Source organism: Erythrolamprus reginae, chromosome 3 (assembly GCF_031021105.1).
Source record: "Erythrolamprus reginae isolate rEryReg1 chromosome 3, rEryReg1.hap1, whole genome shotgun sequence".
In the NCBI taxonomy this organism is placed as follows: Eukaryota; Metazoa; Chordata; class Lepidosauria; order Squamata; family Dipsadidae; genus Erythrolamprus; species Erythrolamprus reginae.
This window is the reverse complement of record NC_091952.1, coordinates 131,438,019-131,582,197: the sequence shown is the minus strand read 5'-3', so window position 1 is coordinate 131,582,197 and position 144,179 is coordinate 131,438,019. Positions and strand designations below refer to the sequence as shown.

General features: G+C 39.9%; 1 protein-coding gene across 2 annotated transcripts; it reads right to left on the bottom strand.

Moving 5' to 3' along the window:
- Positions 1-37,411: 37,411 nt before the first annotated feature.
- SEC16B (SEC16 homolog B, endoplasmic reticulum export factor) lies at positions 37,412-120,911 on the bottom strand. 2 transcript variants are annotated; one of them, XM_070746678.1, is made up of 26 exons: positions 120,824-120,911; positions 118,213-118,563; positions 116,537-116,622; positions 110,525-110,645; positions 102,903-103,053; positions 102,584-102,731; positions 98,514-98,671; positions 95,677-95,738; positions 93,579-93,714; positions 92,640-92,870; positions 91,634-91,731; positions 91,454-91,535; positions 88,463-88,580; positions 87,978-88,089; positions 83,222-83,327; positions 81,402-81,542; positions 70,263-70,376; positions 64,707-64,776; positions 63,587-63,856; positions 56,005-56,060; positions 54,545-54,691; positions 44,426-44,536; positions 39,967-40,084; positions 39,293-39,357; positions 38,864-38,950; positions 37,412-38,266 (listed from the first exon to the last, which is right to left on the bottom strand). In XM_070746678.1, the coding sequence occupies exons 2-26, from the start codon at positions 118,491-118,493 to the stop codon at positions 38,183-38,185; spliced, it is 3,153 nt and encodes a 1,050-aa protein (XP_070602779.1). In that variant the 5' UTR covers positions 118,494-118,563; positions 120,824-120,911; the 3' UTR covers positions 37,412-38,182. The 2 variants fall into 2 exon arrangements, with proteins under 2 accessions (XP_070602779.1, XP_070602778.1); XM_070746677.1 differs by lacking the exon at positions 120,824-120,911 and adding an exon at positions 119,691-119,784.
- Between the last annotated feature and the right edge of the window lie 23,268 nt (positions 120,912-144,179).

Here is a 144,179-nt window from a genome sequence, read left to right as displayed (position 1 = left end):
CTCTTCTGTATTGAAAATATCAAAAAGGTTCGGCCATAACTCTCTTGTGTTTTTGGCTTACCATCAAAAATCTTGGGGAACTTCCGTTCCATGGAGCTTTGCCTAAGAACCGTCCTCCCATCCCATTACCAGTTCTCAGGCATAGGGTCTACCAGCTGTAGAAAGAATACATATATTTAACTGGAAATATTTGTCACTTACTCCTTGTAGGTGGCAGTGATATTTATCTTGTATATTTCATTTTATTCCATAGGCAGCATTTTATTTATTGAAAACTGCTTAGAGATTTTTGCAACATGGTGGCATCTAAATAAGATAAAATGAACAACATTTCATAAATGTCAAGAAAATTAGCTGAAACTGCTTCCAGTAGGACAGATGTCCTGGAGATACAAGCTGATCAGTTGTACTTTCCCTGTACTCCCTGTACAACTTCCAAGAGAGGCATAACTTGACTTATGCCTTACCTCCTACAATAAGTCAAGGATTGGATTACTATAAGACACTGTATGTAGGGCTATCATTAGGAATGGTCCATAGACAGGAACTAATGCATAATGCTACTAATAATTCTTTACTAAGCATATATAAGATTAATGCTAAAGTTGTTTTTGTTAGTCTATAAACTTTATGGATCTTGCAAAGAGATGAAATTTCTTACTTCTAGGAACAACAACTTGGCTTTATTGTAAGAGAAGGATGCCTTCTTAGTCTGAATTCAGAATGGGGATAAGTCATTCTCTATATTGGCATCCAGCTAGTGAAATAAGCTTCCAGAATGGCTTAAGCAAGTTGCCACAGTGGAGCACATTCATCAGGCCTTCTTTTAATTTTAGCAAATTTCACGAGAAGAGTCTTCTGCTCATAACAGAATACCTTATGCCACCAGACTTGACTTCGGTTTGACTAAACGTAGTACATAAAATTACCTACTATTGTGTCCTACCTGTCAATGACTACTTCAGCTTCAACCACAACACACAAGCACAAAATAGATACAAATTTAAGGTAAACTGCACCAAACTCAATTCCAGGAAATATGACTTCAGCAACAGAGGGGTCAATGCCTGGAACACACTACCTGACTCTGTGGCTTCTTCCCCAAACCCCAAAAATGTTAACCTTAGATTGTCTATTGTTAGAAACATAGAAACATAGAAGTCTGATGGCAGAAAAAGACCTTCTGGTCCATCTAGTCTGCCCTTATACTATTTCCTGTATTTTATCTTAGGATGGATATGTGTTTATCCCAGGCATGTTTAAATTCAGTTACTGTGGATTTATGTACCACGTCTGCTGGAAGTTTGTTCCAAGGATCTACTACTCTTTCAGTAAAATAATATTTTCTCATGTTGCTTTTGCTCTTTCCCCCAACTAACTTCAGATTGTGTCCCCTTGTTCTTGTGTTCACTTTTCTATTAAAAACACTTCCCTCCTGGACCTTATTTAACCCTTTAATATATTTAAATGTTTTGATCATGTCCCCCCTTTTCCTTCTGTCCTCCAGACTATACAGATTGAGTTCATGAAGTCTTTCCTGATACGTTTTATGCTTAAGACCTTCCACCATTCTTGTAGCCCGTCTTTGGACCCGTTCAATTTTGTCAATATCTTTTTGTAGGTGAGGTCTCCAGAACCGAACACAGTATTCCAAATGTGGTCTCACCAGCATTCTATATAGCGGGATCATAATCTCCCTCTTCCTGCTTGTTATACCTCTAGCTATGCAGCCAAGCATCCTACTTGCTTTCCCTACCGCCTGACTGCACTGTTCACCCATTTTGAGACTGTCAGAAATCACTACCCCTAAATCCTTTTCTTTTGAAGTATTTGCTAACACAGAACTGCCGATACAATACTCAGATTGAGGATTCCTTTTCCCCAAGTGCATTATTTTACATTTGGAAACATTAAACTGCAGTTTCCATTGCTTTGACCATTTATCTAGTAAAGCTAAATCATTTACCATATTACAGACGCCTCCAGGAATATCAACCCTATTGCACACTTTAGAGTCATCGGCAAATAGGCAAACCTTCCCTACCAAACCTTCCCCTATGTCACTCACAAACATATTAAAAAGAATAGGACCCAGAACAGACCCTTGTGGCACACCGCTTGTAACCTGACTCTGCTCAGAATACTCGCCGTTAACAATAACTCTCTGATGTCTACACTTCAGCCAGCTGCAAATCCATTGAACTATCCAGGGATTAAGTCCAATCTTCACTAATTTATCTATCAGCTCTTTATGTGGAACCGTATCAAATGCTTTGCTGAAGTCCAGGTAGGCAATATCCACGGCACCACCTTCATCCAACACCTTTGTGACATAGTCAAAGAAATCAATGAGATTAGTCTGACATGATTTGCCTTCAGTAAAGCCATGCTGATTTGGGTCCAATAAGTTATTGTTTTTAGGTGCTGATTTATCCTCTTTTTGAGTAGAGTCTCCATCATTTTAACTACCACTGATGTCAAGCTAACTGGCCTGTAGTTACCAGCTTCTTCTCTACTGCCCTTCTTGTGGATAGGCACAACACTGGCCATTCTCCAATCCTCAGGAACTTCTCCTGTTAACAAGGATTGGTTAAACAAATCAGTCAGGGGGGTAGCAATGACAGATCTGAGTTCTTTAAGAACTCTGGGGTGGATGCCATCTGGACCCATTGCCTTATTTATCTTTAATCGTTCAAGTTCTTCTAAGACATCGGCTTCTAAGATCACTGGAGCTGAATCCGTACAGCTGGAAGCAATGCTATATCCCTCTATAGCATTATTTTGTAAGGTGTCTTTTGAGAAAACTGAACAAAAGTAGCTATTTAAATGGTTAGCGATCTCCTTATTCCCATTAATGCATGTATTATTCCCAGTACTAAGCTTCGTGATGCCGCAGTTTTTCTTCTTCTTATCACTAATATATCTGAAGAAGGTTTTATCCCCCTTCTTTACAGATTTGGCAATTTCTTCCTCTTTTGAGGCTTTAGCAGCATATATTATCTGTTTTGCCTCCTTCTGTCTCATTTTATACACCTCCCTATCAGCTATACTTCCAGACTCTTTATACCTCCGATAGGCAGCCTTTTTTTCATTGACTATAGCCCTTATATCATTGCTAAACCATAGCGGTTTCTTCTTCCTTTTACCTTTAGTTATTTGTCTTACATACAGTCCAGTGGATTTTAAGATGGCCTTTTTTAATACAGTCCACTGGGTTCTCGCTCCTGCCATTTTATCCCTCCCCTTTAATTCATTATCTAAATATTCCCCCATTGCATTAAAATTTGTTTTTCTGAAATCCAATACTTTGGTTGCATTATAGGATTGCTCACAATGAGTTTTTACATCAAACCACAAACATAGATGGTCACTGCAACCTAAATTTTCTCCCACCTTGACCTCTGAAACCCAATTCCCATTCGTAAAAACTAAATCTAGAATATTCTCCCCTCTAGTTGGTGTCTTAACCAGCTGTGCCAGAGCTCCTCCTGTAAAGGCCTCCACTATATTCTTACTTTTGCATGTAAGGGCACTGGGGATATTCCAGTCAACATCAGGCATGTTGAAATCACCCATAACCACAATATCTCCCTTTAGTGCCATTTGGGTAATTTCATCCACTATCTTGTTGTCATATTCCTCAGATTGCCCTGGAGGCCTATAGATCACCCCAATTCTAATGACATAACCTTCTTTATTTTGCATGCAAATCCAGAGAGTCTTCAGATCTTGACATGTTGACCTCATCCCATTCATAAGAGGTCTGTAAGGGTATGCATAAGCGCACCAACATGCCTACCGTCTCTGTCCTTATGTTCCATTTTATTTGTATCCATTTCATGTATTAATAACCATGTTTATACCTATAATCTAATACATGTTTGACAAAATAAATTAAATTAGATTAAATTAAAAAATGCTTTAATTATTGCACTTTTGCTAATTTTAATGAATGGCTTCATTAATGTGCACTGTTTCTACTGGTTGATTATGTTTCTCATTCTGTTTATTATAATTTTGTCAATGGATAGGGAGTGAGGGAGTGAAGGAAGGAGGGAAGGAAGGAGGGAAGGAAGGAAGGAGGGTGGGAGGGAGGGAAGGAAGGAAGGAAGGAAGAAAGGAAGGAAGGAAGGAAGGCCTTGTTTTGAAATATGCATTCATAGTCTTCTCTATGGTCTCCTGAAAATTTCCGTAATTTACTTTCAGGTTTTTAAAGTTAACATTAGGAACTTCATGCTCACATTGAAATTAAGTCTAAACCTTCACTTTATTTTATGAATTGAACTGAAAGTCTAAATTGAATTTGTAATGGGATGACCAGATAAAAAAGAAGACATAACACACTTGGTCTAGTGGTTAATGCAATAGGCTAAAAGCAAGAGACGATGATTTCAAGTCCTGCCATAGCAATGAAAGCCAGTTGGATAACCTTGGGCCAATCACTTTGTCTCAGCCAACCCACCTCACAGGGTTGTTGTTGTGGAGAACACAAGAGGATGAAAGAATGTGATATGTGAGCCATCTTGAGTTATTTGTAAAAATAATAAAGATGGTAAATAAATATTTAAATAAACTTCAAGTGAAGTATGACAACTTTTCTCTTCTATGTGGATGTTAAATATGAAGGAGCAATCTGTCATCTTTTGCATTTAACCAGACTGAGCTTGAACTGAAGGTGACCCTTATTTCTCTGTTTATAAGATGACTTTCCCACTGGCTAGTTCTGATCTGAACCTCTTTCAGGATTGAATTGCAATTGGCCATTTGCCCCATTTCAAAATTGAGTTTTGCCTACAGAATACCTTATAGAATTCAACTCCTGAACTGTAAACTTAATTCTCTGGTCCTCTGAACTCTTTTCTTCAGTGTTTTGTCACAGGGACCGAGTCTGTCACAGCTGTCTTCTGGTCAGAGAGAAATGTTGTCAGAGAGCATTTCAAGATTTAGAGATACCTGGCAGAAAAAAAGAACATGAGGGGCATACATAATTTGTCATGAGATAGCCTTCCAGGAAAAAAAACCACATCTTTTCTATGTTAGATAACAATGCTACCTTCTTGGTAGATAAGATTCAGAACAAATTTTCTTGGCACTTGTTAGAGTTTCCTGACTCCTTAATTTTACATATTGTTTAATGTGTAAATAACTTTTCTTAATGAATGTGCCATATTGGCTGAGTTTCCATAACATGATAAGCTATAAATAGTATTTATTAGCTACAGAGGTTTGTTTGTTTATTGATTTGATTTGATTTGATTTGATTTGATTTGATTTGATTTGATTTGATTTGATTTGATTTGATTTGATTTGATTTGATTTGATTTGATTTGATTTGATTTGATTTGATTTGATTTGATTTGATTTGATTTGATTTGATTTGATTTGATTTGATTTGATTTGATTTGATTTGATTTGATTTGATTTGATTTGATTTGATTTGATTCGATTTGAATGCCGCCCCTCTCCGTAGACTCGGGGCGGCTCACAACACAATAAAACAGTTCATGACAAATCTAATAATTTACAATTTAAATATTTAAAAAACCCCATTTTTAAGCAGACATACATACAAACATACCATACATAAATTATATAGGCCCGGGGGAGATATCTCAGTTCACCCATGCCTGACGACAAAGGTGGGTTTTGAGGAGTTTACGAAAGGCAAGGAGAGTAGGGGCAGTTCTAATCTCTGGGAGGAGCTGGTTCCAGAGAGTCGGGGCTGCCACAGAGAAGGCTCTTCCCCTGGGGCCCGCCAACCAACATTGTTTACTTGACGGGACCCGGAGAAGGCCCACTCTGTGGGACCTAATCGGTCGCTGGGATTCGTGCAGCAGAAGGCAGTCTCGGAGATATTCTGGTCCAATGCCATGAAGGGCTTTATAGGTCATAACCAACACTTTGAATTGTGACCGGAAACTGATCGGCAACCAATGCAGACTGCAGAGTGTTGGTGTAACATGGGCATACCTGGGGAAGCCCATGACTGGTTTACATCACATCAGATCTGTGCGGTTCTTAGAACAGGTTTCCTACTCCAGCGATTCCATTGAACTGCCCCTCCGAAGCATACAATAAAGTGAATGGGTGGCCTGTATCCAGAAACAGCATTAGTGTGCGTGAAAGCATAGGAGCCGTTGTTAAAGAGTGGGCTTCCCTACTTCAATATTTCATTGGGACAGAGCAATGCCCCTCCACAATGTTAGTAATAATCTGGAAGTCATCAGAAGTAAGGAACAATGACTAGGTTTTGATCTTGCAGTAGGGCCTAAAATACACCCACAAGTGTCATCGACCTACTTTGATGGGCATCACACTTTGGGTCTTTTATTATTATTATTATTATTATTATTATTATTATTATTATTATTATTAATTTAGTTGCTTTTAATTATTAAGTCAGATTTCAAAATGTCAAGTGGGAAGAAAGTATGCTGCAAAGTATCAGCCTCAAGCATACTTCCAAAAATGTCTCAGAGACTTGCATATAGGCCAGAAATATTTGCTTTGCAATAAGACATCTCACAACTCTCTCAAATTCAATAGGCACTCAATTGCCCCGAAAGGTTAGAGATCCCACAGTAGGAACTATAGGTGCTGAACCTATCCGTTGGTAAAAAAAAACAAAAAACATGAGAAACTATCTTTCATTCAACTTAAAATTGGGCTTAAAAAATGAAAGCATTATATACTAAATTTAGAAGTAAGGGGTAGCAGCAGAGGTGGGGTTCAGCCAGTTTGCACCAGTTCAGACAAATCAGTTGTTAACTTTTTGCCCAGTTCGGAGAACCAGCTAATCCCACCTCTGGCTGGCCCCACCCTCTCATGAGTCCTCCCCTCCCCCAGGCCCCAATTTAGCTTCCAGGTTGATACACTTTCAAATTCACTTTCAAATAAACACAGTCTTGTTTAATAAAACATATTCCTCTTCCTTAAAATCTTTTAAATACAGTCTATCTATAATGGCAACAGATCTAAAATTAATTTCTGAATCCATTGTTCATAAATATCCCCCAATATTAAAGTATTTTATTCCATTCTGTATTAGTAAGCCAGATTTAAATGTTCTTCTTTTTTAATGGTAATATTAAATGGGTGAACAGTGCAGTCAGGAGGTAGGGAAAGCAAGTAGAATGCTTGGCTGCATAGCTAACAAGCAGGAAGAGGGAGACAGTGATCCCGCTGTATAGAGCGCTGGTGAGACCACATTTGGAATACAGTACTGTGTTCAGTTCTGGAGACCTCACCTACAAAAAGATATTGATAAAATTGAACAGGTCAAAAGATGGGCTACAAAATGGTGGAAGGTCTTAATCATAAAACCTATCAGGAAAGACTTAATGAACTCAATCTGTATAGTCTGGAGGACCAAAGGGAACGGGGGGACATGAGCGAAACATTTAAATATGTTAAAGGGTTAGATAAGGTTCAGGAGGGAAGTGTTTTCAATAGGAAAGTGAACACAAGAACAAGGGGGCACAATCTGAGGTTAGTTGGGGGAAAGATTAGAAGTAATGTGAGAAAATATTATTTTACTGAAAGAGTAGTAGATGCTTGGAACAAACTTCCAGCAGATGTGGTCAGTAAATCCACAGTAACTGAATTTAAACATGCCTGGGATAAACATATATCCATCCTAAGATAAAATACAAGAAATAGTATAAGGGCAGACTAGATGGACCGTGAGGTCTTTTTTTGCCGTCAGTCTTCTATGTTTCTATGTTTCTATATTCAGTTCCTTCCAGTTTCCTGTAGTATCAAAAGTGTCATCCTATCATATTTTGTTTTTAAACAATTCAAAACAACATTTTCCCATGGGAATAATTCTTATAATTAATTTCAAAATCTTATTTCAAATCCATAGTACCCTTAGTCAAATTCTAATTTTCCAAAAACCAACATTCTAATTATCCTTTTGCTTTTTATTCCAAAAAGATTTATGAATTTTTGTGTCATTAAACTTGTATTTAAAGTTTATTTCATTAAATACTGAAGGAAATTTATCCAGTGTTATCCAGTGTTGTAAAAGAAAATTGTCATTCTGAAGATCCAAATACAGTGATGGTGAACCTTTTTTCCTTCAGGTGCCAAAAGCATGTGCTTGTGCTATTGTGCACTCATGAGTGCCTACACCCATAATTCAATGCCCCATACACCCTGCACGTGCAAAACCCCCCTCACTGTCCCACCCCCTGCACATACTGGATAACACCCCCACTCCCGTTTCCTGACTTCCTGTGGGCCTAGTAGGCCCATTTGTTTGCCCTCCCCAGGCTCCAGAGGCTTTTTTAGAGCCTGGGAAGGGTAAAAATGCCTCCCCTGCCCTCCCTTTCAATGAGCCCATTAGGTTGTATATACTCCTGGTCAGTTGGAGGATGGTGAAGAGTTAGATGACTCTGATACAGATAGTGTTTATGAATTAGTGCCAGGCCCTGGGTTACAGGTATCAGAACAGGTAGGAGGCCAGCCACAGGATGTTGCTATGAGTCCAGACTCCAGTGAGAAAGAGACAGACAATCGCTGGTTAAACCCTCACTTCAGAAGAGTTCAAAAATGCAAAGAGCAAGTGTTAGGGAAAAAATATTAAGGGGAGGAATGGGTTAATTACTGGAGTGATGTATTCATCACGTCAGGGTGCCAGCGGGGAAGAAGGGCGGAGTTTTTCAATGTTGTAAATCCATCATGGAAATGTGTCATTTTGGCTCCGGAGTGAGTTAGCTTATTCTTTGTTATTTCACAGCTATTCCTGGTGCTTTTGAACTACGCTGTATAGAGATAAATCTTAAGATAAGGGAGGAGGCATGGAGGAATGTTTGTGTGCTCTAATTGCTAAAGATAAAAGAGAGAGGAATGTGACTGTCTGTAATGCATTTTGAATACGGAGGAGAGGAGAATAAAGATGGAGTTTTTGTTTATGAAATCCTGCATTCATTAAGCATTATTCCCAATGTAACTGAAGTTCTACCAGAATCCAGAATACATTAGGCCCATTTTTCTCCTTCCCCAAGCTCCAGAGCCTGGAGTCTGGAGCCTGGGAAGGGCAAAAATGGCCTCCACTCCCCAATATACCCTTTGGAGGCCAAAAATGCCCTTCCAGAGCTTCCACATGAACCAAAAATCAGCTGGTTGGTGCATACATGCACACTAGAGCTGAGCTAGATAGCTCGCATGCCAGCAAGTTTGGCTCCATGTGCCAACTGTGGCACATGTGCCATAGATTCACTATCATTGTTCTAATATCTGAAAAGTGATTAACGATCAATTTTGGAAATGTATTAGAAAGAAAGTAATATGAATCCAATGTCCTGTTGAAAGGTAGTGACTAGACAGTGTTCCCTCATCTCTCAGAACTCTATATCCCTCAAAAAAGCACTGTTTTACCATCTCTTTGTGAAGAGTGTGCTGTCTGGATTACTTCTGGCTGATCTCAAGTCCTCTCCTTGTCTGGAGAGGAATTTAGAAGAACAAGTCTTCTCTCAAGTTCTTCATTCAACCATGATCACAGGCCTTGCTTTTAGTAAATCTGTATTCAACTTTGCCATTTCTTCCCAGAAATTCCCAAGGGCTTCCAGATGATGCCATTGTCACTTTCTCAACCTGAAAGTACCATCTTGGAATCAGGTAGCATCTTTGGAAACTCAGTAGGAAATAGATTATGCATCTGGAAAGCAAAATGAAGGAATAAAGCATCAAAAATCCTCATTCCCACCAAGTTATCTAATTTGATTCAGGGAATCTCTAGAGGTTTGAGGTCCTAAATATAGTTTTCCCATCTCAACTATATTTTTCTAATAAATGGTTCACAAATTAATGGGGGAATAATGCAGTTAGTGGTAGTACTAGTACTGTCAACATGAAACTCTATGTTCAGAAGCAGTGTACATTTTTGGGCAACAAAAAGCCAATCTGAACACATCCTCAGGCTGCAACTTTCTATCTTCAGGTTTATCTTCTTGAGGGAACTTGAAAAGAAAGAGAGCGAAGATACAACTTTGGTCTACTCTGCCCCTGGCAAGAGATCTTAAGGAAGGTATAGGTGGGCTGACTTCCCCAATGTTTCACCCTTTGCTGCTCCATTGGGGAGTGTCTTGCCTGCCAAGCATCAGGGCTCCTAAGAACCCTCCAAGCTAGGGTGATGAATAGCACTGGGAAAGAGAGAGACTGATGAATATTTATGGCCCATACATGTTTCAGTGAGACACAGAAGTTTGAAGTTGTTTCCTGCAATGGATCATTAAGTGAATAAGATGAATGGCCATTGAGGATTCAGATCACATAGGTGGATGCATAGGGAACAAAAGAGAGAGTGCTCTAGCCGTAGGGTTTTTCCACCTCATCGAAACAATAATTTCAGTTTGCATTGCCATCTCTTTGCCTTATGGAACATTTAAAAAGAACCATCAAAATCTAATACATCAAGCACAAGTTAAGTGTCACAAAGTCTGATTTAAAGATTCTGCCTGGAAGAGAAGAGGCTGTAGAAGAGGCAGTTGAGTGAATAATGAAGATCCAAAGTCCATAGCTGCTGGCACATCTTGGGGCTATACGGGAAACAGCTTCACAGCATCCAAGAATCCTGAAGGTTTTTGATCTGTTTATGTGATCTGTAAGAAATCTTTGCTATACTAATTAGGGAATCTTGGAGGACCTGAAATTAAATTACATATGGGGAGGGATGTACTTCCTACCAACATTTTCTTTTTAATATGAAAAGAGGCGGAGGTCCTTCAATTTTCCTTCTGCCCCTTTATCCCATTTATGTGTAAAGGGTCAAGGGCCAGGGGAGCTCTTTCGGTGATAGTAGAAACTGAGTGTCTACAGCAGAGGTTCAAACTTATGGCCCACTGGCTATATCCGCCACAAGCTGGCCACCCCCACCCCGTTTTAGCAAAGGGGGGAAGTCATGATACATCATGTGATGACAATGTGACAATGCAACTTTCACACCCATGGTCTACAGCCTTATCACAGATATACAGTGTATGCAAGCCAAAGAGACAGATGAAATGGAGTAGAAGCCAACTGTTCTTCAATGCCTGCCTTCCAACAGTGGATGAGAAGAGCCACATGGTTGCATTTTTAATGCATTTAATTTTTATGAGGAGTAATATAATATCGTGTTGGAGGGGGGAATAGCTGTTCTTTAGGCACTGCTAGAGGGCACTGGAGTGATATTGCTCTACCCAGACAGTTAGCAAGTGCAAAGGGAGAGAGACCACATTTTTGTCCTGTGAAACTCTGCTATTTGATAGCCCTCCACTAGAGGTAGTTCCTCTCGGTTTGCACCGGTTCTATAGAACCTGTAGTAAATCTCTGCTGATGTCATGGAGCCAGTTTGTCAATTCAAGTCAATGAACGCTGCCTCTTTTGGGTGGGGTTGGATCTTCTTTTGCTAGCTTTTGCTTCTGCACATGTGCAGAAGCTGAGTTTTTGGCACTGTGCATATGTGCGCAGCCACATGGTGGGGAAGGAAGTGACCCGACAGTGAGAGTAAGTTAAAAGCCACCCCTGCCCTCAACCCAAATGAACATGAAAAGCAACCTTATTAATATACCCTTGAAAACTGAATGGATGTCATGGTCTAAACTGGAGGGGTGTGCAAATAGATTCCAAGCATGCAAACTCAGAAACCCCCAAATCATAATGTTGACATTTGATGGCAAACTGTTGCATACGAACACGACAAAGATATATTACATTCAGAAATTCTACTGAAAGTTATTCAGAAAAGTGCAGGCCCAACTGCAAAACAAGTTGCCAACCCATGAAACTAAGCCAGTCTTTCTCAACTTTGGCACCTTGAGGATGTGTGGATTTGAACTCCCAGAATTCCTCAGAGAACATGCTGGCTGGGGAATTCTGGGGACAAGGTGACCTAACCAATGTAGTGGATGAAACAAATAGGAATGAACATTCCCAATTCATCTAATTATGTATTTCATCTTCTAGTGTATTTCTAGTAAATAACAGTTTCAAACATGACTCCAAATCATCCTATTGTTTCACCAAAATTCTTTTTGGCCTCTACAGATTGTAAAACAGTAGGCAATTCAACCTGCTTAGATTAACTAAATCTCAGAATCTCATTTGTCATTTCAAAACGTTTGCCTCAGAATCAGAAGGAATTGATGATAAGCTTTTAATACTAGCACCATTCTCATTATCACCAATATTTAGCTATTAACCATTTGACTTACAATATCATTCGCACTAGGATCAATTTATTGACCTGCCATATTCCAATAGCTCGATTCTTCCTTAACAACTGCCGGTATTTCCCCTTACTGATAATCTTCTTAGGCGTCTTCTCATTCTCCACTAGTACAGTTGGCTTACAACAGTTCATTTAGTGACCATTCAAAGTTTATAATAGCACTGAAAAAAGAGATTTATGACCATTGCACCATCCCCATGATCATGTAATCAAAATTCAGCTGCTTGGCAACTGACTCATATTTACAACAGTTGCAGTGTCCCAGGCTCATGTGAACCTTCTGACAAGTAAAATCAATGGGGAAGCCAGATTCACTTAACAACCATGTTCCTTACTTAACATCTACAGTGATTCACTTAACAACTGTGGCAAGAAAAGTCATAAAGTGGGGCAAAACTCACTTAACAAATGTCCCATTTAGCAACAGAAATTCTGAAGTCAATTGTGTGTCAATGTTGCCTAGGTGATGAGAAATCCATCACTTGTTTGGTTGGTTGACCTGTGATACAAAGAGGGTGGCCAGTATCTATTCTTTAATTATACAAAAAAAGTGGGAATTATTCAGTGTTGGTTTTACATTTCACCATGCCAATGGTGAAATATGTACCCAATAAACAGGATTTTTGAGGAAGCCAGGGCCTCAGAGCCTTGAATTGGTTGGAAGCATTACTCAGAACCATGACATTGTGGTAGTAAGTCCAGGACTATTTGTGTATCATATCCATCCCAGGCTATGAGATTCTGGAAATATACAAATCTAGATCCAAAGTCAGTTTAAGGTAGAGCTGTCAAACTCCCAGCCCATATACCAGATGTGTTACATGCTGGCCACGGCCATGGCTGGTTTAGTAAGGGGAGGGGGCGAGTCCTGATGACAACATGAGCTTGACATCCCCAGCTTAAGATATGTCTATTCAGTTCAAATCCTCTTTGTTCTATTGAGCTTGGACTAAAAGATGGAACTGATATCATTACTTTGTTGGATAATAAATTATTTGTAAAGTCCTGGAGAATGTGAACACCAAATCAATGCAGCATCCAAATTAATGCACAAAAATTTACATCTCACTATCCAGATAGGACAAGATGTGAAAAGCACAGGGGGGGAAAATAGCCATCGGTTCAACCAAACTACTGTGGCTACAAATTTCACGTAATCACCCAACCCAACTAAAAGAGATTATATCTGTTTAACAATATAAATACCTGGCGTTTAGATTTTCTTCTTACTGTAAATGACAGCAGTAACACCAAAGGTGAGAAGTGTTCCTGTTCTTTTTGAATGTGGCTCACAGGATTTAAAAAGAAGCTTCACAAATAAGCTCTGCAGCCGATTTTTTTTCCCTCAGCCATGAAAAAGAAATGCTAATATTGTTTCTTTTTCAGCTGATGTGCAGCCAGCACAGTTCTTTCACCTGCCTGAGTGAATCGACTGATGAAATAGGCTCTGCAGGAAGATTAAAACCGGCCTTCCAAGCTGAGTTTTGTGGAAGCTCTGGTTGCTCACTCTCAGTGGGGGTGAGCCAGATGTGGATCTACAAAAAGAAGTGCAGGGTCTGATCAAAGTTTCGTCTGATCCTTGCTATTTAAAATTTAAAGCAATAGTCCAGCAAGTGCTTGCTCAGAAGCCAAGTGCTGTCAACCTATTAAGAAGGTAAAAAGTATTCTTCCACATTCTTTTTGCTTTGGCACCTTTTATATAGAAATTTGAAGGAATGTGATTGTTGCTTGCTAACATCTACATCAGGTGTTGTAACTTAGAAGGGGAAAATGCTCTAGAGCAGGGTTGTCAAACTCACAGCATCACATTATCATCATGTGACATATCATGACTTTCTTCCCCTTTGCTAAACTAGGGGTGGGCATGGCCAGCATGTGACACATCCAGCCTGTGGGCTATGAGTTTGACGTCCCTGTTCTAAAGCTGTACAGAATCAGTCATAAGCTGGAAAATGTGGACAGACTAATCCCCCCCACATTCACATTGTTAGAGATGTTAAATACTGAAACTAATGTGGGAAAATTGAAGACTAGTTAACAAATAGTATTTCTTTACACAATGTTTGGTTTGAAATATGAAATTTGCTGCTATTACCTATAGGTCAGTGTTTCTCAACCTTGGCAGTTTGAAGATGTGTGGACTTCAATTCCCAGAATTCCCCAGCCAGCGTTGCTGACTGGGGAATTCTGGGCGTTGAAGTCCACACATCTTCAAACTGCCAAGGTTGAGAAATACTGACCTATAGTGAGGGTCATAAGTTCTAATAGCTTGAAAGTGGATTACTCAAATTAATTAATCGCCAATCTTTCTCATGGCTGTAGATGCCTTTCAGAAACAAAAGACATGGGGTGGAATTGATTACTGGCTTTTTGTCAATTTTTATGAATGTTAGGAAGATTGACTACTACTTGCATGATACAGAAAACTCTATTAGATGATTCTTTGGCCTACTTCAACAGAATTTTTATTACATTCTTACATGTGCTGGTAAAAAAAATTAAAAACAGTAAAATTACTATTTCTTTGGTAGATTTACAGTATATGCCATCATTCATCCAATAATTCAAAATAGTATTCATAGCACTTGCTTCCCCCTCTCCCATAAGAACCATGTTGGAGATAAGTTGATTATGCAAATTATTCAGTGAATGTCCAGGATTGGGAACCAACTTTAATGTGGGAGTCAACTTGAATTTGGATTTACTAAACCCTGGTCCAACATTTTAACCACTACACCACATGACATAGATCTAATTAGAACAAACTGCTTAAATGAACGTATTCTGACTGTAATAGTGATTCATATGATCCTCATTTTAACCATTGTCTATGCACTGCAGGATGACACTTCCTCATGTTTCCAACCAGCACAATATTGAACTTCCCTTTGCCAATTCGGCCTGCAATACTTGCTAATGTCATCACTCCATGATGTTTAAGATTTTTTTTTGTAGATGCTTTTTATCAAGTGGGATCCATTTTATGACTGCCTTAGTCCACCTACCATCAGTTCTTGCTATGTGACCAGCTCATTTCCATTTCAATTCTTTTAGTCTTTTGATAGCATCATTTTTTTTCTCAAATCCATGTGCAGGTCTTTCTATCTTGCCTTGTGATGCCAAGCATATATGTTTCCATTGCTCTTTGTGCCACTCATAACTTTGTATTGATTGTGAGGCTAGTTGTTTTGCTGGCATACAAAAGAGATTGGAATACCATGTTTTGCTGGCATATAAAAGAGATTATAATAGCATAACTCCCCACTACCTAGGGCTACTTATTCTTTATCATATGGCTAGGAATATAAATAATCCTAAAAACATACACTCCAGGGTTGGGTTCCACTTTTTGTCGCTGCCAGTTCACTGAAGGCATGCTTTGCTGTGTGCTATGTTGCATGCATGTACATGTGCAGTTCTGAGGGAATAGAACTTCCGCATTGCATACTAGGCAAACAGAATGGAAAACAGCTTTGGAGTGGCAATTCAATCCACTGCCGCTGATCAGATGGGCTTCAGAAGCAGAGATAAAGGTCCGTATAACATAGGGGCAGGTGGGTGGGCCCACTTTCAAGGACACAGAGAACCGGTTCTATATTGAGTGGAGCCATCACTACCAGTTCTGAAGAGCTGGTCTGAACCAGCAGCAATCCACCACTGATACACTCATGTTCTGAATGATGTATAATCTGCGCTGCTTCTGAATTGATAAAGCATTCCAGCTCTCAACATCCAAATGCATTATATCATAGCAGAAAGTATGAAGGGTGGCCTTGACAAACAGAGGGGAGATCCATTACCAAAGTAAACAATAAGACAAAAAAAAAGGGTTTACAAAACACCTCCCTCAATTCATATGAAGATGAAAGAAAGCAGATTCACAATAAGATTATGTTATTATAGCTGTTCTAATAAAAGTAGCTTTAGGTCTATGCAGTGTCTGTTTCTTAATCTGAGTACCTTACATGGCTGATGGTCACTATACCATTCTGTCATACTAATGTCATGTATCTTGCAACCAGTGATTTGATTTCACAGATTCCTCTTATATAAGCATCGGTACACATGTAAGCTTCTTTTCAGTTAGATCCATCCAGTCAATCATTAAGAGTGATTTACCCACACATTTCTCCAGCTACAACAAAAAGATGCCATGCTACACATTTTTAAAAGGCATGTCTCCGTGATGTATTTATCTTAACTCTAACTTACTGCTATTTGCATAATTTTATTATACAGCTGATGTTTTCCCTCTTTTCCTATTATAGTTTTGGCTGTTGATATGATCTACGATGTTTTGTGAATAATTCAATAAATGGATAGATAATATAATCAGGGGTTGAGGTCTATCCAACTGTGCACTATTTTCTAGGTCTCTTCTGATTTTGGCAGCAGGACATGGAGGGTTGGCAAGTACTGGAAAGACATGACTCATTACTTACCTGATCGTCACATAGATCAGTTCTGGTTATCCCATTTCTCTTGTAACTCTTTTCAGTTCTAGGACCTTCAGGATCAGCTTATATAAGCTCTCAGCTGCCAAATCAGCTGCTTCCAAACCAAGTTTTGAGATAGAGCTAATCTCATAGGTATAACTCTGTAAAAATTTGTTCCATACTACGTCTTACATTAAACAGAAATGTGGGATAAGACTGTCATATTTTGATGGTAGGACAAATCTCTATCATCTTCCTTAAGTTGATATGCACTAAATGTGTAAGAACAGCTCCACTCTCTGGCCTTGTTTGCGAGAAAATGTAGGGCCTCACAATAAGAACTATGCACATAAACTGTGCACATATTTTTTTCAAAGGAAATTACTTAGCCATAGGGAAGAATCTAATGAGGTAACCAGATAAAAATATCTTAAACCTCAAAAATTATATCAAACAGTTTATCATTTGTAAATGATTTTGTGTATTCCTCATTAGTAGGTATAAAGAAGTAGTACCACCTGGAATTGAGTCAGTTTTTATCCTGTGCATTTATACCCAATATTTTGTTTACTTATTGCCATTCTGGAGACGCAGCTGTGTTGCCTTCTAAAGTAAAGAGAGACACCTTGTGTTGGATGAAAAAATGGCCAGGATCTGATGGCAACTGTTTTTTGAAAGACACTACTAGGTTTTCTTTATCCAGCAAATCCAAGCATTTTTTTAAAGCTTCCAGATGATTGATAAGAAACTGTCCTAACTGGCTTTAGCAACTTATACATTAGAATAAAAGCTGCAATTAGCTATTCATTGGGGTCTGAGTAAGACTTAGTGTGTTTCTGAATAAATATGTAAATATGTCTAGCTGGTATAGTTTTCCATTTTTACTCTTCCATCGGTTAATCTGAAGGTATAAATAAATAATATTAGCCCCAAAAATGTAAATTCTGTGGTGTGAATGGATTTATAAGAAATTGTCTATTAACAAGGGGATTCTTTTTCCATTTCTTGTTGTACTTAGAATAAAATATTCACCAGTCAGAAAGCAGAGTCAGGTGCAAAAACTCAAATGAGCTCAGGGATTTACTTTAGCACTAGAACTGAGTAATATCTACACACACACACACACACACACACACACATACACACCAAGATTGTATCACAAGTTTTCTTCATATCTGGTGCAGTTAGGGCTACCGGGAGTTCCTTGCTAGCAATGGTAAACAATCTCCTTGCTAAACAATCACAAATGAGAAATCCATCTTTCTCAATTGTAAAGCATCTCCAAATCTCCCAGCAGATCTTAACTATATCTTCTACCAAACTTGCCAATAGGTTTTGATCAGACTCGTTCAGTCTGATGCTGTTCAGATACCCTACACAACTCTGGCATTGCTAGTGATGGGAGTCACCATCCAACAATTTTGAAGAATGAAATGTAAGAAAATGATGCCTTATAGATCTTCCTTTTCTGCTTTCTGTTTTGCTTTTAATTATATAAGGAACTTGGGATTTCCAGCACAGAAATTTTGCATGATGCATGAATTTTCTTTTTATCTTGGAATAAAAAGAAAACCATAAAAAGATATCTTCATCTCCTTCTTTCTCTTCTCTTCTCTTCTCGTCTCTTCTCTCCTCTCCTCTTCTCTCCCCTCTCTCTCTTTTCCCTTGCTTTTGTTTTGTGTAAAACAGATTAAGCCTTACTTAAATTCATTCTTCTCTATATTCCATTTTCTACTGAAAATGGTAATTGGCTTACATTTTAACACAACAATAATGCAGTATTTACCAGCAAGAACCATGGTATTTTTTATAGCTAGGGGAAGTGGCTTTGTCTGAAACTTCCTGTACTTAAAACAAAAATTATGAGGTAAGGAAAAACAGTTCAGTTTAGCACAGTTCCTAAGTAGCAGCAATAGTTATTAAACGCCCTCACCAGATGATTTTAAATCAGTTTCTCAATGAAATTCTAATGCTGTTTGGACTATACTGTTTCAAATTCTTACTGTACATGACAAAAGGCTCTTTAGGACATTAAAAAAGTTACTTCACCAAGCAGATGTTACATACTGCCGTGCGTAGTAAATTTGCATAGCTGCCGCTGATTGGCCAACATAGTGGCGGCAGATTTGAACCCCTGTCACGAGTCGGTCATGTTGCAGGGAAGAGGTTTCCCTGCCACTTGCCACCAGTTCTGTGTCCTTGAGTTTACTAGCCACAATAAAGGTGCTGAACTGTTCTACCTCTCGGCTCTGATTCCCATGCTAATCTAACAGAAGACTAATAAAATAGAAAAATTACTAACTACAAATCTTTCAGACATCTTATTGTCTATAAAGTAGCTTTGTGTAGATGTGCATGTTTATATGAGTGTTCTCAACCTGATGAGTAAAGTTGTATGCTGAAAATTTTTATTGTTGGTTAATTATTGTGAATTTACTTACTGACTTACTTATATCCTGCCTTTATTATTTTTGCAAATAACTCAAGATGGCGAACAAATCCAATGACAGCACCTTTCTTCACGTATAGTCCTCAAAACAACAACCCAGTGAGGTGAGTTGTGTTATACAGTATATCCAGAGATATAGCCATAGTAGTTCTGAAATGAATGAGCCAAGTACACAGATTTGTCACTTTGGTCATGATCTTTGACTGAGATCTCTTGAGATGCATTTACAAATTTTTAACCAGATAGAGAGGACAGATTCCTACTCTGCTACTTGACATTTGCAGGAAAGCTGGAATTCAATCTGATTTTAGAATTCCTGCTGATGTCTGCACTGTGTGATTTGGAACTGACATAAGGACAACAGAACAAATGTGGGGGAGGAATACAGATCAGATGGGAGTCTTTGTTCCTGGTTGGCTTAGAGTCTTTGAATTCACAATGTAGTGCTTTCATTATGTTTATCTACTCCTAAAAAATCAGGAGGTATTGCCTAAATTATGGGAACAACATGATCCAGTGATAATGTGTCATGTCTAGAAGACAGATTGGGTTTATTCCAGCATACTTCACCTCCAACCTGCCCTTCTGCCATTTAATGCTAGTGCCCTTCATAGCTAGGCTGTGCTGGATGATAGCAGTATACAGCTGTTCTCTATAATCTATGAGCACAGAAACCTGGAAAGTATCACACATGAAAAGGTCATGATGCCTGTGCAATTGGAACACACTTTTCACTGGAGCAACAGAAAAGCGGTATTGTGTAGCTGTCTACCTCCTATTGTACAGACCAAAGCATTCCCAGGAACAGCAAGGGAGGAAAAAAGCAGGAAGCTCGGGGTCCCAGCACTGGATCCCTCTTCAGATTGTTAAAGAAAAATGGGGCAGTTATTCAGCCATATAATAAAAACCTGCTGTTAGAGTGAACGATTGAGGCAGACATTCAGTTCACTGACAACCACAGCTCTTTATTAAGGCAGTTATGTACAATCCAGCAACTCTCTTTTTGACAGCTAGCCCTTTTATAGGGAGCTGTCAGACTGCTCAACCAATCAGCTTTAAGTATTTTCCTGCCGGAATGGTGGACCTGACTGATGCTTACATGCTCTAGTCTCAGTATGTTACATCCCTCCCCACTTAGTTGGGCAAATCCAACCTGTGATGTAATAAAATAAATAGGCAGGGCATTTAGTGATTCTTTCAGACCTGCGCAGCTCAGTTGAAGCTGGGTTAGTGGTCAAGCCAGTTGAGTCTTTGTGTCTCCTGTCTTTGACCAATAGAAGTGTCTGGAAACCTCCCCAGGTTGTGACCAATGTTCCCTCTAATTTGTTTTCGGTGTGGGTGGAAAAGTATAATGTCTGAGCGGCACATTTTCATGCCTGGGCATGGATCGGTTAGAAACAAAAGGGGGTCACGTGACACACAGCAACAGTCATAAATATGAATCGGTAGCAAAGTTTTGATCCTGCATTCATCGGGCTTCTGTGAAGGTCCTAAGTGATAAAATAGAATAGATAAAATGAGTTTTTGATACCTTTTCTATCATCTGCAGATGTTCCAAGGGTTTTGTGTTCGGTTTGTGTTTTGGGATATTTTGAGTCAGAGTTGCCTCATGGTGGCTGCCTGGACAAGACCCTGCAGTTTTGTTTGTTTGTTTCAGAAGTGATTTGCCTGTTTCCTAGAGCTGAGAAGGGTGACTGGCCCAAGGTCAACCAGCTGGGTTTGTGCTTAAGGCAAGGCTAGAACTCACAATCTTCTGATTTCTAAGCTGATGCCTTAACCACTACATCAAACTGGCTCTCATTTTGTATCAGCAGTCCTATTAAATTGTCATTTTGATAGGGAATAATGATGCTACATATGCTATATATTTGCAGAGGGACTTAATTTTCAGGTACGGGTGCATTATAACTATACTGCTCAAAAAAATAAAGGGAACACTCAAATAACACATCCTACATCTGAATGAATATTGTATTCTCGTTGAATACTTTGTTCTGTACAAAGTTGAATGTGCACAACAGCATGTGAAATTGATTGTCAATCAGTGTTGCTTCCTAAGTGGACAGTTTGATTTCACAGAAGTTTGATTTACTTGGAGTTATATTGTGTTGTTTAAGTGTTCCCTTTCTTCTTCTTCTTTTTTGAGCAGTATATATATATATATTGTTTTAGCTTTTAAATGGGAGGAGGAAGTGGGAGGAGGGGCAAGAGAGAAAAGATCTAAAGCAATATTTTTTAAACTGGGCAAGTATATGACATGTGGACTTTAACTCCCAGAATCATTCAGAGTCAGCCATGTTGGCTAGGGAATTCTGGGAGATGAAGCCCACATCTTCAGAATTGCACAATTTGAGAAACAATTTAAATCAGGGGCCTCCAACCTTGGCAGCTTTAAGACTTGTGGACTTCAATTCCCAGAATTCTGGGAATTGAAGTCCACAAGTCTTAAAGAGGCCAAGGTTGGAGGCCCCTTATTTAAAGGAATCCAGAAGGCATTTCCGCTACTGGAAGTCTCCACTTCCTCGGGCTCATCTTTTGCATTCTCCTCCACACGGAGAGCGGGGACGGGTACTGTGAGGGTGGGGCCTCCGCCGTTTCCTCCTAAGCCATGCACAAAGGCGGCCATGGGGCCAGTTCTCCTGCGGCTGTATCAGAACGGCGCCGATTTTGGCCCAGCAGACGGTTCGGGCAAGCCAGCCGTCACGGTTCTGCTGCAAGTGGACTGGGATCCACCTGGAGCTGACACGCTCGTGGGCTTCGAGAGCATGCTGTTCGTCCAGGCACTGGAACGGCCTCAGTGCAATCTGCTGAGTCGCCTGGATGAGTGCACAGCTTTCCTTAGCCAAGTCGTGAAGGGCGGAGGAAACATGCTGGTGCATTGATGAGCCCCCGGCCTTAAAGGAGACCACTTGGGAGGCAGGGTGGCTGTGAGTTGAGACTGTGACTGGCAAAAGCACCCAAACTATGTGCTTGTTTTTACTAGCTTTGAGCAACATTTTGGAGCTCCCCATCCCCCTGCCAGCCCGCTGGGGGGGCCAGGAAGGCCACAACTGAGAGGCTCGGCACCATCCCATCTGTAGCAGGCAGGGGTGGTTGCAGCTCCCTTTCTTTCTCCTACTGCCAAGCCGGCGGCCAGCACCACAGGTTCCTCAGGTGGGAGCTGCCACTTCCCTCTGGGCAGCCCAGCCAGGTAGCTGTAGAAAATGCAGAGATTATTGCTGCCCCTCTGCCTCCACTCAGGGAGCCACCGTGGTTCGAGCTGAGAGAGAGGAAAAGGCACGGCGACCACTGTGGCTCCCTGAGTGGAGGCACAGGCGGCGGCAATAATCTCTGCACTTTCTATGGTCACCTGGCTGGGCTGCCAAGAGGGAAGTGGCAGCTCCCGCCCGAGGAACTTGGCAGAAGGCACCAGCGGTGGGAGAAGGAAAGGGAGCCGCGGCCGCCCCCGCCTGTTGCGGATGGGCTGCTGCTGAGCCTCTCAGTTTGTGGCCTCCCTGCCCCCACCAGCAGTCTGGCAGGAGGATGGGGAGTGCACACACATGCATGCATGACATTCAGAACAAGAAAAAACTTCAACAGACTCCACACTTTTCTTGTCGCTCCCCGTCCCCTACTCCAACGCCTGGCTCCTTTGCACGGCCTTCAAAAAGTCTGGGGGGGGGGTGTTTTTGCATGCAAGGCCATGCAGCCACACACCTTAAAGGGAACACTGGTTGTGACTGGAGTTCTGAGAACCAGTTCACTCAGAACTCATCCCCTGGCAGTGGAATAAGTTCCCAGGTAAGTCCTCCAGTGCTTGTCAACTTAGGAGTGACTGATTGCTCCTTTTGGTTAGGTATTTGGCTTTCTTGTTCTGAAGTTATTTCTGGTTATACAGAATGGGGGCATCCTGAATAGCCTTAATTTTTGAATTTGTGAGGTGGATCCCAGAACCTTCTACCATGTAACATAAGAATTCAAACTTGGGCACCCCAATTTGGCACTTTTCCTTCTTTAAATAGAGGCCTTTAGCTCTAATTCTGTTTAGCACAACACACAGTAGTTGAAAAAGCTGCCTTTTACCTGTTGCAGAAATTAAAATGTCATCAAAATAGGGGACCACTCCCGGTATTCCCTCCAAAAGTCATACCAAAATGTTTTGGAATAACCCAGGGGCTATACTGACACCAAATTCCAATCTATTGCATTTGAATGCATCCCTATTCGTAACAATGGTTTGGGCCTCAACTGTAGGACCATCTACAGGTAACTGCTGGCAGGCCTGCACTAAGTCTAGTTTTACAAATATTTTTCCAGATCCCAGGGAATATAGTAGATGATGGACTACTGGAACTAAATAGATGCTCTGTTGTAGCATCTTGTTCAGGGTACATTTTGCACAGATGTGGTTAGACCCTTCAGGCTTCACTGGGATTACAATGGCAGTCTCCAACCAGGCATGGTCTATGGCCTCTAGGATCCCCTGGCCAATTAATTTGTCCAATTCCTTGTCAATTTTGGGTCAGAGAGTGAGAGGAGCCCTCCAAGGTTTTTCTGAGCTCTCACGATGGTCAGTGATAGTCTTGTGCGCACTTCTCAGGCTGCTGTGCTTGTTGATCATTTTGAGTGATCTGGTGGACACTTCCATTGCTCTTGCCTCATCTAGTGCGAGTTGGAGTGTGAGAGTCATTTTTGACAAAAGCCTCCAATGGAGGTTGACATCATGCACCCTGCAGATTATTCTATCAAGCAGCAACTTGTCCAGGTCCCAGAATTCACAGTATGCTGCAGCTTTGTGAAGCATGGAAACATACTCATTGATTGATTCACCTCCCCACTAATTTTTTACATTAAATTCATGCTGCTGCATAAACTTAGATGGTTTTGGCACATAGTGCATCTTCAGCATGGTCTGAAGAGCACTCCAGGTGATGGTCTGGACTGGTGTCAGTTCTGCCAGTGCTTGGGTAGTCTCAAAAACCTCAGTCAGGCCTGCAGTAACTGAGGAACAGAGCACTTTTTGTCTGATAATCTGATGAGGCCATTTGTCTCCATTAAGCACTCCAATATATAGAATTCCCAGTGCTCCCATGCTGGGTTGTAGTGACTCAGTGAGGGTGATTCTGTTGTGATTCTGTCAAGTGGCGATTCCCATAGCCCTTTCTGTAGAATACTTGCTGCCCTGGGCTGGATTGCGTTTGTCATTTCTTTTTGTTATCTGCCTTCCGATCCCACCTTTGTCACCAGTATTGAGATAGGGTGAATGGATGAGGCAGACATTCAGCTCAGGGACAACAACAGCTTTTTATTAAGGCAATTATGTACAATCCAGCAGTTCTCTGGTTGACAGCTAGCCCTTTTATAAGAAGCTGTCAGACTGCTTGACCAATCAGCTTTGAAGTATTTTCCCACTGGAATGGTGGACCTGACTGAAGCCTATGTGCTCCAGTCTCAGTATGTAACCCCTCCTCCTTTTTAGAGTTCCCAACCATACCAGCATGCTGCTTCCATACATCTGCTCTGCACCTCCTACTGGTGATACAGGGGACTGTTAATAAGCTCCTTTTCATATAAGCTCTACATATCTCCACTCTGCTTTCTTTGAACCTATGACCAACAAAGCCAGGAGACCTAATTCTTCAACAATTCATGCAAAATGAGCAAAGACATAGTTTTCTAGTTGTTATATGGAAAAAATAAAGCACATTATATTCATGGGGTAGAATTAGCTAGATAACACTTATTAAATCAGAATATCTTGTTTCCAACGAAACCTTTTTTTTTCCCTGAGGAGCTTCTTTCTGAAATCTTATCTACTGAATCTGTATCAGAAGAAGAGATGGAATAGTGCCTTATTTTACATTATTAACCATAAATATATTTTATTTAGACTATGATTATCAATTCTTAAAACAGCAAAGTTAGTTTGAATACAAGAAAAAAAAACACCCACTAAAATGTAATTTGTCATGCAAGTGATATAATCTGAAAATTTCCTCTGAATGCAATGATTAAAATACAGAGGCCCTTCCATTTTTTCACAAAGCCACATTTACCACCTCTGTTGAGAACAGACTCAGGGCAAATACAGACACTACATCAAGCAATGAAGGTCTACTGTGTATTTATCTATGTAAATAGTGTGTAGTTTTTATGCTAGCCTTAAATCTTAAAGCAAGTGAGCAGTGAGAAACACATAACCCTCCAGGACACTGGTGAATTGCAACAACTCCCAACATCTCTCATTTTTGCCTATATTGATTGTGCCAGTTGAGCATTGTAGGGCAGTAATATCGGCAAGGCCATAGGCTTCTCCCTTCATCATTTTTTAATGAGAATTACTGTCATGAGAACCTTACAGTACTGAAGTCTGGTGGGGCTGCTGAGAAGTTGCTATTGAAGAATCTTCACAAACTACTCTCTGATCTTCAGTACCCAGAGAAATGGCTTTCAACCTGCCTTGGTTTAGTACTTGATTGCCCTTTAGCTTTAAGTGTAATGTACCATGGCTACCACAAACATCAAGGCTTACATCTCTTTACGGTTTTCAATCAGAATTAATCTAAGGGTAGAATTCAAGGATTTTAAGATGTTTGTGATCTTGTTTCTTAATGTAAGTTCGGGATTCCAAGTAGTTGCTTTCTGTTGTCATTATATACTACACTGAACCTCATTGTACTTCTATTTCTTTACAATATCTGTTCAAGCAGAGATGAGCAAACCACATCCAGCCTACAATCATGCAAAATTTTACGCATTTCTGGTTAAATTTGTACAGTTCGGTGAATCTCTAGGTAAACAGAAGCTGACACAATCTCCACAATGGCCCAAAGTTAAACTTGATGTCTTTCTGCACATATGAATGCATCTTATTATTTATGTATAAATGGCGCTGCTTGTTTTTTCCACCCAGGAGGGAAAAAATACACGTCTTTAGAATGGCTTTGCAAATATAACACATAAAAACAACCACCACAAAAGCAATCCTTCCAATCCATCTTAACCATTTGTCTAACACCATCATATCATCATTCTTCCTTTTACCCCTTCCCCACATGCAACTTTCAGGTGTCTAATTGTTTTTAAGAATCAAAGAAATTGCCTGCTTCCGCATTAAAACATACTATTGTCAGTGAAATAAAACTTGTGAATGGTAGTTATTCTTTATGCCCTCACTCATTCAATAAATATTTTTGCTTTCTCTTTCAACATTGCTAATTATTATTATTATTATTATTATTATTATTATTATTATTATTATTTAAATTTGTATGCTGCCCCTCTCCGAGGACTCGGAGCGGCTGTTTAAAAAGTGAGCCTCAGAGCAACTTGCCCCAAATGGTAGATGCTGAGATTTTACTAGAGCCTGAAATTAGAACATCTGTCTCATGTGGTTTATGGAAAAGAATTTATTTCCTGTGTTTCTCTGCTTCCATTCTCAAAATATTATATTTCTAGCCCTTTTTTAAAATAAGTGTTTGAAGTTATATGAGTTTGCCTGCCCAAATGCTAAAGATTTCTGACAATTATGGCAAGGACTTCCATTGCCATGAATAACTCCTTGCTACATTTATGATAAGCAGGAACAGATTAATTACGCCTAGTTTCTTGTCAAAGGGATTTAAAAAGCGGTTCTGACTCTGGAAAGAGAGCCAAAAAAAGCAAGAAAGATGATTAGGGGGCTGGAAGTTAAGGTATATGAAGAACGGTTGCAGGAATTTTGTATTGAAAGGACTAGGACAGATATGATATCGGTGTACCATACCAGTACACCTGGGTTGTCACAAAGATGAGAGTGGCAAACTATTTTCCAAATCACCAGAAGGCAAGGCAAGAACCAATGGATGGAAACTAATTCAAGAGGAGACGCAATCTAGAACTAAGAAGAAATTTCCTAACAGTAAGAACAACCAAACAGCAGAATGCCTTTCCTTCAGAAGTTGTTGGCATCCCATCACTAGAGGCTTTCAAGAAGAGACTGGACAGCCACATGTTTGAAATGGTATTGACTCTCTCTGCTAGTGCAGGGAATTGGACTAGGTGAACTCTAAGGTCCCTTCCAACTCTGTTATTCTGTGTTCTATGTTTTCATAATTTATTGTTTTAATATGAAGTGCACAATATCCTGACTATGCTGGATGGGAATTTTGAATTCTCTAATCCCAATATATTTATAAAGTGTTAGGTTTTAGGTTTGGAAAGGTTGCTACAGATTCTCAGCAGTATAGGAATCCAATCCCAAATCTGTTTACAAGAAAGGGAGGGAGGGGGGGAGAAGGGAGGGAGGGAGGGAGGGAGGGAGGAAGGAAGGAAGGAAGGAAGGAAGGAAGGAAGGAAGGAAAACAGAATATCATCCAACAATCATTCACACTGAGTCCTGCCATCTATTGTCTATATTTCCTAATGCATATACACTAATTACACATTAAAAATATTTGTTTCATGATTCTGCAGCCTCAAAGTTAGCAAAATAAAAGTTAAAACAATATTAAAGAATTCTGAAAAGCCCTAAAATTAAGTATAGGACTATTCAATTCACATTGCTTTTTATTAGTTATACAAATAATGTTTTTTTTCTAATAGATAAAGTTTGTAGCAGTATTGTTTTGAATCAAATACCTAATATGTTTGCATTTTTCCTTAAGATTATATTTGCATTCGGTCACATATCAAAAGCTCCTACATTTTTGTGCTTTTTAAAGAGTCTTTTTAGCTTTTGTTTTCATCTCAGGATTGTTTCTTTTTTTATTTATAATTTCACATTTTGATGTTTTGTTTCTTCAATTAAAGTAAAAAGAAAAGAATATCCAACAAGGTTTTTGGAATACCAGGGTTAGCCAGCCATAAGCAATGCCCACAATCTACTGGGGCCTCTCCTCCCCAGGCTTATGGTTATCCATATCACATTGTAATATATCTTGACATGTGGCAAGTTAATGTAAATGAAAAGTTTGCAAAAGCCCAAGGGTGGCCTGCAGCGGTAGGCATCACTGACATATTCCCTTGGTGACAAGAGAGAGGCAACACTTGCTTTTTCTGAAATAACATTAGAGATTCCATATTTTGTGAGCAGAATATCGATGCCAGTAAATTCCCTATCACAGGTACCTTTCCAGCTTAGGAGTTCGTTCATACATTAGTAAATCATAGATTTTTCTGGGAATTATTCATATAGCAGGAAGTGGGAAGATACTAGGTAAAGGCCAGTGGTGGGTTGCTCCCGGTTCAGCCCGATTCTAAGAACTGGTAGCTCTGGCTGTGGGAGGCTCCACCCACCCAACTGGGATGCTTCTGCCCAGGCGCAGAAGCATTATGCGTCCATGTGAACTGGTAGTAAAGGGTTTTAGAACCCACTACTGGTCAAGGCTTCTCCAAGAAAAGTTCTCTACATTAAGACAATAACACTCCCTAGTTGCAATTCTATGTTTAGGATCTTCCTTCTCTCTTCTCAGGCAAATTTAGAAGAAAAAAAACCTGCCTCCTCTAAATTGCAAGTATCTCTCAATTTAGGATGACTTGTTCAATGACTGTTCAAACTGGCAGCAGAATTGAACAAGCAGGCTTTATAACCAGTCTGTGCAGTTTGGACCATTGTAGTTTCCCTATGGTTACATGATTACAATCCAGGCACTCAGTTTGTGATTATGATGTGATAAACCACAGTCCCACGATAATCATTTGCAACCTTCGTTGGCAGTTTCTCAGAAGCAAAGTTTAATAGGGGAGCCAGCAGATCCCAAATGGCAACCATGTGACACTTAACAATCCACAGTGATTCACAACAGCAACCTGGACTGGCAGAATTGCCATTGCTAAGTGATGCAGTCCCATGACGCCGTGCTTCATGGCCATTTCACTTAGCAATGGAAATTCTTGTCCCAATTGCAACAAACTAGTTGCAATGGTTTCCAATTAGTTTTCCAATATGTATATGAGGTAGACATCAACAACTCAGTACCTGTGAACATTCTGGTATCTGTACTTGTACATGTAGCCCTCAACTGACAATCACAATTGGACTTCCAGTTGCAACCAAGGCAAGAACAACTGGGAAATAATGGACTCTCCTGAGCCCTGCAAAAATCCAGTTAGTAACTGCTGCCAGGAGACCCTTCAGGGTCACAGCCATCTTGCAGGGATGGTGAAGAAAGGAAAGATGCTTTGCTGACCACGAGAAATCTGCAAATCCCTCATTAGGTCCAAAGCAGACATGGATGCCATTGCTGGCAGCCCCAAAACTGGAGCAATCCGGAACCAAGATTGCAGCAGGAGTGGTGTATGGACAAAACGTTGAAATTGGGTGAGATTTTTACCAACTTTTACTTTAAGGACTCACAATAACAAGAAGAATATGAAAAGAAAATTTGTAAGCTTAAAATAGCAGCAAAGTGAAACACAGAGGGGGGGGGGGAACTGGAAACAAAAAAGCAGAAAAAAACTCCAAAATATAGACTTTGAAAAAAAGCTCAAATAATTTGAAAGTGATTTTAGGAAGCAGTTATTTAATTATTTGAATTACAAAACCTCTTGGATTTATCCAATAATCAGCTGTTTTTGACAGAATGTTCACTTGGATCAGGGTATGCAGTATACTTAAAGAAAGCTAATCTAATACAGTGGTACCTCTACCTAAAACCGCCTCTACTTAAGAACTTTTCTAGATAAGAACCTAGTGTTCAAGATTTTTTTTTTTGCCTCTTCTTAAGAACCATTTTCTATTTAAGAACTTGAGCCCGGAAAAATTTCCCAGGAAATTTGAGAGCAGCACAAAGGCCCGGCCAGTTTCCTGCCATTCCCCATATAATTCCGGTCATCTCGGGCTTTTCTGGGCTGCCAGAGGAGCCTTTCATTGGCGCTTAAGGTGGCTTTGACAGTCCAGAGCAAACGAAGCATTTTCCTTTCTCTGGGCGCTTGGATAGGAAATAAACTTCTGCCAGCAGCCAGAGGAAAAAAAACGCTCCCTTCGCTCTGGGCAGCCCAGAGCAAATGGAGCGTTTTCCTTTCTCTGGGTGCTTGAAGAGGGAATAAACCACTTCACTGTGGTGACTCCCTTGCGCTGCCTCCCATATACCTGGCGTGAGGTTGCCTCCCGGAGCCTCTGGGCATGGAAAGGCAAAAGGGGGTGCTTTAACATTTCAACAATTGGGAGATGTATAATTGGGGAATTATAAGGCTGTAAATTATTATGAAATAAAATGTGGGATTTGGGAGGCATAACTATGGAATTGATTAATTTGATTAAATAGAAGCTTCTTAAATATCAAGGTATTGGAATAATAGAAATATAGTTTTTATAAGCTAAACTAAATCATTTTAATTGAATTGAATGTAGAAGCTACTGAATAATTGTAGGAGAAAGAGGAACATGATGTTCAAGAAATAGGTGAGAAACTAGAAAAAACAGAGGAAGGGGAGAATAAAAATGAGACCCAAGAAGTTAAGAACAAAGAGGATAAGAGACTAATAAGTAGAAGATCACATGACCCCAGGACCCTACCACGATCAGAAATGTGAGCCTAGCATCTGAATATATTTTACAATACCATGGGGATGCTGCAATGGTCATAAATGTGAAAAACAGTCATAAGTCACTTTTTTCAGTGCTGTTGTAACTTTAAAGGGTCACTAAGCAAACTGTGATAAGTCAAGGACTATCTGTGTCACTCCGATTTAAAAGTATGTTTGTAAAAATTAAAGTATCAGGCAATGACCAAATCTTCATATTTCAGTCTACAGTCTTACAAGATTTATGAAATTTTTCTAAAATTTGGAGCAATTGTGGCATAAATCTATGGTTTTAAGCATGTGTAAAATTTAATAATTTGGAACTTGGACAATTTTTTAAAAATGGTTTAATTTGGCATCAGGTAGCCCCTCACCATGCTGTTAGGGTTCACCGTATGTCCCCAGATTACAGGTTAGGAAAATTATATTAAATAACTTGGGTTGTCCATACCTTGATGCCATTTTATGCCTTCTCCCCTCTTCCAGCATTTGATGCCTCAAGTCTACCTATGAAGAAGGACATATATGCAAATTTTATACATTTGCGTGCTACTTCAGCAACTCAAGGGACATGTTCTGATCAGCATACATAATGAAAGCAAAGTACATGTAAACCACTTTGCCTCTATTTAATATGCTCCTTGTCTCCCCGTAATCATAAATAATACTCAGAAGTCTTGAAAATGTGGTTTTATTAGTCAGACAAATTAATATCAAGCAGAAAAATAAACTAGATTTATTTTTCCCCAGTATAATTGTGATTCCATCTTCAACATGGCCTAATGAGAGCATGCTAACATGGAAACGTTGGCAATAATTTTATAGTGATTTCAGAGGAAATCAGGGGGGTTGTGATTTGGGGTTCTTCCTGACTTGTGATCTGCTAAAACCCGCCCTGCAAGGAGTTTTTGGCGCTCACTCAGAAGTTTCAGCTAGTACAGTATAAAATTGTGTCCAAAGTTGCTGCATTGGTTTCTGAATCTGTGGACATTATTTTTTTAAAATCATGAACTGCACAGCAGCGAGATAAATCAGGCAATTCCTTGCCAGAATTTAATTGCTCTGGACAGATCACTGGGAAAGAGTCTACTGAAAATTCACACCACTGACTGAGATTCATGGCGCATGACTGAGATGGCCTGCCTTGTCCATAATAGCCCCCAATTTATGGTATTTTTTCCCTGAGAACTATGTGTTTGATCCTCACTTGATCATGGACACATACCTTAGGTTTTATTTTTTGCTTTGCTTTCCTAGTTATTTTTTTGGCTGTTTTTACATTCATTTGTATTTGCTATTGATTATGTTTTTGGCTGATGCCATATCCTGTTCAGAATTTTTGGGGGTTAGGCAGGGAAAGCTTAGATGCACTGTAAATACAGTGGTACCTCATGATACGAACCCCTCATCATACAAACTTTTCGAGATACGAACCTGGTGTTTAAGATTTTTTTTGCCTCTTCTTCTGAACTATTTTCACCTTACGAACCCAAGCAGCTGCTGCTGGGATGAAGGGGTTTCTTTTTTCCCCTTTTTTTGAAGAAAGAAAAGGGAGGGGCGGCTTGGAGGGGAAAATATTTGCATGTAAAAAAATAGAACAGCCTGCTTGCAAGCACTGAAAGGGTGTCTTTTGAAGAAAGAAAAGGGAGGGGCCGCTTGGAGGGGAAAATGTTTGCATGTAAAAAAATAGAACAGCGTGCTTGCAGGCACTGAAAGGGTGTCTTTTGAAGAAAGAAAAGGGAGGGGCACCCCCTTGCCTTTCTTCCTTCCCATTCACCCTTTAGCCTAGCCTTGCTTCTTCCACCCGCCCCCTTTAGCTGCTCCTCCCTGCCCTCTGTTCACCTCCCTTCTAAAGTTTGGGATTTTCCTGAAGGATTTGCATGCATTATTTGCTTTTACATTGATTCCTATGGGAAACATTGTTTCATCTTACGAACTTTTCACCTTACGAACCTCTTCCTGGAACCAATTAAGTTCGTATCGTGAGGTACCACTAAATGCATCCTCTGGAGATAAATTTGTTGATTACATGAACAGCATTTCCAGAGCTTCCCAAAGCCTCCAGAACATGAGCAGATCCCAGCAGTCTCAGTGGTGAAGTCTCTAGACTAGAGTACTATTTTTTATATAGAATATATCCTTTGGTGTATTTATGCATTTCATACTCCAGAATATCCACTCAAAACACCACAAATTTACACAGCTCTTCAAAGAAAGGAGCAGGCAATAGTGTTAAGGAGTATGCAGAGTGACTCTTGAGTTATCAAGGACAAGTACAGAGAAAACATGGGATTGCAGTAGATATCCAGGAGATATGAGTAATTATCCATCCATACAAACAGATAGGTCAAAGTGCAAATTAGTTTTTACTTTTAGAAATAGCAGACAAGTTAAACAGTCCAGTCATACACATTCAAATCAGTCAATCTCTCTCAATGCAATAATCTTCTTACCAGCCTCTCTTTGTCTTACATATCAGGCATACATTACAGCTTACAAATACATCAAACTGTCATAGAATAACACAGAACTCACTATATCAGGCAAAGAGTCAATAACAAATGAATCAGCAGAGAAAGAGAATCATGATCTCTATTGCCCTCTTATGGTAACTAGCAACACCACAGCCTATCATAACTCAGAAATACTGTACATTTAAAGCTATATAACCTTAATACATACAGTCATACATAGTTGGCTTGTTTATATATCGCCAAACCAGCCGTTTGGACAGAGTCCTAATAGACAGCAACACATTGATAGAAGACATTGAAATACATTGATATGTACAGTGATCCCTCGATTTTCGCGGTCTCGATCTTCGCGAAACGGCTATACCACGGTTTTTCAAAAAATAATAATTTAAAAATAGTCCGCGGCTTTTTTTCTATACCACGGTTTTTCCCACCCGATGACGTCATACGTCATCACCAAACTTACGTCTGCCATTGCTGATTGGCCGAAATCTCGGCCAATCAGCTTTGCCATCGCAAAAAGTTTGCCCGACAACACTGATGCACCGAAATCTCAGCCAATCAGCGTTGTCATTGCAAAATTTCGCCCGACAATGCTGATGGACAGAAATCTCGGCCAATCAGTGGTGTTAGCCCAGCATGCTTTGGAACTTTTGCAACTTGTTAAAACTTGTTGGAAGATGGCTCCTAAATGTTGCACGTGGAGCGGAGGCGGCGACGCTAAAAAGAGCAGGAAGATGCTGACAATTAAGGAGAAAATTGAACTTTTGGACATGCTAAAAGAGGGACGCTCTTATGCAGATGTTGGTCGGCATTATGGGATCAACGAATCGAGTGTGCGATACATTCGGAAAGACGAAAAGAAGATAAGGCAAACTTCTCTGATAACATTCAACAAGGCTGCAAAAAGAATGGTGACGCCTAGAAACAAACGCCTTATGAAGATGGAAGCTGCTTTGTCCGTGTGGGTACAAAACTGCCGTAAAAAGAGCATTGCTTTGGATACCAACACCATACGGACAAAGGCACAGCAACTCTACACCCGTCTTGCAAACACAGAAGGAGGCGATGCAGATGAGGGAAACGCAGGTGAGGGCTGGGGATTTTTATTCTGTCATTATTTAAGTGCTTTTACCATACAGTACTGTATGCTTTCATTCAAGAGTCACTTCTCTCTCCCTTTCCTGTCATTCTCTGTATATGAAGGTGCTGGTGAAGGTGCTGATGACTCTGAAGACCCCCAGCCATCAACATCTTCTGCTTCTTCGGCCCCATACACATTCACAGCAAGCAAAGGGTGGTTCGATAAATTTCAACGGCGCTATGGCCTGAAGAGTGTGTCATTGCACGGAGAAGCTGCCTCAGCAGATACAGGTGCAGCCGAGCAGTATGTCCATGGCATGTTTAAAGACCTAATTGCAGAAGGGGGCTACCTTCCAGAACAGGTGTTCAACATGGACGAAACAGGCCTGTTCTGGAAGAGGATGCCTTCACGGACTTTCTTGATGCAGGATGAAGCCAAAGCCCCTGGTTTTAAGGCCCAGAAAGATTGGGTAACTTTGATCATGTGTGGGAATGCAGCAGGCTTCTTGATGAAGCCAGGGCTAATTTATAAGTCACAAAATCCAAGAGCCCTCAAGAACAGAAATAAGAATGCATTGCCAGTGTACTGCATGCATAATCCTAAAGCATGGATTACAAAAGCCCTCACGCGGGACTCGTTTCATCAGTGCTTCATCCCACAGGTGAAGGATTATTTGGCTGGCAAAGGACTCAATTTCAAAGTGCTTCTCCTAATGGACAATGCTGGAGGCCAAGATGACCTGGCACATGAACATGCTGGGGTGCAAGTCGAATTCTTGCCACCAAACACCACATCTCTTATCCAGCGGATGGATCAAGGTGTTATCCATGCATTTAAGGCACTGTACATGCGCAATTCCCTTGGAAGCCTCGTGGAAGCAATGGACGCTGATGAAAACTTCACATTGAAGGGCTACTGGCGTCAGTACACGATCGCATCGTGTCTGAAGAACATTCAGAATGCCTTAATGGATATGAAGTCACAGACAATGAATGCCTGCTGGAAGAAATTGTGGCCAGAAGTGGTGCATGATTACAAGGGATTTGCTCCCGAAGAAATTCAACATGCTGCAGTCCAGAAATCTGTGAAGCTGGCACAGGCACTGGGTGGAGAAGGCTTCAGTGACATGACACCCGATGAAGTCCATGGGTTGCTTGATGAGCATGACCTACCACTGACAGACAAAGATCTAGAGGAGCTGACTAGGTCAGCGAGTGAAGAAGAGGAGGAAGAGGAAGCTGAACAAGCTGAGGAAGAAGAAGATGTTGGCCTAACGCTTGAGCGGCTTGCAGAACTGAACAGAGCTGCTGCACATCTCCAACACATGGTGGAACTTTGGGATCCCAACATGACTCGCTCTATACACTTTAAGGCCTCCCTTGACAACACCTTTGCACCATACAGAGCCATGTTAGCCCAGAAAAAGAAACTGCACCAACAACTGCCCAGAACTATGTTTGTCACGAAAACCAAGAGGTCTGTCACACCATCACCTGCAGTGTCCATTGTAGAAATGGTGATAGAAGAAGATCCCGAGTTATCCTAGTTATGCTAACCCCCCCCAAAAAATGTAAATAAATATTGTTATCATTTATTATCAAGATGACTAAGTGTCTTATTCAATGTGTGCAGTACAGTACTGTACAGGTACAGGTAGAGGTAATGGGAAGGGGAAATGTTCATTAAGGGGATGGGAAATGGTAATTTATGGGTTAAAAGTGTTGGGACTGAGTGACATAGAAGAGTGAATGAATGAGTGAGTGAATGAATGAATATTGTACCTGTATGTAAATTCAAACACAGGTGAGGGCTGGGGTTTTTTATTCTGTCATTGTTTAAGTGCTTTTACCATACAGTATGCTTTCATTCAAGAGTCACTTCTTTCTCTCTTTCCTGTCATTCTCTGCTTCAATCATTTTGTCATTTCTCTCTTTCTCTCTTTCTCCCTCTCTCCTTTCCATCTCGCTCTCTCTGTTGCTCTCTGTGAGAACGCCTGTCCCGCCTTCTGCAGCCCCCCTCGCTGACAGCTGGGACGAAAGCGCTCTCAGCCAAGGGACTACAAGAAGGGTGGGGCGGGCATTCTAAAAGCACTCAGAGCGGCCGTAGCCGCCAGCGCTGCTGCAGGAGGACTCGTGCCCCAAGAAAGCCGGTGAGAGGGGCGAATCGGGCGGGCGGGGGGTAGCGGCGAGGAGGCCGGAGGCGCTGGGTGGGTGGCCGACATTAAAAGCAATCATTGCCAGCACTTTCATCGCTCCCCACCTCCCCGCCTCCAACTTCAAGCCCTTGCGCGGCCATGGAAAAAGGGCGCGCATGCGCAGATGGTGTTTTTACTTCCGCGCCGCTACTTCGTGGAAAATTGATTTTCGCGGGACATCTTGGAACGTAACCCAAGCAAAAAATCGAGGGAACACTGTATATGAGCAAACTTGCTGGGGGGGGGAATCATTTCTCATATGAGATAGTGCCAGATTTGGCTACAAGGAACTACAACAAAACTTCTCTGTCCTAATATTATTTTGCACAGAAGCATTCAATTTTGTCCTGTTTGCCACATAGGATTTCATATCATGTACTTTAAGGTCTAAGTTGGAAAGTCGGTGGCAGCTTTAAGTTAGGAATGTCAAATAGTTGGTAGAAGAGACAGCATTTTTACTGGTTTTACACAACCGTTTTTATTATTGCTGGGAGTCTTATGGTTTTGATGGCAACTGAAACTCACAGGACAATTGTTCATTGGCTCATGTTTTTGAACAACAATTCACAAAGAATACCTTGCACAGTATTTAAATGTATCACAAACTGATTTGTATCAAGCAAATGTCAATGCTGTGTAGAGTTAAAAGGCAATTCAGCAGTGCAGCATAGTCTCTAAATCAAAATGAGAAGAAAAAAATGTGATTATGATTTTACAGATTAATTTACAAGCATTTAACAAATGGTCTATCAGAAAATGTATTCCAGGTAGCATTACTGCTGACCAAAGCTTTCTCAAGACGATGCAGCCCATCTCTGCGTCCTGGCAATGTGATTTCCATCAGATAATTTCCAAAGGGGTCAGGAGAAGAGATACACTCTGGGACAAGGTTCTCAAATTCAAATCATCAAAAGTGCCACTTATGATCCAGTTCACAAGGTCACAAATTGCGGGCTACAACAGTGGAAAACTTTTTCCTATATTGATTCAAAACTGAAGAAATGAGGAGTACAACAGTATGCTAACAAACATAACTCTATTCAGAAAACATGTGTTGCAAAAGAGAACCATTTCACTTTAGTTGTTTAACTGCCAGCATTTTTTATTAACAAGATCATCAATTGGATTACAACTTTTGGTTTTATTACTGGAATGATATGTAAAATATTTCAAGATTGTACACTGCATAAAATGACTTTCAGTGTGAGTATAAGTTTCCATACAATACGGGGCTGGAACCAAACCCTGAGTATGTTATACAACTTCTTAACAAACATTATACAAATTTTAAAAATTAGATTTATTCCCAAGTAGCTATGTTTAAGTATATGTTCTTCTTCAGAACAAAGCAGCATAATTTCATTTGCTCCAAAATTACACAGATCTCAACTGCTATTTATTTTCAAGCAAATATACAAGAGATCCTATGTACACTTGTTTTAAAAATACATTTATTGTTCTTTCCCAGTTAGTACTCTCCAGATATGTTTGGACTACAATTTCAAGCCAGTTGAGCAATAGATTATCAATACCTGTATTAAGTGGCAATGTAGACTATTAATAGCTCCCTTCTTAGAATGGGGGACAGAAAATAATGGAGGAGAGGCTTCCCTTTTTATTTTAAGCTGTCTCTATACTATCTGCTGTAAAGCTGTCATTTAAAAATACCACGCAAATAAAAATGAAAGGGGCTTATCCATTAGTTCACCTTTGTGCTGTTATCGTTTTAATAACAAGCTCAAATGCCAGTAAACAGGAAGGGTAGCAAAGAGATACATAATAGAACTGTCATATTTGGGTAAGGAAAAGGCTTCTGATCAGGGGGACAGTCACAGAAGCATCCTGGATTATTTGTATTGCAGGTGATGTGGGTAGCGTTGCTGAAAACTCTGTTGTAGATGCCCAACTCCAGAGGTTGCTGGTGTAATGACCTGATAAGAAAGAATTGTCTTGTAACATTGGCAATTTTTCATAGCTTTCAGGTCATCTATTATTCACTGCACAATAAGAATATTTAAGATGTCAATCTTTTTGCACCGTTGTAGCTCCAAAATAATGGTTATGAAAAGTATCAACGTTACATTGTGTTTCAGAACTCTACCCAAAATATTTTGCCAATGAACTCATTCAAAACTATATTTGATGGGGAAGCCATAATGGATTGCTTAAACAGTTGGGACACAGGTTTTCCCATACATTTCTCTTCCTATTTCCTCATATACACAGAAAGTATGCTTCTAGGATAAGAAACCAGCAATCAAAAAAATGCTATTCTCTCCCTTCTGGCTCGTCTGCAGCAAAATGTTCAATTCTATCGATCTTTCTCAATTTTGTGCTATCTACATTAGATGAGCCTCTCTTTCCATTATTGAGGGATTATTAGAAGGATTCTAAAGGAGTATTAGAAAGGTTCACATTGATACCTTTCTTAGGTTGCTGTTTATAATGTATTACAACATAGCTTTTTGGCCTGAAACTTGTCTTTCTTAACAAACCCCCGCCCACTTTACATATATAATCTCACATACCTGAGCAGGATTGAACATAGGAACTGTCCCTTCTGTGTGGTGCAAAGGCACACTACCAGGGTTGTACTGATGTCTGAAGGAACTAGTCTGAAATATTAGGGGGCAAATTATGAATGGTTAAGCATAATCAAGGAAAGCGAGAAGTAAGTTACCTATGGTTTCATATATTTTGGAATTTCATATCCAATAAGCCCAAATCAAGATTATTATGGAAACTGGAAACTGAAACATTGAAAAGTTTCATGGTAACCTATCACTGGAATGTACTTTCACCACCAAAAGTGAAGTTGCCACAACATTTGGCTTCTTCTTCCTCCAACCTGGATTGACTAGATTATCTGTTTGACTAGATTTCTGACTTCCCCAATGACATTTATTTTCCAAACCCAAGGTTCCATTTTGTATTCCACACTGCTTTCCACATCTCACCTGATCACCAGCCTCTGAAACAATAGGTACTTCCATGCTGCTATGGCCTTCTGAAATTTGAGCTTCTGGAGAAATAACAGATATTACATGTTTTTCAAAAGTATATCATGATGACTCAGATTTAAAGTAGTACAGATTGTCCTCGGGGTGATGTGGTGAAATGTCAGACTTACAAAAGTGATTGTGGCAGTCCCAGCTGTATAGTTAGGCAAATCTCACATGGTCATAGCATCCTGTGGTCGTGTGATCACCATTTGTGACCCCTTGCCGACTTCTTGTCAATGACTTTGCTTGTCAGAAGTCAGTAGTGAAGATGACAAATGAGGTTGATGTGACTGAAGGATGCTGTGATATTGAAATTGGGAGGGCCAGTTGCCCAAACCCAAATCACACGATCATTGGGAAACAGTCACAGTTATGAAGATCCATCATACTTCTCAGCGCTATGGTAAGTTTGTGAGGTCTTTCAGTAAGGACTAACTGAAAGGAATACTTTGTTATTGTTATTAAATTTTAGCCGCCCTGAGTGTCAGGCATAGAAGTCTAATAAACTGGGCGGCATAGAAGTCTAATAAATTAATTATTTCCTACTCATCTTGCAGTCTGTCCAAAGTTACAACTAAAGTAACAAAATATTGAGCAATTCATTCAGAAACACGCAGGGTTATATTTACCTGGAGATCTCCTGGGAAAAGGATTGCCTTCTGTGGGAAAAAGAGGAGGAGAGCAATGAAGTGCAGTAGATTTTGCCTCATTCGTGGGTGAAACCAAAAGAGGATGAGTGATTTTCTCCTAGAGAAGGAAATTATACAATAGTGTTGAAATAAATTACTGGCTATTACCTTCAACCTTCCTAAGAAGTTTGTGGAACATGTATTCCCTTGAAATCTAGCAGGCCACCATATGTCCTTAAATCAGTGAAGAACTGCCATTTCTTACAGGCACTGGGATAGTAAAATGGGAGACCAGAGACCAAAGAGATTACCATATTTTCAAAATATAAGATGCCCTTTAGATTTTGGGGAGGAAAATAGGGGGAGGGAGAAATTTGCCTACCAGGTATGAATCTAAATCTGGCTAGCGTCCTTAGTCCTTAGCACATTATTTTATACCTTGATGAGGGCTTAAAAAACCCTTACTTGGAGAGAGTAATAAAGAAAGAGCCAGCAAGCTAGGAAGACTGTTAGCACACCATTAGGGCTGGAAAGAAACTTATTTGGAGCAAGCAGAACAATGGAAAAAAAGCCTGCAAAGACTTAGGCTGGAAAGACATTCTTCAGAGAGAGTAACAATGAAAAATCCTGCAAGGGAAGTTGGCACCTTGTTGGGGCTTGGAAAAAGCTTCAAAAAAGCTACATTTTTCAGAGTATAAGACACACACACATTTTCAGCCTCTTTCAGGGAGGAAAAAGGTGTGTCTTATACTCTGAAAAATACAGTAATAGTTGTTATTATGGATTGGCTGCCTGTTTTTTTTTCCTTTCGTTTTTGTATTGGTTTATTGTGTTTTTAACACTAATTTTCATTATCCAGAGTTGTACATTACAAGAGGGTTGACAATATATATCTTAGAAATAAATAAATAAATCCTGAAATATGAAGCTACCATTTGACAGCTCCTGTGATTCCCAGAAGTACTAGAAGAATGGGAGCTGTCCAATGGTTAACATTAGTTGTTATGTAGGGGCTCAACTTTAAGGCAGGTTTGCTCTTCCTTTGGTAGTACAAAGGATTTTGAACCAAAGGAGTTTAGAAATGAAGTAACAGACCAAGATAGCTATGATAGGGTATTACACAGAAATATTTAATTTAGATGTTTCAAGTGCACTTCTATTGCATTTCCAATTTTCTTTTTCGCCAAGGGAAATTCAAAATGAAGCAAATTGATCAGAAGATCTTTTTCCCAGTGCTATTTTGTGAGCTCTGTCTAATCATTATATTGGAAAGTTCCTCTTTATTAACAATTATTATTCAAAATGCTTTAGGAATACAATGAATGCATACAAATCTCCCGGGAGCAGCCCAGCTAACAGAAAGAGATAGAAGCCAGATCAATGTTGAAAGAAAGAACTGATACACCATGAGCATCACCAAGGCTTACACTTGTTGATACAAAACATCTCTCTTCTTTTTTTAACATTTTTTTGGGACAATAGAGTGTCTATAATAAGCACTGTAGCCACATATGGCCAGCCTGTTCAGTGTGGACTTATTCAGTCTTACCTGATACTTTTGAAAGGGGAAAATTCAATGAAGGGAGAAGTACTTCTGAAAACTCCTAGGTTCTCCTAAGCATGACCATCCCTCCATCTTATTCTTAATGACACCATTTTATCTATAACTGCTGCAGCACACATCATCTGAGTTAATTATTTTTATTTTCTAATTGCCTCTCCCCGAAGAAAGCTAATTATATGTCATCTGGCTGTAAGTTTACTTCAGAAAGTGAGAAATGACCAAACTAGCCAAGAAATTGAAAGTTAACTTCCAAGCCAAAAAACACAGAATTGTCTGAGAAAATCTGAGAATCGATTTCTGAAGACAAGTTTCAAGGATAGGCAGTTTCCCTGGCCTTTTCTTTTGGTCCTCTTTCTTCCTCCTCTAAAGAACCACTTTCTTCTTCCCTCCTTATTCTCTGCTATTCTGGTTCTTGTCATAGAATCCTAAATAGGATTTGAATCCTAAACTTTTGAAGCAAAAAAAAGGCAAGATGTCTCATTTCCCTTAGTTATTTTAGAAGACAACTTTGGTCTTATTTAATGCAGCAGGTTCATATCTTTCATCATGTCTCTGATATTCACTGAATGTTAGGATAGTCATATGTGACTGGATCAGAAATTTTCCAACAACACTTTATTCCAATACACCTTCAAATGCATCTCAAGTCTGGGTAACAATACAAATATATTCATGTAGGATTTGTGGGCAATAATTCTTACCATCTCAATGTTAGATCCATATCCTGGGTTAGTTAAGACCCCCTGGCAAGGGATATGTATTTCAAACCAGGCAGTAATTAATTCCTGACAAAGAGGGTGGTTCCGCCATTTCTTAAAGAAGTGGTGGTCCAGCTTACTATCTGTAGAATTTTAATCCAGTCTCCAATCTTCCCTTTGTAGGGAAGGTTATAAAGAAGATAGTTATGCAGCAGTTTCAGAGACCCTTGGAAGAAGTGAATTACCTGGAATCCTTTCAATCAGGGTTTAGGCCTAAGTATGGGACCATGTCAGAATTGGTCGTACTCTTGGATGACCCCTAGTGGGAAAAGGATGGAAGTAGCAGAAGCCGAATCTCGCACCGGGAGTGCACATACGTGGGCGCACGCTCCCAACTCATTCCAGTAGTGCCGGGAAATGGTGGCCCATTGCTGAGTGTGCGCAGCATGACTACTCTATTGAGACAACCCAGGAGCAAAATATAGTACACAAAGGTTTGTCATACAGAGTGTTTTGTATACAAGACTTTTAAATACATACATACTTGTGGTAGGCACATACCAGGCAAGCAAGCAACCTTCAACTCTACACTGAGAGCCTGGATGCATAGTCCCAAAGGCACCAGGAGAAAAGGAAAGAAAGGGGCAAGGAAGCTTAGATTTGTTGGATATGAGCCAGGTTCCAAAGAGTATAGGTTTACAAATGGGACCAGAAAGATAGTAATTTCAAGATCTGCTAGTTTTGTGGAGCAGAACAATTGGAATAGCGTGCATGATACACGTGAGGGGTCTCCAGTCTGCGAAAGACTGCTGTGGGGCATTACACAGTGTGCATGTGAGAGAGACTGCATGCAGTAAAGTGTTGCTGACAAGGAGACTGTATAAAGCACAACTGAAGCCAGGGGAGAGCATGTCCACACATCTGCAGAATATGAGAAAGACATTCCTTCAGTTAGAAGAAAGAGGAATGACATTTAATAAGGCACACAAGTAGGTTTTCTGACTTCCCAATTTAGCCCCCAAATTTCCTATTGATTTCCATCCAAGTGTTAACCATGCTCAATCCAGTTTTCTGAGATTACTCAAGATTGCCCAAGTGTTGCCTGCTATTTGTATCAGTAACTGCATTATTAACTATCTTATTATCCCCACACAATAAAAGTGCAAAAAAGAATCAATAAAAATAAGCAAGTATTTCTTTGTCTCTAGGAACTGAAGAAACAAAAGGATGCATGAAAAGAAATGCTAGAGAAAAATTAACCTGGAAGAGAAAAGAGTCCGATATATCCTTAACAACATCATTAATATTAACAAAACACTCACAGTGAGAACTGGAGGTACTATACGGTATGTACAAAGTTGGAAATTGAGGTGAGAAGGCAAACAGACAAAGACTGAAGAGAAGATGGCCAATACAAGAGACAACACATGAATAATGCATCTGTGGATTTTTATTTAGACACACCAACTGCAGGGCGCAAGAAGGAAGAAAGAATGTTCCTCCATGTGAAAACCTTTCTGTACAAACAAGAAATGTCAGAGAGGATCCTGCCAATTTTTTTTACTTCAGCATGCTGTTTTTCTATTGGCAAACACACTGTGATGTTCATTTTTACTTACAGTTGTTCTCTTTTTTTACTTGGGTTCATTAGGGGCGCTCTAAAGTTTGATCCTCACAGTAGCTGAAAGTGATACAATCTGACAAAAGCTTTACTATTTGATTCTGTTGAGCATACAAAGTAATCCTTAAAACTTTTGTGTGTGTGTGTGTGTGTCAAATGAAGCTGTCAGTTCCAGACTTTCCCTTGTAAATTCACTCTCCCGCTCTCCACCACATAAGCCTCCAGCAGATGTAATGCAAGATTCCCAAAGCCTCTAACAACTCCAGTATCCTACTGGTTTCCTACAAAACACAAATATGCTGTATAATGTGATCCCATTTTTTCTATTCAGCCTTCCTAAAATGATAGATCTAGCCTAATATTTTCAAGCTGGGGTACTTGGATGCTTTCAGAACTGCTATCAGTTAAAAGACCATTCCTGGCAGCTCCTGCTGTCTCCTAGATTCTGCTGCTGCTGAAAAGCACAAGGACAGTTTTCTGAAGAGGACCGATTGCTGAAACCACCACCATTACCACTCTCCCAAAAAACACACCGAATTCATTTTTCTTTAAAAAAAAAAAAAGACTTTTTTTTACCTGAGAAACTGAAGCAATTGAGTCCGAAGAAGCAACTGGATTTTTTTCAGATTGTTCTTCATTTTTATTTGCCTTGGAACGGAACCAACGGAACCAGCCGAAAGCAGAAGTCTGGAGGGATACAAAATCTTGAGTAGAACATGCTGGGCTTTTCTTCTTCTATTTTTTTTTTTTCAATTTTTTTTTATTATTTTTTTCATAAAAACAAACAAATACATACAAACAATAAACATAAAGTGGGGGTATATTTCCCCCGCTTCTTATGAAAGTATACATTCAAATATAGAAAAAGAATACGTAATTAAATATATGTTAACTATTATAGTAAAAAAAGTTAATAAATTTGAGTTAAAGTTTTACAGATCTTGATGTGAGTGTTAAGTAGGGTTAGTATAACATAATTACCAAAAAATACCTTTAATATAATCTTAATTACTATAGTAAAATAGTATCAAACTTTCAATCCAAACAATAGAGCTAAATTCAACTATTATACATCTTGGTATGTTACTTATACTTATACATACATACACTACTATATCATAATCGTCAAAAAATCCTTTTAAACTAATATTAATATTATTATCACCTAGGTAAAAACTAGTACAAAAAAAACAACTAAAGATATATCTTATTTTTCTTATCTATCCATTTATAGACATTGTTCCATGTTTCATAAAATTTAGTATCCTCTTGATCGCTTAATCTTCTTGTCATCATATCCATTTCCGCGCAATCTAATATTTTAGCTATAACCTCTTCTTCCTTGGGGATTTCCTCCCCTTTCCAATTTTGCGCATATATTATTCTAGCCGCAGTTAATATGTGTATAATTAAATAAAAGATTTCTTTCTTATAGGTCTGATTTGTAACACCTAGTAAGTAAAATTCCGGGGTATTATCTATATCTTGCTTTATTATTTCTTTTAATATTTTTTCAATCATTTTCCAATATATTTTTGCTTTTCCACATGTCCACCATTGATGATAATACGTTCCTATATCCTTCTTACATTTCCAGCATATTGGGGATGTTTTGGGGAACATTTTTGCTATCCTATTTGGTGGAAGATGCCATCTATAAAACATTTTGATTTGATTTTCTTTTAGGGAAACTGATTTAGTCATTTTCCAATTATTAATCCATACTTTCTCCCATGTGTCTATATCTATTTCCTTGCCAATATTTCTACACCATCTTATCATAGTATCTTTTAAAGTCAACTCTATATTTTTGTGAGCAATAAGTAGTTTATATATTTTCCCTATCATTTTTGTTGAATTAGTGGTAATTAAAGTAGTTAAAGGATTCTTACTTTTATTAAAAATGTAAAGAGTTTTATCCTTCTGATATCTAGAACGGATCTGGGCGTAGTGCCACCAATCTATTATTATCCCTTCTTCTTGTAATTCAATTCTAGATTTAAGCTTCATCTGATCATTTAATAGTTCTTTATATCTATAGGTTATTTTCTTATCCTTTATAGACTTTGGATGTATTATTGCTTCTAAAGGAGCTAGCCAGTCTGGGATACTTAAAAAATGATTTTTCTTTATGTCTTTCCATACTTCTAATAAGTATTTCCTCAACGTATGCCTTTTAAAATATGAATGGTTTTTGTCCTTATCATACCATAAAAATGCGTGCCATCCAAGCATTAAATCATGTCCTTCTAGGTCAAGTGTTCTTTTGTTATCTAAAATTATCCAATCTCTAAGCCATGTTAATGCAGCGGCCTGATAATACAATTTCCAATTTGGAAGGCCAAATCCACCTCTTTCTTTAATATCTTCTAAACAATTCATTTTTATCCTTGCTTTCTTACCTTGCCATATAAATTTTTTAACTAAGTTTGTTAAAGTTTTTTAAAAAATACCCCCTGGGTTTATTGGTATTGTCTGAAAAAGAAATAAGACCTTAGGTAAAATGTTCATCTTGATTGTTGCAATTCTTCCTAAGAAAGATATTTTCAAATTATTCCACATTGCTAAGTCATTTTTAATTTCTGCTAGTAATTTCATATAATTATCATTTTTTAATGTTATTGTTTTCGCTGTTAAGTTTATTCCTAAATATTTTACCTTTTTTACGATCTTTATTCCAGAAATACTTTCTAATTTAGTTTCTAGTGTTTTATTAATATTTTTAGTCAAGTAATGTGTTTTGTTTTTGTTTATCTTTAGACCTGCTACGTTTCCATATTGTTCAATAGTTTGTAGTAAGGTAGGAACTGTTGTAATCGGCTCTTCAATTATAAACATTAGATCATCTGCAAAGGCCTGGAGTTTGTAGGTTTCATCTCCTACGGTTAAACCTTTTATTTTGGGGTCCGCTCTTATTTTAATTAATAAGGTTTCAAGGGTCATAATAAATAACAATGGTGATATAGGACATCCTTGGCGAACTCCCTTATTTATATCAAGTATTGGTAATTGACTGTTATTCAATATTATATTCGTTGTTTGTTTTGAATATATGGTATCTATTAGGTTAACAAATTTTGGGCCAAATCTCATTTTATTTAATTGCATTTTTATAAATATCCAATTAACGTTGTCAAAGGCTTTTTGAGCGTCCAAAAACATTAAAGATGCCGTCTTTTCTGAGTGTTGTTCATAGTACTCTAGTATATTTATTACAGTTCTAATATTATTTTTAATTTGTCTCCCTGGAAGAAACCCATTTTGGTCTTGGTGTATTATTCCATTTATAACTCTTTTAAGTCTCTCTGCATAAATGGCAATAAAGATCTTATAATCTACATTTAATAGTGATATAGGCCTATAATTTTTAATTTTTTCTGGTTCTGTACCCTGTTTATGTATTAAGGTTGTCAGTGATTCTGACCAAGATTTGGGAATTTTTCCCTCGAGTCTACATAGATTAAAAGTTTCTAACATATGGTTTCTTATTGTTTCGTTGTCTATCTTGTACCATTCTGCAGGTATGGCATCTGGGCCTGTAGCCTTATTGCTTTTCTGTTTTTTAATTGTTATTAAGAGTTCCTCCATTGTTATTGGTCCGTCCATGGTGGCCTGTTGATCTTCTGTTATTTGTGGTAAATTTGAAGCCTCTAAATAGTTAAAAACTTCATCTTCGATAACATGATCTTTAGCATATAATTCTTTATAAAAATTATACACAATGTCTGCCTTACCTTCTGTGTCATATTTTATTTTACCATCTTTATCTTCTAATTTTTGGATTAATTTTGATTGACTCTGTTTTCTAAGTTTATACGCTAGCCATCTGCCAGGTTTATTTGCATGTTCAAAATAATGTTGCTTTGCTCTTTTGATCTTTTCAGTTAGTTGGTTTTGTTCTATAACTCTAATTTTATGTTTAATTACATTTATTTCTGTCTTTAGATCTCTGTTCTTAATATGTTGCTGCGATAAGGATTCTAATTGTTTTAGTTCATTTGTTAATTGTAGGTACTCTAATTTCTTTTCCTTATTGTGTTTTGCTGTATAGGATATTGTTAAACCTCTTATATACGCTTTAACTGTATCCCATAAGTTCTGTGGAGTAGTGTCTGATGTTTTATTAATTTCAAAAAATATTTTTAATTCCTTTTCAATCCAATCCTTATATTTCTTATCATTTAATATATACCTATTCATCCGCCAGTTGTTCTGTTTGTTATTCATCATCATATAGACCACTATTGGGTTATGATCAGCCCATGTATTAACGTCTATGTCGACCTGTCTTATTTGTTCTGCCACCATTTTTGGTGCCCATAGCATGTCAATTCTCGTCCAAATTTTGTGAGGATTGGAGTAAAAGGTAAATTGCCTTTTGTGAGGGTGTCTTTCCCTCCAAATGTCGCTTAGTAATAATTCCGCTTTCATTTTTTGAAAAGTACTAGGTAGCAAATTTCTTCTTGCTTTTTTACCTTTTCCCCTTTTTTTATTGTCTCCCCCTCCTGAGTGGTCTAATTGTCTATTCGCGATAGCATTGAAATCACCTATTATCAATAAATTATCAATAGCTAAATCTATTATTGTTTGGTGTAAATTTTTGTAAAATGTCAATTGGTCTTCATTGGGAGCATAAATAGAAACAACCACTAGAGGTCTAGGTTCAATATCTACTTGTACAATCAATATCCTACCCTCTTTATCCTTGTATATTTGTTTGGAATTTATAGAATTCTTGACATACATCACTACACCTCTTTTTTTTTGGTCTGCTAATGCAGCATACATTTTTCCAATTTTGGGATTCAACAGTAATTTTTGGTTATCTTTTTTAATATGAACTTCTTGTAGTATTGCAATCTGAACATTTTGGTTTCTAATTTTAGAAAAAATTTGCTTCCTTTTTCTTGGTTCGTTAAGTCCATTAACGTTTACGGAAAAGATTTTTAAGTCTTTATTCATTGTCATTTAATGGGTTTTTTGGTTTCTCGCTGAGGTTGAACTCTTCTAGCACCTTGGTCCTGCTCTATTACTTGGGCAGTTGCCCCCAAGTTTTCTTCTTGCTGGGTTGGTAATTTTTCCCCTGGTTGCTGTTGAACTAGTTGTAGTTGGACCACTTGTTGCTTACTTGCGTAGTCTGGGTGGCCCAAACCGCTCTGTTCAAGAAAGTACATGGCTTGTTCTACGTTTTCCAGTTTGTACCTTGTAGAACGCCATGTCAGAGAAAGTCCTTGTGGAATAAGCCAACGGTAAGTAATGTTTTCTTTGATCAAAATTTTAGTTAGAAAGTGATAATCTCTTTCTGTTTTCTCTGACACTTCTTGGAACTTGCTTTAGTATCTTTATTTCTACTCCCTGACGTTGGGGAGGGGAGTTTCTTGAATAGTGAAGTATCTCATCTCGCAACGCCTTTCTTGTAAATTTAATATGTATCTCTCTTGGAAGATTGTGCCGACGGATATAGCTATTCGAGATTCTGTAAACTTCATCGATTTCTCTCTGTAAAGCTATGGGGTCCTCTTGAAGTATACCTCCAATGATTTCCGCCATAGTCACTTTTAAGTCTTCATCTTTTTCCTCTTTTATATTCTGAAATCGAAGTCCGTACGAAGCTCGTTGCATCTCCAGCTGGATAATAGATTCATCATATCTTCTATATCTCTCATCAGCTCTCCCTTCAAGATACTCCATTCTTTTCTCATTTTTATCAGATTGTTCTTCAACTTTTTTAACTCGGTCGTCACTTTCTTGAAGTGTTTGTTGGATCTGCTTTATCTGGTCTTTCATCTCCCCCATATCAGCTTTCATTTGGGCCATCTCCACTTTAAATTCTGCCAAGTCAGCTTTTATGGCTTCTCTTTGTTGTGTTGCCTCCTCCTTTATGGCTTCTCTTTGTTGTGTTGCCTCCTCCTTTATGGCCTCTCTTTGTTGAGTAGCGTCTTCTTGTGATTTGACCATGAAGTCCTTCAAAGTATTCAAAGTCTCATGTATAGTTGCAAGATTGGACTGCATTGTTTTGTCTTTGTCTTTGTCTTTGGTAGACATAGTTAACACTTGATGCGAAGGAGAAGAATGCGGTGAGACTTGTGGAGATAAAGTAGTTGGTGTAGTTTGTTTTTTTGTTGTTTTAACAAGGGTCGAGGTGTGGGACATTATCAAGTTAGAATCCACTATTTCAAATTTTAAGGTTGGTTTCAATTTTATATGTAGTGAAAAGGAAAAGAAATTACTATAAATTCCAAATCTGTTCAATATATTTTGTTTTCCTTATAATATGGCTATACCAATTCAATAACAGTTCAATTAATAACAAAATTCAAAAAAAAAGAAAGAAGAAGAAAGAAAAGGAAAAAGAAATATTGTTATTTAGTGCCACAGAACAGAAGAACAGGTGCCTTTTCAAGTAAAAGGAAGACAAAAAGTAAAAGAAAAAGGGAAGGAATATCAACTATATATAGAAAACAGAAGAAAAAGAATTGGAAAGGAAACTTTAGGAGGAGGGAAGAAAAAAGAGAAAGGAAAAAAGATGAAGTAAAAAGAGTTGTTCAAAAAGAAAAGGAAGGGGGGTAGTATTTTAATTCAACTATTTAGAATAGAGCAGGAACCCAAGGTTTTTTAACAATGCATGTAGTTCAAACCAAGCTTCTTCTAGTAATAAAGATATCCAAGAATAGGGAAGAAAGTCAAAAAGAAATCAGGGGAAAAAAGCAGATAATTATTCAAAGACACAATAACAGTATTGTATACTTAGATTCTTCTTATAAATCCTGTAGTTTTGCTAGGAAGTGAAGATAAAAGTCCAAATCTCAAAGGATAAATTTATATTTGATGTCAATTCAAAATTCAAAGAGTAAAACAAATCCAAAGCTTGCTTGTGTTCAAAATGAAGTCAGTTTATTTTCCAAGTTCAAGACAGGAACAAAGAACAAAGAAACAGATCCCAAGATGGAGTCAAGTTAATTTCGGTGCAGCAGGCAGATGTTAAACCAAAAAATTCTCAGCAGATAATCCAAAAGGTGTCAGCAAATAATCCAAAAGGCTCAGCAAGTATTCCAAATGGGTTAATCCAACAGTAAATAATCCAAAAAAGAAGTGATTTCAATCTCTTCTAGATTCCATTTAGTTCATAGTTATTAAGTTATTTCATATTGTAAAAAGGAGCAGCAGAAAAAAAAAAAGGCAGCAAAACTGTATTCCTCCGCTTCAGAAATTAAGTCCAGAACATTATGATTTTAAAAATCTATCAACCACAAATTCTGATCATCACTAGGAATTTCCTTTAGCAGTTAAAGTTTTCTAAATAGTCATGTCAAATTTAAATTATTTTGTTAAACCATAAAGTCAGTAAATTATTTTATAGGTTCCAAAGTTCGCGTTCAAGATGGAAAAGTAAAAGTGAAAAAAAGAATTAGATCCGGCTGTTATTTGCGGATGGGTTTAAACAAGAGAAAACTTTCACTTTCGCCCTAGAGAAAAAAAAACTTTTACTTGGAACTTTTACGATCTTCTGGCTTTAAACACGAAACAGAATAGAGGTTTTTACCTTAGGTCCTTTGTCTGCTATATTCTTTTCCAATGTAGATGTAAATATTTGTACTTTCGCTTCTTTGATTTTTATTCTTCCCACTGAGTGAGGGGAGAAAGCGCTGGCCGGTCCTCTTAATCAAAAGAGGAGCGGTTCTCCCGTCTCCGAAGCTGCGGGACGAACCGCTGCCTCCGGAGTCCTGGCGATGGGTCCTCGGGCAGAGGAGAGTCCCCTGTTCATGGATCGGGCCATCCGGGCCCGATCCGATCGCAAATGCGACCTTCGGAGGGGGTAGAAAGGATTCGCCTGGCAGAGCCCTGCCAGACACGTCCTGCCGAGATCGCGGGCTTTTCTTCTTCTAAACATAGAAGACATTGAGCCTCTGATCCAGCCATAAAGGCACAAAAGAGGTTGTACTTCCTGAGAATACTCAGGAAGATAAATCTATCTCAGCATCTTCTGCTGTCCTACTATCACAGCACCATTGAGAGTACCCTGACATATGGCATTCTCACATGATATAGGAGCAACTCTGTAGAGGATAAAAAAATCTCTACGGAAAATCATTAAAACTGTCCAGAATATCATTGGGCTCCAGTTACCAGCCCTGGATGATATCTTCGAATCTCACTGTTTGAGAAAGTTGCCCAACATTCTCAGAGACTCTTCTCATCCTGCTTACAATCTTTTTGGACTGTTGCCTTCTGGCAGAAGATACAGAACAATTAAAACTCGGACCACACATTTTCCGAATAGATTTTATCGCAGAGCTATCCTTGCACTTAACAATGAACTAAAGGGTCACCATCAGTGAGCTGTTGGACAGGATTACTGGGTTTGTTGTGTGGATGTTTGGGTGGTTCAGGGTGGGGGATTTGTGGGTGGGGTGGGGCATGTTTTTTGGGATTGTTATGTGTGTTGGGCTTAGTCTTAAGGCATCATGTGTATTTCATTGTATGGGTATACTGTGTATATACATACAATGACAATACAGTATTTATATTATGTAGTGTAAGAAATTATGAAGGAGCAGGAAGAACTGGAATCTCACGTTATACTGTTGAGAATATGAGGCTTCATCTACAGTGGTTTTTCATTCCTGTAATTCTGATCCAGCATTACGTTTCCAAAAGAGCCCAATTAAATGTCTCTGTGAAGCTCACATGTAGGCATGGAAACAAACTAATTTCCCTATTGTTTGTCTTCATACCTAATCTTGAATGGCATGTTGACTCTGAACATGGAAGATCCATTACACCCAGAGTCTGACTCAATCTGTTCTTATTTTATCTAACCCTTATTTTGAAATCATATATAAATGGAGGCAATATTTTACACTGGTTCCATGATTTCATGAGTGGATGGTTTCGAATGGCAATAGTGAGAAAGAAAGACCTACCCCTTACCTGCTACAATAGGGAGTGTTTCTCTTTCCTATTTGATATTTATGTAAACTGCTGGGAGAAGGCATCTATCAGTTTGATTATACGCGGATAAGCATCTCTACAATGGCCAAACTGGTGATGTCAAGATATCATGAGGACCCTGCCCAGTGCCTGAAGGATGTATGGATTGGGAAGAAATAAAAGCCAAAGAAAACTGAGCTGTGGTTTGTCCAAAAACATATGGCAGCGGTTCTCAATCTTTTCTTCACCATGGAAGAAAATACTGTTGCTTTAAATACCTATTCTGTCAATCAGAATAGAGCTGGAAAGAACCCTGAAGGTTTTCTAGTCAAATCCCCTGCTCAGGTAGGAGACTCTATATCATTTCAGACAAGTGGCTATCCAATCTCTTGTTAAAAATCTCCAGTAATGAAGCACTCATAATTTTTGAAGGCAAACTGTTCTGCTGGTTAATTAGGTTATAATAATAATAATAATAATAATAATAATAATAATAATAATAATAATAATAATAATAATAATAATAATATATGAAATCCAGCATAGTGATCTCATTTGCTGTGTTGTACTGACAATAATAATAATAATAATAATAATAATAATAATAAGAAGAAGAAGAAGAAGAAGAAGAAGAAGAAGAACAACAACAACAACAACAACAACAACAACAACAACAGAGTTGGAAGGGACCTTGGAAGTCTTCTAGTCCAACCCCCTGCTTGGGCAGGAGACCTTACACTATTTCAGACAAATGGTTATCCAACATCTTCTTAAAAACTTCCAGTATTGGAGCATTCACAACTTCTGGTGGCAAGCTGTTCCACTGATCAATTGTTTTCTCCTTATTTCTAAGTTGCTTCTCTCCTTGATTAGTTTCCACCCATTGCTTCTTGGTTTACCCTCAGGTGCTTTGAAGAATAGCCTGACTCCCTCTTCTTTGTGGCAACCCCTGAGATATTGGAACACTGCTATCATGTCTCCCCTGGTCCTTCTTTTCATTAAAGTAGACATACCAATTTCCTGCAACCGTTCTTCACCTGTTTTAGCTTCCAGTCCCCTAATCATCTTTGTTGCTCTTCTCTGCTCTCTTTCTAGAGTCTCAGCATCCTTTTTGCATTGTGGCGACCAAAACTGAATGCAGTATTCCAAGTGCGGCCTTACCAAGACATTATATAGTGGTGTTAACATTTCACGTGATCTTGATTCTATCCCTCTGTTAATGCAGCCTAGAACTGTGTTGGCTTTTCTGACAGCTGCTGCTCACTGCTGGCTCATATTTAAATGGTTGTCCACCAGGACTTCAAGATCCCTCTCAGTTACTATTGTTGAGCAAGGTACCACATATACTGTACCTGTGCATTTTGTTTTTCTTGCCTAAATGTAGAACCTTACTTTTTTCACCATTGAATTTCATTTTGTTTTTTTAAAAATGTATAAATACACATATATATTAAAGCAAATAGATACATCTAAAGTAAATCAATCAGTCAATAATTGCCTCTTTTGCTAGATCTAAATTGATTTTCTCAGAACTGAAGCCTTCATAATACTCACAGGAACATAATAAATGAAATATATGATACAGCTTATTTCTTAGTTAATACGAATTGGCTGCCACAATGTTGTTATGTGTTGTATGAATTTGAGCATGGGTCAATTGCCTACAATGATCCATCTTCAAGACAGAATAGAATATAATCCTAGCATTCACCACTGCATGATTTTCAGATAATAACAGCCAAAATTTTAAAAAGATTGCCTCACCTTCACTACCTCTTGCTCTGTATTCTCCACTAATTTCTTCTCCAATGAGGTTTCACCCTGGGAGGCTTCTGGAGACTGAGGTGGATCTTCTGAAAGGGTTATTGTGGAACTCTCAGAGACCGTCCGGGTCCGTGAATTGAAAATGGACTGGCATCAAAGAGAAAACATCAGCACAAGGTAATCAGAACAGAGCAGATCCTCAGAGACAACTTGTTTGTAGCCCTAAACCAGAGATGGTGAACCTATGGCACACATGCCACAGGTGGCGCACAGAACCATATCTGAGGGCACATGAGGCATTGCCCTATGTCAACTCCAGCATGCATGCATGCGCTGGCCAGCTGATTTTCAGCCTTCTTTTTAGCCATTTTCACTCTCCCCAGGCTTCAGTAAAGCCTCCTGAAGCCCAGGAGGGAGAAAAACAACCAAATAGTCTGGATGACCCTTTGGGCCATTTTTCGACATCCCCAGGCTTCAGGAGTCTGGAGGCTTCAGTGAGGTCTGTGGAGAGGGTTGTACACATGCGCAGGGGGTCAGCATGGGGGGTTGTGCACATGCACGGGGGAGGGCATTGCATTATGGGTATGGGTGTACACGCACACATGCTAGCATACACTTTTGGCACCTAGGACTAAAAAAGATTCGCCATCACTGCCCTAAACCCATAATTGTTTTAACATCCTATTTGTAAGACTAAGACTAAGTCAAAGTCTTTCCTTGTATCAATTAATAGCAAAAAAAAAATCTAGTGAGACAAATCGTTTCCAAATTGTTTCCATTCATATAACAAATCAATACTATTAAAGCTGAAAAGTGGGAGATAAGTAACTTTCTCAAGGCCAATTAGAAACTTTCTCAAGGCCAATTAGAAACTTTCTCAAGGCCAACTAGAATTTAATCTTAGTATTCAAATTTCACACATCCAATTTCATCATAGAACTGCTGCTTTTTATAATGCATAACTCACTAGTGGGATACAAGACATTGGAATATGTCAATTCAGTGGTCCCTAATTTTAAAAAGCAGAGCCAGCAAGACAAGTGGCATATATATGAGAGCTAGTTTGATGTAGTGGTTAAAGTACTGGTCTAGAAACTGGGATACTCTGAGTTCTTGTCCTGCCTTCAGCATGAAAAGCAGCTGGGTGATTTTGGGCCAGTCACTTTCTCTTAGTTCAACCCACCTACCAGGATAGTTGTTGTCAGGAAAATAGGAGGAGAAAGGAGTATTAGATATGTTGAGTTATTTATAAAAGTAATTGGGTATGTGTGTTTAAAATCAAATGAATAATAATAAATGCCATAAGACCTATTAAAGGTTTGTTTAAAAATTCCCACTTGGATCGCTTTGAAACAATAATTAATCTAGGATTTCTATGTTTGCCAAAAAGGGGGGGGGATCTTAGATCTGACTCCTGGATCCTCCCACCATCATGGACCTCCTTCTTCTCCCTCTCTCACCTGACGTTCTGGATCACTGGGGAAATGGTCCAGCCCACAAGATTCCACAGTCTCTCCTGCAGACCAAACAAAATTTCAGAGCACTATTTGAAATTGAGCTCCCAGAAACAGTACAATAATATTCAAATAACACCCTCATACTCTAGAAGCAGCTCTGGGTGACTAAAACATCTGGCTTCTGATAAAGATACATTGCTGTGTATGAAAGTAGGCAGACAAAAACAGGTTAGAAACATTTTCCTCATTCCAATTTTATTTGGGAGGGAAAAAACCCATGTTTTCTGTGATGACGATTACAGCTCCTTCCTTATTTTACAAAGAATGTTAAACAACGCTAATTTTTCCTCATGTATCACTGTGATAAGTATGGTTTTCCTACAATGGCTGAGCAAGTATAGATAAACCTATGAGGAATTTAACATTTGGTCTAGCATTGGAACAGTTTACAGAAGCTTAGGACACAAATTTCAAACACGCACAAACACATGCAGGATCTCATGCAGGATGATCTACCCTTCCATTTCACTTTATTAATATTATTATTATTATTATTATTATTATTATTATTTATTAGATTTGTATGCCGTCCCTCTGCAGACTTGTTTTGTTTTTTGGTTTTTTCCTCAGATGAAAAGCAGCACTGATATTCCCATGAAGCAGGAGTGCTGAAGAACTTAGAAAAGAGGAGGAGAGAGCACTCCCTCTCCTGGCCACAAAAAGTCAAGGCTTTTTTTTTTTAACCTATTATTTCTGTTTGTTTTTAGTACCTGGGCTACTAACCCAGGAGCAGAAAGGAGGAGGTACTTGTCTATTCCCTTTGCCCTTTCCTTAATAAAATTCTGCTCTCTGAACGCTCATATTTTCATCAATCTCTGTTTAGAGACATCCTGTAATAGAAAAACAGGATTTGGAACCTGGGTAAATAAAAAGAAAATGCATATATTTCATAGAAAGACTTGGCTCTTCATTTGCAAAGCAACAAAAACATCAAACCAGTGTGATTAATGTCACGTTTATTTTAGCCTCCAGCTTAATGTGTTTTTAGAAAGCAGGCAAACAACAAACGGTCTCATTGTTCCTTAGAAGCTCTTTTGTAGACGTTTCCTGGATCCAATCTGTGACCTGATTTCCCTACATAATTTCTTTCCTTTAGAAGCAATCACAAATGTCAACTAAAGAGCAAGATAAATGCTGCTGTGAAGAAAATACAGTAAGGTGTACATGGACTGGGACTATGGCACAGAGGAATTGCCAGCATGTATGCCCAGTAAATTGGAGGTTCTCCATAGTTCTAAAGAGCAAAAGACAGAAAGAGCTATCATCAGTCTCAGAGATAATATCTATCTTGATCCAGAGTGCCATTTTGATCCAAGCAAGAACATATAGGAATAGTTTGGAAATTGGCAGTACCATCTTTGGAAATGATGAAATGATTACTAAACAAGCAAGATAGTGCTGAGTAGAAGATAGAGAAGCCAAAATAAGATCATTTTTATAACAGTAGGGTGTTGTTCTTGTTGTTGTTGTTGTTGTTAAAGTAGCAGATTTACAGTCTGGGCCTGGCAAAAATGTATGAGTTCTAGTACTAACCTAGGACTTAAGAACTTTTAAGGTAACATTTGTAGGCAGTTCCAAGTAGGGTGGGCTTTTTTTGCAAAATCAGGATAATCAGATCTAATAAGTTGAAAATTTCCACGTATCTGTTGTGAGTGGAATGTCCATTCTGTTCAGGCCCAAAGCAGCCCTTTGGGTATTGCTCCAAGGACTCCTATTACTGTTGGTACAGCTATTGATTTCTTCCTCCATAATGTCTCAAATTCTATTTGCAAATCACATTATTTTGTTATTTTTTTCTTGCTGTTTCTCTTCAATGTGAGCATCACCTGCTATTGCAATCTCAACAAAGCAGACTTTTTTCTTTTTCATCACAGCAATGTCAGGCATGTTGTGGGCCAGATGTCTGTCTGTTTGGATCCAAACATCCCACATTATGCAGTATGAATTCAGGGAACAAAAACACCAATAGGTTTATGGAACATCCCCAGGATTTCAATGATTTGCTATAAAACAGTTGAGTGGAAAAGGACCAACTGAATACAGGCAGGTGGATCTCTAAACTGCATTCCCCTGCTTAGATATTTTTCATTTTCCCTTCTTTGGTGGGTTTTCATCACACTATTTTCTTCTATTACACAATCTTCAATATCACACATCAAAACATATTATTCTTCTCTTTCAAACAATTCATGTCTTTCCTAGCTACTCTGAAATCCGAAGGATTAGCAAATGCTCCTGTCTTTCAAAGGGCCTTTGGGATTTAGCATAAGATAAGTATTGTCTTCCTGCCTCCTGCCATTCAAGGCTTAAAAAGAAGTTGTTTAATGCATAAATGCAGCTAACATTATCAACAATATTTGTGAAAAGAGACAAGCTTGAAATTAGTTATCTGAATTGAGTTTTAAACGTGGAATTTCACTTGTCTAATTTAATTATTTCTAGATCATTACAATCAGCAGAGGGAGAATATGGTGAGTTATCAAATGTACTTAAAACTGAAATGCTGCTTAAAATTCTTTGGTTGTCTTATGTGAGTGAACAATTATTCCTCTCATTTTTTGTGCCTTCCTTAAGTGGCATGTAATCCACTCTCACACACACACATACACACACACACACACACACTTTTAATCTATAATTTTTTAAAATTAAATCTGTATTTTTCTAGATTAAGTATATTTGTTTCCTTCCTTTCCAACATTAAACTGGCAAACTGTATTGTCTAACTGCAACTCCACTGATGACCTCTACAACACATTCTTGCTAGAGATGAAAACAATCATCACACTTTATGTACCATTAACATCTACCCCAATCAAGAAAAATAACCTCCCCATCTCAATAAGAAAATTACAAACGAAGAAAAAAATCCCTCTGACGTAAAAACAAAAAAGGACAAGTAGCAAACTTCAAAAGCCGTTATAAAAACATATGCAACCAAATAAAAGCAGAATGTCTCCACTACCACAGCATACAAGAAGAAAACCTCCTATGCACCAAATCCAATCAAGCCTTCTACAACTTTGCAATAACATACTCAAAGATTCTAGACCTATCCCACCTCTTAAAGGACCCAACAACAAAGAATACCACGGTGATTCATCCACAGCTAACCTCCTTAACTCATTCTTTGGCTCTGTCTTTGTTAACAGCAAACTCTCTAAACCAGAGGTCCCCAACCGCCGGTCCGCGGACCGGGACCGGGCCGTTGGGGCTTTTCAGACGGTCCGCGGCGCCAGGGCCCCCTCGGCCTTTCCGCACCACCAGCGGCGCTCCCCCCGCCAGCCAGCCAAGCCCCGCGCCCGCCGGAACCGGCTCCTCGCTCTCCCCCCGCCGCCCGCCGCATTTGCAGGAGGTGGGGAGGGTTGGGCGGCCCGCCAAGGCCAGGAGGGACGCCGCTGCCCCCCCTTCCCTCTCTCCGCCCGCCGCTGCGCCTCCTTGACGCCGAGAGGAAATGCCGGCAAAGGCTTTCCTCAGCGGAGGCCGGCGAAGGTGATATTGAATGTCGGGGGAGAACGGGTGGTTGCACGCGCTCCCTATCTCCCTGCTAGCCCACTCGGAATATTCAAAATAAGAAAAGCCTTCGCCGGCGAAGGCTTTTCTTATTTTGAATATTCCGAGTGGGCTAGCAGGGGGATAGGGAGCGCGTGCAACTGCCCGTTCTCCCCCGACATTCAATATCACCTTCGCCGGCCCCGCCTCTCCTGCAAACCCCCTTGCTGAGAGCCCGGGGCGAAAGTGCTCTCGCAAAGGTGAGGCGGGCAGGGCGTGCGCGCGTCATCGCTGAGAAGAACGGAGAGAGAACGAGAGTGAGTGAGAGCAACAGACAGCAAGATAGAGATAAAGTGAGAAAGAGAGAGTGAGAAAGGGGGGGAGAGAAAGAGATAGCAAGAGAGAGAACAAGAGAGAGAAAGAGCGTGAGAAAGAAAACAAGAAAGAGTGAGAGAGAGAGAAAGCAAAAGAGACAGAAAGAAAACAAGAGAGAGAAAGTGAGAAGAAGAGAGAGAAAGAGGGGGAGAGAGAGAGAAAGAGAGAGGGGGGGAGAGAGAGAAAGAGAGGGAGAGGGAGAAAGAGAGAGGGAGAGGGGGGAAAGATAGCAAGAGAGGGAGAGAGGGAAAGGGGGAGAGAGGGGGGAGAGAAAGAGAGAGGGAGAGAGGAGATAAAGGAAGAGGAGAGAGAGAAAGGAAGAGAAAGAAAGAAAGAGGGATAGAAAGAGAGAGAGAGTGAGAGATGCTCAGTGAGCCTTTCTTTGAAGTTGCCTTTCTTTCTTTCTCTTTCTTGCTTTCTTTCTTGCTCTTTTTCTTTCTCTCTTTTACCTTCCCTTCCTCTATTTCTTCTTTTCTTTCTCCTTCCTACCTTCTTCCCTTACTCTCCCCTTTCATAAGTTTCCTTGCTTCCTTCCTCTGTTCCTGTCCCTTCCCCCTTTCTTTCTTTCTTTCTTTCTTTCCTTCCTTTCCTCCCTCCATTTCTTGCTTTCCTTTTCCTTCCTCCCTTCTTTCCTCCCTCATTCCCTTCTTTCACTCCTTCCTCTCTTACTCTCCCCTTTCACACCTTTCCTTGCTTCCTTTGCACCCTTCTTTTGTTCCTGTCCCTTCCCTCTTTCCTTCCTTCCTTCCCACCCTCCGTCCATTCATTCACCCATTCCTCTCTTGATCGCCCCTTTTACGGCGCCGCTGACAGCTAGCTCCCCCCCCCAACCGGGCCATGGAAAACTGGTCTAGCTTAAAGCCGGTCCCTGGTGCAAAAAAGGTTGGGGACCTCTGCTCTAAACGACCTAAGCCAAATAGACTTCACTGAAGACCAAGTTGAAAAAGCATTACGTGACCTTAAACCTTCTCTATCAGTCGGACCAGATGGCTTATGTGCATACTTCCTAAAAAAGCCCTCTTCTGCTATAGCTGAACCTCTGAGCATAATTTTTGAAAAATCCTTCAGCACCAGCACACTTCCTAAGCTATGGTCGAAAGCAATGGTCATCACCATCTTCAAAAAAGGAGACCCCCCTCTCTTGTAGATAACTACAGACCAATATCATTATGCTGCGTCCCTTGCAAAGTCATGGCATCAATTATAAACCAATCAATTACTCTCCACCTTGAAACTAATAATCTGCTCTCTAACAAACAATTTGGATTCAGAAAAAAACTATCCTGCAACCTACAGCTCCTCCATTGCAAAAATATATGGACAACTCATCTTGATCAAGGAAAATCTATAGATGCAATCTATAAAGCCTTTGATTCAGTGGTCCATGACAAACTACTCCTAAAACTCAAATCCTATGGCATCTCAGGATCCCTCCACTGCTGGATTACAGCATTCCTATCAAACAGACAACAAGTGGGTAAAATAGGAAACACCACATATACCCCTGCCCCTGTTAAAAGCGGTGTCCCCCAAGATAGCGTTCTGCGACCAACGCTCTTCATTCTCTACATCAATGACCTTTGCAATCTCATCACAAGCAACTGTGTTCTCTTTGCAGATAATGTTAAACTTTTCAACACCACCGACTACTCTCCAAAAAGACCTAGACTTTGTTTCTGACTGGTCTAACACATAGCAACTCATAATCTCAACCAGCAAATGCTCTGTCCTACACATCGGCAAAAAGAATCAGAACTACAAGTACAAACTGAATAAGCAAATTATCATAGATAACTCCCAATCAGATAAGGACCTCGGAGTACTAATAGCAAAAGACCTAAGCGCTAAAGTCCACTGCAACAACATCGCCAAGAATGCTTCAAGAGTTGTTAATTTAATCCTACGTAGCTTCTGCTCTGGCAATCTCACACTACTTACCAGAGCTTACAAAACTTTCACCAGACCCATACTAGAACACAGCTCATCTGTTTGGAACCCATACCATATCTCAGACATTAACACCCTTGAAAATGTCCAAAGATACTTCACCAGAAGAGCTCTTCACTCCTCCACCTGAAACAGAATGCCATACAAAACTAGACTTACAATCCTGGGTCTAGAAAGCTTATAACTACACGCCTTAAAAATGATCTAAGTATTGCCCACAAGATCACATGCTGCAACGTCCTGCCTGTCAACGACTACTTCAGCTTCAACCACAACAACACAAGAGCACACAACTGATACAAGCTTAATATTAACCGCTCCAAATTGGACTGTAAAAAATATGACTTTAGTAATCGAGTTGTCAAAGTGTGGAACTCATTACCAGACTCCATAGTATCTTCCCCTAACCCACAACATTTTACCCTTAGACTATCCACAGTTACCCTCTCCAGATTCCTAAGAGGTCAGTAAGGGGCATGCATAACTGCACTAGCATGCCTCCCGTCCCCTGTCCTATTGTCTCTCCTATATCTCATATATCGTATCTATTATTCTTCTATTCTATTCTTATTATACTACTCTCATAATATTCTTATTGATATATTCTGTTCCTATATTTTCACTTCTATTCTTTCTCTAATATATTTTACTCGAGTAATATCCTCTATAACCTTCATTGTGTATTATTGTGCATTGGACAAAATAAATAAGTAAGTAAGTAAGTAAGTGTTGTGGTTGGCTCTGGCCCAGCTCCTGCCCCAAGGAATGTGGAGGTTGGATGCAGGGGAAACATCAACATGTCATAGGCCTGTTTTATTGTCGACAGAGTCAGGGAGTACAGTTTCCTCGGACGAAGAAGAAGGTGGGGGTGACTTGGAAGAGGGGGGCTTGGCACACAGCCCAGGAAGCCAATCTCCATTATCTTCGGTTGATTTGGATGAGGAAGTGTTAGACCCACACAGGCGCAGACTTATGCATAGAAGAGACCAATTGAGGAAATATTACAGGAGATAAGAGAGGCCGCCTGTGTTTGGGTGGGGCTCCAGTAATTAGAGCTGATGGTATAAATAGCAGCGTTCTGGCTTGGGCTGTTGTGGAAGATTATCTGATTGTTGTTCTTCAGGACCGTGCCTTGCTGTTTCCGGACTTTGTTGATTTTTCATGACTTTGAAGCCAAAGCAGAGCAAAGCGTGTGTGTTTAACTTCATGGGAGAAGGAGGGCTGTGACGTTTCTTCACAGCTGCTAGCTAAGTACTTAAGGACTGATTAAGGGGATTGTACAGACTACCAGGTTGTTTTGGGAAGAGTGCTCTTTGCAATACAAAAAGGATGCTTTGTTTCTTTTGAATTTTTGGGATAAAGAACATTGTTTTTGAACTTTCAGGTGTGTGTGTGTCTGAAATTTATACCCTTGAATTTTCGGGAAACTCATACCATAGAGCCCGGCAGAACAGTAAGTAAATAAGTAAGTAAGTAAGTAAGTAAGTAAGTAAGTAAGTAAGTAAGTAAGTAAGTAAGTAAGTAAATAAATAAATAAATAAATAAATAAATGTATTTTTCTAGATTAAATATATTTGTTTCCCTCAGTAATTTATTCAGTCTCTACCCCTAAAGTCTTTGCACTCCACTAGAGGAGAATAAGTTGCAATAGGAACAAGCAGTAAGGGTGGGCCAATAGTCCCCCATTATTAAAGTCAACTGACATCTTTACCTGATGGCTGTTTCAGATGCGAGGAAAGATAATTTGAAAGACTTCCTGGAGACAAAATGGAATTTTGGTCATTTTCTTCTGAACAAGCCTCTAAACTAGAAACTGTCTTCTTTGAAGACAACTGTCCATGTCCAGAATAGATATGCAGCTGTTGATCCACATCTGACTGATGCCCAGTTGAATTAATAGGTGGCGGGTGTCTACAAGGATGATGCTCTAGATTCTCCCAGCATACCTCAGCTTGTGCAAACTCAGAATTAGGAGCCAAACCTGATAATACAAGTTTGAATATTAAAATTATTCCCAATTGATAGATCAGAAAAAGAGGCGAGAAACTAATTATCTTATTAAGGTAAAAAAAAAAAAGTGACACTCTTAAATGGGTTAATTTAAAAGAAGATTTATGTCACGGTTCTAAATAGCATCCAATAAAATGGTTTCGACCTGACAATTGGCCTAGTAACTATAATTTGTAACCATAACCTTTGAAAGGTTTAAATTTCTAGAAAGCATGTATAAGATCAGACTACAAATAGCCTTATCTCTTCTACCAATAATTCTCAGGTAGAGGGCTTCTATGCAAAACTGATAGATATATTAAAACAAGAAAACAGCTCTCTGAAAGATTTGTGAAATTTAAAAAAGAGTGGGAGAACAGAATCAGATTCCAAAAAGCAAATTCATTCTATTTAGAAGCAACCTTCTTTATACTGCCATGCATTAGACTACAATTCTCCTAATCTCCCCTGCCCCTCCACCACCCCACCCCAAAAAAGCCATAGCCAAAAACTGTTTTTAGAAGGCTTTATAACAGTCACTGTATGACTACAGTTAGGAGAAAAATATAGTCTTGTGAATTTCTCTGTTTCCTTCCAGCTCTCAATGGTAGCATTAGGGTTTACTGATTCAATAAGATACATTCCTAGGCAAATACATATGCAATTACAACTGCAGACTTTCAATCTAAATCCCCTTTTCCAAGAGGCATGTATACTTGAAACCAACTCAGTTCTCAAACGTTTCAAATGAAACTTGAAAGACTTTGGTTTGGTTTAATCGGATACATTTTAGAATACACCTCCTGGTACACCTGCCACAATTTGTTATTTTGTTCCTTTACCTGATATTGATCCATTGCCTCTGAAAACCTCTGGCTGGGCGAATGTGGTGTTGGGAAACCCTCTTTGATCCTTAAATCAGATATGGGAGAAAACACACATAAAATCCAAATCCTGATAATGGTCTATAAGCTCTGGGGCACCAGGTAAGCAAATACAAAACAGAAATCTCTAGTATAAAACCCTCAATTTCAACAAGTCAGAATAACATATTTACCATATCTATTTGTTTATTTAGTTACTTATTCATTTTAGGTATATGACTGCCTGCTTGCCAAGCAACTCACAGTGACTAATATAGGTTAAAATATTAAATGCAAAGAAAATATTAAAATGTCATTGGAAAATAAAAAATAAATAAATAAAAAACACGCTGCACCAGAGAATAGACACACAACATTAATAATTTTAATTTCCTACCTCTGAGGTAAGAAACAACACTAAATAGAACTGGGGGATTATTCTACCCATTTATGGGTATTAGCTACTCCATACATGGTTGCTATTTCTAGCTACATAAAGGAATTTTTACTTGTATGGCTTTAAGGAACCTGAATCTGACAATAAAGGTTGAACATTTATATCCTTTGATATTTAATTCAAATTCTGAGTTTGGGGCTGCTAGCAAACTTATCCAGTTTGACCATGTTTCTGGAAATTCTTGAACATAAAAAGATTGCTGCTTTTTAAAATTAATCTGATGTCACTTCATCTACCACCTCTTGGGCAAGGCAGTTTAGAAATCCTATTAACCAATAAAATAAACAAGTAAATTACTTATTAATTGCTTGTTTTATTTTACTTATTTACTTTACTTATGTAAAATAAATAGGGTATTGTTTCCTGCATGGCTTGTTCTGACCTCTTTTTTTTGATCATCTAACTTGATGCACCTTTGAGATCCTGGGAAACCAATGCCATATTTATATTATATATTATAAGTACATGACGGTGTGTATATCTATTAGAAATTCATTTTTCAGCTTATACCACATTTTCCCCACTAGGTATATAAATAGTGAGGGCAGCTCTATTATGTGCAAAGTTATTTTTTTCAAACAATTCAAAATATTGCATGCACAGATGCATATCTACATTCTTTATTGCAATCAGTGATCCAGATTCTGTACATTAACAAATAAAAGAATCTAAAAGCAATCATCAATTCTTCTGAAAGTTTCAGTAAATCCGAATCACAAATTACAGCAGATGCCAAAATAAAGTATCTGTCACTATATATTCAGTTCCCCTTTGAGTTTTTGGAGTATTCCTCCTCCTCCTATTTCAGAGCTGCTGTTGTTGGACATTATAATAATAGGATGCTTGTTGACATTGTAGAATCAAGTCAAAAAAATGGCTGTGAAAATATTTACAGACACCTCACATCCTGGACATAAATTGTTTCAACTCCTACCCTCAAAACGATGCTATAGAGCACTGCACACCAGAACAACTAGACACAAGAACAGTTTTTTCCCCAGTGCCATCATTCTGCTAAACAAATTCAAAGTGTTGGTTATGACCTGTAAAGCCCTTCATTGCATCGGACCAGAATATCTCTGGGACCGCCTTATGCTGCACAAATCCCAGCAACCAGTTAGGTCCCACAGAGTTGGCCTTCTCCGGGTCCCGTCGACTAAACAATGTCGTTTGGCGGGACCCAGGGGAAGAGCCTTCTCTGTGGCGGCCCCGACCCTCTGGAACCAGTTCCCCCCAGAGATTAGAATTGCCCCCACCCTCCTCGCCTTTCGTAAGCTCCTTAAAACCCACCTCTGTCATCAGGCATGGGGGAATTGAGATATTCCTTTCCCCCTAGGCCTATACAATTTATGCATGGTATGTTTGTGTGTATGTTTGGTTTTTAATAAGGGTTTTTTAATTATTTTAAATATTAGATTTGTCATATGCTGTTTTATTGTTGTTGTTAGCCGCCCCGAGTCTACGGAGATGGGTGGCATACAAATCTAATAAATAAATAAATAAACTCCCTCAACAATGTCAAACAATTTACTAAGTCTGCACTACTATTAATCTTCTCATTGTTCCCATCGCCCATCTCCTCCCATTAATGACTGTAGGACTGTAATTTTGTTGCTTGTATCCTTACAATTTATATTGACTGGTTCCTAAATTTATTTGATTGCTTATTTGTACCCGGACTATCATTAAGTGTTATACCTTATGATTCTTGATGAACTTATATTTTATTTTATGTACACTGACAGCATGTGCACCAAGGACAAATTCCTTGTCTTTGACCAATAAAATTCTATTCTATTCTATTCTATTCTATTCTAGAATACCAACAATAGCATTTCAGTTAAGAGATGCTTGACACGTCTTTATCTTGCATCTGTTCCAACTGTCAAATGGTATATTTTGAGCAGTATATTTAAAGTTAGTTTGATTAAATCTTCCAACAAATGTAGAATTTTTTTAAAATACTGCACCATGCCCCCAATCTAGTTCTATTAATTAGAGGAAATTATTCTTAAAATAGCTTCCACTTTATTTGGATGTGGGCTCATTTCATATTCTTGTCTGCAGTGTCCCAGATAGATAAACTCTTCCAAGCATCAGAGGTATTTACAATATGTGTGTTCTATTTGAAAATTGCAGCTTTTACAGGACCTAAACATTTGGGCAATCTCAGTCAAGTCTATTGACTTAGGCTTTTAGATTAAGTTGCCATTCTTGAAAATCAAAATAACTTCCAAATGCCGTAGATGTTTTCCATTGTAGCAACCCAAAATTCCTGTTTGTCCTTTAAAGAAAATTCTACCAAATGATATAATTCAACCAAAGATGAGCATAATCTACTGGCAGGCTGTTGCAAATCATGGAAGAATGCTGTTTCTATTGAGAAGGATGTGTTTTTCTCTCTCTTTATGACTTTGTACAGCTTTTTTAAGCCCTAAGTACAGGGGTGAAATGCTCCTGGTTTGCTGGTGCCTATTAGTTGTCAGAGAGCCAGTTGTAAAAGGAGCACGAGGCTCTGTCCACTCACCCGGACGCCACCATTTGAGTTCTTTTACCCTCTGTGCATGCACAGAATGCTTTGCACATGCACAGAGGGTAAGAGAACCCAAATGGGGGCTTCCAGATAGGTGGAAGAAGTATCGCGCTCCCTTTGCAACAGTTGTCCAATGACCGATAGGCATGAGCAAACCCATTTAACCCCTGCCTAAGTACATGCAAACTCTGCCAGTCTTTTTGGTGTGCATTAGTTTGCTACACTCATTTAACTACTCCACACTGAACCCCCTTTTCCTATTCTGCTTTTAGTTTGGCAACAACTCTATCATTTTGGGCAGATGAACTGCCTAGAAAAGAACTCTTTCTTTAAGCCAGGAGTCCCCAAACCTGGCAACTTTAAGACTGCCAGAATTCTCCAGGCAGCATAGTCTTAAAGTTGCCAGAATTCTCCAGGCAGCATAGTCTTAAAGTTGCCAAATTTGAAAACCTCTGCTTTAAGCCATAGTTTATTAAAAGCATCCTTATGGTTTCTTTTTCCTTGCAAGACTCTATGTTGTTTTTCCTCCTAAACATACTACGTCTATTTCAACAGATGCTTATTTGTCCATTTACATTCTTTGCCCCTGTGCTGGTTACTAACTAGGAATCCTAATTTCTTGCTGCTAAAGATTTTGAAGTCAGTTTGAGACAATGCATTCTGGAAGCTTTTTAGACAACTTCTGAAAACCCATTTTCTTTAGTTTTTATATCAGTTTTCAACATACTGCACAGCTGTTGGTCTCCAAGACACTTCTCATGATTTGGCAGAATCATCAAGCTTGCAACTGGTTCTTTTAAAAAAATCCTCATTATATTTTGCATGTATTCTCACTTTAGAATGCAGCTGTGACCTCTTTATCTATACTTGTAACATTCAGCAATTTTAGCATGACATTCTAAATGACCCCTATGTGTGTCCCTTCCCACAAGTACTTCTAAAACTCATCAGTTTAATTACTGTAAATTCTTGTGGCTGTGGACTAAAGTTTGTCAGACCAGACTTTTTGTCTACTTTCCTTCTGTAACAGGATGGGGAAAAGAGTGGCCAACTTTGCCTATAACAAGAATGGACAACTTTTAGAGATGCATCAAGCTTATACTTATGCCGTTATAGAGGCTATAAAGGGGATTTTCTCCAGGATTGATTATGAAAGTTTGAGAAGAAAGAGTTTAAGAGATGAACCCTCCAAAACTACTTTTAAATCTTTCCAGAATTCTATTTTCAACCCCCTTTATTAAAAGTAAGATATGAATAGTTTGGCCTCAGTTCTTGGGACCAGAAAAGATTGCTGGAAGACTTAGCCAAGCAAAAAAAAATATACCCCACTTTGTAGATTTGTTTGGATGGCCATGCTTTTTAGCAAACTTCTACCAGCCTCTTTAATAATCTTGCTCTTGAATAGCTCCTAGCTTCTTCAATTTGCATATACCTTATTAACATTAAAACAGTTGCAGTACCGCCTTGGAAAGGATGTGAGCTACCCAGAGTCACATATTGAATATGAGATGGGTGGGTATATAAATTGAACAAATAAATAAGCAAATAATAAAGTTCACAATGCCTAGAACTAAACAGTCTAACAACAACAACAACAACAACAGAGTTAGAAGGGACCTTGGAGATCTTTTGGTTATCCAATTTCTTCTTTAAAACCCAGTGTTGGAGCATTCATAACTTCTGGAAGCAAGCTGTTCCACTGGTTAATTGTTCTAACTGTCAGGAGATTGCTCCTTACTTCTAAGTTGCTTCTCTCCTAGTTTCATTTCTGCAATCTTCAAACGTATCCATTTTCTTATGCAGCCATCTTAAATCTAAATATTCTAGGTTTGTCAGTATCAAAGAGTGGTGTACATACCAGGAATCAGGGGTGGGCTACTGCCCGGATGGGGGGGAATGCAGTGGGGTAGTGAAAATGGAGCTCCACTCCAGAGCACCCAATTTGCACTGAAAGATGATGAAAGAAAATGCAGAAAGTTATGCCTATACCCCTGTCTTGTGGATCCCTTGGGTACCTAAGAGATCATCAAATTTTCTCAAGTGAAACTAACCAACTTACTAGCAGCAGCAGAAAAGCTCAGACATTTAAAAATCTGCACCATCTGCAACTACCTGGGTTTTACTCCTGAAAACCCACCTATGTCGCCAGGCATGGGGAAATTGATATATCCCTTGGCTGTTTCGTTTATGTATGGTTTGTTTGGGTTGCATGGTTGTCTTTAATAAGGGTTTTAAAACTGTTTTTAATATTGGATTGTATTTTGTATTGCTTGTTGTGAGCCGTTCCGAGTCCTCGGAGAGGGGCGGCATCCAAATCTAAATAATAATAATAATAATAATAATAATAATAATAATAACAACAACAACAACAACAACAACAACAACAACAACGCTTCACCAGAACTGGTCTGAACTGAACTGACAGCAGTCCACTACTGATTCCAGTAACATGTTGATGCCACATCATTCAATTCAATCTTAGTACCAGAGTCACAAAATAACAAATCAATCCATCTGCAAGAGCACACCATCTCATAATTCTTACCTCCCACTGTTGATAACGGCCTCTGAGTTCAATGAGCCAATCTGGTTCTAAATCTATCTCATACTCTGCCTTCTCCAGGAGTCGTGGGTCAGAGAACTTTAATCGGTCTGCCAGCTGTCCATTAGAAAGAGAAGAATTAGTCACCAAGCTATTAGAGACTTTTTAAGTTGCATGACAAATATTTTTTTAATGAAGCAAATAAATTATGGGCAGAGGAGAATCTAGCAATAATCTTTCACTCTATAGACATTACATTGCCTTCAGTAGAACTATTTTTCAGTAGAACTTCAGTAGAACTATTTTTTCTGATACTATAAAACCAAAGATTGTATTCTATTAAAACCTTTTAAGACTCTGATGATCCAATAAAGGGAAGGAAACACAAAATGACTAACAAAGTCCAGCTTTTATGGATCCTTTATAAGAGCATCTCTTTGTATGTGATTGAGTTTGTTTGGATGTGTTTATTGTAAGGTTCTGTTTTTTGGAGGGCTAAATTTAATATTTTCCAACTCATCTTTCATAAGAAACCATGAGGGTCTGTTAGAAAACAATCCAGGTTGCAGCTGTAAGAACATATTAAATTCAGCTAAGTTGCAACTTGGGTTATTTTATAACAGAACTGGAATATGATCTTAAGCCAGGAGCAACATTTTAAGAATCTGAAGTGAATAATATCACATTATACAGGCAGGCAGGACTGGGTGGGTGGGGGAATCATTGAGGGCTTTAATGATAGATAAATTTAGGGCTTAAACTTCTGTTTTCATTTGCTTTGCAAGAAATATTGCAAGAAACTGTGCCTTAGTTGCCAGACATACAAAAGGATTCAGGGATTACAAGTATATGTATTTATTTATACCCAATCTTTGTTATTTTTATAAATAACTGATACTCCTAGAATTATTACTTCTACTACAGGTTGCCCTATTTGTCCTTAAACCTTGTCTAAAGAAGAATGTGCTAGCTCATTTTGCTTTTAGTATAATCTGAAATTAATATCAAGCTTTGCTAATAAAAATGAACAATGTTTTCACCTTCTGTTTTTTTTCCTTTGCAAGGAATCATACGTTCTAATTAGTGAGGGAAGCAGATCTTAATATATTGGCATCATTCACATTTCCAAAGAGTGCTCAGCCATGTTGCTTTGTCACAGTATGCCTTAAAATGTATCTTTTGCACAAATTAATTTAAATTGCCTGAAAACAGCTTCCTCGATTCTCAGTTTAATAAGATTGCATACTGAAGATGAATCTCCCACCATCTCCTTTACTGTTCCTAAAAGCATCTTTCTCTTCTGCCCTGTTTTTCAATTTATATCTCACCAGAGGAAAAAGAGATTGTTGCTATCTTCTTTTAAAATAATTCTGAGATATTATGTTGCTGGATGGATTTCCCTCCCCAACATCTGGATTTTTCATGCTGGTGTCTGACGTTCTTGTCACAGCAGCACCCTTTGCACTCATCTCATCTAAGATCTATTTGCATTAGGATTGTGCCTAGTGGTTTATTCCCCTTCGATTTTTTCCTATGTGTTATATAAAATTTTCACAGAATGGAATAAAGGGAGAGATAAGAACTGGTTTAGAAAGTCTACAGGGAGGGGAGAGGAGTTCCCCTTGGTTCCTTATCTGCTGGAAGTGGTAAATAACTTTTTTCCCTTGCTCTGCTGGATCACAGTGCCTGTAGGAGCACCTTACAGCCTCCTTCCTTCCTTCTTGCAGGTTCAATATAGTTCTAATTCTGAAATAGTAAGCAGGCAGCTGTATGGGAGATAAAAGCCTAGGGTGCATGCCACAAGCAAATACACTGGGCATTTTTAGAGTAAACAAATTCAAAATGAACCACCCTCTCAGCCAACTCCTGCAACATCTCTTTCTGGTTTTGTTTTGTTTTTAAAATATCATTTTATTTCTACAACTCTCTTTTTGAAAATGTTTTAAATCTTATAATCTCTTTGAAAAGGGTACAAAAACATTGTCCCTCATGTGCAGAATAAAGACCTTTCCTGAACAAGAAGCAGAGTTCAGCACAACAATCATTTATACCTTGAACAATTCAAAGGAAGAAAATGTGTCATACTAACAGGAAAGTCAGAGAGCTGCATTTGTACTCCTGAATTTAATATTAATTGTAGTAATGTAGCATGACGCTTACTGTTACAAAAATGGCTATTAACACTTTCTTTCTTTGTTTGTTTATGAGATTAATTAGATTGGAACGTTTGTTTGAGTGCTCCAATGCGTTCATTGCACCAAAATCCTCATTTGTTCATTTCAAAAATATACAGTACAGTACAATGTTTTGTTATACTGGCAGCATTAGTTCTCAAAAACATACAGTACAATGATTTGTTGAATGGCAACACTAGTTCTCTCAAAAGGCAGGGTGAGGCTTTGCCTCAGAAGGCAATTCAGGTGGGCTGAAAATTGTAGGCTTTCTCTCCAGTTTCCCTCAAAAACAAACAACAAACAGCCACCAACAGCTGTTGTGTCAGCCACAGACATATCCCAAGCAAACACGGCTAATAGCTTATTCTATGAAAGGTTTCCTCATAAAGAGAGACAACTATTGTGAAGGCCAGCTAGCTTTTAGGAATAGAGCGATACAGATGTCTGAAGTAGCCAGATGCTCAGTGCTCTCAAACTGAGGAAACTTGCAATTTGTTCTCTACAGTAACAATGAAACAGAAAAGCACTCACCACAGTTCTCCTGAACTCCCTCTAAGCCAGTGGTTCTCAACCTGGGGGTCAGGACCTCTTTGGGGGTCGAACGACCATTTCACAGGGGTCGCCTAAGACCATGGGAAAAGACAAATTTCTCATGGTGTTAGGAACTAAAGCTTCTATTTTGGTGCCTTGGAACATATTTTTACAATCCGACCAATCAGACATTTACAGTGGGGGTGTCCCTCTGACCTTCCTGCCAATCAGCTTAAAGCTCTGTTGGGAGAATTGGCACTAGACTTATGGCTAGGGGTCACCACAACATGAGGAACTGTATTAAGGGGTTGCAGCACTAGAAAGGTTGAGAACCACTGCTCTAAGCCAAACGTTTGGAGGACCCTTGGCTCTTGTCTAAGTAGCAACATAACTTTCACCACAATTGGCAGGGTACAATTGTGTATATTGTTGGAATTGACATAGAATTGAGAGGCCAGGAAACTAACACCTGGCCGATATTTGCAGAAGGCGAGGAGGAACAAAAGCACCTCCTTTCAGCTGGAGCTACTTCCCAGTAGCTCTTAATTGGCTCGCAGAGACTGCTAGGAAGCGTAGCCGTGGCTACCAGCCTATTTCAAGGGCTGCTCTCCAACCATGCTTCCCTTCACTTCTCTGCTCTTTTCCTCGACGGACACCCACCCACCCTCCACTCAATCCAGGGTGTCTTTTAGGGGTCACCCAGTAGGGGGCTGAGTAGGAATTTTTTTGCAATCTCGAGATTATATTCCAGATTGTTTTTTCACCTTCTCCATCTTGGATGGGTGAGATGATATAGTGGTTGGGGGGGTGAATCTGTTTGTAAATAGGTTTTGGTTTTGCAATTCTATGTTTACATTTGGTCACTATATGGCAGAAATGGGGTGGAAAGGGTATCAGTAGCAATTGTGTGTTCTCCCTTGGGCATCTTTTGAAAGATGATGGGCTCCCCCGTTACACAACTCATGCTGCCTAACCGGCTGGAGCGGTGTGAAGGGGGAACTCTTGGGGCTCATCCACGTCATTTCCGGTTCCGGGTCATGGGGGTGAGCCCTCCCACATGCTGGGCATGGCTTACATGTTTGGGTGCAGGCGGGACACGCCTCACCCTTACCAAGCAAGGAGTTACGCCCATTAGTTGCCCAAGTATGTTGTGTTCAGGAAATTCCGCCCCATTTAGCAACCCCTGCAGGTATTTTTCTGTAATTTTCAATAAAGTGACCCATTTATTATCCAGCTCGGTGTTTGAGTGTTCATTTCTTGTCCAATGCAATACTTAGCTGTGCTTTACAAACATCCCCAATTAACCTTCCCACCAAAAAGAAGCTCCTCTCTGATGTTGATCTTAAGTACCACATTTTGATTGGGTACTATTGCAAATGCTTCCGGCTCATTTGTTCCCCCCATCTCCTATAAAGGTAAAAATGGGGAGAGGAAGCTTGAACGCAAAGTTTCTTTTACCTTTTGGATTACTTTTGAGATGCAGAACCAGAAGATGAATGAAGTCTTATCTCTATATCTATGTTACTCTATACCAGACCATACTTCAACCATTATCTCCAAAACTGATTCCTATGAGCAGGTTATTCATCATATCAGCTGCTCCTCTTGAGAGAGATATTTCCTGATACAGGTCAAAAATGCTTCTCAGATTGAAGGGCCTACAGCCCTTCATATTAAATAGGTTTATGTGAATGAAACACAAATGAAGCTAAATTTAAATTTCATCAGATGAAACATGAGACAAAACAGTCTGACTCGTAACTGTTGTATTTGAAATATGCAAAGTACCTTTTTGCAATCTGTGCTATTTTAATTAAGAGTAGTCATTTTTCTTGAGTTGGTATATAGCTGAATCAATGTTAGGGAAAGGCAGAAGCATTGCCCTGGACTGACATAATCTTAGCTACAGATATTAAGCCCCCATTTGTAGTTTCACTGGAGAAGCATCTTATTTTGAACAGTAATTTATTTGGCCATTTTGACATATGTCATGGTAACCTCTAGGATAGATTATTGAAATTATTTGCCCTTAAAGACTCTGCAAATCAGTTCAAAATACAGCAGGTAAAGTTGTTTGAGCCTATTACATTTGAACTAAAGGAGTTTCAAACAATAAACCTGTAATCAAATGCAATCTTCTTGGATAAGAATTGTGGACAAAAATCAGGTGTTCATTCAGACAGAGATTGAAATCAAGTTGCTTTCTTTGCTTCTATAATCAAAATGGACAATGCAGCAGTTTCTAGTAGGGAGGGGTCAAAACAAGGAACAAGGCCATGGGAGCATCATGGTCAAAAAACCTTTTTTTTATGAGCTTGTACCTGCCTACTGTGATGTGAATATCCCTGGAGTTATCTCGTTGTTATAGATAAAAGGGGAAAACCATTCAGTCTTTCTGAAATTTCAAGAACTGACAATCATTCTTACTATTTGCATGATATATTTGACAGGTTTTGGGGAAGGGAAATAATGATTTCCAAAATAGAGTTACTGAAAAAAGTGACAACCATTTTTCACACTTATGACCATTGCAGTATCCCCCATGGTCACATGGTTTACATTCAGATGCTTAACAACTGGTTCATATTTATGACTGTTGGAATGTCCTGGGGTCATGCAATCATCATCTTTTGCAACCTTCTGACAAGCAAAGTCAATGGGGGAGCCAATTTCGCTTAACAACAATGTTACTAATTTAACAACTGCAGTGATTCACTTAACAAATGTGGCAAGAAAGGTCATAAAAATGGACAAAATTTACAGAAAATTTCTCACTTAGCCACATAAATTCTGAACTCAGTTGTGGTCGTAAGTCAAGGACTACCTATTCTTGCACTATAGCATGATGTCACTTGCCACATGAGCATGGAAATGTCTTTGGACTGCGCTGACTCAATGGCTTCAAGAAACGGAGATGAGCAGTGCCCTTTAAAGTCAACTATGACTAGCATAAAGTCCACAGGACTCCTTTACATTAACTTTACAAAAGATAATAATAATAATAATAATAATAATAATAATAATAATAATAATAATAATTCTGGCATAAGCCAGTGAAAGTGATCGCAGTGGTACTTGGCACGCTGGGCGCAGTGCCAAAGGACCTCAGCGGACATTTGAAAACCATTGGAATTGACAAAATCTCCATCTGTCAATTGCAAAAGGCCGCTTTACTGGGATTGGCAAACATAATTCGCCGCTATATCACGCAGTCCTAGGTGCTTGGGAAGCGCCTGACTGGTGATGAAATACAAAGTCCAGCATAGTGATTTCGTTTGCTGTGTTGTATTGACATAATAATATTTTATTAGATTTGTATGCCGCCCCTCTCAGAAGAGTTGGGGCGGCATACAAAAGATGCATCCATTCTATACCGTAGGTTCACAAAAGATAATTAGATGTTTGAGAGAGTAGATGCTTTGGTTTGTTCATGTTGTACAAAAAAAATTCTTGTAATCAAAAAAGACACTATTGTGAACACTGGGACATATTGATAAATTATCTCTATTATGGTTTAACTCAAGAGGAGCTGAAAATAGGTAGTTTGCTTCTGAAAATATTTGTCCCTTTTATGTAATGGAAAGTTCTTACTTTGCCAATGCATCCATACTTTATTTGAAATTATTATATGAAAATGGGAGGGCGTGGTTATCCACCTTGGTGCCACTGCATTCCTTTCGCTCCTGCAGAGGAATTGCTGAACCCCTGCTGTTTGGGGTGCTGATTCTATTGAATCAGCCCAGTACCTCCCTGAAGGGGAGGGGAAGAAGGGGACCTGGTTTGGTGACTGTTTTGGGGTCGGCATACCCCACGGGTGTTGTCCGAGAGCCTCCACCAGCAGCAGAATGGGAGCAGCTTGCCGCTCTTAACCGAGGTGACTACAGTTGGAAGGATAGAGAAAGGCAGCATGTGGCTGGAATGTATGCTCTGCCAGATGTGACCTTGATTCAATTGAGCTAGCTGAACTGTTTATATAATAACTGATAAAAAGAGCTGAGAACTGAGGAAGAATACTTTTCTGCTGAACTTTATGAGACCTTGAAAGGGGGAAAAAAATAGAAAAAAAGAGTTTGATTTTTCTTCTGAGCCTTTTATGCTTTGAGGCTGTATAAAGATTTGCTATTGGGCAGCTGGACAAAGATGGAACTTCGAGAAATAAGAGATTTATGTAGTGAATATGCACAAGCGTTAAAGAATGGAGAGAGGAAATGAAAAACAACACTAACTCCTTAATTGAAAATGTCAAAAATCTTTAAAGAATTTCAAAACAAGATGATTGTGACAACATGGAGGGAAATATAAGAAACAGTGGAGATGAAAAGAAGAATGATGATCAGATTGATCAGCATACAGGAAGCGATGGAAATATTAAATATTAAAGTGATATACATTGGACAATTTCAAAATGGTCAGATTAAAGGACATATGATTGATAATTTAGATAATTTAAAGCAATTGGAAAATGGCTTGATTAATGAGGGAGTTGATGGTCACATGTTTAATGGTTATAGTAAGAAAAGCACTAATAGGAAATGGAATAGATGTGATCTGATACATTTTAGTGGGCCGAGTAAAAACGAAATTAAAATGGAAATTAAAAAATTGGGAAAGACTGCACAACCTGGGAAGAAAAGAGAAAAGAAGAAGTTAGAGGGGTACAAAAAGACAAGAAAGAAAATTTTTGAGATTTGGCAAGATTGCTGTAAATTTGAAAAGGGGTGATTGATCGTTCAATAAGTTAAATATATATTATTTCATTTATTTTTATGAATATAATTTATGTTGTTTTGAAGTAGTAATAGATGTATTAACTTATAAGATTGTATTAGAAATACATATATAGAGAAACTTGATGGAATGTCTATATAAGAAATAAGCTGATCTTGATATGAACAATAGTATGGAAGTGATGATTCAATGAAGATGAATTTGAAACACATTTGGAAAATGTAAAAGGTGCTTAAAAGTTAATAATAGTAATTGCTAATTGGTTGAATAATAATTAATTGGGGAATATTAACAGAGAATATAGAATATATGAATTTATAATAGAAATTGGATTTAATGTCAGAAGTTATATAAATATATAAGAAAGTAAGGTTTGTAAACTTGGATTGGTAACAGTTGTTTTTTTATTTAATAGTAGGTATGTGGATTTGTTTTTTTATATTTCTTTATTTTTATTAATTAGGAGAAGGTTATATAAGGGCTTTTGCTTTTAAAGGAAAATGTATAAGAAATGGAAGAAGGCACAATGGCTTATATAGATTTGCAAGATGATAAGCATAATGAGTTAACATTGTCAAAAGGAAGTTAATGTTGAATTTAATTAGAAGAAAATTGGTTATCTAGATCAGTGTTTCCCAACCGGTGTGCCGCGGCACACTGGTGTGCCGCGAGACATGGTCAGGTGTGCCGCGAAGAAATAAGCTCAGCTTCTGGTCTCGCAACTTTTTGCGAAGAGAAAAAAGTTGTGAGACCGGAAGCTGATCTTGCTTCTTTGCGCCTTCCAAGTTTTCCAGCAGCTGCGGCACCCCGCCCGGCTGGAGCTTCCCTGTCAGCAGGTGAGCTTTGGGGCTTGGTGGGAGGGCAGTGGCAGCGGGAGGGCGGCGCGCAGCGGGAGGGTGATGGCGGCGGCAGCGGCAGTGGGCAGGAGCCATGCCGTGGGGTGGTGGCAGGTTGGTCCCTCTCTCTCTCCCCCTCTCTTGCTTTCTCTTTCTCTCCCCCCCTCCCTCTCTCTTTCTCCCAGTAGCCGTGGGGCGACGTCAGGGTGATCAGCTGTGAGGCGGAGCTACGGAACAGAGGAACAGAGGCACCGACGGCGGCAGCTGGAAATGCTGGAATTGCGTGGCTGGCACTTGCCTGCTGGCTGGACCAGGACGGAGGCTCAAGCCCCACATCCATGCCCAGCACAACGCCAGAAATGTACAGCGTCTAGCCACCGCCGTCTGTGCCTCCGTTCTGGAGCTCCACTTCACAGCTGATCACCCTGCCGTCGCCCCACGGCTACTGGGAGAAAGAGAGAGGGAGAGGGGGGAGAGAAAGAGAAAGCAAGAGAGGGAGAGAGAGAAAGAGAGAGGAAGAGAGGGGGGAGAGAAAGAGAGAGAAAGATATAGCAAGAGAGGGAGAGAGAGAAAGAGAGGGAGAGAGGGGGAGAGAAAGAGATAGCAAGAGAGGTAGAGAGGTAGAGAGAGGAAGAGAGGGGGGATAGAAAGAGAGAGAAAGAGAGAGAAAGATAGGGAGAGAGAGAAGGAGAGAGGGAGAGAGGGGGAGAGAAAGAGATAGCAAGAGAGGTAGAGAGGGGGGGAGAGAGAGAAAGAGATAGCAAGAGAGGGAGAGAGAGAAAGAGAGAGGGAGAGAGGGGGGAGAGAAAGAAGGAGAGAGAGGGAGTAGAGAAAGAGAGAAAGCAAAACAGAGAGAGAGAAAGAGAGATAGCAAGAGAGAGGGAGAGAGAGGTGGGAGAGAAAGAGAGAAAGCAAAAAAGAGAGAGAAAGAGAGATAGCAAGAGAGAGAAAGAGAGAGGGAGAGAGAGGGGAAGAGAGAAAGAGAGAAAGACAGCAAGAGAGAGAAAGCAAGAGAGAGAGAGAAAGAGGGGGGAAGGAGGGTGAGGGAAAGACAGAGAGAGGGAAGGAGGGCAAAAAAGAGAGGAAGGAAGGGAGAAACAAAGAGGGATGGAGAGAGAGGGGAAAGAAAGAGGAGGGAAGGGAGAGAGAGAGAGAAAGAGGGAGAGAGAAAAATAGAGCGAAAGGGAGGAAGAGAGATATTTTTTGTCCAAACTTTTTTTTACAAACACACACCCGCCCACCCGCCCCCGCTCAATGTTCCCCACGATTTTGTAAATGTGAATAATGTGCCGCGGCTCAAAAAAGGTTGGGAAACACTGATCTAGATGACAAAACTAGAGGTTGAGGCTTGGGAGTTTGATATGTACTGAAAGTAAATAATTTGGAATTGGAAATTTATTTTTGGGATTATACATGTCTAACTAATGAGATACTGTTTTTATTGTAACACAAATAGAAGGTATTTTGTAATGTATTGAAAAGGTTTATATGGGGGGAAAATAAAAAAAATTATACCTGGAATACTTTATTTGAAATTATTGTTGCTGTTTTAAATAGCAATCAGGGTTCTAATTCTAATGAATAGGAAAAGGAAAATTGTTTAGTGCAGTGGTTCTCAACCTGTGATCCACAGACTGATGTGGAGGGGTGTTGGTATAATGCCATTACAGGGGGTCTGCAAAGGCATGAAGAAATTTTATTATTTCAATCTTGAGTTAAGTTTGGGGGTGTCCATGGCCATGGTCTGTGGCTACGAAAGGTAAAGGGACCTCGTGGTGAAGAAAAGGTTGAGAACCATTGCTTTACTATCTATGCTACTATTACAGATAAAATTCCCCCCTTTTCTATTTGGCATTGGAGAGAACTACCTTTTGGCACCAGCATGAGTTTCTAATCTGCAGCAATCATTTTTATCATAAACACTATTTTGGGGGGAAATATAATAACTCTTCTCATATATTTACAGACACCTCACATCCTGGACACAAACTGTTTCAACTCCTACCCTTAAAATGATACTATAGATCACTGCACACTAGAACAACTAGACACAAGAACAGTTTTTTCCCAAATACTCTGCTAAACAAATAATTCGCTCAACACTGTCAAATTATTTAATAAGTCTGAACTACTATTAATCTTCTCACCGTTCCCATCACCCATCTGCGGAGAGGGGCGGCATACAAATCTAATTAATAATAATAATCATCATCATCATCATCATCTCTTCCAACTAATGACTATATGACTGTAAACATCTTCCTTGTATACTTACGATTTATATTGACTGGTTCCTAATATGATTTGATTGCTTATTTGTACCCGGACTATCATTAAGTGTTGTACTTTGATAAACATATCTTTTTCCTTTATGTTCACTGAGAGCATGTGCACCAAGACAAATTCCTTGTGTGTTCAATCACACTTGGCCAATAAAAAATTCTATTTTATTCTATATACTGCAATATATACTGCAATCTTGACCTGATTAGAGCCCCAAGAAGCTGCTCTACGCAGTGGTAAGTACATCTTACACAGTTTATTTTGCATCATGTCCCTCCCTTTTAATCTTTCATGTATTAGTCAAAGAAATCTACATTGCAGATTGATATGTGTTACTTTAAAAAAAACAGTCTCTCCCAACTCTTTTCACAGCACCAAACAAAAACTAACTCTGTAAACTGACCAGAGTCAAAAAAGGAAAATGTGAATTTGATAAATAAACAAACACCCACAATGTATACAACTGCATTATGAATTATATCTGAAATCCCCTGCAGTGTAAAATTCCAGTGCATATTACAAGTACATGAAGAATTATAATTTTAAGAGATAAACACAATTCTTATTGGGGCCCCTAACCAGACACTCACCTTGATAACCTGCTCTAAGAGGACAGGATAAGCATTCTGATTCTGGGCAAGAAGTGCCATTCCAATTGCTTCACAGTAATGTAAGGCCTGAGCAGCAAGACCATAGTCCACTAGACGAGATGCATAAATCAGTTTATAAACCTATGAAAGAGAATTAAAAGAAAATCTATGGGCGCAAGAGAGGAAATAGTCACACACTAAAATTACTCTCAATGTTGCAGCCCATCTGCTCTTGTTTGTATGAATCCTTGTCTTAAAATACTGAAATAACTACTGTGGTCAAATGGCAAAAAAAAAGCAGTGACCCAAGAAATGTTATATGAATATTATCCACATTAATAAGCTTGATAAATAAATCACTGAGCTCATATGCATGGAAGATTTTCAATAGTCAAAAATAATACAATTAATTAACTTCAAGTATAAAAACTCCTAGTACAGACTACATATTCTTCACTAAAGTATTTTGAAACCAATTAGTTAAACATGTGTCAATACTCCTTGGAATTTCTTGACAATGTAGTTGGCAGTAATGCATTTTTGACATTTATTACCCGGTAACTGCTGTGCATGGTATCACTTAGAAAGCCAACTGTCTACGTTCCCACAAGACTATAAGTAGTGTTCAATGTGGTCATGCTGAATTATTGGAGAGATGGGAAGGAAGAATTATTGTTATTCACTACAAACAGCCCTGGGGATTATATAAACCATTGTATTATAATCTGGATTGAAAAAAATTAACAGAGACAACTACATAAAGCATAGATACTGTAGCAAAATTACTTTAGATTATACAGCATTCAGAATAGTTTTAAATAAATCTTTATAAAGCAGGGAATAGGCAACCTTTCTGTAACTGGGTTTTTAAAATATGTATCTTTTGACAGCAAGGGCATCACCAGAAGAGATGGGACATGCTGTACAAGAGCTTGGGGATCCCTTCTGGTACCACGAGTCAGAAGCAACCTGTTATTTGCTCCTTCACAATCCTTCTACCAAAGAGTGATTCTGCCTCCTGCCTTTACAGCATCTTATTCTTCCTTACTCTAAAAAGATAGAATGCCTTGTGCTGCACTATATCCCTTCCCTAGAACCTTTGCTAATCTTGAAATTCAAACAGCTCCTTCCTTCAGATCGGCCAAATGGGTACCAACCAGTAGCAGGTTGCTACTGGTATGATAAAGGAAGCTGCACTGGTAGAGATCACTATGCTGTGCATACAGCTTCGGTTAGCTGGTGTGCGACATACGTGTCCCAGTGTGTTTTTGCTTCTGCGCATACGCAGGAAGCAAAATCTCGCGAGGGGGCGCGTGTGCACGTGAGATTTCTGTGATTTTTTTGGCAGTGCACCAGTAGCGCTGGTAATGGGAATCCGCCTTTGGTACCGACCTGCTGGTGATGTCAATGAACTAGAACAACCAGTACCGGTCCATGGGCACTGCCATCTTTTTTAAAAAAATTTTTTTTTACTGTTTTGAAGGTTTTTCCTGTTTTATTGCTTGTAAAAAAGGCCCTCCGCTTGCCTACGGGTTTATACTGACCTTTATTCCTTCACCCAAAGCACAGCTGATCAGTTCCTCAGCTCTGTTTCAAGCTGATTTCAGCTACTGAGCACGTGGAGAAGACAAATTGCACAAGGGGACATGCGCGCACACAAAACTTTACAATGTGAACCAGTAGGAAAGATAAGTGGAACCTGCTTCCATTTGCATATCATGGAAGTTGGGTAAACTAAACAAGAGGCCCTCACTCCAGGAAATATTTTTCATTATAAATGCCTGTGAACATTTGGCCCTTTTTAATTGGCTTGTTATTACCTGGAAAGAAGGGATGAAAGCTTGGGGACACCCCAGTAATCGACAATATTCAAGGATTTCCATTCTATGAATACATTCTGTCTTTGCAAACTGGGAAAAGGTCTGGCTGAAAGAAAAAATCAGATCAGGAGTTGAGAAGCAGAAGCTAATTTCATCCTTAGAGCCCAATTTATTCTTTCCATCAAATTCTGCCTTCCACAGAAGTTGGAGGATAAAATTAGAGATGCTGGCAGTCTAAATGGTAGGCAATTGTTTAACTAATTTAAAAACTGATGGGCAATTAAGATTCACTGAAGTATTAACAAAATTTCACTATTGGATATTTTTCAAAATATTAAAGAAAATGGCACATCGTGTCTATTATGCAAAATAAAAGGTAAATCTCATTCTAAAAATTACAATATTTCTTTAATGTTTCTTCCCTGATGAATACATTATAATTAATAGACGTTAAAAGTAAAACTGCACATGACAGAAATATGTTTCCTGTTATCACTGTTTGATTTTTCTCTACTCCTCTTCATTCAACAATATGGAGGGTTCATTTTTGTATCATTATGTTTATTTTATTAAGTAATCTGGCACTGAACAAGTGGAAGACAATACAGTATGTAAATGCTTTCAATAAATGTAACATTTCGAGTTTGTTTAGGTTTCTTCTTTTCCTTTGTGTCTGCTTCATGAAATGTAGACTTAATGGATGAAAATATTAAAGTAAGGTAAAAATAACAAATTTACTGTGGAACGGGGATACTTATTGTGTAATAAATAGAATTTGGGCTTGTCCCTTTGAGTTCCCTTTCAGCGGATTCACTTCCCACCCAACTCCTGTTAAGTTTCCTCTTAGCAGATAGCTACAGCTTCCCAGAGGGATGTATTTATAGACCAGCTGTCTCCATGGTTTCATTTTGAGTGTCTACGAGTTCATTTACAATATAATACTAACTGGAAAGATACAGGGAGGATGTTTCTCTACTCCTAGGTGGAGCTGTTGCTTTACTTATTTTTTTTAAAGAGGAAATTGTACTTAAGATTCAGAAAGCTTAAGAAAGGAAGAGGTTGCCTTAAATGGAAAAAATGAAGGAAAAATAATAACAAGTGTGGCTTTTGGATACTTCATTGTTAACTTTTGTGGAAGCGGTAAGCAGAAAATCTGGTTTCACCCAAGAATAGATTTCTAAACACATTTGATTTCACAGAAATTACTTTAAGCGACTCCCAAGAATTGGTTACGTGTGTTGCTTAAAGATGCAAGGTGTGTTTGGCTTTGTCATACAAATAAGGCACAACCAGCTTAAAGGTGAAATGAATCATTAAACACTTATCCTTGTTATCTGGCCAGAGCGCTATTAATATAAGTGGAATTGCTAGCTCTGTAAATTGGATTTTTAACCTTACCTATGCCTCTTAAGGTGAATGATTACATCAGCTGCAGTGTTTGCCTTATCTTACAGGAAGCTAGCTTCAATAGAGCACTTTGGTACACTGAAGTTCAGATCTCTACCTGTCTCATCAGCTAGAGAATCACTTACATGTGCCCACTCAGAATACCAAACACTCTCCTTTCCACATTGCAGCTAAAATTAATTTTAATCTTAATATTCCCTGGTCTGCCCAATACTTGAACTTCTCATCAGCATTTGACACCCACAGTGAGATGCTAGTGAAATCAGTAGCTGGTAAATCACCTGTTTCACAGAATAATTGCTATCTTGTAGTAGCTATACAGAATACTTTATAAAGAAGAAGCTGGGGCATTGGAGAGGAAATGCATAAATTAGATTTCTATATTCCAGCATACAGGATATGTTATTTTAGAGAATTAGTTAATATTTATTATTTGGAATAATACTATTTTCTCTCCAGGGCTCTGTCATTCAGTTTTATTGCTACTGAAGATAAGTGCTCTGCTTTGTTTTATTAATATGTTTATACAATCTGATTTTGTGAAAATAATTCAGAACCAAATACCATTACATTTAGTAGATTTACTTCTAAAGTAATCACAGACTAAATTCAAATATAGTTATCAAAATCGGAATGTACAATTTTGCAAAATTTCCTAGTTCCAACATTTTCTTTACATTTTCATTTCAGATCTATTCCCTAATTCACAGGCATCCACTATAGTCTGGTTTATAATAGTAGAAATGAATGATTGAATGGTTAAGAAAACTTAATTTTAACAAAGGTTAGAGATGATACGATAGCTGTCTTCCAGTACTTGAGAGCGGTAACGAAGAAGAGATGATTGACTTATTCTCCAAAGTTGTTATTACCATTAAAGCCCTAAATGGCTCAGGGCCAGACTATTTACAGGACCGCCTCCTCCCTCATACCTCAGTGTGGCCAGTAAGGGCCCATAGAGTCGGCCTTCTCCAGATCCCATCCGCCAAACAGTGTCAGTTGGTGGGACCTCAGGGAAGAGCCTTCTCTGTGGCAGCTCCGACCCTGTGGAATCAACTGCCCCCAGAGATCTGCACTATCTCCTCCCTAAAGGTTTTCCGGAAAGCAGTTAAGATCTGGCTTTTATGGCAGGCATGAAATTAGATTGATTGTAATGTATGCATGGTTTTTTAATGATATTATCATTTTTACTACATTGTTGATCTTATTGTTGTATTTTTATTGCTTTTTTTTTCTATTGTTGTATTTATGACTGTTGTTAGCTGCTCTGAGTCCGTTTTGGAATAAGTGGCATATAAATACAATAAATAAATAAGTGCCCGAGAACAAGACAAAAAATAATGGCTGGAAGTTTGTTGAAGAAAGAATTAAGGAGGAATTTCCGGAGAGTGAAAACAATTAATCAATGGAAGAGCTTGCTTCCCAGAGATGTAGATGCTCCATCACTCAACAGTTTTTAAAAAAAGATTAGACAATTTTTTGTCTGGGATGATATAAATCTGTGATGGCGAATCTATGGCACGCATGCTGGAAGTGGCACACAGAGCCGTCTCTCCAGGTACATGAGCCATCACTCTTCTGGATTCTACTGCACCAGTCTGCTGGTCTTTACACAAGCAGGAGCACCGGAAATTGGAAGAGCAGCCACCCAGTACACATGCCAGAAAAATGATCTTGCAGTTTCCAGAGACCACGTGTGCCTGGATTCTAAAACCTGTTGCTATTGCTTTACACATGAGCTTGTGATGCTTCTGCCCCAGGCAGGTGGGTGGAGCATCCCAGTGGGTGGGCTGAACCTCCTGCCTCCACCGTTACCAATTCGCAGAACAGGCTGAACCTGGAGCAACCCACTATTGGCGCACTGGCCAGCTGGTATTCGTGCATGCATGCACACCAGAAAACAGACCATATTCCCATGTGTGCTGAGTGGCTACTCTTCCACTTTGCAGCATGTGCACATCCACCCACACTCCCGTTTAGACACTTGGTGCCAAAAAAATTCGCTAACACTGGTATAAGTTCTCCTGTCTTGAACAGGAGGTTGGTTTATCTTTACATCTTCCAATGTATTATTATTATTATTATTATTATTATTATTATTATTATTAATTAATAATTGTATGCCGCCCCTCTCTGAAGACTCGGGGCATGTATGTAGCATGTAACACTGCAGCTTGTCCTAAATGCTGACCTCCAGTGATGTGGAACTTCAATAATTTTTGATTGAAGCAATAGTCAAGTCTGCTAAAGACTGAAAACTGAAATCCCACATATATAAAATCAGAGCTGGAAGGGACCTTGCAGATCTTCTAGTCCAACTCTCTGCTCAAGCAGAAAATCATAAATCATTTCAGACTGGCTGCCCAATCTCTTTTACAATTTTTGAAGATAAGCAGTTCCACTGATTGTTGTCACTACCAGGAAACTTCTAGGCTGCTTTTCTCCTTGATTAGTTTCCATCCATTGCTTCTTGTCCTCCCTTTAGGTGCTATGGAGTGGCAGCCCCTCAAATATTGAAACACTGCTATCATGTCTTTCTTTTCATTAGACTAGTCACTAGACATACCCAATTCCTTCAATTGTTTTTCATATGTTTTAGCCTCCAGTCCCCTAATCATTTTTGTTGCTCTTCTCTGCACTCTTTCTAGAATCTCAACATTTTTTCTGTTGTAGCAACCAAAATGGGATGAAATATTCCAAGTGTGATCTTTATATGGCATTATAAGTATGATACTAATACTTCAGAGCATCTCGATTTTATCCCTCTGTTAATGCAGCTCAGGACTGCGTTATTTAAGGCTCATATTTAAGACTTCCACTTAAATATGAGCCAGCCTCAAGTCATCGTCCCCAAGTAAAAATACAGTGGCATATAATGAAGATATAGATTTATCTGTAACAATAACTGATGTGCTTCACCACACACAATTATAACTATAGTATCTGGAGAAGAAGCTTGCCCAGTATAATAATTGTGAGATATGTTGCCAAATGGTCAACCAGCCTGTTACCTAATATGCATCTCTTAGCAAAATATATTGTTTTATTCCCTTTCCATGGCTAGTTTTCTTTGCTGATTTATTGAAGGCATAATAACAATCCTAAACTTAGTTCAAATTCCCACTACATGAACTATCTTCCCATCTTCATATGGCAACTCATACCACCTCAATAGAAAATGCTATCTTGTCTTCAAGCACCATCCAATATTTTGGGTTCTGCTTCAATTTGGAATCAATACTAGGGCTGCTAGTGGGAATTTTGAAAGGGATAAGCCTGAATTTGGGAAAGAAAAGTATAAAATTAAATGATATTTTTTTAATTAAGTAGGAACTTCTTGTTCACTCACCTCTGACTACTTCCCAGCAACACCATATAATCTGTTTGAACTGGGTAGTGGCCAAAAGGGACATTTGCCATCAGGTAGCAGAAGTGAGCAGCTTCTATTAATCCTTTCCCAGCTGAATAAATAAAAGGGCACACATTAATTAATATATGGGAAAAACATAAGAGAGTACAAAATGCATTATGATTGTTTTAAGGAAAAGGAAGCCTTGTGAGAAAAAAGGAAGATTCATTGGGAGAAACTACAAACTTTTTGTAGCATTAAAATTCATCTGCATTACCTCTCTTTTAAAGACATATCAGACTAATTTGCCCATCCTGTATACTTAAATGCAACAAACGTTCTAGCTCTTTTATGATTGTCAACCTCATTGATTGTTTCTGATATTGTTATTGTTTTTTCAGGCAGATGCGGAGAAAGGACACAAGACAGGAGGAATTATATAATTCCACCACCACCTCACCCCATGCATGTATGAATTTCCTCACCCAATGTGTCTCCCATAGTGATGATAGCTCTGGAATTCAGGTCCAGGTCTCCTACTTGATTAGACAGCATGACAGCTAGGTGTGGCCTCCAGTCTCCCCATTTCTCATCTCCACAGGACTACAGTCAAAAAAAAGGAAATTACAGAGTACAAAGGAGAAAAAACACCACTATTTGCTCAAAGTTGTTTCCTCTGTCTGGCAAGAGATCCAGGAAAAGTGCTCCAAATTTTTGGGAAGCAAACCAATTTTTGTTTGTGGTTCATGCACACAAAGCACAGAGGGTATCAGGCTTGAAGCACAAATAAAATATATAATTTTTAAGGAAACCTTCACCAAATGCCAGTGCTAACATTACAACTCTTAAAATGCTGAGCCAGCCAAAACTCAGAGAAGTTTATTTCCCAGCTTTTATCCAAGGCAGCTTACAGTATAGGAGGATCTTCCTCCTATGACAGTAACCAGGCAAGGTACAGATGGGGAGGGAGGGAGGGGGAGGGGGGAAGGGAGGGGGGAGGGAGATTCAAAATGACCCAGCAAGCTTCATGGTTGAGGGAGCACTTGAATCTCCTTTCTTCAGTCTGACTCCAACATTAATGAGTCACCCCACTGACTAATTGGACTAGAGAAGGCTGACCTGAAGTAAAATTTCAGCACATTTTGGCTTCTGAAATATACCAAAGTTTCTGGCCCCATTATTGCTTCCCATAGAACAATGGTTAACCTTTTGACTTGATGGCTTCTTTCTCAGCAGGAAATCTTTAGATTGCTAGAGAACTTGGAACCAAAGAACCACTTATATAGAAGATTTGAAATGGATGCTCATAAGAAAACAGCAAGAATACAGCAAGAAAGGGGGTAATGGCAGAACAGTTACTCCATGAAAATTCTCAGAGTGTTTCATTCAGACTATCTCCATCCCAGTAAACTCATTCCTTCATTAAACTATACTTTAATTTGCCCTAACAAAGACAGAAGGTAGAACATGCACTTAGAATGCAACCTGAAAGAGATATTCCTATCAAGGACACTGGAGTATAGGTTAGCTATATCTAAGGCATAATCACACCCTCATTAGCTCGGTTAGGCTGCAACATATCACCCCTTTCAGAAGAGAGGTGCAGCATATGGCCCTAAAACTGGCAGGCAGAAAGAGCTACATAGAATGGCATAATTTCACACGTTCCAAACTTCTCTGTTCAGCTGAAGGTCAGGCTGCCAGATCCTAAGTCCCAGCCTAAATATGAATCAGCTGATTCCATTTCAGCCTTGACATAAATGATTAATTATTGTCACTTTTGGTTTAGACCAGGGGTGTCAAAATCACAGTGTCACAGTGGTGTCACATGACATACCAGGGCTTTTCTACCCCTTCACTAAATGATGCATCCGACCCACAGGCCAGGAGTTGACAGCCCTGGTTTAGATCAAGATTATTCTTAATTGTTCCCTGAACACAGCCAATAAATTTAAGACATAAATATTTCCTCAGCAATTTTTCAGGTACAGCTAACATATTCATCAGTTAAGTAGCTTAACATATTTAGCCACCAAATAAATGAATAGAATATAGTTGATCCTTTCTTAGCCCGCTGCCTTATGTACTGTAACTTATGCTTTCTCAAGCATTGTCAACAAAACTGGTCAAGTCCTAGATTAAAATGTCAGAATAGAGAAGGTTGGGTTAGCCTTGAATTCTACCGATCTAATAACTACAGTAAGTCTGAGTATCTGAGCAATCTGCAATTATTGCTGGTGTCAACAAGCTATTGTCAATATTGACAACTAGAAAAGGCTGAGCAATCTTCCCTGCTGAGCCTTGTAGACATTTATAATTGCGCATATGCCATGCGTACACCAATTTTGGCATCTTCAGATGTTCACATGCACAGAGGTGGCAGGAAGGAGAAAGACAAAAACAGTAAATGATTCTAGCAATCCCCTTAAGTGCACATTCTTAGTTTTTTTTTAAAGCAACTTTGTTTTTATCAGTCTAGTTTCGGATTTGTCTAGATCCAAACTCACGCCGTGTCAAACTCACGTCGTTATGGCAGCATTGCATGACTATTTCCCCCTTCACTAAACCGGGTGCAGGTGTGGCCAGCACATGATGCTTCCAGCCCATGAGCTGATTGTTTGACAGCCCTGATCTAGACTGTGGTACTTCTCTACTTTATGCACCCTAAAAGATGCTTTGTAGCACGGGTGTATCTTAGCTTACCTCGCCTCTGGTTCGCTTCCTCCCACCCTTCCTGGGCAAACACGAGTGCTTTGCGCACACACACACTTGCAAGCACAGTGCCAAAACCCAAACTTGTGTGTATGCCAGAAGCAAAAAAAACCCCAGCTTCTGCATGTGTACAGAAGCCAAAGAGAAGATGGCGGTGCCATAGGCACCACCATTAGAGGCAATTCAGGAGAGTGGCCAACCAACGATTGCGCCCAGTTCTGTGAGCGGGGAGAAATTCCCGTTAGCGAGAAACACACCTCTGTTTTGTAGCATTTCAGGCATGGGGGAATTGAGACATCTCCCCCGGGCCTATACAGTTTATGCATGGTATGTTTGTGTGTATGTTTTGCTTTTTAATAAGGGGCTTTTAGTGACTTTTAATTATTAGATTTGTTATACATTGTTTTATTGTTGTTGTGAGCCGCCCCAAGTCTGGGGAGAGGGGCGGCATACAAATCTAATTAATACTACTACTACTACTACTACTACTACTACTACTAATAATAATAATAATAATAATAATAATAATAATAATAATAATAATAATTTCTGCACTGCTCTCTCTGCACAAAGAGCCCATGACTCCAGGGGCCAAGAGGTTTCCACCTGGTCCTATCTAACTGCTGCCTTAGGCTTGGCTCCTCCATCTAAGCTGCCCTTCATTGCCCATCTTCACTTGACAGACTCCTCGCCTCAGGTCCATCCTGCCTAGGCCAGATACACAGGACCTATGAAAGCAGAGGGGCAGAGGCAGAAACCAATACCAAAGATGCCTGGGGTATCCTTCCAGACATGAGCTGGAAAAGTGTCTGCAGAGGATCGTTGGAGGCCAGTGTGCTTGTGAACCTGCAACAGGACAGAATAAATCATTTTGTCAGACATGGCAAATATGGGCATTTAAAACATCCGCTCATGCTGAAGAAGCAGCAAAGCATTCTACACACCTAGTCAGGACCCAGCTGTAAATCCTTGAGTTCATCTTGCTTGATAGAAAAAGTGCATGGCCCCACAGCTGGTTCTCCATAGCCCAGTCCAGGGCTTCCTATGAGCAAGCAAATTATAATCAAACCCTTGACATCCACCAACTGCACCCTACTCTATCCATACTATTACTTTCCAATGTGACTAACAGTCAAGGTTCATGGCAGATGAGAGCTAGCCTTGCCACTCATCAGTGGTCTCCAATGTGTCCCATGGAAAGGGTCGAGCTCTGCCTAAGTATAATGGATATGAGAATCAAGAAAACATAGGGAAATGTTATTACCCTAATATTATATTCCACAGAATAAAACAGATATTAGCCAGATATTAAGCAGAACAAGATCAGCAATTTGAGATTCGTTAAGATCTGAGAGGGTGGACCTGTGGGTCCTTGGGATGTAGAGCAGGCTGTGTGGTACCCTTTGGGTGGATGGAAATTCTAGATGTTTCAAATCAACTAGAAAGCATAGCCAGTGGCAAGAGATTGTGTAAGCTGTAACCTTAAACATGCAAAAGACATGAAACTGTCACTTCTGAACCAATATAATCATTTGCCTAAATATTCCTATTGCAATTTAGTTTTTTACTCTTTTTTCCTCATGAAGGAGCCCCAAGAGCTATACAAAAATAATAAAAACAATGCTCCATGAAAATAATTTGACAAAAGTAAATAATAATAAAACAAAGTTCCATAAAGCAAGCCAATAAAACCAGTGGAGTACAACACTTTAAAATAGAGTTTAATTAAAAGACAGTCTAATAGTGCTGTACTTCTCAATAAAAGCAATATATTTCTCTGCGGAAATATATTGCGTCTGATTTGCATTCTCCCAGCATTTCTCATGCAAAATGAGACTGTGGATTCACAGACATATGAGTAATCATCTGAGGTTATAACAATAGGAGTGTGATCCAAGACTCTGTGCACATAATCCCCTCAGAAAGCAAACCTGGAGACTTAGCTCTTACTTTCTTTCTGCCATAGAAAAGGAGTTTGGTGAACTTCTCTATTTTTTGCTCTAGTGTTCCAGCCATTGGGACCTTCTCCCCTGTGAGAAGGTCCATGGTTCCACAGCCAGGCAGGGGCCATTCTTCTCCTGTCAGGTTAATCAGGTCCACCCGTGGCTCTTGTCTTTTGTACTTTTCCCGATATTTGCAATCTTGCATCAACAGCTCAGCTGTATCTGATCCCACCATGGACTGCGAATGGGAGGGGAGAAAACAGCACACATTAAATGGATTGGAAGATCAGAAATATCGGGGGTAACAACACAGCAAGAAAAGGGGCAGTAGTAGGACAGTGGCAGAACAGGACCATGAGCATTCTCAGAGTGTCTCATACTTTAATTTGTTTTTAAGTTTAACACTTTGCTGGAAAATAAGCCCCCCAAATCCATGAAAACCAGAGTCAAGAACTGATTTCTCAATCATCAAATCTGTGCTTCAGATTAACTCATTTACTTTACTGCTAGAGTTTGATAATTAAAATGATCTTAATGTGTCCCAAAAGCTATCTCAGAATATTTGAAAAGGGTTGAGGAACCTGATGGAGGGAGGCTTCACTAGAGGGGCAGCCTATACGCTTTCAATACGTTTACAAACGCATATTCAGGCACAAGACTGACCACAGTCTTTCCAATGTGAATAGCATAGAATTGGCAACATTGGGGTAAATGGCGAAAGGAAGAGATCAAGTTATCTGTCTTCAATGCTATGACCAGTATGTCACGTTGGAAATTGTGTAATCATCAGACACCCTAAGAAAGCTATTAAAATACTGCTGATCTGCAGAATATATTCAGTTAGGGGGAAAACCTACCCCCCACCCAGAAGAATAGAAACTCATTCTGTCTGGACTGAATTCATCATTTTCCATAAGCACCCAGGACTGCCCTCCTTTATACTTACTCCATTTTGTCGGCACAGAAGGAGAAGGAGTTTCCAAAGCAAGGCAGAATCTCGGCCCTGCTTAGTTGTCAAGTCACAGCCAGTGACTGCTTTGCGCTGACAGAATGTCATCATATCTACCTTGTGCAGATCTTCCCTGAAAGAGAAGCAAAGAAGGCCACAACAATAGTTTAATTAAATCTCGGCAGGATTTAATGCATGTGTGTATTATTTGTGCCATTTTGTGTAAGCAGTTCACCGAAAAGCAAAGACTTGTCCTAGATAATCATTTAGGTCACCTTCCCTAAAGAACACCCATGTTTCAGTTGAACACTCCCACACACGCACACACACACTTTCCTCCTGATTCTTCCACCTCATTCTCTGCACATTCATACATCAAACTGCCATTATCCATTTTTGTGCCTCCTCCAGTTCTGTCACCCTCTTTGATGAGTATTTCACTCCCAAAGCTGAAGAGCGATTCCTGGCTATTAGGAGACCATTTCCTGTCACCATTCCCCTCTGATGAAATGTCAGCCAGCTATTCTGGACCATTAGCCAGTAATTATAGACTTTAGAAAGACTTCTCTGCCAGCTCCCATAATGGGAACTTCTGGCAAGCGAGCAATCTATCCAGGATCTGGAAAGCAAAAGTATGGCTCATCTCTTTGACCTAGCTACAGGAATAGGTGGTCCAAGTAATCACATTCTCCAGCAAATAATAAAGAAATATGTAAGGACCTCTTTCCTTTTCCTCTGTTCTCCCCTTTTAGTCTTCTGCCACATAACTAAAATAGGTAAATTGCTGTGCAGTACTTTATATGACCCACAATATATTAAAAACCTAGCCAAATCATGTAAAAAATATATCAGATTTTGTCCTGAGAAAATTCCATAACAAAAGGCCCCCATAGGTTTCTTAGTCAGGTAGAAAGTTAGCGTGAAATATTCTAGGAAATATTAAAATGGCAGAATATTTCCCTTAAAAGAGAAATAAAAATCTTAAAGGAAACAGAAGCAAAAGGCCTCAGTTCCCTGCCCAAGCAGATATTTTGGTGACAGTTTATCTACAAGACAAAAGATTGGGCCAGTCTATCTACAAAACAAAGACCTTCAGAGCAAAGCCGTTTAGCCACAAAAGAAAATTGGCCTTAGTTGCATCACCCAGCAAGTTTCAACCAAGCCCATGAGCATGGCTTATGCAGGATGCCCTGCATTTTCTTTCAATATCTTTCAATGCAAATTGGGTGCCCTGGGGTAGAGCTCCATTTTCGTTACCCCACTGCATCCCCCCCGCTCCGGTCCAGGCATTAGCCCACCCCTGTATATACCCAGCGCTTGAAACCCACATGGTCCTGTTCGCCATTAAACCATCCTTCAAAGCAGTCTCCATGTTTTCAGTGTCTTTCTCCCCACTTGGAATTGAACCCAGATGGACATTTCTTCCATCAATCACCATATTATAATTGAGACAGAATTAGAACAAGAATTGTAGCAGCTTACTATCATTTTAACCCTCCTTTTAACTTTCAGGAACACACTTAAGATCTGGATTGATAGATGTCTACATAAAAGTTTTAATTAAAATAGTATTGTACTACCCCATTTACAGATCGTACTCCACTTACAACCATGTGTTTAGTGACCATTCAAAGGTACTATGGCACTGAAAAAAGTGACATATGACTGTTTTTCACATTTAAGATTATTGCAGCATCCCTGGGGGTCACATGATAAAAATTTGGACTCTTGGCAATAGGCGTGTATTTATGACGGTTGCAATGTCCCAGGGCCATATAAGTCTTCTGACAAGCAAAGTCAATGGAGAAGCCAGATTTACTTCATAACAATGTTACTAACTTAGCAACTGAGCGATTCACTTAACAACTGTGACAAGAAAGGTCATAAAATGGGGCAAAACTCACTTAACAACTGCCTTGCTTAGGGTTGGAAATTTTAGGCTCAAAAGTCAAGGACTACCTGTATTATGAAAAACTTCCAAAGTTTCCCCAGGAATGAGTTTCATCTACTTCCATTTTGTTACCATTAGTCCAAACATGGCTGGCTGCTGTTTGAAAGGACAGGAGCCAACTTATTCTCCTGTCACGTCTTGTACCTGATTAAAGGTCCTGGAAAGGCTCTCATTGTTTCCTGCTCAGCATTGTCATGTAGAATAATCTGCAAAACAGAAGCAGACTCAAAGGCTTGGCTTGCGGATTTTAGCATGGCAAAATTGTCAATAAACTATAACAGCCTGGTTCACTCATAAAGAATGGATTTATAACTCACATTAAGCTAAAGCAAAGAAACATTTTTGTAATTTAGATTATGTTCACAAGTAGGTTTCGAACAATAATTGCCTACATTCATTACGCCAAACTATAGTTAGCCAGCATGCTACAGGATACTTGTTTAAGTTAGCAGAAAGTATTTGCCTTTTGCATATCTATCTACAGGTGGTCCTCAACATATAATAGTTCAGTGATGGCCAACGTATGGCACAGGTGGCAAGCAGAGCCATATTTAAGGGCACATGAGGCATTGCCCTATGTCAGCGCATGCACCCATGTGTGCACTGGTCAGCTGATTTTCTGCCTTCTTTTTGCTTGTTTTCACTCCCCCCAGGCTTCAGAAAAGCCTCCTGAAAAACGGGCCATCCAGGAGTTTAGAACCGAACTTCCGGTTGGGCTGTTGGGCCATTTTTTAGCCATCCCGAGGCTTCAGGAAGCTTTCCTAAACCCTGGGCAGAGCCGAAAAAAAGTTGAACAGCCCTACCGAACGTCCACAGGCTTCAGTGAGGCCTGTGAGCGTGCATGGGAGGGCAGCATAGGTGGCCGTGTGTATGCACGGGGGCAGCGCAGGGATTGTGCGCATGCACAGGGAAGGCATATTGCATTATGGGTGTGGCTATCGCACGCATGCACACTCTTTCTGCACCCGAGCCAAAAAAGGTTCGCCATCACTGCAATAGTTCATTTAGTGACCGTTCAACAGCACTGCAAAAAGTAACTTTTTCACACTCACAACCATTGCAGTATCCCCATGGTCATATGATCCAAATTTAAATGCTTGGCAATTGGTTCATATTATGACAGTTGCAATATCCCAGGGCCCTGTGATTACCTTTTGCAACCTTCTGACAAGCAAAATCAATGGGGAAACCAGATTCATTTAACAATGATGCTACTAACTTGACACCTGTGGTAATTCACTTAACAAGAAAAGTTATAAAATAGAACAAAATTCATTTAACAACTATTTTCCTTAGCAATATAAATTTTGTGTTCAGTGGTGGTTGTAAGTTGAGGACCACCTATACTCTGATTCCTTTTCTGTGGTACACTGAAATCTGACTCTATTGTTTTCTAAATAAACATTCAAAGAACTTTGTATTTCTTACGTCAATCTCTTTGATCTAAGAGCTTGCCTGATGGTAAATCTAAACTGAGCCCAAAAGCCACAGTTGAGACCTCTGGGTTTATCTTTGAGGAGGGAGAATTTAGAATCATGCTCTTCCTAACTCAAAGTGCAGTCCCTTAACTGCTGTTCATCTGGATCCCCAGAGTTGGTTACAAAATGTAGTTTGCAATATAGACTTTATTTGCCTGCATAACCTCTGTATCCCTCTTCTTTCAGAGCATTTAATATGTAAGCTGAATGCTAAAAGTCTCTTGGATGTTAGAAATTGAGGTTGTTTATAGAATGCATTATAACAACCATGTTACCTATAAGATGAATTATTGCAGAACGCAGCCGCGAGAGCCATCGTGGGGCTTCCAAGATTCGCCCATGTTTCCTCAACACTCCGTGGCTTGCATTGGCTGCCGATCAGTTTCCGGTCACAATTCAAAGTGTTGGTCATGACCTTTAAAGCCCTACATGGCTTTGGACCAGACTACCTCCGGAACCGCCTGCTACCGCACGAATCCCAGCGACCGATAAAGTCCCACAGAGTTGGCCTTCTCCGGGTCCTATTGACTAAACAATGTCATTTGGCAGACCCAGGAGAAGAGCCTTCTCTGTGGCGGCCCCGGCCCTCTGGAACCAACTCCCCCCGGAGATTAGAATTGCCCCCACCCTCCCTGTCTTTCATAAACTACTCAAGACTCATTTATACCGCCAGGAATGGGGGAGTTGAGATATTCCTTCCCCCTAGGCCATTACAAGTTATGCATGGTATGTCTGTGTGTATGTTTGGTTTTATAGTAAGGGTTTTTAGTTGTTTTATTATTGGATTGTCACATGCTGTTTTTATCATTGTTGTTAGCCGCCCCGAGTCTACAGAGGGGGGCGGCATACAAATCCAATAAATTGTTGTTGTTGTTGTTGTTGTTGTTGTTATTATTATTATTATTATTATGACATATTATGACATGGCTCTTTGTTTAGTGGGAATAAATATAAATTAGATGGGTAAATCAGAGAGGAAACAAGAATATCTCTGGGACCGCCTTCTGCCGCACGAATCCCAGCGACCGATTAGGTCCCACAGAGTGGGCCTTCTCCAGGTCCCGTCGACTGAACAATGTCAATTGGCGGGTCCCAGGGGAAGAGCCTTCTCTGTGGCAGCTCCGACCCTCTGGAACCAGCTCCCCCCTGAGATTAGAACTGCCCCCACCCTCCTTGCCTTCCGCAAACTCCTTAAAACCCACCTCTGCCGTCAGGCATGGGGGAACTGAAATATCTTCCCCAGGCCTATACTGCTTATGTATGGTATGTTGTGTGCATGTTTTTTTTAAAACTATGGGTTTTTAGCTTTCTAATTATTGAATTTGTATTATATATTGTTTTCTGTTACTGTTGTGAGCCGCCCCGAGTCTGCGGAGAAGGGCGGCATACAAATTTAATAAATAAATAAATAAACAAAGATCAATCAAATAATGCCAAGTTCTAATTCCATGTAAGCAGATATGCAATATCATACTTGTTACTAACGGACAACAAGATGTTTACCTCAAGGCTATGTATCTCAATAAGAGCAGGTTGCCCATCTGCTGGATCATTTGGACATCCTCGGACCAGCTGCCCTCCAGCTCCAAAACACAGAGGTACGTGAGGAAGGGTAAATTTGGGGGAGGTCACATGGCTAGACATAGCTTGGAAGTCTTCGACTAGAAGACAAAAAGACAGTCCTTTTACTGGTGGACAAACGGCCTAGATCACGGGTGTCAAACTGGAGACGTCACGTTACCATCATGTAATGTTTTGCAACATTTTTCCCTTTGCACAGCTGGGGTGAGTGTGGCTTTCTCATAACACATCCATCCCGCAGGCTGCCAGTTTGACACCTTTGGCCTAAATGATAAACTACAAATACAAATGTATCCCCAAATCTGCTCTACAAACAATGTCCCAGTGTCTATGTGTCCAGAAATCAAACACGATAGAAAATAAACTGATAGTTATTAAGTTGGATTCTAGTCCAGATTCTTTGAACTATGGCATAGATTTAAATGTGACTATGGATTAATAACAATTGATTAACTGATTGTACGATATTGCTACTGAGCAAGTCTTACTATGTATAAGTGTAGCAAAAAAAATGTACTGATTTTTAGGTTGTTAATATGCACATTTTAATGTGACATTTGCAAGGTGCCATGGCTTTATACAGATTTGGCAGCATTCAAATTTAACCAGTCATTATTTACCAGGTATCCAGTTTCTGTAATTACAGAAGTATGAGAGCACATCCTTTCCTTCTGACATGTCCTTAAAATTAGGCACAATAGAACAGCTCTTAGTAGAATTATGTGCATTAGTCCATTTATTTATAAAATGCTTCCTCTCAAAACTGAAAAGGAGAGTGATAATACGATTCAGATTTTTATGCAACCCTGCCTTAAATGCAGAGCCCACCTTCTAGAGAAACAAAGGAAAGCATCCTTTGGTCCCTTGTTATGCAGAGATTATGGTGATCTTGTAGGTGCTGATAAGAGCCTTTGAACTGCTTCAAAAAATCAAAAAAATCCTTACTTCTAGGTTTCATCTTTAAAAGCTAGAGCAGTTTCCATCAAGTCTGATCAGGGCTCAGGAATATAGTCACTACTCTTAAAAACCCAAACCTAAAGGGAAATCTAGGGCAGACAACAGGAGTATATTACTTATTCAATATTTTATAGTCAACATTTTCAGACAAATTCTCCCAGAGTAAGTTTTCAAATGTTATCAATAATGAACATAATAAAAGTATTGCTAGTTTTTTTTTAAATATTTTTGGGATGGGAGGAATAAAAGCAATAAAAGCTTGATTTTTTTTTTAAAGTTTTAGGAATAGCTTATAAGGGTAGGGACTACTATATAAATCTTGAGCAATCATGACAAGTAAAAACATAAAAACCCAAAGTCCTTAAAACCACCCAATCTAACTCTCCTTTGGGTAGACCATGAAACAGGGCCTTTCTCTCCAATCTCAGCATCACATATTCTTCAAAGGAAAAAGGGCCAAATTAGTACTAATATCACAACACGAAATCATAACTATGCTATTCAGATGAAACTTATCATAGATGGGTCTATTCAGATCTTCTTTTATCCAGAACATCCTTCCCTCCCTACAGATCAAACTGTTATGAAATTATCTCATCTTTTTAGCTCATCCAGTGCCAGCATTCAAATTTGAGGGAATCTTCAGATTGTCCTCCTGAACCAAATAGAATTTTTGGTTCTCTTACCCTGAGTTTCACAATAGTTCTATCCAGCCTGATTTTATTCCTGATTGTTTATCTTTTTTTTAACGTGCACTGAGAGCAAGCAACTGTGTGCTTTTTGCCGACGGCGTGAAACTTTTCAACACCACTGACAACACACTCACTCTCCAAAAGGACCTTGACTTTGTTTCAGATTGGTCTAACACCTGGCAACTCCAAATATCAACCAACAAATGCTCTACCCTCCACATCGGCAAAAAGAATCCAAACCTCATATATGAACTGAATAAACAAATCCTCACAGCCAACCCACATTTAGTAAAAGACCTTGGAATACTAATATCAAATGACCTAAGTGTTAAAGCTCACTGCAACAATATCGCCAAAAAGGCTTCCAGAGTTGTTAACCTGATCCTACGTAGCTTCTGCTCTGGCAATCTCACACAACTGACTAGAGCCTACAAAACTTATGCCAGACCCATTCTCGAATACAGCTCATCTGTCTGGAACCCACACCACATCTCAGACATCAACACTATCGAAAACGTCCAAAGATATTTCACCAGAAGAGCCCTTCACTCCTCCACTCAAAACAGAATACCTTACGAAAATAGACTAACTATCCTGCGTCTTGAAAACTTAGAACTGCAGCGCCTAAAACATGATTTAAGTATTGCCCACAAGATCATATGCTGCAATGTCCTTCCGGTCAATGACTACTTCACCTTCAACCGCAACAACACAAGAGCACGCAACAGATTCAGACTTAATATTAACCGCTCCAAACTTGACTGTAAAAAATATGACTTCAACAACCGAGTTGTCAAAGTGTGGAAGTCATTACCGGATTCAATAGTGTCAACTCCCAATCCCCAACATTTCTCCCTTAGACTCTCCACGATTGACCTCTCCAGGTTCCTAAGAGGCCAGTAAGGGGCGTACATAAGTGCACTGATGTGCCTAACGTCCCCTGTCCAATTGTCTTTCCTTTTCTCATATATATTATATATTCTCTCCCTCTCATCTACTTCTCTTCTCTTTTACTTACTATCCTTATATATACAGTGAACCCTCGAGTTTCGCGTCCTCAAGGATCGCGAAAGGGCTATTTCGCTAGTTTTCAACCCGGAAGTAAACTCCACCATCTGCGCATGCGTGCCCTTCCACGCATGCGTAGATGGTGGAGTTTCCCCGCCGGGCAGAGGCTTCCCTGGGTCTTCCCCCTCTTGCCCCGGTAAGACCCCAGCGGCGGTGGGCTGGAGCGCGAGCTTGGGGCAGCCTAGCTCCGCTTCCCAGCTGGGAAGCGGAGCCGGCAACAGCGTGGGCGGGCGGGCGGCGCGCGCGAGCTTGGGGCAGCCTAGCTTCGCTTCCCAGCTGGGAAGCGGAGCCGGCAACGCGCGTGCGCTTGGGGAAACCCCAGATCCGCTCCCCAGCTGGGGAGCAGCCCCAGCAACGCACGCGCGCTTGGGGCAGCCTAGCTTCGCTTCCCAGCTGGGAAGCGGAGCCGGCAACGCGCGCGCGCTTGGGGAAACCCCAGATCCGCTCCCCAGCTGGGGAGCGGCCCCAGCAACGCGCACGCGCTTGGGGCAGCCTAGCTTCGCTTCCCAGCTGGGAAGCGGAGCCGGCAACGCGCGCGCGCTTGGGGAAACCCCAGATCCGCTCCCCAGCTGGGAAGCGGCCCCAGCAACTCGCGCGCGCTTGGGGAAACCCCAGATCCGCTCCCCAGCTGGGGAGCGGCCCCAGCAACGCGCGCGCGCTCCCCAGCAACGCGCTGCGGCGGTGGAAGTAAAAACACCATCTGCACATGCGCAGATGGTGTTTTTACTTCCGCACCGCTACTTCGCGAAAAATCGATCATCGCTTGGGGTCCTGGAACGGAACCCTCGCGATGATCGAGGGTTCACTGTATTACTTAATGTCTATTTTCTTCCATATGTATTGTATATTGGACAAAAAATAAATGAAATGAAATGAAATATGCACCAAAGAAAAAATCCTTTTGTGTCCAATCAAACTTGGCCAATAAAGAATTCTATTATTTTTTTTCAGAGGTGGGTTCTAGCCAGTTCAGACCAGTTTTATAGAACCGGTAGGAAGAAATTCTCCCCACTCTCTGAACTGACAGCGATGGCCAGTTAGTCATGCCCCGAACCAGCTCTCTCAGCAATGCCATAGACGGCGACATTTTCTTTTTTTTGCTTGTGTGCATGCGCAGAAGTTGGGTTTTTATCAAAGCGCCTGCAAGCGTGAACACCCATGCACACACAACACATGAAGAAGCGAACCAGCAGCGAGGTAAGTCAAAGCCCACCCCTGCCTATTCAATTCTATTATTACCCTCACCCTGCATCTTATCCTTGTTGAATAACTTACCTAACTGAACAGGATTCCAATCTTTGGAGGGAGCGGCTTCATAGTGGTTGGAAGAATTTTCCATATATTGACTAAGCTCACAACAGCTGGAACTGAGACCAGATTCCTTGTACTCTTGGAGAGGGGTTAGCCCCTCAGGCAATGAAAGCTATTGCAGAGGAAACACATAGAAAATATATGAGAGTGAATGGTAGCCTGAATTAAACAAAGCAAAATAATCTATAACTTCTTTCCCAAGGAATTTTACTATTGGGAAAAAAATAGGAAAATGCAAGGTCCTCCCACTGGCTAAAATGTCAGCAACGATGAGATTAGATACCTCAAGGGCTGGATTAGTGGCATTCTTCGAAGAGTTCTCTTGGAAATTATCCCAAGTGTGTTCTTGCAATGAAGGAGAATGGGAGCTGATATCATAGAAAGCATCTTTCTTTGAAGCATAGCTATCTTCATAGGAATCCTGCTTCTTAGATCTGGAGGAAATCAAAGGAAAAAGGTTGAGCTTAAAATCTACTGGACTTAACCTTGCAGCACATTTATCTATCTGACTCCTTATACCGGGATAAATACATAAAACAAATGCCATCTTGAATATATACTGAATTTTGACCCAATTTCCTCCTGATGTGCACAGCAAACAATCGAAGCAAATGTTTCACTTAAACCTTTCTCGCCTATCACCATGTTAGGTGATAGGCTCCCTCTATTGATAATGTCCCCTCCCACAAGCTTGCAATACTGCATTAGAAAAGTCTGCAGAATCCTAGATGCATAAAGAATTGCAGTTTTCTGCAAGATCACATGAAGTGTTAGTACCACTTTATATTGCCTTGGTAAGAAAACACTTGGAATACTGCATCCAGTTTTAATTGCCCAATATAAAAAAGATGTTGAGACTCTAGAAAGAGTGCAGAGAAGAGCAACAAAAACGATTAGGGGACTGGAGGCTAAAATATATGAAGAACAGTGGCAAGAACTGGGTATGTCTACTTTAAGGAAAAGAAGGATTAGAGATTTAATGGGCTGGTACAAAGAAGAGTCAACATTAGAACTCGGAGCTTATTGTCACTTTAAATGTATACTAATTGGCATACATTAAAATGAAATTTCTTTGCATATAGCTCTCAGAGGTTCACCACCTCCAATATACATTGCATAAATTTGAAAATAAATTTATTTATTTATTTATTTTCAAGTTTATGCATGCTTGCTTGCAAGCATATAACCACATACAGTATATCATATGACCCAGAGAAACCTAGTTCTAGTTCGGATGTATACATGAACATGAAGAAAAAAACGAATCTAGTTTATCAGACAGATGAAATAGGAAACAAAGCTGTACTAGAAATACTTCAAATCAGCAGTGAAATCTACTTACCTTCCCTACTGATTTGGAAGTGCGAATTTTGTGCGCACACACATGCTCAGCTCACGTGCACACACACAAGAAGGCTTTACACATGCACAGAGTGTAAAAAAAACAAGGAAATTGTGGCCACTGCTACCAGTATGCCCTATCCGGAACCTACCTGTAGCATTTCACCACTGCTTCAAATGCTCTCAGAGGGGAGCAACAGAAACAAACCGTAAAGTGGGTGTGTGATGCCTCTAACAATACTTTGAATTCTAGGCACAAAGCGCTTTTGAGTAGTATCCTGAATAATGGGAAGCAAGTTTCCTATATTCTTATAGGCCAGCGATGGCGAACCTATGACACGGGTGCCACAGGTGGCACACGGAGCCATATCTGCTGGCACATGAGCTGTTGCCTTAGCTCAGCTCCAACATGCATGTGTGTGCAAACCAACTGATTTTTGGTTCACACAGAGGCTCTGGGAGGGGGTTTTGGCTTCCAGAGACCCTTTGGGGATGATGAAGGAGGATGTTTTTACCCTCCCCCAGTTCCAGAGAAGCCTTTGGAGCCTGGGGAAGGTGAAACATGAGCCTACTGGGCCCACCAGGTTAGGAAACAGGTTGTTTCTGGCCTCCAGGGAGCCTCCGGGGGTGGGGGAAGCTGTTTTCGTCCTCCCCGGGCATTGAATTATGGGTATGGGCACTTGCACATGCACGATAGTGCATGCCCATGGTCTTTCGGCACCCGAGAGAAAAAAGGTTTGCCATCACGGTTATAGGCTGTCTTTACCACTCCCTGTATAAACCTTCTATCTGAGGCACTACTACTACTAACCAAACAGTGATACACTTTGTTAAAACACTCTCAATTGTGCCTCTGAAAAAGTGATCAGGACAGATGTGCTCTCCTCATCTGACACAGGAAATGTTTGCATGCTTCACTAAGGATGATGTGTGGAGATACCAATTCAGATTGTAAGTTATCTGCACCCCAAGATACTTAATACTGTGACCACTTCAACATCTACATCCTTGATACTGAGTGGAGTATGACTATGCTGGCTCTTTCTAAAATTTACAATGATCTCCTTTATTTTATTCACATTTAGAACCAGGTTACCTTTATTGCACCAGCCCACCAAAGCCTTCACCTCTTCCCTATAAGCACCTTCATTGTTGTCCTGGATAAGACCCACACCACTGCTGTGTCATCCACATACTTCACAATATGATTTGGAACACTTTTGGCACAACGGTCATGGGTCCTCAAAGTGAATAGTAGAGGTTTCAAGACATAGCCCTGTGCAGAACCCGTACTCAAGGAGAAAGAGTTGGAAATTTTTCTCCCAACTCACACAAAATTGGGCCTATCGATAAGGATACCAAGTATCCAGTTACATAATAGGCCTTGTTTGTTCACCAAATGCTATTGAACGTGGAACTAAAATCAATAAACAGCATTCACACATAAGTGTTCTTCTCCTCCAGATGCGCCAAGCTAAGATGAAGCACACAGGAAAGTGCATCATCTATAGAGTAGTTCTTCCAATAGAATAGAAGATATTCTGATAGATAGACCTTATTCTACAAAAAATCTGAAGGCAGGACAAGAAGCAGTGGATGGAAGCTAATCAAGGAGAGAACCAAGCTAAGGAGAAGTTTCCTGTTAGAAAATTAATCATCGGGGCAACCTGCCTCTAGAAGTAGTGGGTGGTCCATCATTGGAGGTTTTTAAGAAGAAATTGGACAACCATTTGTCTGAAATGTTATAGGTTTTCCTGCTTGAATAGGGGCTTGGACTAGAAAACCTCCAAGGCTCCTTCCAACTCTGTTATTCTGTTATATATAGCAGTTCGGCTTCATCTTATAGCTAGGATGATACTCCATCAAAAAATGTACAAAAGATGGTCAGTGTGACACAACTTTATGTGATGAACAGTGAAAGGAAATATAATGGAGGAGGACAGGGGGGAAATAATAATTTTCTGTTACCCAAAGTCATCCAGCTGAATTCTGTGCCTAAGGGAGAACTAGAATCTGTATCTCCTTCCTGTCAGCCCTGGAAACCATCTTTTGCATTGGGCATTCAGGTCTGCCACATGTACTGCTGTGTGAAACTTGGAGAGGGGATTGTATTGTATGGATCAAGGAAGATAGATAGTCATAAAAACAGCCATTTCTCAGAGAGTCAAGGACATCGTGCCCTGCATCTGGAGGGTTATGTCTCAGGAGTGGGTTCTAACTTACCTCGCTGCCAGTTCACTTCCTCCCGCACCATATGGGTGCACCACTTGGGAACGCATTCGTGCATGCACAGTGCCAAAAAATCCGACCAAAAAATTTTTAAGCTGAAAACAAGATGCCGATGCATGTGCAGTGCTGGAAATTCAGTTTCTTACATGCACATTTTAAAAAATGGATTTTTTAAAAAAAAAATCCAAAAAAAAGATGGCGGCATCCATGGACCGGCACTGAAGAACCAGTTCTTTGACATCACTGTGACATTGTGACATCACCAGCAGCTTGCTATCGGTTCGGTACACCCATATAACACCTATGCTCCATGAGCAGCAGTGACTACCAAAATTTTACTACCACACTGTGGCCGTGGCTTATGCAGGACGCCCTGCATTTACTTTCAACATCTTTCAGTGCAAATTGGGTGCTCTGCGGTGGAGCTCCATTTTTGCTAGCCCACGGTGTTCCCCACCATCTGGGCAGTAGCCCACCCGTGTGTATGTGTATGTATATACACATTCAGTTCTTTAAAAACCTTAATTATGAAACTGTATAAAAATATACTGTATAAATATATCAATATACTGTAACTATATTATTGTTGTATTACCCAAAATAAATTTAGTCTACTATATATGAAAACATTATACACTACAAAGAGGGGGGTGAAAGCAAAAGAAAATTACATGTAGTAAATTACATATGCCTATTACCTTCAGTGCTAGAAAATAACCTAATTTCTAATAAGAAACCAACATCTCTGGGTAGTAAAGGGTAGTAAATTAAAAGTAAAGTAAATCTTACAATTGTAGGCCATGATCACAAGTAGCAAAAAAACCGTTGCATTTTAATACATGACTTAGATTAATAAGTAAGTAAATGACAAACTGGGTATTTGCTCCATCTATAAAAATTTACAACGATCATTAACTTTTTAAATAAATTAAAACAAAATCCATTTAAAATATTTAAGCTGAACCAAGAGAAGTATTACTCTGAAAATATGTATAAGTTTAATGCTAAATTTGTTTTTAATAACACTAATCCTTCCCAATAAACCTAAGGATGTTTTCATTTGTCTCTCAATAGCCTCTTTTACTTGAGAGATTTATTTTGAAATACTAAATTCAGTATCTTCCTGGGGATAGCTTCTGAACAATTTATTTTAAAACCCTAATATTTTCCAGACATTAAATTAAGCAGAATATTTGACTGACTTTAATTATATTACATTATACTGGAATTATACTGTACCGGTATTATACTGGTATTATATTATACTGGTATTATAATATTATTAGTATAGTCTAGCACTGCATTGCATTACACTGTTATATTAATTATATTATGTATACAGTAATGTCCTATTTAGAATTGTGTGTGTGTGTGTGTGTGTGTGTGTGTGTGTGTGTGTGTGTTAACCATTGTCTATCCATTGCAGGATGAAGGTCTGTTCTGCATGTTTCCAACCTATACAATCTTGAGCTTTTTTTTACCAATTGGGCCAGCAAATATTGCTGATGTTATGGATTTATCATGTTTTATCTCTCTTTCATGGATGCTTTTTATCAAGTGGGATCCATTCTATGGCTGCCTTAGTCTACCTGCCATCAGTTCTGTTTTATGTGATCAGCCCATTTCCATTTCAATTTTTTTACTCTCTTGATGATATTGTATGTTTATTGTATAATCCATATGTACTAGACCACTACCTACACCTTGGCCAATGGATCTCAATGGAAAGCAATAGAATAAAGGAAATTAGTTGGCAGGCATTCAGCAAGATAAGCATAATTTTCAAGAACAACCTCCTCCTAAGTCTGAAGAGAAAGGTTTCTGATCAGTGTGTGCTATCTGCTGTAACATATTCCAGTGAAACATGGACACTAACCTCACAATTGATACAAATATATATACCGTACATACATATACACTGTCCTACTTCTAATTTAGATTAGACAATTGTTGAAAATTATCATCTTCCTATAAAATCTTATAGGAAATTCAACTATACAAATCCCTTAATGAGTTAGTTTTATTAGACATGACAACACTATCAGTACCAAATTAAACAAAGAACATCCTTGACAAGTTCTTATTACTGGTGAAATAATTTAATTAATTGTTCTGCCGGGCTCTCTGGTAGAAGCCTCCTGAAAATTCACGGGTACAAATTTCAGACACACACACGTTTGAAAGTTCAAAACAATGTCCTTTATCACAAAATTCAAAAGAAACAAAGCACCCTTTTTGTATTGCAAAGAGCACTCTTCCCCAAAATAACCTTGTAGGCTGTACAAGTCCCTTAATCAGTCCTTAAGTACTTAGCTAGTAGCTGTGAAGAAACATCACAGCCCTCCTTCTTCCCACCAAGTGAAACACACACACACTTTACTCTGCTTTGGTGTCAAAGGTGTGAAAAATCCACAAACAAAGTTCAGAAACAGCGAGGCATGATCCTGAAGAACTGCAATCAGATAATCTTCCACAATGGCCAAACTAGCACTCTAATTACTGGAGCCCCACCCAAACACAGGTGGCCTCTCTTATCTCCTGTAATATTTCCTCAATTGGTCTATTCGATGCATAAGTCTGCGCCTGTGTGGGTCTAATACTTCATCATCCGAATCAACCGAAGATAATGGTGATTGGCTTCCTGGGCTGTGTGCCAAGCCCCCCTCTTCCAAGTCACCCCCACCTTCTTCTTCATCCAAGGAAACTGCACTCCCTGACTCTGCCAGCAACAAAACAGGCCTAGGACATGTTGCCGTTTCCCGTGCCTCCACCTCCACATTCCCAACAACAACAACAACAACAATAGTTTATTAGACTTGTATGCCGCCCCTCTCCGAAGACTCAATCTTGTGTTTGTGTGTATTTGCCTAATTGACAGCTTCTTTTACCTCAGCAATGTGTTTTTATTTCCTTTAATATAATGCTACAATCTTCTGTATTGCTCTGTACCATGTTCCAAGCAGCTTCCACATCCTGTTTCCTTTTACACACTTCTCAGTTATTCTGTTGAAAAATGCATTTATCTTCTAATATATTTCCAAGCAGGACTAACATTTTCTCTCTCTATAGTCCTTTCACTTTGATTTTTTCCAATTATTTCCTTTCTTTATTCTCTAAAATCCACTCTTGGTACTGTGTAAAAGTAATCAGCTTCACATTCAGAATCTCTCATAATCCTCGTATGATGCATTCAATCTTTGATTGTAAAAATCAATCATGCTTCTCAATTTATTTTTGGGTATGCATAAACAGACTTACCCTTAAACTCTTAAAGAAAACAAACATTTATATAAGCAGATACTCAGAAATCACCATTCCAAACAAAGCTCAATTTTGCCTGTCAGTGCACTCACACAGTATAGTACTAACACCATAGTATTTGATTCAAATCTGAATTACCTTAGAAACCAGCAGACATTTGCCACAACCCACTAATAGGAAATAACATGTAATGCCCTAATAAGCACTCAGGAATTTGTGACATTTCTCATATACAGGTAGCCCTCAACTTACAACAGTTCATTTAATGACCACTCAAAAATATAACTGCGATGCAAAAAAGTGGGTTATGACAGTATTTCACACTTATGATCATTGGAGCATCCCTGCATACACGGGATGAACATTCGTTTGTATGGCAACTAATTATTCTTTATGACAGTTTCAGTGTCCCAGGGTCATTTGGACAGCTTTTGTGACCTTCTGACAAATAAAATCAATGGAAAAGCCAGAGTCACTTAACAATTATGTTACTAACTTAACAGCTGCAGTGATTCACTTAACAACTGTGGCAAGAAAGTTTGTAAAATACGGCAACATAAATTTTGGGCTCAATTGTGGTTTTAATTCGAGCACTACCTTCTTAGAAAATCCCTAAAATAATCCATAGAAGCTCTATGCACACAAAAAATGAAATATGAATACATCTTCTCACACATCTCAACTTGGAAAACTCTAAAATATCTCCAGTAGGGAGGGAGGTTTCCAGAGGGGACACACACGCACGCACATGCGCGTACACACAGAGACACAAATGTAGTGGGTTCTACAACAGTTTACTACCGGTTCATGTGCGCAGAAGCATCTTGGATGGGTGGGTGGAGCCTGCAGCAACCGGTGCTACCAGTTCTTAGAACCAGGCCGAACCAGTAATAACCCACCACTGACACACATACACAAACACTGAAGACAAGGCAAAGATAACATCTGCAACTCTATCTTCATGCCGACCAGATATTTTGTCAATAAACATTGGAGCCACTCATTGGCCCAATAGTACTAAGAATAACTGAATATGGACAATCTTAAACCTGATCATTCAAGAATTTTACTTACTGAGTTAGTGCAACATCATAATACCCCAAAGAGTCATTACCACTCCTAGGCTGGCAATCTGTATAATAAATCTGATTCCAAGAATTTGCACTTTGACTCCAGTTATCTCTCCATCTTGGATCTGTACAAAATAAATATAAACAAATAGGTCTTCTTGCATGCATTAAGAATGAGACTAGTCAGAATTAGGCATAGAGCAATTGAATGCCATTCTCTTTAAACTACACAACTGAACCATGCTCTCAATAGTCCCTGGTGCCCAAAAGGTTGGGGGCCACTTGTTTACAGCATCTCACTACTTCCACCTACAGGATGTCCAGATATTTACATCCTAGCTATAGCACACCTAATTTTTTTAAGCACATACATTAGAAATTAAATTAAATTAAATTAAATTAAATTAAATTAAATTAAATTAAATTAAATTAAATTAAATTAAATTAAATTAAATTAAATTAAATTAAATTAAATTAAATTAAATTAAATTAAATTAAATTAAATTAAATTAAATTAAATTAAATTAAATTAAATTAAATTAAATTAAATTAAATTAAATTAAATTAAATTAAATTAAATTAAATTAAATTAAATTAAATTAAATTAAATTAAATTAAATTAAATTAAATTAAATTAAATTAAATTAAATTAAATTAAATTAATTAAATTAAATTAAATTAAATTAAATTAAATTAAATTAAATTAAATTAAATTAAATTAAATTAAATTATTAAATTTTAGGTCAGTAATGGGTTGCTAGCCGTTAGGCCATTCTCCATACTGGTAGCGAAAATGGAGCTGCACGCACAGCTCTGCGTTGCCGGCTTGAATGCACGCACACCGCAGTGAGATTTTGATTCTGCACATGGGCAGAATGAGATGATGCGCAATGGAGAGATTTTGGCATTTTTTTGTGTAACAAGAAATTGCCGAAATGGCCCATGGTTCTCTTTAAATGAGGTTAGGAATAAGTGGAGCTGTCTGTGGTTTTTCAGTAGAAATTAATGAAGAAAAGAGCATCCATGCTTCTTGCAGCTGAAATGCTTTGAGAAGAACAGGGGGTATTATAAGAAAGGAGGGTGAAGTTGGAAAGAGAGAGAAAAGCAGATTAAGGCTAAGCTAAAGAGGAAGGAGGAGAGAGAGATAAAAGAGACAGAAATGTGAACTATTTAATCCTAAAAATGGAGCCAGAGAACTGAAATAGAATTTTGGACTCCAGAAAAAGTTTGAGAGTGTGATTGAGAGAGGAAATTGACATTTTTAGTGTTACATTACATCTCCAGTTTTTACAGAACTTGAAGATAGCATATTTGACATTTTCTACCTGGTTTTCTATACAAAAAACATCCCTGTTAGTTAGGTTAGAGTGAATGACTGGTTCAAAGTTGCCAAGTGAGTTTTATGGCCAAGGGTAGACTTGAACCCAAATCTCTCTAATCATCTCTAATCCTGTAGTCTCTAGACCAGGGGTCCACAATCTGCAGCTCCAGAGCCACATGTGGCTCTTTTAGCCCTCTGCTGCAGCTCCCTGTTGTGTGATCCCATCATTGATGGGCCCATCCCTCGCCCTCCCCTCCCAGTTACTTCTTGCCTAGCCTGGGAAGGTAAGGGCAATGGCAGGGGATGGAGAAGAGACTGGGGCTGATTCTCTGGTGCCTCATTCTTGCTGGAGCTTCTTCCAGCCCTTGTTTGTGCTGAGTGTGCCTCAGTCTCTTGGGGAGATGCGCAACCTGCTCCCTGCCCCAACATACTGGCCTGATCCAGCTGTGACTGACACAGGTCTCACTATTGTGAGGGCTGGCCGGGTGAGAATGTGATCCGGGAGGAGAGAATGATAGAAAGGGGGATGGGCCCATAGCTTTAAAACGTGCAGGGAAACTTTCACTACCTGGAGAATGCTTTTCAATTAAAACACTGTGTGTGAGGGGTGAGTTCTCCTTGGGGTTCTTCGCTACGCCTTTTCTGTCTTCTGGGAAACTTTTTGAAAATCTGGGCTGGCTGAGGAAGGAGCACAAGCCATGGGTGGGAGAGGGGAGACATCCACACACAGATACAGAGAGGGGGTAGAGGGAGAGGGAGATAGACAGGTGAAGATATATCAACAAAAATATGTTATGTGCGCACACACACACATTTATATACTTTGTATGTGTATATATATATATATATATATATATATATATATATATATATATATATTTGTTTTCGTAAATTTTCACGGGTATATGTATGTAGATTGTTCTGAGTTCGGGTTTTGCCCTGTGTAATGTTTTGCATGTCTATGCGACGTTTCGGTGAAATCACATTCACCATCTTCAGGCTGGAGTTCCAATCTCTGTGTTGTTGTAAATGGAATATTAGCAAACTGACATTTCTTTCTAGTATGTAGTGTGGGGGTGGAGATTTGCTTTGAATGTAGCAAATAGATTGGGTGACTATGCTTCAGTGATCTGATTGGTTGGTGCAATCATAGTTGTTAGAAGGAATGACATGAAGATTTTATGAAGTTTTTGTTTAAGGCTGATTTCCAAATATAAAATTCTAAAATCATAATAATTAGAAGGATTGACATGTTGATTATTATGAAGTGTTTATTTTGTTTAAGGCTGGTTTCCAAATCTCTGGCAGGCGGGAGGTATCATCCCTTTTATTTAAAGAAAGGGGTCTCTTTTCAATTTCGATAGCTTCTAGAGAGATTCTTTTATATAAATTCTCTGTTTTGTGGAGTAATTTAGTTTTTTCAAAGTCAATTTCGTGCCCTGTTTTTTTAATGTGCTGGACAAGGGAGGAGGTCTTTTCTTGTTTTTTGACTGCATTCACATGTTCTGCTATGCGTTGGCTCACTCTTCGGTTAGTTTGTCCAATGTATGTGGCTGCACATGTTTTGCAAGGGATTTCATAGATTCCTTGGTATTCCAATTGGATTTTATCTTTGGGGCTCCTTAGGATATTAGATATTTTTTGGTTAGTGCAAAATGAGGTTTTGATGTTATGTTTGTGCAGGATTTTACTAATTTTATCCGTGGTGCCTTTGATGTAAGGAAGGATGGTGGTGCCATTGTCCTGTTCTTGATCTTGTTTTTTGGGGGGGGTCTCTTTATTGATTAGGTTTGTTATTGTTTTCTCTTTGAATCCATTAGAAATTAGTACATCTTTGAGTTTGTTCAATTCAGTTTTTAAGTGCTCATGGTCAGCTAAGCGTTTGGTTCTGGTGATGAGAGTTTTGGCCACTGAGGTGATTTGTGCGGGGTGGTGGTGTGAGTGTGCATTTAGATAACGGTTGGTATGGGTTTTCTTTTGGTAGATAGTATGTCCTAGGCTGCCATTGGGTTTTTTATAGACCAGTACATCTAGAAAGGGAAGTTGATCATTGATTTCTGTTTCCATAGTAAACTGTATTTTGGGGTGTAGGCTGTTGAGATGTGTGAGGAAATTGTCTAGTTTTTCTTTACCATGTGGCCAAATTACAAAGGTATCATCAACATATCTCAGCCAAAGTTTGGGTTTGTATTTGGCTTGCTCTAAAGCATTATTTTCGAAATATTCCATATAGAGGTTGGCTATGACAGGTGATAGAGGTGATCCCATGGGGGCTCCCTCTATTTGTTTATATCTTTGTTCATTATAGATGAAGTATGTATTGGTCAGGCAGTGGTTGGTAAGGTCTAGGATATATTTGGGGGGTTTGTGTTTGTCCTGGATACCTATTAAAGAAGCCTTGACAGCTATCCAGGACAAACACAAACCCCCCAAATATATCCTAGACCTTACCAACCACTGCCTGACCAATACATACTTCATCTATAATGAACAAAGATATAAACAAATAGAGGGAGCCCCCATGGGATCACCTCTATCACCTGTCATAGCCAACCTCTATATGGAATATTTCGAAAATAATGCTTTAGAGCAAGCCAAATACAAACCCAAACTTTGGCTGAGATATGTTGATGATACCTTTGTAATTTGGCCACATGGTAAAGAAAAACTAGACAATTTCCTCACACATCTCAACAGCCTACACCCCAAAATACAGTTTACTATGGAAACAGAAATCAATGATCAACTTCCCTTTCTAGATGTACTGGTCTATAAAAAACCCAATGGCAGCCTAGGACATACTATCTACCAAAAGAAAACCCATACCAACCGTTATCTAAATGCACACTCACACCACCACCCCGCACAAATCACCTCAGTGGCCAAAACTCTCATCACCAGAACCAAACGCTTAGCTGACCATGAGCACTTAAAAACTGAATTGAACAAACTCAAAGATGTACTAATTTCTAATGGATTCAAAGAGAAAACAATAACAAACCTAATCAATAAAGAGACACCCCCCAAAAAACAAGATCAAGAACAGGACAATGGCACCACCATCCTTCCTTACATCAAAGGCACCACGGATAAAATTAGTAAAATCCTGCACAAACATAACATCAAAACCTCATTTTGCACTAACCAAAAAATATCTAATATCCTAAGGAGCCCCAAAGATAAAATCCAATTGGAATACCAAGGAATCTATGAAATCCCTTGCAAAACATGTGCAGCCACATACATTGGACAAACTAACCGAAGAGTGAGCCAACGCATAGCAGAACATGTGAATGCAGTCAAAAAACAAGAAAAGACCTCCTCCCTTGTCCAGCACATTAAAAAAACAGGGCACGAAATTGACTTTGAAAAAACTAAATTACTCCACAAAACAGAGAATTTATATAAAAGAATCTCTCTAGAAGCTATCGAAATTGAAAAGAGACCCCTTTCTTTAAATAAAAGGGATGATACCTCCCGCCTGCCAGAGATTTGGAAACCAGCCTTAAACAAAATAAACACTTCATAATAATCAACATGTCAATCCTTCTAATTATTATGATTTTAGAATTTTATATTTGGAAATCAGCCTTAAACAAAAACTTCATAAAATCTTCATGTCATTCCTTCTAACAACTATGATTGCACCAACCAATCAGATCACTGAAGCATAGTCACCCAATCTATTTGCTACATTCAAAGCAAATCTCCACCCCCACACTACATACTAGAAAGAAATGTCAGTTTGCTAATATTCCATTTACAACAACACAGAGATTGGAACTCCAGCCTGAAGATGGTGAATGTGATTTCACCGAAACGTCGCATAGACATGCAAAACATTACACAGGGCAAAACCCGAACTCAGAACAATCTACATATATATATATATATATATATATATATATATATATATATATATATATATATATATATATATATGCATGTATGTCTGTGAGAGAGAGATGTCAAAAGGGGTTTGTGGGTCCCAGTGGTTTTTAACAACCAGTTGTCTATCCTAATGACCAACTGGGTAGGCATGGCCAGGAGGTCATGACTGGGTAGGAATGAGTGACATTGACTTGGTCACACCCACCCAGGTTTTGTGGCTCCCGATGTTTTCTTTTCTGTGAGAAACAAGTCCAAATGGCTCTTTAAGTGTTAAGTTTGCAGATCCCTGCTCTAAACCATAACAAATATGCTACACTGGCTGCCATACCTCAGCCTAAAAATCTGGCCCAAAAAATAGGGAATCGTGAACTCCTTTTTCAAATCTTACATGTTACTACAGTAGAATCTCTGGTCACAAATGCTTCTGACCACTACCGACCAAGAAATTCATTTTTTTTCCTGCAGCCAATTTACTTAAATGTTGCAGTTTCACAGGCCTGCTGCATTTGTCTCCTTTTCAGGGGGACATTCAACTCTAACCATTCTAAACTGTAATTCATCACTATACTAAGATACAACATAAAGAAATGCTTACAGATGACTTCCCACAATGCACATAAATACAAGCATACCCTATTACTTTACTTATAGCATTCCCCAATATCCATTATTCCTATATAAATTGGACTTTGCAAGTGCTAGTTGGAGATTATAAATTGTTTTAGCCCAGAAGGCACCAGACTGGAGAAAGATACTTTAGCTCCATAATGTTTTAAGCCTTTTATCCTATGGGGAATGCAGTACCTCTTTTGCTTGGATGTACTTGGGTGAATCTTTGGTACATTTCAGGATTCTCCACGAAGCCATGGTGCAGCTCTTCATATTCCTGCCTGAAAAGTAACCCAAGAGGTATGAGCCAAATAAGAGGCAGAAGAATCTGCTTTAGTAGGCTATCTATCTTTTTGTAGTTGGAAATAGTTCATAAAAACAGATCCAAAAACTGGTACATATTATTATGTATTGATTGTGTGCCATTAGGTCATTTTCAATCCCCAGTGACCACATAGATTTTCTTCATAATGATCTGTCTCTAACCTGGTCTTCCAATCACCATTTTAAGTCCACCCACCTTGATACAGACCATCCTCTTATCCTTCCTTCCAACTTTCCCAACATTACAGCCTTTCCCAGAGACCTGAACTTTCACATAACTATTAGACATATTAATAATAGATCTTTATTTATTGTTATAATAGATCACCATTATTCGGTCATTAATGTGACTCCTTTTCCTAGATCTATTATTAAACAATTTTAAAATATGAGTGATTTCATTGATAACTTGCTAGGGCCAACTGACTTAGTAAACGATTGAACGTAGTGATCTATGAGTCAATAGAGTGAGTAGTGGCAGCACTAACAAAAAGATGGGATAAATTGAAGAACGTGAAATGTAAAAAAGTGGCAAAACCAGAAAGCTCTTGCATTCTAATTTAGGAGATACAAAAGCCTGATTAAAATAATAGTAGGAAATTATAGCTTCCATTATGTGAATAACTTGGTCCTGATTTTTCACTTTCATAATTTTTCAATTATACATAAATGGATTGGTTTGAACTTTGGGTAGCTGTTCCTTGGTTTCTTATTTGTGTATAGGAGAATTGATCAGAAGCATTCATTATAACAATAGATTATGTTATAATCTATATATAATTAGATGCTCTAATTATATATAATTTATAATTATATATAATTTATATATAATATTGTATAAGTGCAGGCAAATCTAAAAAATATAATGCTAAAAAGTTGTTTCAATGCAAAGGATAAGATAAGCTAGACCACATAAAACCTACTAAATATATACTGTGTGTATATATATATATACTGTATATGAAGCAATATATAATATAGGCCATATATATATATTAATAAATTGCACATTAAGTAATATACAAGGCAGGGAAGCCACAACTCCATAGTCACTCAATGACCAAAATAAAGTGTTATTGTTGTTGTCAACAAAAGTTTTAAGTCCAGATATAAGGATCCAATCATCAAGGGAAGCCACTTTGAAAGCTGTCATTAAAAGCCCTCAATTTTGCAATTATTTCCAGGAGGTCAGGAAAAGCTAAACATGACAACAAGGCTAAGTAAATAGATGTTGTGCGGATGTTCCTGCTCAGTCACACTGCAGGATCCAAAAGGTCAAAATTAAGATTATTATGGGGGTACTTGACCTTATTCAGGACCCCATGCAGGGCTCTACAGACTATAGAGATATGAGAGAAAAAGATTCAAAATAACCCCAACTGCAATAAAACACACTTTCCCCATAGTTTCTGAAATCAGAGGATTTTATTTCTTTAGAGTTAAACTATAATTTAGAACCAGCGGAAATCAGAGCCTGGACCTCCATGTGCTGGCTGTCTATATCATTTCCCAACATTGTCACTCTTTATTTCTCATGTGAGCTTTACCTTGCGTAAGACCAGTCTGGATAGCTACTTTTGTAGTACTCTGCCCTGGAGTTTGGTCTCATATAGTTCTGGAGTCTTGGATGATGGATGGGATTGTGGTGCTGAGCATCTAGCCAAGGCGGAGGTCCTACTTGGAAATCAGGATGGTATCCTTCATGCTTGAAACGTGGAGGTGGAGGGCCATGGTAGACTTCCCTCCGTGGTCTCCTTCCATATCCTTCAAACCAAGCTCCATGCCTCCCTTGGTCCTGGGGCTGTCGGGGTGGCATCCATGAGTCCATTCAGGACTTTTTTTAATTGAAGACTGTTCTTATTTAGATTTTTCTAAAGTATTTAAATTTCTTCAGTTTCCTATAAATATAAAAATAATCAAAAGGCAGTAGGTTCAATTAAAATAAGCATTATTCCAAAGATAGCCAACTGTAAAGGCTTTTGCCTTCATGGTTATACAAAGATCTAGAGGGAAGACTATTCTTGCTATGTTCTAGAGGCATATATATAACTTCTTTACAAATTAGGATTTTAAAAAAAACCTTTTCCCCCTTTGGAAAAGAGAATATATGACTTTGTAGTTTGATAGGAAATACATGAAGTTACTGTTAAAGAAACAAGTTTATGCCCTAAGCACAGGATTCTTACAAGTTTTTAATACTGCAATTAGCTTTCACACTAATTAATATCTAACATTGGTAATTTTAATGCTAGATTAAAATAAAGAGTTCAGGCCAATCTGCATACATTATTTCAAAATTATACAACAAATCCTGCTTGAGTTATCAGAAAACAGTGGCTTGATAAATACGTTCATTATTTAGTAATACATTAATGATAACATCAGCTGTCTGCTTATTTCCTGACATACAATTTAATCTTTCTGATATTATATCTGTTATGTCCTGTAGAAGTTGGGAAGTTTTCATTCCAGTCTGACAGAGAAGTAAAGTAGGAAAATTCTGATTGGTTCCCTGCAGGATTGGCTCCCTATTTAAACCCCCTGCCTTTTGTACACTGCTGCTGGAAGTTACTCCCTGTAATCTAATAAAGAACTGAAGTCACTCCACCAGTCTCCTTTCTCTTCATGATTTGAACTCAACAATATCACTATTAGTGAAAAGATGTCTGTAACAGTTCCCTAAAGGCTAAATAAATTAGATCTTTCTGGTCTCTTAGTCCATTTTAAAAAGATTCATACAGATATACTGACCACCTTCTATCTATACATCAGTCATTCAATCACATTGCCAAATAGCAGGGATGGATATTGTACAAACATCTGACAACACATTTTATTGATTGCAACCCTCTCTATCAATCATGTCTACTGTGTAGCTATAAGATTTGTGTATGGTGAAACCTATTTCATTTATACAACAAAAGAGAAAGAAAAAAAACCAGGTAAAGTGCTACAGGATAACTCAAGGACAACTTGAGTGAGCAATGCTATCTTATATCTATACACCCACAACACTCCTACTTACATTGCACATATCTTTATGAGAAATGAGACCACCGGCTCCAGTTCTTTCAGCTTAGCCGCAGTGGTACTTGTCTGTCTCCAAGAAAGCTGTCAAAGTCCATTTGCCACCTGACAAGTTTCTACCCACAGTAGATGAGCATTCTGTTTTTTCTTGGTGTCAAAGTCCTGGACAATGCAATAATCCTGACTGAACAGAGCAAAGGGCACATTCGTCCTTTGTAAACAATACATTGGATTCTTCAAAAAAATATTTAGTGCATTTTGCATCACTTAAAATGCAGGTAGAGTAGAATGATATGAGACATTGCTCAGCAAAGTTGGATTACTTGTTTTCCCTTCCCCCATCTCCAGGAACCTTTTCCACATATTCTTGGGTTTTTATGATGAAAGATTAATGGCTTGGAGAAATTTGCTTCTAGAGTCATAAGATGCTGAGGTTTGTCCCAAAAGCTATTCTAAATTTAAAACTTAGTACTGGTCAGGTAAAACCTAGTGAGTAATGGTCAGGTGAAACAGATAACCTCAGGGTGAAGCTATAGCAGAAGAGGAGGATGGAGGATGGAGACTTGGAGGAGATAGCAACTTGCCTTTATGGAGTCAATGGGAGGAAAGAGAATGAATCCTTGAGTCCTTCCTTCATTCTCTTAGCCCAGTTGATTAGATGCTTTTTTAATATTAGATTTGTTTACATTGTCACACTGTTTTATTGTTGTTGTTAGCCGCCCCAAGTCTTCGGAGAGGAGCAGCATACAAATCTAATAAATTATTATTATTATTATTATTATTACATCAGAGACAAAGGAGGGTACTGACAGAAATCCTTTGCTTTTAAGCCAAAATACTTTCACATCTGAAATCTGAAATATATAGTTACTAGGTAACTAGGTTATGCAGGTGTAGGGGAGGGAAAGCAATTCTAATTCAGATTTCCATTCCTTAGGTGATACTGCATTTTTTCTTCTATCACATGGTATAACAACTGGAATAAGTATTTCAAGCCTGGACACAGCTCAGAACTGAATGTGTCATCTTGCTTAAAGTTCACACTGTTAACATTGTTAATCACAAAAATATCTAACGGGAGGTAGATCGCTATGCAGATCACTAATGAAGATAAATTGAACATAATCTCACCTTGGGCTAGTTCTTAGCTGGAACAAAACTTTTATCCACACGATTGTAAACAAACATTGCCGGAAATAATTATTTTCTTTCCTCTCCCTCCCTCTCCCCCAATGAAACTAAAGTTTTCTCAGAGACAAAGTTCATTTTATATATGTTCTTCTATCTTATATCCTGTTTTATTTCCCTTGCTCCACCTTTAAAAATCTGCGCAATTCTTCTTAACTGACCTTCACTGAGATTACTTACAAAGTCTATCACTAAACCAAAACGCTTGCAGATGCTTCTGCATCCCATGACAGTAGCAAGCTCAGCCGCTGAATCGGCTCATTAGAATAGGAGCTATCACCCTTGCCACGTCAGCTAGGCGGAACCTACGAGCGGGGATTCTTCCTCCCCGTCGGAGCTGTTTCTTCTTTACACGCCGAGAGTGAGGGAAAAGTCAGAGTAGCTAAATTTAGATCGCCATGTAAAGAAGGTTACACCAGTAGTCGAGAAACTAGAGGGCAATTTATAATTATAGAGTGGCATTCAGTGTTGCAAACTGAGGTTTGAAGGCAAACCTCATTGCGTGTTTGAAGAAGAAAAAATATTCAAGGTCTGCTTTTTAAAAAAAAAACCACGACCCGTTTTCCCATCTACGAATTCAGAGTATTTATAAAAGCCCCGAATGATGAAACCCAAACAGGAGAATTAGCACTGCAGCTCTCCTAGAAAATGCCGGACGGTGCTCTGTTCAGTATACTGTATTTCTCTCTAGTTTGGAACCGTAGAGTTCGGTCTGATTAGCATGCTTTTTTGAACCTCTGACCTTGCAAACGATTTTTGTCCCCGTCTTGGTTTTCATTTATTTTATTTTATTTTCCTTGTTTGTCAAACATGTACAATATAGCAGGTATAGGCAAGGCCGCCATCAGGAATTTTGGGGCCCCATACAGCCTAAGTGTCTGCCCCCCCCCCCGGCCATTTTAAAACTACTGCCCCCCAAATCCGGTGCCATGCCCACCATGGCCACACACCCTGGGCAAGCCCTCCCCCGGCCCTCTGAGGTCAAACACAGCCCTGATGTGGCCCTCAATGAAATTGAGTTTGACACCCCTGGCCTAGAGGCTAAATCCTATGAACAAGGGCTAAGAGAACGAGTATGTTTAGCTCAATAAATAGAAAACTGAGGGGGAATATAATAGTAGTTTCCCAATCCTTAAAGGGCTGCCACAGAGCAGATGGCATCTATTTATTCTCCATGCCACCTGAAGGTAGTACAAGAAGCAATGGGCGGAACCTCACCAAGAAGAAATGCAATCTGGAAATAAGGAAAAACTTGGGACTGGGCGACATAGAAATAAAAAATAAATAAATAAATAAATCCCTTCTTTTTTATTAAAAGAAATTAATAGAAACATAGAAACATAGAAGACTGATGGCAGAAAAAGACCTCATGTTCCATCTAGTCTGCCCTTATACTATTTCCTGTATTTTATCTTAGGATGGATATATGTTTATCCCAGGCTTGTTTAAATTCAGATACTGTGGATTTACCAACCACGTCTGCTGGAAGTTTGTTCCAAGCATCTACTACTCTTTCAGTGAAATAATGTTTTCTCAGGTTGCTTTTGATCTTTCCCCCAACTAACTTCAGATTGTGTCCCCCTTGTCCTTGCGTTCACTTTCCTATTAAAAACACTTCCCTCCTGGACCTTATTTAACCCTTTAACATATTTAAATGTTTCGATCACGTCCCCACTTTTCCTTCTGTCCTCCAGACTATACAGATTGAGTTCATGAAGTCTTTCCTGATACGTTTTATGCTTAAGACCTTCCACCATTCTTGTAGCCCGTCTTTGGACGCGTTCAATTTTGTCAGTAATAATTTTAAAAAACCAAAATCCATTACTATTAAAACTAAAACAACCAGCAAAACTATTAATAAAAACAGGTGAGGGCTGGGTTTTTTTCTCTGTTATTATTTAAGTGCTTTTACCATATGCTTTGAATCAAGAATCACTTCTCTCTCTGTCTCTCTCTCTTTTCTGTCATTCTCTGCCTCAATCATTTTCTCATTTCTCTTTTTTTCTCCCCTTTTTCTATCATATCTCTCTCGCTTCCTTCCACTCTTCTCTCTCTCTTTCTTCCTCTCTTTCCCTCTCTTCCTTCCTCTCTCATCTCTTTCTTTCTTTCCTTCTCTAGCTCTCTCTTTCTGTCTTGCTTCCTTCCTCTCTCTCACTCTCTTCCTTCCTCTCTCATTTCTCTCTCTCATTTCTCTCTCTCTCTCTCTTTCTCTATCTTGCTTTCTTCCCCTCTCTCTTTCTCTCTCTCTCTTTCTCTATCTTGCCTTCTTCCTCTCTCACTCTCTTCCTTCCTCTCTCATCTCTCTGTCTTTCTTTCTTTCTCTCTCTCTTTCTCTATCTTGCTTTCTTCCTCTCTCTCACTCTTCCTTCCTCTCTGATCTCTCTCTCTTTTCTTTCTCTCTCTTTCTCTATCTCTCCCCCTCTTTCTCTCTCTCTCTCTTTTTCTCACTTTCCCTCTCTTGTTTTCTTTCTCTCTCTCTTGCTTTCTCTCTCACACTCTTTCTCTCTCTCGTTCTCTTTCTCTTGCTATCTCTTTCTCTCCCCCTATTTCTCTCTCTCTCTCTCTCTCTCTCTCTCTCTCTCACTTTCTCTCTATCTTGTTCTGTCGTGGCTCTCACTCTCTCTCGTTCTCCGGAGGCTGGCAAAAGTAATTTTCAATTACTTTCAATTGTAATTTTCAATTACAATCAACCTATCTCTCCTTCCTTCCTTTCCCCCTCCCTCTTTTCCTTTCCTTCCTTCCCTTCCCCTTTCTCCTTCTTTCCCTTCTTCCTTCATTCCAACCAACCTATCTCTTCTTCCTGTTTCCTTCTCCTCCCTCTTCCCCTTCCTTCCCCTCCATCTTTCCCTTCCTTCCCTCCCTATTTTTTCTTCCTTCCTTCCCTTCTGTGTCCTCCTGGCCCTCTCTTCCCCTCGCCTCTCTTTCCCCGACGAGGGCAGCCCGTAGAGTCACACCCATCCCGGGCCGAGTTACAAGAGCTGCAGCCAGGCGGGGAGCGCCCCACTCGCTTCGTTCCCGCCGCAGGGCTCGGTCGGGAGCCCGCTGGTCAGGGCTCGGTCGCCGCCACCAGGAATCCAGGAAACCGGGGTCAGGGGACGGCGCCTGGAATGTCGGGCGCGTGGATTGACGCTCGCTCTCTCCACCCCCCTGCTGCCCGGAAAATTCAAAGTAAGAAAAACCGCTCTTACTTTGAATGCTCCGGGCAGGCTAGCAGGGAGATGGAGAGAGCGCGGTGGCCCCCGCTGTGAGAATGCCTGCAGGGAAGAGAGGCGGAGCGGACGGGCGGGCGAGGGCAGCGGCGAGTAGCCACGGGGGCGCGAGGGGGCTAGAGGCGCGGGGGAGGCGGCAGGCGGGGGCGGCTTCGTGCGCGTGGCGCGCCCTTGGAAAAGGGTGCGCGGGGGGGCCTTTTGGGGGACGCTGGCGCACGCTTGCGAAGCCTACAACTTGCGCTTGTGTTAAATTTTGTTTCTTTCCTAAGCAGCCTTCTGTATAAAAAAATCCATTTGGGAACGACTCGTTCCCAAATGGATTTTTTTACACAGAAGGCTGCTTAGGAAAGAAACAAAATTTAACACAAGCGCAAGTTGCAACCGCCACCCCGAAGGGGCTCCTACCTTCGCCGCACGCTCTGGGACTGGAGGACCACGCTGCCTAAGGCTCCGTCGGGGCTTCTTCGAGTCCTGCCTCGCGAGGGCCAGAGGGCCCGCCTTTTTCGTTGGTGAGACAGGCAGCCGGCAAGAGAGGGCCGGTACTGCGCATGTGCGACGGCGGGCAAAACCGGGGGCCCCTCATGGCCGGGCCCGGTACACCACTACCAGTAATACCCCCCTATCGGCGGCCCTGGGTATAGGTATAAACATAAGCAAAGTACAGATAAATGAGGACAATAGGACAGTAAGGCAGGGACGGTAAGCACAATGGTGTGCTTATGCACACTCTTAGAAATGGGGTGAGGTCCGACAGTAGACAGCCTAAGGTTGAAGTTTGTGGGGTCTGGGGAATAAACCATAGAGTCAGGTAGTGAATTCCAGGCATTGATCACTCTTGCTGAAGTATTTTCTGCAGTCGCGTTTGCAATGGTTTACATTAAGTTTGTATCTATTGTGTGCTTGTGCGTTGGCGTTGAAGTTGAAATAGTCATTGACAGGTAGGAAATTGTGACAGTTGATTTTATGAACTACATTTAGATTGGTTCAAAGGTGACATATTTCATAGTCCATGATCCTCTCTGACAGAGGGTTTATCGCAGTGAAGGGCTATCAAAAATTTTACTAACACACTGTGGGCTTATACAGGAGACCCTGCATTTTCTTTCAACATCTTTCAATGCAAATTAATAATTATAATAATAATAATTTGTATGCCGCCCCTCTCTGCAGACTCAGGGCGGCTCACAACAATAATAAAACAGTGTATAATGAACAAATCTAATATTTAAAAGAAAATATCTAAAAACCCATTATTTTGTAAACATATAACACAAGCATACCATAAATTGGATGCTCTGGAGTGGAGCTCCATTTTCACTACCCCACTGCATCCCCCCCATCCCATCCAGGCATTAGCCCCCCCCCCCCCTGATTTGTCGGGAAAGGCAAAGGAAATCATTCTTGGGATTATTTAGCATCTTGAATTATTATAAGTATCAAGTCCCCTGATCATTTCAAATAGCGGAGCTGCCCTATTCTGCATGAGTGTGATCCAAATTAGGCACCAACCTCCAGTTTGTGTTAGAGTGGAAGATGTGCCTGAATAGGGAAGTGAAGGATTAGCGTCTTCATCTACCTGATGCTTGGACTTTCAAGAGCCTCTGTTGTACCACGTTCATTTTTTGCATGTAACATGGGGGTTAATACCAGTCCTGAACTAACGATACATTCATGGGTGTTGGTAAGAACTTCTCAGATGATATTTGCCAGTTTTGAAATTCAGAAGGAAAACCAGTGTGGAGTCCATCTGGTTTAATTTGGAGCCTTTCTGCTTCCTTGCATTATCTCAGATGCAATACATTGTCAAAATCAGAGGTGCATGAAAACAAGTCAGTAGGACAGTAATTTAAATTGAGTCAAGAACAAATCCCCCAAAGAATGTTTTTTTGTTTTGTTTTGTTTTGTTTTTACTATATGTAATGCTGGATGTGATTTCTGAACTCTGAAGACTGGAAATTAAAGTATTGAGAGTACAGTTATTACATGTAATTAGGCAAGGAATTAATTTAACAGTAGAGAACATGTAGGATGTAGAGAAATTTAAATTGGCACATTCTAATTGAAGCGCTTTAAAAACATTTACACAGATGAAATGGCTGAGTTCATACAATATAGATTGTGTGTTTGTTTGCTTGTTTATTGTCTTGGTATTTTGAGCAAACCAGACATTAAATGCTAAATTTTTGATACTGCATATTTTGTCAATGCAGAAATAGTATTCTGTTAAACTCGATTCAGAGCTTAGGATTTCAAACTCTAAGGATAAGAGAACTCATTTTTCCCCTAAGATCATGACATCCGGCCCTCTCAATTCCTGGCATATAGTTGGGGAAGAAATGGAGGTAATGACAGATTTTATTTTCCTGGGTTCCAAGATCACCGCAGATCGTGACTGCAGCCAAGAAATTAAAAGATGCTTGCTCTTGGGGAAGAAAACTATGACAAATCTAGACAGCATACTAAAAAGGAGACAACAAAAGTGTGTATAGTTGTTTAGCAATTAATTTTGGATAATTTATTATTTAGGTAATATGATTGAAATTAATAAAGATTATGATTTAGGTAGCAATATATAATATAGCAATATAAAACTAGTAGGTTGATAAAATAAAATTTAAAAAGCTGTAGCAATAATGTCAATGGGTAGGTTGGCAAATGTGTAAATCGTTGAGTGTTTAAGACTTGATATATAATTGTAACTATGAAAGACAATATCTATATGTTTGTATAGGTCATGTTTTGTTTTTGTTTTTTGTTTCTGTTTGTTTTGCGGTATTTATGTATTTTTCTTAATGTAAATAATTAATAAAGATTTTTTTTTAAAGTGTGTATAGTCAAGGCTGTGGTTTTCCCAGTTGCAATGCATGGCTGTAAAAGTTGAACGGTAAGAAAGGCTGAGCGCCAAAGAATTGGGGTCTTTGAATTATGGTGCTGAAGAAGACTCCAAGGCAATCCAACTGGTCAGTCCTTGAGGCAATCAACCCTGATTGCTCTTTAGAAGGCTGGATCCTGAAGATCAAACTCAAATACTTCGGCCACCTAATGAGAAGGAAGGACTCACTGGAGAAGAGCCTAATGCTGGGAAAGATTGAGGGCGAAAGAAGAAGGGGAGAATAGAGAAAGAGGTGGCTGGATGGAGTCACTGAAGCAGTAGGCATGAGCTTAAATTATTATTATTATTATTATTATTATTATTATTATTATTATTATTATTATTTATTAGATTTGTATGCAGGAAGGCCTGAAGGAACGTTGTCCATGGGGTTACAATGGGTCGAACATGACTTCACAACTAACAACAAAAAAAATGTTAGCAGTGTTTCTGTCATATCCCCATTCCCAAGTATTAGTGGGCTTGTTTCATTTAAAGGTCTACCTACAGTTATGTTCAGGTGAAAGGAAATCACATTAAACCAACTTGTGAGAAGGCTGAAACTTCTTACAGCCTTCACTGGAAAAAGGAGAAGTGTTTTCTTCATCTATTGTTTTGCAGCTATTCTCTTTCCATTCCCTTCACTTTTTCTTCCATCAAATACAAATACAGTACAGTAATTCGTTTCTAAGAAGCAACAAGTAGCAGTTTTGCATAATGGTTAAGGCATCAGGCTAGAAACTAGTAGTACTAATGAGTACTAATCCCATTTTAAGCATGATGCAAATTGGGTGACCTTAGGCCAGTCACTATCCCAGCCTTAGTGAGGAGGCACTCACAAACCACTTCTGAAATCTTGCCAATTAAACTGCAAAGACTAATCCAGACAACCACTACAACTCACCACTGATGAGAAACTAAGCAGACACAAATCTTTCTGCTATTATTCTTTGCTGTCCAAAATTACTGTAATTCAAAATCAGTATTTAGCACAGCATTTTACAATGTGGTACTCTCCAGAGGTGTTGAATTTTACTGCCCATCATCTTACATTAAAAATTGAATGTTGACCTTCATAATCTGGTGGGCTTCAAACTGGGGAAAATTAATTTAGTGACTACCTATATTGCCTTCTTTCCAAGGTCAAGTTTCTAGCTGAAGAAAGAGCCAGATTCAGAATGTAGAATCATTATGTAAGTAGTAATTACATGCTTGCTTTTTTTTTCCTTTTTAGCTATGATTTTTACAGCTGTGAAGCACCCACAACCACTTGGGAAGGAGCATCAGATGTCACACAATAAGTAGTAAGAAGCAGTTGCGCTCTACTGTAGCTTGTTCTGTAATTTTAACAACATAAGGTGGCTCCTTTCAGGCTAGGAATTATCTCATATATTCAGTTTTGAAAAAACTGAATTTTTATTAGAGGTTCGTGTTATTTTCTACTACTTAGCAGTGGTATAGAAACCATCAGACAAGAACAACAAACTCCATCTGCTCTTGATTGCAGAAAGATTTACATTAAAAGCAGGAATGGACCTATTCTCTGCCACTGATATAACGATCTGAAACACTTTAACTTTCCCATTTCAGTGTAGTCTACCTCCTGCATTCTCAAGCCAGAGGGCTATTTAGAATTTTATTCTGTTTATACAAGCACACAAAACTTTATTGCAGTCAATGGCCAGAATTCTATAAATAGATAATAAAATGAAGACTAAATTAAAAAATAAAAGCAATATACTTTCTAGGTCAGTGTTTCCCAACCTTGGCAACTTGAAAATATTTGGACTTCAACTCCCAGAATTCCACAGCCAGCAAATGCTGGCTGGGGAATTCTGGGAGTTGAAGTCCAGATATCTTCAAGTTGCCAAGGTTGGGAAACACTGCTTTAGGCAATCAAATTACCCCTAGTTCTACAAACAATAAAGCCGAATGTTGCCACCTTCCAAGAAACAGAATTGTAGAACAGCAGCTATACATTAAAAAGACCATAACACTCTATAAATTTTACTATAATCATACTTCTTTGTAAAAGGACTAGGGTACCTTAGTTATTATCTACTTTTAAGGAATATAAATTGATACAACACAAAAATACAATTCTTTAAATTACAAGCCAACTCCTGGAAAAGTAAATAGTAATTTCCTTTAAATTGGTGGCGTGTAAATATTTATTTGACTGAAAAAAATAGCACAGTAATAAAACTATTACTATTAAGGATATTTTTATACATTTCTAATCACCATTTCTTACCTGGATTAATAATGTTTCTCCTCGTAGATTACCTTGATCCAAATAACCAGCATTCTGTAGAAATATTATTTTGATTTTTTTTTCTAAATAAGATCACATATTTATAGACAGTGTGTGTGTGTGTGTGTGTGTGTGTGTGTGTGTGTGTGTGTGTGTTTGACTATATATATATTCGGTCATGAGAAACCTTCTATCTCAATTTATAAAATTGTCAGACTAATGAACAAACACTTAAAGAGGGGCCACTTTTCTCCCTAATTCACTCAGTCATTTATCAGATGACCTTCAGTTTTCAACACAGAAGTGCTTTGTCCTTGCTTTCTTCTGCAATGCCCTTTTGACCTTCTAGTCCAGCCAATAGCTCAGAGAGTCCTTAGAGGTTTGATTAATCAGGTCTGACCCTGATTAGCTTCCCAGCCTAGAATAGTCAGCCAGATGTTGCTACCTGGTGATCAATTCTTTAATAGGGTTTTATAATTATTTTTTAAATTGTTCTTTTAAATATTGTTTTCATTTGTTGTAAGCCACCCAGATTCAATTAATAAATAATAATAAATAAATTCATTTTGTTGTAAGACCCATGGTGGCACAGTGGTTAGAATGCCGTACTGTAAGGTAACTCAGTGCTCACTACAGAAGTTCGATTCTAAGTGGCTCATGGTTGACTCAGCCTTCCACCCTTCCAAAGTCAGTAAAATGAGGGCTCAGATTGGTTGGGGCAATATGCTATAAACTGCTTAGAAAGGTCTATGGTTCAGTATAGAAGTCTGAATGCTATGGCTATTGCTATCCACCCTGAGACTGAATGTTGTCCACAGGGTATGGTCAAAAAAGTCAGGATGGTAGACACAACTGGCTCAGGTTGCTGCTGCTTAATGCCAGGTCGGTGGTAAATAAAGCTCTCCTCATCCGGGATTTGATCCTGGATGAGGAGGCCGACCTGGCATGTATTACTGAAACCTGGCTGGGCCCAGAGGGAGGTGTTCCTCTCTCTGAAATTTGCCCAGCCAGGTTTCAGATATGGCATCAACCTCGACCCCAGGGAAGGGGGGGAGGAGTGGCTATTATAGCCAGGGAGAGCCTTTGCCTACGTAGACTCATTGCTCCGGAAATTGCGGGTTGCGAGCCTCTCTTGATGAAGTTGGACTTAGGGGTTCAGGTGGGCTTATTTCTCACGTACCTGCCTCCCAGCTGCGTGTCAAAAGCCCTGCCTATGCTACTCGAGGAGGTAGCCGGGTTGGTGGTGGAGTTCCCCGGACTTATTGTCCTGGGGGACTTCAACCTGCCGTCACTCGGCAAAACCTCTGGGTTGGCACAGGAGTTCATGGCCACCATGACAGCCATGGACCTGACTCAAGTAGTACAGGGAGGGCACGCACCTGACATGGTATTCCTTTCCGAGTAATTGAGTAATGGTCTGAGACTAAGGGGCTTAGAAGCATTGCCTTTGTCATGGTCAGACCATTTTCTACTACGGCTTGACTTCCTGGCTCCAATCCTTCCCCGCAGGGAGGCGGAACCAATTAAGATGTTCCGCCCCAGACGCCTGATGGACCCAGAGGGCTTTCAGACGGCGCTTGGGGTTATTCCAGAGGCACTTGTCCACAGTTCGGAGGAGTCTCTTGCGGAGGCCTGGAACAAGGCTGCAGCGGAGGCTCTTGACCGGATTGCGCCTTTGCGACCTCTCCGTGGCGCTAGACCCCATAGAGCTCCATGGTTCAACGAGGAGCTCCGGGAGTTGAAATGCCAGAAGAGACGTCTAGAGAAGCGATGGAGGAAGAGTAGGTCTGAATCTGATCAAACACTTGTAAGAGCTTTTATTAAGACTTACAAAGTGGCGCTCAAGGCGGCAAGATGCGCGTACCATGCCGCCTTGATTGCATCAGCGGAATCCCACCCGGCCACTCTGTTTAGAGTGACCCGCTCCCTTCTTAACCAGGGGGGAGTTGGGGAGCCCTTACAGAGCAGTGCCGAGGATTTTAATACGTTTTTCGCTGATAAAATCCCTCAGATCCGGGCCGACCTCGACTCCAATTGGAAAACAGAGCCGACTGACAACGAGTCAGTCGAGGTGACTGGGGCACTCGTTGTCAGTCGACTCTGTTTTCCAATTGGAGTCGAGGTCGGCCCGGATCTGAGCGATTGTCCACCTGTCTGGGAAGAGTTTGATCTGGTGACACCTGATGAAGTGGACAAGGCCATTGGAGCTGTGAGTTCCGCCACCTGTTTACTGGATCCGTGTCCCTCCTGGCTGGTTTCGGCCAGCAGGGAGGTGACACGAAGCTGGGTCCAGGAGATTACCAACGCTTCCTTGGGGAGGGGAGTTTTTCCAACACTCTATAAAGAGGTGCTTGTGCGCCCCCTCCTCAAGAAGCCTTCCCTGGACCCAGCCGTACTTAATAACTATCGTCCAGTCTCCAACCTTCCCTTTATGGGGAAGGTTGTTGAGAAGGTGGTGGCGCTCCAGCTCCAACGGTCCTTGGAAGAAGCCGATTATCTAGGTCCCCAGCAGTCGGGTTTCAGGCCCGGTTACAGCACGGAAACTGCTTTGGTCACGTTGATGGATGATCTCTGGCGGGCCCGGGACAGGGGTTTATCCTCTGTCCTGGTGCTCCTTGACCTCTCAGCGGCTTTCGATACCATCGACCATGGTATCCTTCTGCACCAGCTGGAGGGGTTGGGGGTGGGAGGCACTGTTCTTCAGTGGTTCTCCTCCTACCTCTCCGGTCGGTCGCAGTTGGTGTTAGTGGGGGGTCAGAGGTCGACTCCGAGGTCTCTCCCTTGTGGGGTGCCTCAGGGGTCGGTCCTCTCCCCCCTGCTATTTAATATCTACATGAAACCGCTGGGTGAGATCATCCAAGGACATGGGGTGAGGTATCATCAGTATGCTGATGATACCCAACTTTACATCTCCATCCCATGTCCAGTCAACGAAGCAGTGGAAGTGATGTGCCGGTGTCTGGAGGCTGTTGGGGCCTGGATGGGTGTCAACAGACTCAAACTCAACCCGGATAAGACGGAGTGGCTGTGGGTTTTGCCTCCCAAGGACAATCCCATCTGTCTGTCCATTACCCTGGGGGGAGGGAATTATTGACCCCCTCGGAGAGGGTCCGCAACTTGGGTGTCCTCCTCGATTCACAGCTCACATTAGAGAACTATCTTTCAGCTGTGGCGAGGGGGGCGTTTGCCCAGGTTCACCTGGTGCACCAGTTGCGGCCCTATCTGGACCGGGACTCATTGCTCACAGTCACTCATGCCCTCATCACCTCGAGGTTCGACTACTGTAATGTTCTCTACATGGGGCTACCTTTGAAAAGTGTTCGGAAACTTCAGATCGTGCAGAATGCAGCTGCGAGAGCAGTCATGGGCTTACCTAGGTATGCCCATGTTTCACCATCACTCCGCAGTCTGCATTGGCTGCCAATCAATTTCCTGTCACAATTCAAAGTGTTGGTTATGACCTTTAAAGCCCTTCATGGCACTGGACCAGAATATCTCCGAGACTGCCTTCTGCCGCACGAATCCCAGCGACCGATTAGGTCCCACAGAGTGGGCCCCAGGGGAAGAGCCTTCTCTGTGGCGGCCCCGACTCTCTGGAACCAACTCCCCCCAGAGATTAGAACTGCCCCTACTCTCCCTGCCTTCCGTAAACTCCTTAAAACCTACCTTTGCCGTCAGGCATGGGGGAACTGAAACACCTCCCCCGGGCATGTTCAATTTATGCATGGTATGTTTGTGTGTGTGTTTGTTAGTAAATGGGGTTCTTTTTAAATCTTTTTAAATATTTTAAATTTATTTGGATTTGTCATGATTTGCTGTATCTTGCTGTGAGCCGCCCCGAGTCTTCGGAGAGGGGCGGCATACAAATCTAAATAATAAATAAATAATAAATAATAAATTGTAATTTTGCATATAAAAAACAGATGGAGTTTGAAGACACCTTCCTAGCCAACATCATGATTTTTTTTCTCACCATACTCTGCGGAGACATCCATTTTACAGCATCTAGGTTAAATTGCAGATTTTTCATTCTACCACAACCTTCTAGTTTTAACTCCATCTTTCTTGGAGTATCTGAAAATTTATTTTCTTATTATTGTCAATTTGGTTGATCCTAAAAAAAAATGCACCTATAGGTTTTCCTTTTCCCCATGAGCCACTCCTTTGTTACATAGGCATGCCTTCAGACATTCTGTAGAAATGTATTAAATCCTCAGTATAGCAGTTTTCAGTTTAGCCCACTCCAGGTACAATAGAGTTTTTATTCATTTAGACTTCACTTACGTTTAATAAATTATGTATATTAATCCAAGATTTCATTGCAAATAATGCCCACTTTAGGTCAGTGTTGTAATTATGTAAATGATGCAAATAAGCACAAATGCACATTCTCATTTAATGAGCATTTTGATTTAACAGAAACCTTGTCGCCAAAAATGATCCGGTAAATTAAGGATTTGCTGTACAATTGTTACTTTCATAGAAACCAGTACTGACAAATGGCCAGGAGATGTCACTGTGAGCACAATAAAGTGAGTTTAAAAAAATGGGATTACTTTTGTTTTAATTTTTTTTTCAGAATTGTTAACTGTTACTTCCCAGTGACTGCATCTGATCTATGAATGAATATGTCTGATATAGTGTAAAGTCAATTTTAAAATATTTAAAAGGGCAACACTGAAAAGATCTAAAGCAGGCGTCTCATCTGGGAAGTTAACCTTTCTGTCCTTCTTAATGGAATGTTCCTCACCTGGGTGAGACTGCCGGTTCTAATATATAAAGAGAGGGGAGAGAAAATTAAAAGAATAGTGAGTGTTGTCCATTTTTTAATGTACAGATGGAAAATCTTTTCTTGATTGAAATGCCACGTAGGTAGACGCATTTGATGCGAACTATGCTGACCTGAGTGTGTCACTACACCATTTATGTAAAATGATGCAAGTATGATTTGCATTGTTCGTGCAATGATTTATTGATAAATGAGACATCATTCTCCCGTTCCCCAGTTGCATATGAGAATAGTATTTAATTTTGGTTCAGAAAATGGCCAATTTTATTTTGGCATGATCATTTATTTCTGGCAAATTTACATTTCATTCTTTGCAATTACAGCATGATGATATCATCCGTTTCATTAAGAAAGCGGGCAGGTTATGGGAGACTGCATCCCCTGGATCCCCTCTTTCTCTCTCCCTATTGGAAAAGACATACTTATATTGGGTTATTCCTTACTAGTTGTATTGAATTGTGTTAGGCCAATAATGTTGCTTAATTAAGAATGAAATAATAATCAGAGAGCAATAGGGAGATATATAGTTTGCTTTTCTTGGGATAATATAATAGGCCTGCAATGTTCACTATATCTGAACAGTACATATGCACCAAAGACAAATTCTTTGTGTGTCTAATCACACTTGGCTAATGAAGAATTCTATTCTATTCTCCTGGTGTATTCTCTCTCTCTCTCTCGCTCGCTCGCTCGCTCGCTCTCCCTCCCTCCCTCCCTCTATCCCTCTATCCCTGTCCCTCCTCTCCCCCCAACATACATAGTACTAGGACAGTGGTTCTCAACCTTTCTAATGCTGTGAGCCTGTGACCCCTTAACACAGTTCCTCATGTTGTGGTGTCCCCCAATCATACGTCTAGCACCAATTCTCCCAAGAGAGCTTTAATCTGATTGGAAGGAAGGTCAAAAGAACACGTCCATTGTAAATGCCAGATTGGTATTGTAAAAAAAATTTTCAATGCGCCAGAATAGAAGCTTTTAAGTTCCTAAGACCATGGGAAATTTGTCTTTTCCCCATGGTCTTAGGTGACTCCTGTAAAATGGTCATTTGACTCCCCAAAGGGGTCCTGACCCCAGGTTGACAACCACTGTACTAGAATGTGAATTGGATTGATTAGCTACATCATTCTCTGCTAAATGGTGAATCATGAAATGCAACCCAATTATGTCATATTATTAAAGCAGTTGGATGAAATATACTATGTAAAAAGTTAATGACCATAAATATGCCGGGGACAGTATAGCTGGGAACTAAGGGGTGGAGACATATTTTTAAATATTAGATTTGTTGTACATTGTATTTTGTTATTGCTGTGAGCCTCCCCGAGTCTGCAGAGAGGGGCAGCATATAAATCTAATAAATAATGATGATGATGATGATGATGATGGCCCAATACATACAACTAATATCAATAAAGTGCTGAAGTCAGGAAATTCAGGAACACTACAAAAAGTGACATCCTTGTCAACCACAGAGACCCAGAAGTTGGAGCACTGCTTGAAGGAGCCACTCCTGTCTCATGAGTTCAGTTCAGAAGACTGAGTGTCCAAGGCAAGAACTGGAGCCAATTCAACTCCAATGGGCTTTGAAGGCAAAGAGGTCACCTGAGGACTGAAAACTACTGTGTTACCGCCTGCCTGGGAAACTTTACCATGTATTTCCTGACTCATCTCTTGCCCACTCAAGTTGATATCCTCTTCTGTACTTCCTTTCTTGTCCATATACCAGTGCATCACTCTTTTTCTTCCAGCCAAGTTGAAGGTATTTGGATAAGTAATTGAATTAACCACATTTTTGTAACTTTCCTGTTTCACATAAGTTTTATTCTTAACATGTGAACCTTGACATATTATTTCAGTGAAACTCAGAAAAATGTATTTAAAGCTTGTATATGAAGGTGCACTAAAGCCGTTATAGAAAAAAGCTTTTACCTACTGCTATTTAGCCCATTGTATGCATAAATGTCTGAGTAGGTGGAAATGCACATCCCACATTGGTTTATGAGCCAGTGAAAAACCTAAATATGAACTCTGGATTCCAGGAATCCGAGTTTTAGATTATGTCTTATATAAGCATTATTAACAGAAGGTACACAGCATGAAGAGCCAGTTTGGAATAGTGGTTAAGGCATCAGGCAAAAAACTAGAAGACCATGAGGCACAGCACCAGCTGGGTAAACTTGCTTCAATCACACCATCTCAGCTTAGGAAGCAGGTCATGGCAAACCATTTTGGCAAACCATCTTGCCAAGAAAACTACAAGGACTTGTCCAAGCTGACTCAATGTCACCATAAACAAACAAACAGTTAAAGTATAATACACTGTTACCAAGGAAACTGTTGGCAGTAAACTGTGAAAACTTTCCCAGACCTAACAAGCTACATCTGAATTTGGATCCTGATGATAAAACAAACAGCCTGTTGCACATTTTTACTGTCAACCTTGAAGCTGACATATGTCTAGCCATGTTTAATTGTAGTCATTTCTTATGCATATTCTTTCAGATGTTGCTTTTCTTAGTATGCTGTATGGGGATTAACAGTGCTTCAAGATCGCCAGGTCTAATAGCATGGAGGGGAGTAGGAGAGATAAGGATTGTTATGGCTATATGGCTAGGTAGCATTCTTTCCCATGAGAATAATGAAAGTGCCTGTAGATGGTTTATTTATTTTATTTTATTTTATTTTATTTATTTTATTTTATTTACCGTATTTTATTTATTTTATTTATTTTATTTATTTATTTTATTTTATTTTATTTTATTTTATTTTATTTTATTTTATTTTATTTTTTTATTATTTATTTATTTATTTATTTATTTATAAACATAGAAACACAGAAGATTGATGGCAGAAAAAAACCTCATGGTCCATCTAGTCTGCCCTTATACTATTATTTGTATTTTATCTTAGAATGGATATATGTTTATCCCAGGCATGTTTAAATTCAGTTACTGTGGATTTACCAACCACGTCTGCTGGAAGTTTGTTCCAAGCATCTACTACTCTTTCAGTAAAATAATATTTTCTCACATCACTTCTAATCTTTCCCCCAACTAACTTCAGATTGTGTCCCCTTGTTCTTGTGTTCACTTTCCTATTGAAAACACTTCCCTCCTGAACCATATTTAACCCTTTAACATATTTATTTATTATTTTTTCAAAGCATGAACAAGATAGCAGGTATTGATATAAACATAAACAAAAGCAAAGTAGGTACAGTTAAATTGGACAATAGGAAAGTAAGACAGGGATAGTAGGCACAATAGTACGCTTATGCACGCATCTTAGGAATGGGGTGAGGTTGACTGCAGGCAGTCCAAGGATAAAGTTTTTGGGGTTTGGGAAAGAAACCACAGAGTCAGGTGGTGCATTCCAGGCATTGATCACTGTGTTGCTGAAGTCGTATTTCCTGCAGTCGAGTTTCGACCAGTTTACAAGGTAGAGTTTGGAGTTTGGAGTCACTGGACTGAAGGACTGTGAGCTGACTGGAGAATGTGACTCTGGAGGGGATGCTTCTAACTTTTAATATATATATATTGGGTGTAAATCCAGAGGCTGGCTTGAGCCAGAATTACACCAAGGCCTTGCCAATTTGATATGTTCCTAATAAACCATTGTTGGAATCCGACTGCCATGGACTGTTCTTATTGGGGACATGTTACTTGGCGGCTTGACATCTACATTAAACAGTGCTGTGAACATCTTATCCTAGTGACAGAAAACTGTAAGAGTTTGGATGAAAAAGAATAGACTTCAGCTAAATCCTGGCAAGACTGAATGGCTATAGGTTTGAGGACCTGCCAATCCTAAGGCTATTCCATCTTTAGTGCTTAGTGGGGTTGCACTGCCCCAGACAGACTCTTTGCACAATCTGTGGATCCTCCTGGATTCACGATTCCTGCTGAAAGGGCATGTGGCAGTTGTAGCTAGATGGGCTTTTGCACAGACTTGTATGCCAATTATGCCCATTCCAATATTGGCAGGGTGGGGTGGGGTACTCTGCTTACCGTCACTTATGCACTGTAATGCACTATATATGGGGCTGTCCTTGAAGAGAATGGTGAAGCCTCAACTGCAGTGGTATGGGCAGTTATGATCCTACAACATCATATCTGAGCCATATTGACTACCAGTTTGCTTCCAGACCAATCCAATTCAAGATGATGGTTTTAACCTTTAAAGTCCTTTGTGGGACTGAGTTCTGTGAAGGACTCCTTTCCCTGATTAAATCTACCCATGAAGGCATGCTGTAGGTCCCATTTGTTAGGGCTCTACAGTCTTAGTAGGCGAGCCTTCTCTGCTATGATGGCTGCCTTCAAGATCTGACTAGGTCACCATCTCTGGGGTCCTAAGGGAACAGTGGCATTCTAAGATGGATCCATTATTGCAGCTAATTGTGATCATTTCTTATTAATTGTTTGCATATTTACTGTTTTATTACTTGTACACTGTCCAGAATCACTTTTGTATAAAATTTGCATAATACAAATGTGAAAATAAATCTCAGTGATATCCAAGCTCGGGGGTTGGAACAAAATATGGATTTTTTTTCTGAGATATGAAATAAAAGCTCACATGTTAGGTTTCCCCACAGTAAATCAGGCTCAGAAATAGCATTTCAACAGAATTCAGGAAGAATTATCTAAGGACAGCCTAACAAAGACATCTTAGTACACTTGAGAAGAATTAGCTGTTCTCCTCCCAGCTATTAATGCACTACAAATGAACAGGGCTTAACAAGTTACTTGCTATCACCCACACATTCTCCTAAAATGGGAAGTCTATAAAAATGATATGTAATATATATAGCATCTAAGCAAAGCCCAGTCTAGAGAATTCCAACTATTCAAGATCCCTTCTCCTCTTATACCCTCCTAAAAGGCAACAAGGTGGGAACTATCCTGATCTCAGGAAACAAAACTGTTCCAAAGTCAAATAATTGCAACCAAGATGGCTTGACTTTATGGTCCTGCAGATCTTTAAGAGATGGGATGTGGAGTAAGCCAACTCTACCTTTGTTTGTTTGTTTGTTGAAGTAGGTTTGTTACATCGGGGGGGGGGGGGAATGGTACTCTCATTGCTACTAGACCTGCTGTATTCTTGACTAGACTTTACATGGAGGGCAGATTAACAAATAATAAAGATATCTAAAATTCAAGAAATGTCTGCTTTTAACATATTCCCTCTTCTTTCTTGTTAGTTAAAGTATAGTAGAAGACATATAAATGGCATAGTTAAAGCTTGGATACAAATAGTAAGAAAATACTGATGAGATTTGGACAACTGGTCTGCATAAATGGGGGAGAGTTTTCTAACGGCCAGAAGAAAATAATATTGCATTTGCAGAACGAATCAAGGACCAACTTACTCTTTCCTAAGGAGAGGAGAGGAGACAGCAGAAAGACCCTGCATTTCTCCAAGTGGAATCTGGATAAAGTCTCGTCTGTGTTGGACATCTAAGGAGAAAAGCACTGGCTGCAAGCCAAATCTAACCAGTTTTCCTCTTCGATGATCTTCCTTATAGTCATTTACAAGTAGTTTTGAAGTTATAAGATGAATCTGGCTGCAGATACTTTGCTGCAGCTATGAGACCTTTAAAGAGACCTAAAGGGGACCTTCTAGGGCAGTGATGGCAGGTGCCACAGGTGGCACACGAAACCATATCTCGTGGCACATGAGCCGTTGCCCTAGCTTAGTTCCAACGTGCATATTTGTGCTGGCCAGCTGATTTTTGGCTCACACAGAGGCTCTTGGAGGGTGTTTTTGGCTTCCAGAGAGCCTACGGGGGTGAGGTGGGGGGCGTTTTTACTGTCCCCCGGCTCCAGGGAAGCCTTTGGAGCCTGGGAAGGGCAAAACACGAGCCTACTGGGACCACATGAAATTGGGAAACAGGCTGTTTCCAGGCTCCAGAGGGCCTCCGGGGGGCAGGGGAAGCTGTTTTTGCCTTCCTCAGGCATTGAATTATGGGTGCGGGCACTCACGCATCTGCAATAGCGCAGGCTCACGCTTTTTCGGCACCCGAGGAATAAAAGTGCACCATTACTGTTCTACGGCAGGGTTATCAAACTTGCGATCCACAGGCCAGATGCATCACACACTGACCACGCCCACCACCAGTTTAGTGAAGGGGAGAAAGTTATGATACGTCACGTGACTACAATATGATGCGGCAAATTTGATACTCCTGTTCTAGGGAGACTGAGTACAGTGATACCTTGTCTTACAAACTTAATTGGTTCTGGGATGAGGTTCTTAAGGTGAAAATTTTGTAAGGTGAAACAATGTTTCCCATAGGAATCAATGGAAAAGCGATTAATGCGTGCAAGCCCAAAATTCACCCCTTTTGCAAGCCGAAGCGAACGTGGGGTTTCCCAGCGAAGGGAGCATCAGTGAAATCGCAGCATTGCAAAAACACCAAAGTCCTCGAAACTCCACCTCTGGACCTCTGTGTTTTTGCAATTTCACTGAGGCTCCCCTCGCTAGGAAACCCTACCTCCAGACTTCCGTTGCCAGCAAAACACTCATTTTTGTGCTGCTGGGATTCCTCTGCTGGGATTTCCCTGCAGCATCATAAAAACATGGAAGTCCAGAGGTGAGGTTTCCCATGGAGGGGAGCTTCAGGGGAATCCCAGCAGCGCAAAAATGGGTGCTTCGCTGGCAACGGAAGTCCGGAGGTGGGGCATCCCAGTGGCGGCAGTGGGTTTGTAAGGTGAAAATAGTTTGTAAGAAGAGGCAAAAAAATCTTAAACCCTGGGTTTGTATCTTGAAAAGTTTGTATGACGAGGCGTTTGTAAGACGAGGTATCACTGTATTTTTCTTTTGTTTGACATAAGAGAGGTTTGAAGGAGATTCTGTCAATATAAACAACAGCAACAACAATAAAAATGAATATTAGTTTTATTGAACCAAGACATGTCAACCAAGACATTCAGTTAGTTAATTAGTTCTTTAAAAATGGTTAAAAATTAAATTTCCCAGGATCAGGGAAAAAGCTTTTGTATTATATGATCTCTCCTTTTATTTGCTCTCTCATCTACTCTCCCACTTACAAAAACCCACTCTCCATTGAGTTGGAGGGCGGGTTGTCCTCTGTTGAACAAAGGAACGATAGTGGGTTGGTTGCACTTTGCCAGAAACAGCTAGGATCCTGACTCCATTTGTTACATTCCACCCATCAGTGAAATTCTACTACTTGTGCTACTGGGCAGCCATGGGAATGAATGTGTTGCCATGGAGCTGCTGATGTATGACTCCAGTTCTTTGAGTTTCTGGCTATTCTTAATTTGTCTCTTCTGGGGTGAGCAACAACCTTATTTCCCACACAGGTTCTTGAAATATTTGAAAAGGAGAAGAGGAGAAGCAGGAGAGCAGGTCATTTAAGCAATGTCCACATTGTATCTGCAGATATAATGACTAAGTTACACCACTTACCCTTCTCAGGCTACAGGTAGTCCTTGACTACAACTATTCATTTAGAGACCATTTGAAGTTACAGCTGAAAAAAGTTACTTATGACCGGTCCTCACATTTAGCAAACAGCCCCACAGTTGATGCCAGTTGCTAAGCACCACTATTTATGACAGTTGTAGCATCCTGGGGCCATGTGGTCACCATTTGTGACCTTCAGAGCCAGCTTTCAATAAAGGAAGTCAATGAGGAAAACTGGATTTACTTAATGACTGCAGTGATTTGCTTAACAACTATAGCCAAAAAAAAAAAGTTCATAAAATTGGATGTGACTCCCTTTAACAATCAACTTGCTCAGTAGCAGCAATTTTAGTCCCATAGTAACGGTGGACTACCTGTATACATTTCAGATTGGAGTGGAATGGAGGGAGATTGTGTGATCCATGTAGATCAGTGTTTCCCAACCTTGGCAACGTGAAGATATCTGGACTTCAACTCCCATTCGCTGGCTGGGGAATTCTGGGAGTTGAAGTCCAAATATCTTCACGTTGCCAAGGTTGGGAAACACTGATCTAGGCAACTGGCTGACAGTATGATGAAGGATAATATGATGATGATACCTTTAACACCATCAAACCATATCTCCTATCCCAGGTTCTTGGGAACAACTGGATAAGTGTATAAAAATGGCAAATCCAGTCTAAACATCTGGCTGACTATGCAATCAACATAAAGGAAAATCAAGAATTGGTTACTAAATTTAGAACTACCTAATTTGTGATAGAGACATCTGATTGGTTTACACCATGTTATTGCCATGCAGTTTAACAGTATTTTTTCTTTGAGCTTAGTTCCCAATCATTTCACATTTCACAGTCAACCAATGAAAGTAATATTTTATGCTAACGGTTAAAATGAGTATACATGAAATTGTGTTTTGATAATTATATCTTTTGAAATATGAATGTTTACTTACCGTACCTATAAAGAAATAGAATGTCAGATGTGCGAATAAAAACTCATATGTATATGTGCAGCAAACGGCAGCCATTCGCGGCCCTACTGGAATGCTTGGGAGAAGTGCGCATGTGCGCACACGTGTGCATGTACCCTTCAATTTCCTGCGCATATGGGGCTGGGTCCTGCAAGGCGCGGCAGCAGAGGCAGATGTCAATTCCAACCACGAGCCAGTGGGAGCCAGCAAGAAAAAATGTTCCAGGGCAGGCATGGTGGACAGGTGGGGCTGGCGGCAGCCACCTCTCCAAGCTGCTTCTTGCACTGGCTCAGTCAGGAGACATGCCTGGCACCCTGACTGCTCAAGCTGCCCTGCTGCAGCCAGAGTAGGAGTGGGGTGGCTTGAGCAGGCAGGGCGCTGGGCATGTCTCCTGGGCAGCTCAGAGAGGTGGTTGATGGCCAGCCGCCGTGCCAGCTACCGCCCCTGCCACCTGCCTGCTTGAGCCGCCCCACCACAGCCAGAATAGGAGTGGGGTGGCTTGAGCAGGCAGGGCGCTGGGCGTGTCTCCTGGGCAGCTCAGAGAGGTGGTTGATGGCCAGCCGCCATGCCAGCCACCGCACCTGCCACCTGCCTGCTTGAGCCGCCCCACCACAGCCAAAGTAGGAGTGGGGTGGCTTGAGCAGGCAGGGCGCTGGGCGTGTCTCCTGGGGAGCTCAGAGAGGTGGTTGATGGCCAGCCGCCATGCCAGCTACCGTGCCTGCCACCTGTCTGCTTGAGCCGCCCCACCACAGCCAGAGTAGGAGTGGGGTGGCTTGAGCAGGCAGGGCGCTGGGCATGTCTCCTGGGGAGCTCAGAGAGGTGGTTGATGGCCAGCCGCCATGCCAGCTACCACGCCTGCCACCTGCCTTCTTGAACCGCCCCACCGCAGCCAGAGTGGGAGTGGGGCGGCTCGAGCAGGCAGGACTCTCCTAGCCATCTGCTACATCAGCCACCTCTTCAAGCTGCTTCTCGCACTAGCTCGGCCAGGAGTTCTGCCTGCTGCCCCATCTGCTCAAACTTCCCACTCCCACTGGCTGCAGTGGAGTGGCTCTAGCTGGTGGGGCAGCAGGTGAATCTCCTGGCTGAGTCAGTGTGAGAAGCAGCTCGGAGAGGTGGTTGCCACCAGCTGCGCCCGCCCACCAGGCCCGCCCTGGAGCATTTTTTTCCTGCTGGTGGCTTCCAGCTGGGATGGACAGCCACCACCACCCCTCACAGGACTTAGCCTCGCAGCCGCCAGCCACCCCCAACAGCAGCAGCAGCAGAGGCACCTCACGCCCGCTGGACAAGCATCGTGCTCTCTGGGCCCGCAGGGACGCTGTTGCTGCTGGCTGGAGTGGCAAGATTTGGCTTCTGCACATGCGCAGAAGCTGAATCTTGCATGCACGGTGCATGCATGCCCAGCAGTGATGGACCTGCGAATGCAGGTCCATTTCCGCTGGTGGAATGGCATTCTATGCCATTCCACTTGCTGCCCAACCCTGTATATGTGTATATGTATGTGTTAGAGATGCTTGTCTTTAGTGGTTATCCTATAGTGATTAAGAACTGTAACTTTTGCTAAATGGTGATAGCATTAAAAAAAGTCCAGTCTCTTTTCAGCCACTTTTCAGCCACTGTGATATGTTGATCTTACAAAGTGTAATACTATATTATTCTTATTTCTTGAAAATCAATTTATTACTGCCATCCCCCACTGATTTCAGAACAAGCATCTTTCCTCATTTATTCACTAAAAACAGCAGCTTATTTAAATGAAATTTCTAATCTAATCCTC

What these genes read in the sequence shown, in the direction of transcription:
- SEC16B (XM_070746678.1), bottom strand. Translation starts at nt 118,493, where the DNA reads ATGGACTCATGGATGCCACCCCGACAGCCCCAGGACCAAGGGAGGCAT. An exon ending in GCCGTTATCAACAGTGGGAG is followed by an intron (nt 64,777 to 70,262) that starts GTAAGAATTATG and finishes ATCTGATTTAAG; the next exon opens with GATCAAAGAGGGTTTCCCAA. An exon ending in CAATTGCTTCAGTTTCTCAG is followed by an intron (nt 40,085 to 44,425) that starts GTAAAAAAAAGT and finishes TTCCTTCTCTAG; the next exon opens with GAGAAAATCACTCATCCTCT.